This window comes from Lissotriton vulgaris, chromosome 11 (assembly GCF_964263255.1).
Source record: "Lissotriton vulgaris chromosome 11, aLisVul1.2, whole genome shotgun sequence".
Classification (NCBI taxonomy): domain Eukaryota; kingdom Metazoa; phylum Chordata; class Amphibia; order Caudata; family Salamandridae; genus Lissotriton; species Lissotriton vulgaris.
Window position 1 is genome coordinate 571,040,261 of NC_141699.1, and position 144,179 is coordinate 571,184,439.

Genomic DNA, 144,179 nt, shown 5'->3' on the forward strand with positions numbered 1-144,179 from the left:
CACCACTGAGGGGTCATGGGAGTCAGAAAAAGTCAACTGAGTCTCCATAAAATGAATGGAGGGATACCAGCTGTGCATATCCGAGTCTGGGCGAAGGGGAAGGTAGTGAACCTTGTCCTGGTCAGCAAGGCAGGGGGAGATATGACCTATGTCATAGGTCTGCGCCATCAGAGAAGCTGGAAGGATTCATGAGTTAAGCTGACTCCAATCTTTCTCAAATTCTTCAATGTATTATTCCCTGGAAACTTTTTTCCTGTTGATCTTTTTTCAGGTGATAAGGATGTAGTATTGTAAAGATACAGTTTATACATGATGTTTGAAAATGTATAATTGCTATGCCCGCAAGAGCATATTTTTCTAGTTTGTTTTTTTCAAAAGTCCCACATTTTGTTTTGTTTGAATAAAGTAGGAATGTTATGTCGTAAGCGGACGTCCCATCTCCCAGGAAAGAGACAGGGAGAAAAGTAAAGTAACCCGTCACACATTGCCCAAGTGGTATTGGCCATGACATAACATGATGGTAACAAAAGGACCCGATGGGAGGCCCGGACCTCGTGGTCATTTGTAGCATATACATATACGCTTGGCCATTTATCTTTTATGCAAGCAGAAGCACAGTCACCAATTCAACAGTGAGAACAAACAACTAAATATTCAACCAACAGACAAAATAATTCAATCTTAATCCCACTGTACAGGATATTACATCTGATCATGATCCTCCTGTAGGTGCTACAATTCACTCTTGCTTCTGTGCTCCCGCTGACTGCAGAAGGAGGCATGCTGCTCCTGTAGCAAGGGAGACTAGACGCAGCCCAAGGTTCACCATGCAGCAAGTCAACTGTAGAAAGCATGTTAATTGTAGACAAACACAGGCCAGAGCATGAATCACACTGCAAGGCATTAGTAGCCCAACATGGGCCGGTGCATTTCTCAGTGGGAACTGTAGTGTCTCTCCAACCTGGGTACCCGTCAATGAGTACACCACACACGGACCTTAATATTGCATATCTTTAATAGTCTGTGTGTAACTGAGAACTCAACATTATCAAACAGCCATCATTGCACTCCACTCATACACTTAAGTCACAGCTGTATGGAGTCCAACCGGAGCCAAAAGGGTTCCATCCTTTCTAACTCACAAGACACTACAGAAACCAAAGAGTGATACACAGACACTCAGAGCAGCAGCAATCATTTCTGGCTTTTACTATCTCAGGTTGTCTGTACTTTAGGTTCTCCTTAGGCCAGGGAACAATCAGCAGCCCCTTACTAATAAAACCTTCATGGAATTTCTAATGATAGACTGGTCTCCATTATTTCACTTCAGTGTCTGGATCTCGTTCCTCCAGCCACAGGAATGCAAACAATACACCTCCACTGAGGGGGGAGGTGTCCTCATGCTCCATCCTGCACTACACCAAAGGAAGGACATCCAAAATGGATCCTCTGCCTTACCGCACTTCTTAGACTGATACACATGCATAACTCTTACTACCATACAAGTAATACACACATACTAAACATAGAAATGCACTTGACATACACATAAGATTTCAATGGAGGGTTCTGGGTGTAATATATCAGTGGAACTTTGCACAAGTGGGGCAACTGTCCACACCCTAACAGACAAAGATAAAAGTTTCTGATCACTATAAGTTCCCAAATCACATTTCACTGTCACCAAAACTTTATTTACTGAACCCAGGACAGGGACAATAGTAGTCTGTCCACTATGAGGGTATGTTTGTTGTTCCCTTGAGGTCACCGACAAGGCTTGGACCTTGCATTGTCGTGGACAGTCCAATGCCTCTGCACTTCCAGGTTAGCAGGACAAAAGAGCCAAAAATTAAAATCAGGATACTAGATAAACCCACAAGCAGGCGCTCAGAGTAGGTGCGCATGCAAAATCTCCAATGAGTGGACATTTCTATCCCAACAAGGTTTGACGTGCCAGTGAAGCTTTGGGTCAGCCCTCCTGCACTGGGAATAGTGCATGCTTTTCTGAATTTGATGGGTTCTAGATGAATGAGGAATAGATGGACTGTCCAAGTCTGCCTTACTCAGCATGGGTTGGTGGACAGGAGGATCGGGCTGTCATCTTGAGTTGGTGTTCTGGTGCTTTGGTTCTCTGAGTTAGGAGTGTAACTGAAAAGATAGAGCTCAGTGAGCACTCTGTGGCTCTGTATGGGGAGAGATTGGGCCACCCTCTGCTCAGGCCTCCGGAATGGGACTGGACCAATTCTGTCTTTAATTTCCTTACAGATACAGCAGGCAAAGACTGGGGATTAATGAGCTAAAGAAGCCGGCTAAAGCAGCAGTCTGTTGAAGCAGAGTCTTCTGTCGAAGTGTGGGTTGAGCTAGCACTTTCCTTTACCGCCCTGCTGCAACTTTTGGATACAAATATTCTGCTAATGGCTGCTGTAAAGTCCAACTTGAAGTTGTACGATGTAATCTACTGACTAGCTGCTTTTACTTCCCCACATTGGTAACCTGAATATGGAAATCATGAGACAGGAACAAAATATTGTAATCATCATCCCCTCCCTCCAGAAACCCTGCCTCATTGGCTTGCTGTGTGTGTGGACAGCGACTGGAGGCAGAAACTCCCAGGCCTTCAATTTTCCTACTATAACAGGCTTCAGATTGTGGAAGGAGGTGTGGTCATAAGGATGCAAAGCAGGAAATGTGATTGTCTGTTTCTGCTGGGGAGGGGAAGGAGACCCACAAACATGCCCCAACAAAATCCCAATTTTACCTCCATAACTCCCTGACGCTACCTCACTGCAATGAGCTTAACCTGTTTCTTATGCCACTCTAACCACATACTCATGTTGGTATAGGTCAGAGGATGTGGTGATTTTGTACTTAAGCAAACACCCAGAAGCCCCTACTGCTATATTGCTGTGCTGTTGTGAGGCATAGGAATACAAAATGGAAAATTCCCAAGATCACACTCGATAACGCGGAAGTCAATTTAATTTAATAAGTTCAACCCATAACTTACAATGTGGGCTGTAGCTCTATGCTATGTTCTTCTTCAGGTGTATGAATCTTTGCCACCATTTTTACATAGAGTATACTTCGAAAATATCTTTAAAACATCATTAAGTTGATTAGTTAAGTCAATGATGAGAGTTTAGGATTCGTTCAAAATCTTTATTTCTCGTTAAGAGATTAGTACATTGTTTTCTCAAATATGTTCAATTACTAAGTCAGATAAATCCGTTTTCAGAAATATCGAATAATAGGTCATGGTTAAAGTCAAATAACGAGGTGAATGACAAAAGTGTTCCATAATGGAATTAAGTCCCTATTCTATGTAGATCAGCTCAGTATTTAGGCAAAAGCCATTAAGAGTTCTTGAAAAAAGCGAGATCAATGGACCATTTTAGAGGTCGAACTCCCCATGAAGAGTAGTTCAAGAAGACTCAGCCGAGTCTCCGTATGCAAATAACAGATGCTGCAGTAGCTACACCCGTAAAGGCACGAAAAGAGGAAATTAATCAGAAAAGATCACTGCCAAAGTGGCTTGTAACAGAAAGCCTTCAGCAGTTGCTTACTGCAAACCTCTCAGTAGAAAGATCAAGTGAAAAAAGGCTGCGCTCAAAAACTATTGTGTCCTGCCCAACTAAGAAATATGCACTGTTGTAAAACAAAAAAAACACATGTACACTTGAATCAATCCATGTCTGTGTTAGATCATCTCGAGCCAATGAAGATAAATCGTCTGATGGTCTGCATCTTCTTTCGTTTCCCATGAGAAACACACAATGTCGACAGTGTATTTCTTAAAAGTATCAGTTAGTTGCTATACGTTAATGTACTTGTAACATTTGCCTTGGGTTACCATTAGAAACTTTAGCAATGTCTAACAATAAGCTATTCAGTGCTGCACTGCTTAGCAATGAACTACTCTAAAGACAGAAACATTTTAATTGTAAAGCTCTCGTTAAATCATAGTATTCACGTCTTCATGCAAGCCTTATTGTTTTAATATACTGCTCACTATTCAGCATTGTATGAGTATGTGAAAGGTAAGCAATCTAAATACAATGAGAACATGTAGCTTATAGGAGGCAAGATGGCGCCTGAGTGAGAGGACACTGCAACATCACTCTCACGGGTCTCTGTGCTCCGCTTTAGAGATTAGTTGTGTGCCCTGCTACTCACCGTGGTTCTCACATCATCGGGAAGCATGGTGAGCCCTCCACGATGCGATGAGGTCTGGTGAGGCCCCGGTTGCTCGGGAGGAAAAGTGAAAGAGATAAAGTTTCGGGCAGCGGCTTTTTGGCCTTTCTGCACCTGGATTTGGTTTTGGCTAAGTGACTCCTGCATGCTGCTGCTGCATTGGTGACGGAGCCCTGCCGGGGAAAAAAAAATCTGTATCAGCATTCCTTTAACAGCCCTGCAGACCTGCAGACCCGGTGAGCGGCAGAGGGCGGAGCGTTTACCTGGTGTTTACCGGGTGTTTCAACTCGGAGGTGACGGAGGTAATGGAGGCAGGAGCCAAGCATTCTGCTTTGAGACGGGGACTGAGACTCGAGGTGAGGCGGCGTGGAGGGGGACTCATCGCGCTATAGCTTTCGCTGCCAATGCTGCCGAGGCTTGCTGGTACCCGACCCTGACCCTGCTGCTGATGTCAGTGTTTCTCTGTTTGTTGAAAACACGGGTACTAGAGGCATTAGAGGCATTACTGCGGATGATGTTGGCGCAGACACGAGTGACCTGTTGTCTATCCACAGCACTGTACAGTATGTTCTGAAATAGTTAAACCGGCCGCAGGTTTGTTTTGTTTTGTTCGAAGCGTCAGCAGGAGAGGTGGTATTCGCGCCTCACTCACTACTCCTTGTTTGTCTGGTGCAGAAGCCCTGAACTCTATCCTCTCTGCTAAGCGGGGGAAAACAGTCATCAATTGTCTTGCAGAAGCTGCTGAGATTATATAAAAAAGACCAAATCGTGTGTTTTAACAGCAGCTGCTCAGCCTCAGTCTTAGCCCTACAGCCTTTTTACTTGCAAGGCTACTATAGGCCAGGATAAATGGGGTGAAATAAGCCTGCACTCAACACCTTGAATTGAACTGAACTGAATTAATTGAAATGAACTGAAGAGAGTGGGTGGTCTGACAGTTTGACAGTCTGATAACTCAGGATACAAACAAGTATTGCAGCTGAGGGGGCTAGGGGAAATCTAATACTTTCCCAAGCTGCCTGCAATGAGAGCTGGGTTAGCAAAGAGTAAAAATTTGTTTGGACAGTTGAAGCAGCAGCCAAAGCAGAGATTGAAATTAAAAACCCAATTCACAAACAAACATATACAGTCTACCTTTGGCCCTACTAGGTATCAATTGGCGAAAGCAACAATTCATATCAAGTTTGGAGGCCATCGCATCACAAATGTGATAAACTGCATAGATAATTTACCTTGTGAGGTCAAAGCACAACTAAGATCACGGCTCCCTGTCCAAGCGAGGCTGCATAAAGCAGTGCGAGGTGCGCAGAAAGCGATAAAGAGCAAGGCTCAAGGAGAAGCGGTTACTACAGTCTCTTCGCTTAGTAGCCAATCGCTCTGTATTGAAATCTTTGGACCAAGCAAAACATTTAACAGAAGATTAGCTATGGAAGATCTGGTTCATGGAGCTGGAGCTAGAGCTGGAGATAGAGAATCAGTTTCATTTTCAGCGTCGAGTTTGCAGAAGGAGCCAATAAAGCACAGTGATATCAACCTGGAAAAATAACTAGAGAATAAGTTGGAACTATCAAGGGATTTAAGCAACTCAACAATACCCTCTAGGAGTATAGAGGGGGATGCCTACACACCTGAAATTGAAATCGAAAATGCTGTTGACTCCTTTAAATTGAAGGATAAAAACATAGATAAACGACCAGAGACAAAGGGACCAGAAACTCGGGGAGCCAAGGCAAAGGAAACTAAAAATAAATTACGAGAAGAAGGGAAAGGGAAAGAGAAAGAGAAATACAAAGATAAATCAAAATGGAAAGGTTTAGAAAAAGAAAAAGAAAAAGATCAAGATAAAGACAGAGACAAAGACAAAGGCAAAGATAAAGAAATGGAAACAGAATATGAAAAAATCATTGAAAAAAATAAAAAATGCCTTGGTGAAAAAGAGAAAGTTCAACGAAAAGATAAAGAGAAGGAGAAATGCACCGAAGCCATTGATGATGCAGAGTTAATGGCAAAAAAAGCCAAGCGACTTCAAACTATTAAGAATCTGAAAGCAAACGCTAAAGCTACCGAACAAGCCAATACACTACAGCCTAGTATATCCAGTATATTCAGCCCTATACCCAAGGAAGGGGCGAAAAAAGTTTCAAAACATCTAGCATCGGATGAACTATCTAAGAATGAGGAGAATAGGATGATACATTCGGAACCAGACCTAGACCTTGAAACATCAACTAAGTCTCTTTTAAAGCAATCTGGTTATAATGAGACTCCCAGTTCCTTACGCAATCCATCTATTGCGAAATTGAGACAATCTGAAGCGGAAAATCCACCTGAGGGATCGGATGCAGATATATACGAGACTGGTCTATCTACAACAAGTGAGATTAGCGATGATAATATCAATCCAGCTCAAGGTTCAACACCCGACGGTACAGACTCCTTAGACGCCAAGAAATCCAGCGCTTCAGATCAAGGTAATACCCCGCGGGGGAAAAAATTTGAGAAAAGGAGAACAACGAACCAACGGCTCAATAAGTCAAACTTTGAAGAAAGTTCAGACCAAGGAAGCTTCACTGGGCAAGTCAGCAAAAGTAGGAATAAATCCAATAATTCTGATAAAGCTGTACTGGCTCAGCACAAGGAAGAGGAATCAAATGGGAGCAACAACCAACTACAACATGGTAAGAAAAGGGAAACTGGTCGAGCCTTTCTTAAAAGATCTCCTGACGACTATCAGAGACTTCCACAAGGATATCAAGAAAGACAGTGAAAGAAATCATGCCTCTATTCAGAAGTTAGAAGGGGTGGTCAACAAAGTAGGTAGTACTTGCATCGAGATATCGGAAAGGAAGGCATCTCTAGAAACTCGTACTGAGTATTTAGAGAAAGATGTTGCCCGCCTCCAAAAGCAAGAAAAATCTCAAGAAGGGATCATTAGAGACTTAATGATCAAGGTTGAAGACCAGGAGAATCGCTCCAGAAGAAATAACCTTCGTTTTCTGGGCATTCCGGAAGCCGTGGAAAGGAATGATCCTAGGGGATATATAAGTAACCTTGTGAAAAAAACTTTCCCGGAATTAGAATCCTGGGATATGGATAAAGAAATTCAGCGGGCCCATCGCTTTCCCCTCACACAACGTAAACAAGCTGAGAACTCCACCAAGTACCCAAGGGATATGTTAGTGTACTTTGGTAACTTTCTGTTACGGGAAGCCATTTACGATCTAGCGCGGCCTACCAGCAAGCAGGAACATAATGGATTCTCCTTTTTTGTAAGACCAGACTATGCACATCCAACAGTTGAAAGAAGATGGAGGATATGGCAGCTTTTCACCCCTTTTGAAAAAGCTGGTGCTACTGTGTACCTATGTTATGTTATGTTATGTTATGTTATGCGTTTTTATTTGGCGCACAGATGCTCCAGCTAAGGAGCGTCCTGGCGCCCGACAAGGCAGCTGCACAACACAACTAAAACAAAAAACAGACATATGTATACCAACTAAGGAAATAAAAAGGTTTTAACCGCGCGGCGAAAGGAAAGCAGATCTCTCATAGCGCGAATCGCCGGAGGCAAGGAGTTCCAAAGGGCAGCCGCGCGCACTCGAAACGAGCGTCCTCCGGCTCTACTCCGCTTGAAGCGCGGCACAACGGCCAATTCAAGGTCTGCAGATCTTAAGGGACGCGCTGGGATGTAGTTGGCAAGGAGGGCCGTAAGGATCGTTGCTGGGGACCCCTTCAGAATTTTATAGGCAACGCAGAGGACCTTAAACTGGATCCGCTGGGCCACCGGAAGCCAATGCAGTGACCGCAGGGTACTGGAGGTAGGACAGAATCTTGGGAGGCCTACCACCGCTCTAGCTGCGGCGTTCTGAATCCTCTGTAAGCGCCCGATCTCTGCCTGATTCAGACCAGCCAACAGGGAACTCGCATAATCCAGCCTGGAGATGACAGTGGCTTGGATCATGAGTTGCCTGGTGGGGGCATCGAAGAACTTGAGCACAGGACGGAGCCCGCGCAGGATGCCAAAGCAGCATGCTGCCGTGCGTTTGGTATGGCACACAAACGTGAGGGAAGGGTCCAGCCAGACCCCGAGGTTCTTAAGCTCGGCGACTGGGATGGGAGCAGGACCCAAATCCCCCGGCCACCATCTCTCTCCCCACAGCTCCGGCTGTCTGCCAAAAACCATGACCTCGGTCTTACTAGCGTTCAGCTGGAGACAGTTGGACGTCATCCAGCTGGCGACCGCCCTCAGTCCTTGTTGAAACCTGGGGGCATCGACTTCGGCATCCCCGCTGATCGTGACCGCTAGCTGGGTGTCATCGGCGTATGACACCATGGTCATACCCCATTGCCTGACAACCTCAGCTAGCGGCCTTACGTACAGATTAAACAGCGTAGGGCTCAGCGAGGAGCCTCAGGGGACCCCCAGGTTTAACGGATGGAATTTGGACTGGTAAGGTGGGACGGTCACGTTAAAGGCCCGGTTGTTTAGAAACGACCGGAACCACTCAAGAGCGGTACCGGTGACACCAGCCTCCTCTAGGCGCAGCAGAAGGATAGGGTGCGAGACGGTGTCAAAGGCAGCGCTTAGATCTAATAACACAAGCGCTGCCGTTTGTCCCGCGTCAAGCACGGAGCGGAGATGCTCCACCATATAAAGCAGAGCCGTCTCCGTGCTATGACCAGCCCTAAACCCATTCTGCGTTGCGTCGAGGATATCTGCGCGGCGAAGATGTTCCGAGAGGACGGCATTTACATGCGCCTCCATAACCTTAGCCGGCCACGGCAAGAGTGAAATCGGCCGATAGCTCTCCGGCTTGCTACCGTCCAGGCTGGGTTTCTTAAGAATAGGCCGAACCATGGCTCGCTTCCACTTCAGTGGGACCTCGCCAGATGTTAACGACAAGTTGATCAAGGAACATAGCGATGAGATATCGTGTACCGCTAGGTCCTTGAACACATCAGGGCAAAGTGGATCCTCTGGGGACCCAGACTTCACTCTGCGGGCCAATGTGTCTAGGCTATCTGATGTTAACATAGGTAAGGAATGTAGTCCCTCAGATGGTAACGGCTTAGAAGATGGATTAGCCGAGGGAGTGACCAAAGGAAAGGCCCGATAGATGGCATTCACCTTTTCCAAGAAAAACTCTGCCAATTTTTCACAATGCTCAACAGAGCTCTGGTGTGTCGTTGTGACTTTTTTGGCAGTGAGGTCTTTCAATACCTTGAAAATAGCCTTAGACGGGTTCGAGCTGTTCTTGAATTGTGCAGCATAAAATGCGGCACGAGTTCTACATACCGCCCGATGATACTCTTTCACAGTCGACAGATATAGGACTTTATTCATGCTGTTATAGGCTTTACGCCAAGCCCGCTCTGCATGCCTGCAAGAGACCTTCAGGGCCCGCAGTGAGTCGTCGTACCAGGGGCTGGCTTTACCAGCTCCAGTTTTACAGGTTACCAAGGGAATAAGGGTGTCCAAAGCCCTGGATACCCAGTTGCAAAACCTGTCATAGACCTGATCAGGTGATCCCAAGATGTCAAACGGGTCAGCCGATAGGAGGTGGAAAAACTCATCCAGCTTAAGTTTGTTCCAGCGTCGTCTTGGAACCGAACACACCACTGGCTTAGATTGAATAGCCACAATAGGGCAGTGGATCTGTATCAAATAATGATCAGTCCATGCCAGAGGTGTGTAGCTGGTGACACAGGCTTCCGTAAGATTAGTGAAAAACGGATCAAGGGTATGGCCCCCTGAGTGGGTGGGCTGTGCCACCAGCTGATTCAGCTGGAGCGCCTCGAGGTCTGCCACAAAACTGGATACCGAGGGACTGATGGAATTGTCAAAATGCAGATTTAAGTCTCCAATGATGGAAAAATTGGAGCACCCCGTAGCCAGTTCACTAATGGCGTCAGGTAGCGCCGCTCTGAAGGCCACTTCGCTCCCCGGGGGCCGATAAATCAATAGGCCCGACAGGGTGAAGTTTGATGTAATGGGAACCTTAAACAAAGCGCTTTCGCAACCCGGGATTTTTTGCCCATGCCACGTACAGGAATAGCAGAATTTAACAGCGAGAGCTATTCCACCGCCTCTTGAAGTACGGTTCAAGGTGAATACCGAGTATTCCGGCGGGAAGGCCAGATTGACAATGGCCGTGTCGGCATCCTGCAGCCAGGTCTCTGTCACACAGAATAGGTCAGGCAACTCCCCACCTAGCAGGTCGTGGATGTCGAGATGATGCTTAACAAGCGACCTAGCATTAAGATTCCATACACTGATACTAGGCTGTGGGCTTATGGACGCACGAGGGGCCTCCCTGCAGCTCCTGCTTACGGGGGCGGACAAGGAGAAACATCCGCAACCACACGAAACGGGCCGCATAAGGGGTCCACACCAACAAAACCCTTCCTGTCTGAAAGTAATTTTCAAAGGTACTACGCGTTTTTTCAACAGTGAAATTCAAGCAGAAGGTTACTTGCAAGAAATATTGGACACTGCAAGGAAGGATAACTGATAAACATTATGAACATAAAATTTAATTGTATTGGGGGCAAATCAATTGCCTGAGACCTAAAAAAAAAGAAAAAAAAATTACTGTTACGGTATAGGCTTAAGCTTTTATTTCTCTGGTTTGTTTTTTCCTCTTTTCCTCTTTGGCTCTGGTGCTCTCTTTTCACTTTCTAATGGCGGGGCCAGAGGCTCAGAGAGTGATCGTTGGTGTAAGGACCACACAGACGCCCACACCTGGATCCGGCTGGACCAAGGATGCCTCAATGGGTGGTTGGGGGGGTGGGAGGGACTGGGTGGTGGAAGGGGGCGGGGAGGGAGGGTTGGGTTGGTGCTGGGGGGGTGCAAATCTAAAAAAGAGAATTCATGATACTATTGTAATTATAATCGGGCTGAGATTTAAAGCTGTAACTAGGTATGTAGTAAAACGTGTCTTTACTATACTAAGTGGAAGGTTGAATAGAAGGAAGGACCTAAGACAGAAGTATGTCAAAGCTTAGGATCTTCTCTATGAATACAGGGGGCCTAAATGATTGGAAAAAAAGGGGAGGACTAGAGGAATTTGTTAAATTTACATGTACGGATTTCATGTGTATACAGGAGACCCATCTGCCATGGGGGAAAAGGCATGGCTAAACCTAAAGGGATTCGAGACTCTTTCTTGTTCCTCCCAAACGTCTACTATTAGGGGGGTCGCTATCATTGGCAAGGTGGGTCTGGGGGGAGCTAAGCGATCCAAGGCTGACACCATGGGGCGGTGGGCATTATGCAAAATGAATCTTGGCATCACTGTTTGTAGCATTTATGGGGCTAACAGTGACGACCCTGATACCTTCAAGCGCATTGGGAAGGAGCTAGCTAGCTGGCCAGCACCCATAGTGGTTTGTGGGGATTTCAATATCTCTGCAGATTTCGAAGGGGGAACCGGATATACCGGGCGTAAACCCCAGGTGTATCGGGCAGTACGCTCAATGATAGATTCACACGGCTTGAGGGATGTCTGGGGTAGTATTGAATCAGGGAATTCAGTTTTTACATACTTTTCGCATCCATTTAAGAAATATTCCAAGCTAGATTATTTTATGATTTCCACCACTGAAATTAGCACAGTAGAAATTAGTAAATTACCTATGATAATTTCAGACCATAATCCATTGTTATTAACAATAGCTCTCAATAGACCAGCTAAACAAATGAGACCATGGACTTTCGATAAGAAGCTCTTAACAGATAGTACCTATATAGCGTATATGAAGAATTGGTCACAGGCCTTTTTTGATGCAAATAGATATAGCGCATCGCGTAACTCTGTTTGGGACAGTTACAAAGCTGCCTTAAGGGGAGAAACCAGTAGCTATACCTCTCGCAATTCGAAACGACTCAACTCAGAAAGAGAGCAATTAATGAATAGATTAACAGTAGCGGAGGAACAGCATAGGAAAGATATATCCGAGGGAAGGCAGGACACCAAAAGCTTAGAAAGAGTGAGTACTATCAAAGAGATACAAAAGCAACTAGCTAAAAAAGATGCTGCTGAATATCAAACACAAAGAAGGAATATGTATGAGACTGGGGAGCAAGCTGGGAAAGCGTTGGCACTACGTATTAGACAAGCGACCTCGAAAAATATTATTACACGTATAGCAGAGCAGGGTAGGACCTACGAGGAGCCAAAGGACATTATAAATGTCTTCAAAAGATACTATCAGACATTGTATCAGGAAGATGTGGTTACTGAGGACCCAATGATTGAGTGGACAGGATTGGGGATCAAAGTGGCTCAGGGTGATAGAGAAATTTTAGAACAATCCATTACTATGGATGAACTCTCGGAGGCCTTACGAGAATTGGCAGCAGGGAAGGCTGCGGGCCCCAATGGTTTACCAATCGAGTTCTATAAATGCTTATTTGAAGAAACCTCTATACTTCTGTTAGACCTTTTCAACAGGATTATAAATACAGGTTTAATTCCTGAGTCATGGATGAACACCAATATAGTGGTGTTCCATAAAAAGGGCAAGCCCACGGAGAATCCGGGTTCATATAGACCCATATCTTTATTAAACGCGGACAATAAATTATATGCTAAGATCTTGGCAACCCGCTTGGGACGGATCATTAAGGCCCTGGTGTCTCCCTGCCAGCATGGTTTCATCCCTGGTAGGGGAACCACCGATCATATCAGACGAGCTATCACGTTGTTTGATATCCATGCTGCCGAGGAGGGAGGGGTCGCAATGATCCTCCTAGACACGGAGAAAGCTTTTGATCGCGTCAGATGGGAATTTCTGTGAAGCGTGCTCGCTGAAAGGGGGTTTGGACCGAGGTTTATGAAGGTTATTCAGGCCATGTATGTCACCCCAGTCGCGAAAATTCAAATGATGGGTGAGAGCTTAGATAAGATCATCATTACGAGGGGGACAAGGCAGGGATGCCCATGCTCACCCATTTTATTCGCACTATATATTGATCCTCTAATACGTCAAATACTTAACAACACAGCAATTAAACCAGTAGTTACGAAGGGATTTCAAACAAAAATCTTGGCATATGCCGATGATCTAGCTGTCATTACTACTGATCCCGAAGCGGCTATGCGAGAAGTGGTGGGTATTACGAGCAAATATGGTGGACAATCAGGCTATCGTTTAAATGTGGGTAAGACACAGGTGCTCTGCTCCAAGAACATAAATAAGTCAGACTCCAGATTCGTTGACTCTGTGGTTTACTTGGGGATAACGATCAACGCACAGCCAGAGTTGATAATTAGAGACAACTTCATTCCTCTTATGAAATCCATGAGGGAGAATCTGAAAAGAATGGATACGCTACAACTTTCAATAATAGGTCGTGCCAATGTTATCAAAATGACTATGTTCCCCAAGGTGTTATATAAATTTCGGTCAATCCCCTTCAAAATAGAGGGGAAAATTATCAAAGAAATAGAATCCGTCTTTATGAATTTCTTGTGGCAATATGGAAAGGTTAGAAGATCCATGAAATATATGTCTCTGCCTCAGGAAAGGGGGGGCTTGGGAGTGCCAAACCTCAGATACTATCATTGGTCTTGTCTTCTTACCCAGATGGCTATATTATTCAATCCAGCGGGAAGCAACACAAACTCCCCGAGTAGACAAGATGTGATCCCATCTATCTTTGAATTGCTACTTGGCAGCGAGGCTACTGGGGTCTTATTAAGGAGAACAGAAAGAAAATATTACAGTAAGTCGAGACTTAAGACACTCGAAGGGATATGGGGGGTCTGGGCAGCAGCTCAGAAAGCACTGGCAATCTCCAAATACAATTACCACACCCCACTCTGGAACTCGGGCCTCTTCCCGAACCTAAGTAATGATGGGTCCTGGAGACACTGGGCGCGACAGGGTATCCTGACACTGGGGCAAGTTATGGTCAGGGATGAGTGTAGAACTCTGGAAGAATTAAGACAAAGGCACTCCCTCCAGGGTATACAAGACTATAAATACGCTCAGGTGGTCAGTACAAGCAGATCAATAAGGCCCGCATCATCTTATGGGAGAGGTGTAAGATATTGGATTATGTGAAGGGGGGCGAACCTAGAATTAAAGGTGTGTATAGGCTGTTTTTTGAGGAATCCCAGGACGATATAGGCAAAACTGAGGCAACCTGGGCTTCAAAACTGGAGGATCTGGACATTGACCTGGACAGAGCCCTTGCAATGGATAGAAGATTCCTACGTTCCTCCAATTTAAGAGCTCAGAACTTCAAAACATTATTTAATCTCTATTATACCCCCTCTAAACTTTTTGATTGGGGTAAGAGGGAGAACAGCAACTGCCCCAGATGCTGCAAAGGTCCAGCTGATATTATCCAAATGTTTTATCAGTGTGAGAAATTAGAATCAATCAAAACAGAGATTGAATCATTCTGGTCAGGGCTGCTGGATGCTCAGATAACCTTGTCTCCGACACTCATGATTATACGATGCCAAAGCAAATTGAAATTAAATATCGAGACTGAAGCATTAATTTTTATTTCCACAGCTGTACTTAGAATCTTAATTTCAGCAGCTTGGAAAGATACTGAGGCCCCAAATTTTCAAATGTGGTTGTCCAGACTATTGGGAATACATAATGTGGAGGTGGCTTTGTATGAACTCAAGGGTAAAAAATTAAGAGAATTGGGGATGAAGACCTGGGCACCAGTGGCTGCTTGGCGTGCTAGTAGATTGTAGCAAACTCACGGATTTTCAGGATTATGGCTATATTCTCTTTTCATCTTTTTTTTGTTTGCGGTAGCCGGCATTATGTCTACAATACCCATATCAATATTTATATTAATAACATTAACTACTTCATGATCTACAAGAATTACAAGAATTAATTCAATCAGATACTAGTTATGTAATTCTACAACGGACCTCTACATACCTTTTTGTAAAAAAAAATGTATTATTCTTTATTGTTAATTTTTGTGGTTTGTTTATTTTGCATCTTGTCTTTTTCATTGAAATCACGTATTTTGCTTTCTTAATATGCTACATGGATTCTCAATAAAAATGTTTTTAAAAAAAAAGAGATAACATGTAGCTTAGAAAAGAGAAATGCATTTTGTGAAGTCACACACATTCTACAGCAATGACAAGTCTAAACAGGCCACATTTGGGTCATTTATTACAACCGCTCCGTCACCAGCCGCGGTTGCGCTGTGCTCATGACGGATCGGTTCCGTCACGGCCCCGCCCGCTCAATAGAACGTTCAGCGCAGGCGCGGAATACGTGCCCCGTAGGCGTTCCGAGCGGGCCGTGACGGAACCGCTCCGTCATCAGCACAGCACGACTGCTGCTGATGACGGAGTGGTTCCGTCACCAGCAGGGGAGGGGTTAAAGCCATTTATTTATTAAAATGAAAATAGGAAAAGATAGAAAGAAGAGTGATGCCTAGTCTGGGCCTAGTAGTGGAAATATAATTGAAATAAAGCTTACTGCATTTTGCACTAATTTTCTGGGTGTCATTTTTTAAAACAAGCTAAATGTTACTTCTGCATTCAAGCTTTTATAGGTTTTAATAAAAGCACATTTTCCTGCATGTTACTTTATTGTGTGCTTTTACATTAATGTCTAAGGCAAATTATCAATTCTGTTAATAACGTTTCAAGCTAGATTTCCTGCTCTATCACACCTATCGTGAACTTTGATATCCAAACTGAAGGAGCAACACAGAAATATCAGAGCAATTAAAATGCTTTTGTTCTACAGCGCACTCTATCGTTCTTTGCATCACTCCGCCTCCGTCTGGCTTTACTAAAACAGGATAATTGTTTTGGTGAGTCGTTATATAAAAATGAAGTAATGTTTGGATAAACCCAACACCACAACGTTGCTGCAACAGACATCAGCTCTGAAGAATCTACATATAACAAGAGAGCATCTCATCATATGCTGCAACTACCAGATGTCAACATTTTCCAGTTTATGCTACTCATTCACAGGAGTATAAAGTATGTGTGCCTTTGTGCCCTGAATCAAACTGGTGTCCTTCTGGTCACCAGTTGATTCAATGGCAAACGTTCATCGCATTGAGGTATCTCTCAGTGTGCAACTGTTTATAAAACTCTGGAGCCTACAGTGAAATTGAAAGTCACCAAGCCAAGCTGCAGCAAAAGATTGATACTTGAGGACATGCCCTGTGGCCACCACACTTAGCTTCAGACAGCTAGGGCTAGATGTAGGTAAATCTAATTTACCGATTCATAAATACCGAATTTTACCGATTCGGTATTTATGAATCGGTAAATTAGGAGGAGGCAGATGTAGGTAATTTCTTAAACCCAATTACCGAATCTGTAAGATTCGGTATTTACCGATTCGGTAAATACCAAATCGGTATTGCCCATTGATTCCTATGGGCCTTGAAGCCCAATTGAAATCAATGGGAAATACTGATTCGGTATTTACCGAATCGGTAAATACCGAATCCTGCAAGGGTGTAGGGGGTGTCACTTTGACACCATCTAGCACCCCAAGTACAGGCTTGTGTGACATGTGGCACACATACATGCACTAAGGGCATGTCTGTGTGTCACATGGCACAGGTGTGCATGCACAGATGTGCATGCACACCTGAATTCGGTATTTTACCACACAATAGGATTGTGTGGTAAAATACCGACTCTTAAGGGCCTGTGGCACTCTTAGGAGTGCCAGCTACATATGGATTTACCAATTTGGTAAATAGGCCCCCTACATCTCAAAAGCCAAATACCGGTCGGTAACGGCTGAAATCGGCCGTTACCGACCGGTATTAGGGCTCCTACATCTGGCCCCTAATGCCTTCCAGGGTCTCTGAGGCCCGGGAGACCAGAAATGGAGCAGTTAGGAGGCCGATGATTCAGTGTATGACAGCAGCAGATAGGCTTTTCTGGTCGATCTATGAAAATTGGTAGAGTTTCATTCCCCAGAATCACATAGAATTACATTAAAATTACGTGAGATTCCGCAGAATTCCCCCGCACAGCAAAATGGGCATTTGGTGCAATTTTCATAGTGCTAAATGCACCCTTGCTTCTGAAAAAAAAGACGCAAAGGTGCATTTGGTACTATGAAAATAACACAGCCAAACATACTGAGTAGAATCCAGGGTTTTCTAAACCTTTGAAACCACTGCATATCACTGGGCACCCGCCCGTTGCATACTCTGAAGTTATTAAGACTTTTAAACACAGCATAGTACGTAGGGGGCCAGTGAGTGGGATTTACAGTGGTTTTTAAAGTTTAGAAGCCACTGCATATATCACTTAGCACCCTTACAATAGTCTGCATTGGCTGAAAGTTAATTACTGCAAAGTATTCAAGGGTGCCGAGAAGTTTGCAGTGGTTTCTACACTTTTGAAACCAATGCTTTCTTCAATGTTGCCAGCTCAGTGGCAGAATTTAATTAATCAAGTAATCCTGGGTTACAATGAGTAATGTTGAATTACTAAAATTCTGCGGACTCCTTGATGAATTAAGACTTCTGCCCAGGCCTAATTAAAAGTGGGGCCAGCAGAGGTTGAGTACTGGTGGGTGAAATGGTAATAATGCAGAAAATAGTGGTTCTTTCGTAGAGAGTGATGAGCCTAACCTCCCTTGGCACATGAGATATAAACAACAAAGTTAGAAAGTATACAGTTAAATGTATTTACTGTATAGTTATTTAAGTAGTAAAAGAAAAATATTTCATACTGTAGACGCTCCAACACCAACGGTGCAGTGAAAGGTCTATGGTGACATAAGTGAAAAAGTGTTCTGGTGCTATATTTGAAGCCAATGTATATACAGCATTAGGGGCTGATAAATGAAACCCCTTCATAACACAACTCAAAATAAGAGTGCAATGTTTACATCATTATAGTCAGTATCGGTCCACTGGTGAAGTTGTTGATGTTTTGAACACTGATGGAGCAAAGTTTCACATGTAAAGTGACTTTCTCGTACTCAACCCTCTCGATAATAATATCAATGTACTAACTAACAGGTTTTGTCTTATTAATATTGCATTACACCACATATTAGGCATCTAGGGGAAACTTGCCAATGTGCTTTTATTAACTATAATCCGCTTGCACTAAAATGACTGCTGCTACGGGGGATTTTCTACTGCTCGTGCGTCTGTCATGCCCACGTGACATGCTTGGTGGGAAAACTTCTGCTTCTGTGCAATAGAACTAAGATGGCCATTATTTGTCCTAACGCGCAAGAAGCTTGCATCGTTGCTTCGCTAAGCTGTTTGTTTCCGCTTAATATTTAATGCAATAGTATAAAATATAATAATGGGAATAGAGTAGAAAGAAGTGGTATACAGAGCATTCATTTAATCTGTGTCTCTAAAACTTTTTCTTTTCTATTTTTACATGTTATAAAAACGGGCCTAAATGCTTTGCTGAACTCCATCTTTGGAAAAACTGTGCCTGTGTGACAAGTCTTGAAGCCACAGAAGCTGTAGCCTTGAATCATGCCCAAGACGGACATGGAAGGTGGAGAAGAGTGAACTACTTGCTTTTCCAGAGGAAGCTGAATTGATTAAATGGTTTTAAAATGATCATTGATACATTTTACTACCAAGCTGAATAAAGAACATGGGTAGATAAAGTTATGGGAGGGAACGACTTGAATACATGTTTGACAAGTTGCTTCTAGAAAAATATGGTGTGATGGCTACTCCTCATTTTTTGTCTAATAAAGTTGTGGGATTCACACATTTGCAACATTTAGGGGTGGTACACTGACCTGAAAAATAGTATAACTAAGGTAGGCTTAGCTAGTTAGTTTGTCCGACTTGTCCAAATAGCTGACCTGTCCCTGACCCAACGCACTCAATAGGTGATCGGGAGCAGAGTTGCTGGTGGAGCACTCTGTCAGAAGATTCGATAACCCAATCGGGGTTCTGGGGAGGACATTGATGACCCAATCGGGGTTCGACTGTTAGCTGCAGAGAGGGTTTACAACGCTGGTGTTTTGAACTTAAACTGTGGTGCTCTTCTTAGCCTGTGCTGGTCCTATCCTGATCCAATTTTGTCCGTAACCTGTCCTGATTCTGGCTTGCACCTGTTCTTTCCTGCTGGCACCTATACTTTGGGATTTTTATTCTTTGACTCAGCCTATGACGAGGGTTGGTCATCACACCGTTCTAGGTAACTATAAAGTGTGGGTTTGTCATTGTACTGTTTTCCCCTTTCTCTTACCCACCCTCTGTTTTAAATGCTTAACAACATTTTCTCTCCAAATCATTTTGAAATGTTTATGTTTTAAAATTTGCATTAGTCTAAACAAAATAGGAAATACATTTGAGTTTCATGTTTTATAAGTTTTCAAAGATTTTACTTAGCTAAAGATTTTAAACCTTTCCCGAGTTTGTGGTCATTTATGAAATGCTAAATGTTATTATTGCTCCCTATATTCTATCTAACTCCCTTGATCCTTTAGGATTATAGGTATCGGGGACTTGGATTGGTAAGATAAATGGTATAAAAAACAAATGGTAAAAACCCAATTGATTGAGTGTAGGTTTACCTGTTTTAATGTACACATAAACATATGGGCCCAGGTGAGTATGTTGAGCAGGTGAGCCCGCGCTCTATCAGCTATTTTTATAGCAGAGGCAAGGTTAGGGATTAGTGTAGATAGGTAGTTAGTTAATATTGATTATTGATTGATTATTGATTTTATTGATATTTAATGTATTAACCAAAACTGTTCGTACCTGTTTTTATGTTTTGTCTGGAAACCCCGGGGGCAGAATAACAGGTGGTAAATGGAAACCATTCTGTAGTGAAGTTACTTGTCAGTGAAGTAAGTGCATAGTTAGGTAAAAACTGAAGCACTGTTTTGAGGATTTTTCTGTATAAACGTGTGAATAGTTGATAGCAAAGAGTTCGCTAGTAAAACTTTGGTGTGATATCACCTAGAAAGGGTCACACTGGAGGAGTAGCAGGTTCTTCTAAGCTTGATTGACAGCAAAGGGGTTAGTTGGTGAAACTTTTGCCTTGCATAAACTAGAAAAGAGTAAGCCCGAGGGAGTAACAGGTTCTCAGATGCTTGCGTGAAAGGTAAACGGAAGGGATCGACTTGTAGTGAATGAAGAGTAAACAGAAGTGATTTACTCGCAGTGAATAAAGTCATTTATTTCCTTTAAATTAGTTACGCAGACACAGTGGCAAAGGTTTTTACATTGTAGATAAATAAAATGAACATTTAAAAGTGAATCGAAGTAAACTCTCGCGTTACCTTGCAAAAGAGGGAATCAGTTGTAGAGCTTTTCTGACGTCACTCAGAGCTGCGCTGGTATTGGTTAATACAATGGGTGTGAAGCTGAGGTCATTTTGTAAAGGAGGGGTGAGTAGAGGAGAATGAGAACTCTTCTCACGGGAAAAGCCGCACAACCATTGGTTGAATATATTTTGGATTCTAATTGTTGATTGGTCATTGAAAATAAGAAACGTTTCGGTATTGGAGGTTTTTCGTAAACAAACTGAGTGTCATTACGAAGTAAAGCGGCATAAAATATATGTGGCATTTATATCCAGGATTCATAGGAAATCGACCAGATACAAAATATCTAGGGTTTGCTAAAGAACAGATAATAAGAGGGAGACCGTATATCATGTACGGAGACAAAAGAAAAATGTCATTTGTCAAGAAAGTTAAAAATTTCTTTAAAAAGGATAAACCGATGAAAACCAGAGAAGGGATTATTATTCCACCACTGAATACCCCCACATCATACATGATGTTGAAAGGGGCTACCATACTTGCATATGGTTAGAAAACTGGATAGAATACACAAAAGATGATGGAATTTTGGCATTTCCAGAAAATGGTACCTTTAATGGTAGAGTTTGTACAATTTAAGAGCATGCATCAATGAATTAGATCCAAGATCTAGGTTAACCCAATATGAGGCATTGCAGGAATGGGAAACAGAGGCTTTTGAGCTAGACAGAACCAGAAGTGATGAAAGTATTAGTAAATGTTATCCTAAATTTCCTAAAGAGACAAGAGATAAGCAGATGAAACAATGGAGACAGTCCTTGCTGGTGGAATGATTATTTCCTGTCCGAGCATTAGAAGAACAAACAGGAGTAAAAGTACTGAAAAAAAACAAACATTTAATGACAAGTGCTGATCCAGAAGATGATTACTTGGAGGATTTATTAAGGAAAAGTCCGCCACCTCATAATAAGGAGCAGAAACAGACAAATGTTAGTGCTCCGTTTTTAAAGCCACCTTTAGTTCCAGTGTTACATGAGGCATCATTAGAAAAAGTGCTGCAGGAAAAGGAACGAGAAGCAATATTTAAGCATAGGAATGAGTTATTTCAGAAAATTACACAGTTTAATATCAGTCCTGAAGCCTTGATAATTCCGGTGACTATGGGTCCAGTTGTTCCTTTATATGGAGAAAAACAGACTAGTCCCAGACCGCCTGTTCTAACTACACCTGTAGTACAGCCAAGGAAAGAACCATTAATAGTGGATGACCAAGCAAGTGAATGTGAGTCAGACATTTCTTTGATGGATTTACCTATAAGAGAACCAGTAAGTAGCTCGGCTAAGAAAATCACACCTGTAAATACTAGAGAGGTACAAATCGAAACCTCTTCAGGTATGAGAAGTGCAACTGTAGTTACTCCAGAAGCAATTGATAGATGGTCCAGAGAAATAGAAAAAACAAAATCACAGTCAAAGACATTGGATATTTTTAAATTAAGAGTTGAATTTGAAAAAATGATTGCTGGAAATGTGGGGTTAGATCGATTGAATATATTAAATGAAGATGAATTGTTGTTTATATGTCGAAGTATTACTCGAAATACAAAAACATTTCATGAAAAATTAACAAGTTCAGCAAGTGAAATGGGGGTTGACATTGGTAAATCAAAAGTGTAACAGAAACCATATTGAGCTGAATTTTCTGACAAAGATATAGAAAATATGAATGTGTCGGGTCGTAAATTACAAATAAAAGAACTGTTATCACTATTGCAAAAATGAGGTGGCATAGACAGATGGAAAGCTAGATGGGTAAAGAAAAAGGAAGAAGCTCAAGGGAAACGCACTGTATCAGAATATATGTTGAAAGAAACAGGAAAGGTTGTGACCAATGAGAGAAGTACCAGGTGGAGGTTATGTGCATGTTCCATGGTCCCGACAAGATATATTGTCATTTACAAATTGATTTCCAAAACTCAGCGAGAAACCTGAAGATTGGTACAGACAGGTCGAGAGATTTGTAAAGGTTCCAAAAGTGTTATGAAAATATCTGATTGGTTATTCAACATCATTGTTCCTGTCGATTTATGGACAGAATGTAAAATTGCAGTAAACTGGCCAAATGATGAGCATCCTAAAGACCCGAAAACAGGAGCACCATCAGACGAGGTAATGAAGAAGTATAATCAGCTGAATATGTGCATGCATATTATGAAAGTCTTTTACAAGTTTTTAAACAGTATAGTGGTTTAGAAAATATTGACACCAAAGATATGACACATTTTATCTATTGGTTTGTGTCTGGACTAAGACCAGAAATTTCACAATGGATTAAGGATAATAAAATCTGTTGGCAGGCAAAACCTGTAGATGAAATACTGAAATATGCAATATATTGTGAATACGAATTGGATAATCAACAAAAGAATTTGGAAGAAAAAGTAATGTGGGCACAGGTAAATTTAGCAGAGCAACAAGAACTTCAATTGAAAAACATTCAGACCCAAGGAGATGGAAATGTTAATAAACCTAGAGGAAAATTTATTCGGGAGGAGGTTAAAAAGAAATTTCCTTGTCATGCGTGCGGCAAATTGGGGCATTGGAAGAACAAATGTAAGGCTGTGCTAAATAATAATAATTTGAATCCACAGACACAGAATGAGGTATCGAAAAAGCAGCAAAAACAGGTAATACAAAATCAGTTACCATTGGCTCCTATGCCAAACCCTGGGAGTCAACCAGCATACAGTATAGATACCACAAGTTGGGAAGGAAGTGGTAAAAAGGACCCAGTGATACCCCAATTTCTTTTGAGCGACTCATACTTTGATGAAGATAGTTTCTAATGGTGCCTGAGGGGGGAAGACGAGAAGTGCGTACTTGGCGCATCCTTGCAGGTAGATCAGTCAGGTCCATACATTGAGGGAAAGGTTGAAGGAAATGATGTTACCTTTCTGTTGAATACTTGTGCTGACCGTTCTACTGTGAGAACAGCAGACGTTCCAAACCTACCCCTCTCGGGAGAAGCGATCCAAGTAGTGGGCGTTTCTAATAAACAAATTAGTACCCTAGTTACAGAACCAATGGAAGTCAAAATAGGCAATTTTAAGGAAATGCAGAAATTTGTTGTATGTGACTCCAGTCCTGTAAATCTATTAGGCAGGGATTTGTTGTGCAAAATGAATTGCACTATCTTTTGTACACCAAATGGAGATGAAATTCAAACTCCATATGAAGATGGAATTTATAAAATTATGCTAGCAAAACAAGAAACTGAAAAACAAAAGTTTACCATAGAAGAAGCCAAAAGAATTACAACATACAGTAGATCCTAAAGTGTGGGATTTCACAGGAAAATATGTAGGATTAATGGCAAATGTTGACCAAGTAAAAGTGACAGTAAAAGAAGGTGCAGTTTATCCAAATATTTGACAGTACAAAACGAGCCCAGAAATAAAAGCAGGAATCGCACTAGAAATAAAACGTCTAGTGGAAGCAGGAATTTTGCAGGAAATAATGAGCAGTACATGTAATTCACCCCTAATTAGCATCAAGAAACCGAGCGAAAAATACAGGGTCGTACAGGACCTCTGCAAAATTAATAAAATTGTCGTTCCATGTTGTCCAGTTGTGCCAACCCTGCTGTGATTTTGTATCAAATACCATGGGCAGCAGGCTGGTTCATCGTAATTGACCTTTGCCATGCATTTTTCCCAATACCACTGCACCCGGATAGTAAGTATCTTTTCTCGTTCAAATTTGATGACCATATCTATGTTTGGAATCACGTCCCTCAGGAGTACACAGAAATTCCATCAATCTTTAATCAGATCTTGAAAAAAGTTCTTGAATCTTTGTTATTGCCCGGATAATCAGTCCTGGTGCAGTATATAGATGACCTACTGGTGGCATCTAAGAATCAAAAAGACTGTGTTACTGATACAATTGCTTTGCTGAATCATTAAGGAAAAGGTGGACACAAAGTATCACCTGAAAAATTTAAGTATTGTACTACATCAGTGAAATATCTGGGACACCAGATAGAGAGAGGTGTCAGAAGGGTTACTCATGAAAGAATCAGAATAATTTAAAACATGAATCTACCTCAAACACAGAAAGAAATCAGAATGTTTCTTGGAGTTGTAGGTTACTGCAGGCAATGGATTGTGGGATTTGCAGTCCTAGCAAAACCATTATTACAAATGACGAGGAAAAGAGCAAAGGACCTAGTAGAATGGGATGATGAAAGCATGTCATCTTTTCTAATGTTACAAGACTGTCTGTGTTCAGCTCCAGCATTAGGGACGCCTCACTAATCAAAAGATTTTCATTGCTTTGTGACACTCAAGACAATTGTGCACTTTCAGTTTTGACTCCGACTCATGGTCTAATGGTCTAATGAGATGACCTGTTGCATATTTTTCCTCTACTCTGTATCCAGTGGCAGCAGCTTTGCCAGGATGTCTGAAAGCAGTAGCAGCAACTTGTGTGAGTCTTGAGCAAAGTGACTCCATTATCATGGGACATCCAGTAACAGTGTATGTTCCACATGCAGTTGTGACCAGGACTAAAACTCAGTACCTAACACCTAGTCGGCTGACTAAATATGAATGAATTCTTATAGGTACAGAGAATGTGACAATTGCTAGATGTAATATTCTGAGCAACATTGTTACCTGAATCGCAATTTGCTGAAGTCAAAAATGAAATCGAACATAATTGTATTGATCTTACAGAATACTGCACTAAACCACACCCAGACATAAGAGAAGAGCCACTAACAAATTCAGAACATGAGCTATTTGTAGATGGTTCATGTATGCGACATGAGGAAGGAGGTTTGAGTGCTGCTTATGCACTTTGCGCTCTATGGGGTCCAGTTGAGGCATCATATTTACCTGGAGTAAAATCTGCACAGGTAGCAGAATTAATTGCATTGACAAAAGCTTGTAAATTTGGGAAAAATCTGAAAGTGACTAGTTTTATTGATTGCCAATATGGCTATGGAGTTGTGCATGATTTTGGCCAACTCTGAATGCAAAGAGAGTTTCTGACTTCATCAGGTACTCGAATTAAAAATGGAAATTTTGTGAAAGATTTACTAAAAGCAACTCAATTACCAGAAACTAACCCTGGGCGAAGGACTTCGCTACGTCCACGGAGTGGGCGTAGTGTTGCCTACTTCACCCTTTTCAAAGTAGGCATAGCAGGCAACACTACGCCCACCCCGTGGGCGTAGCGAAGTTGCCTGCCACCCGCCTCCCTCCCATCCTCCCCTCCACACCTAATTTTTGAAAATATTGAAAGAAAAGTAAATAAAATGGCACTTACCTTGTGCTCTGCGTCCCGGGGATCTCTCTGCTCATTTGTGCCGCCTTCGCCGACGTCTTGGATACTAATGCGCATGCGCGGGCAGCCGCGCAAGCGCATTGGTATCCAAATGGCAGCGACGGCGGCGCGAACGAGCAGAGGGAGCCCCGGGACGCAGCGCACAAGGTAAGTGCCTTTTTGTTGACTTTTCTTTCAATATTTTCAATAATTAGTTATGGAGGGGGGCAGCGGCGCGTAGTGGGGCTACGCGAAGTGCGTAGGTGGGCGTAGTTTCTCACCCACTTTGCATAGCTTCGCGTAGCCCCACTACACATACTACGCCCAGGGTTACCAGAAACAGTAGCTGTGGTCAAGTGTGCTGCTCACCAATCTGGCAATGACAAAGTGACAGCAGGTAACCGATATGCTGACCAACTAGCTCAATATTGTGCCATAAATAAGATGGCAATAAATACAAAAATTGAACCAAACAGAAACAGCCGCCAACTTATGTTGCTTGAGAGAGTGAAAACGTGGGAAGAAGTGAAAGATGTGCAAAATGATGCAGAACAGGAAGAAAAGGAAGAGTGGGTGAAAATAGGATGTCAGAGAAGGGTTGGAGATGGCGTCATTGTTTACCTTGATGGGAGGCCTGTGTTGCCAAACTGTATGCTTGCTCCTATGGCTAGGATGTATCATGGTGAGTCTCATCTAGGGCGAGACGCTATGGTAAGACTATTCAGACAAACTTGGTTCAATGCAAGGTTCAGGAACATTGCAGAGAGTCTTTGCCATAGGTGTTTGGTATGCCAAAAAATGAATGCTGGGAAAAGAACTGTAGTGTTGTCAGGAAAGATTGGAAAGGCAGAAGGTCCATTTATTCGACTTCAGATTGATTTCATTCAGTTACCCCCTTGCAGAGGAATGAAGTACGTTCTTGTCATTGTCTGCCTATTTTCAAAATGGGTGGAAGCTTACCCTACGTGGGAATGATAGCACCACAGTAGCCAAACTATTACTTAGAGAGCTCATACCACGTTTCGGTTTTCCAGTAACAAATGAATAAGACCGAAGAAGACATTTCAATAATGATATAATTGGTCTAATCTGGAAAGCATTTAAAATTGAGCAAAAGCTGCACTGTGCATACCACACAGATGCTTCTGGAGTGGTAAAACAACTGAATGGCACAATCAAATCCAGATTGGGAAAGATTTATGAATCAACTCGATTAGAATGGCCAGATGCTTTACCTCTTGCTCTGATCGGATTCAGAAGCATTCCAGACAGAAAAACAGGCTTGATTCCTCATGAAATACTCATGGGAAAAGCAATGAGGCAAGCATGGGTGCCAGGACATAAGTTGATAAATATATCTGATGACTTAGTACTAGAGTACTGCAAAGAACTGGCTGACCAAATACGTTCTATCTCTCACCAGGTTGGAGAAGACGCTGTCACCAGGCAAACGCCAGCACACGATCCAATTCCAGGTGATTGGGTTGTAATGAAAGAACATACACGAGAATCTTGCCTAGCTCCGAGGTGGGGAAAACTAACAAAAGTGATATTGGTTACCACTACAGCAGTAAAATGTAAAGGAGTTCCGAATTGGATCCAAGCGAGCCATACAAAAAGAGTGGCTGAACCCGATGAAACTGAAGCTGAAGGTTGGGCAGCTGAGGGGTCTCAAGAAAGTGATTCCGAAGTAGTTGATGATGAACAACCGAGCACCAGTCAGGATGAATGGATACCAGTGATTGACATTCCTGAAGATGTTGTGAGAACCAGAAGCCAGACCTATTTAGATAGATAGAGTGATAGTGAGGAGGAGTCAGGAATAGAAGAATGTACTCAGATTACACAAACAAAAGTCAAAAGTAATTCTGAGGAGGAACAGATAAGGAAAGATCAATATACACAGACATTCCAAATACCTGTCCCAGTTCCAGAATCTGAGAAGAGACAGATAGGTAAAAGGGCGAAGGCTCAGGAAGAAGAAGAGCAAGAGATCGAGATACCTGAGCAGGATCAGATAGATGTAGATAAATGTATTCCGGAAGAAGAAAACAAACCAAATCAAAATCAATTACAGCATACACCTGAACAAGGTCAGATTAGAATCCAGGCAAAAGAAACAGAAGAAAGACCTGGACCAAGTCAGATAGAGAGAGATACAGATATCGAAGATATACAAATTGTGCCACAACTGAATGAAAACAAAAGAACAATTGAAGAAAAACAAAGTATAGTGCCAGCTAAAAGACTCAGAAAAGGAGATAATTGGCCTGGTTTTGTCAAGAAATTTAAATTCTGACTTAAATCAAACTGTTTTTTCTGCAGAACAACTAAAAAGAATAAGTCCATGATTGAAAAGACTGAATAATAAGTTCAGAGGCCCTGAATGGACTTATGTCATCCTTGAAGATCTTGAAAAATTAGAATTGAGCGATGAAGATGATGATGAATAATTGATGAACCAACAGACGAAGAAGTAAGACCAACTTGAAAATTTCACAGGTTTAAATTCTGTCAAAAAGTCTCAAAGAGGGGCTATGTCTCCCTAATTGAAAAATGTCTGATCATACTGTTAATGGTAAACCGAAAAGAAATTGCTTAAAAACATGCTGTAGAATATGCACATGTAGTGTAGTAATAATATTCATAGTATGGTTAGGATTGACAATAGCTATTTCTTATCTAATGAGTAAAAGTGAAAAGAATGATACTAACAATCATGAGAAATCAGATGCACCGGAAAAACTAGATACACATGGGTATATAGATAATGTCAGGCAGCAAAAAATTAAAGTAGAAGCATCAGATGAGGAAGGATTGCATTATGATAAAGATAGAAATAGAACACATTTGAATGTATTCGCAAATTTATTAGTACACTATGTAGAGGCAATTGAATTAAGCGATTTCTACGTATGTATGAAGCTACCATTGTCTGTAGCGGAAGGCGTCACCTATCATCATTTGCCCCTGACTTATGCTATTTCGTGTAGGATTTCAGCTAGTTTATTTCATAAGAAAGTACCCTTACAATATTAATATTCTAATTTAGATGTGATTTTCTCTGAACTTCCTATTCATAGTAACCTGAATCCGGTACACAGTAAAGATAATATAGCTTGTTATATGGGAGAAACTTTTCTAACAGTAGGTACAATAGATATAGCTGACGCACACAAGAATAATTTAACAGAAATTTTATATGAAGAAGAGAAGATATTTTTGAATTTAGTTGCGAAAAGGAGAGAGGATTTCCAAAGAAAAGCTACAGAACAGAAACAAAAGATTCCTAAATGGGCAGAAAATAAAGAATACACCTTGAATGGCAAAACTCATGCTGCTATGTTGCTGGACTTTGAAAAGAAAGGGAAACTCTGTCTCCACAGGGAGAGACCAAGTTATTACAACAATATATTCATTGGTTCCAGTGAATGTGAACACAATTATAAAATAATTGAGGGTTGGGGTTTCACTTAGGGAACTGAACCGGTGTTTTCTGGAATTTATTATATATGTGGGAACAAAGCGTATTACAAATTGCCTGATCATTGATATGGGAGTTGCTATTTTGGAATAGTATTCCCAAAAGTACACCATATAAATAGAATCACTGGTAGTAATGAAGATACTAATGGACTAATACGTAGTAAAAGAGCTAATATAGCAGAAATTGTAGGTGACATATTTAGTGCATTGATACCTTCAGTGGGAGTGGTTTTAAGTACTCAAAGAATTTGCAAATTATCGACAGTGGTAGATCGTTTATCGACAGACACTGCTGGAGATTTCTTAATGATTAATACAGAATTAGCTGCGGTAAGATCAATGGTTTTACAAAATCGACTTGCTCTTGATACATTGTTGGCAAAAGAGGGCGGAGTCTGCAGAATGCTGAAAGCGCAACATTGTTGCACTTACATACCTGATAAAAGTGTAGAACTGAAAGGGTATGTAAGGAATAATACATATTTAGAAAAAGAACTTTAACCGCTGGAGGTTGATAGTGCATGGAAGAGACTTACAGATGATCCTCTCCCTCACCAACAACCCCGCCACCGCCAGAGCCAACCTTCACGAAGGGATGAAAGAGGTAGCCGTATGGATGAAGAACAGTCGCCTGAAACTGAACTCGGATAAGACGGAAGTCCTCATCCTGGGATCCTCACCCTCCACCTGGGACGACTCCTGGTGGCCCCCCACCCTAGGCAGCGCACCCAAACCAACAGACCACGCACGCAACCTAGGCTTCATCCTGGACTCCTCCCTCTCCATGACCAGACAAGTCAACGCCGTCTCCTCGTCGTGCTTCAACATCCTGCGCATGCTACGTAAGATCTTCCGGTGGATCCCCACCGAGACCAGGAAGACGGTCACCCAGGCCCTCGTCACCAGCCGTCTGGACTACGGCAACTCCCTCTACGCAGGAACCACGGCCAAACTCCAGAAGAGACTTCATCGGATCCAGAACGCCTCAGCACGACTCATCCTGGACATCCCCCGTCGCAGCCATATCTCCGAACACCTGAGAGACCTGCACTGGCTCCCGGTCAACAAGAGAATCACCTTCCGTCTCCTCACCCACGCTCACAAAGCCCTACACAACCAAGGACCAGGATACCTCAACAGCCGCCTCAACTTCTACGCTCCCAAACGCCAGCTTCGATCAATCGGCCACGCCCTTGCCGCCGTCCCCCGCATCCGAAGAGCCACCACAGGGGGACGGGCCTTCTCCTACCTCGCCGCCAAGACATGGAACTCCCTCCCGACCCACCTCCGCCTGACCCAGGACCACCTCGCCTTCAGGAAGCAGCTCAAGACCTGGCTGTTCGAGCAGTAGCGGATCCCCCTCCCCGAGCGCCTTGAGACCCTCTGGGTGAGTAGTGCTCTATATAAATGCTTTGATTGATTGATTGATTGATTGAGATGGTCTTTTCTCTATAGGTAGTTGTTTTTCTAATGTAGGGAAAAGTTTTGTAGGTAAAATACTGATGTCAATGGTGGGAATAGCCTTAATGATTTTAGGGATAATAATTTGTTGCAGATGTCGTAAACATAAAAAGACATAAGCAATAAATAAAAAGGGCAAGAAAAGAAATATCAATGAAATAGAATTAGAATAATATATTAGACATTTATACAAAAAAAGGAGAAAGATCTCCATATGAAGAATGAAAATAATATTAACAGAAAGTTTGAAGAAATTGAGATGGGTCAAGAGTAAAAGTTGGCATCTGTTTCATTAGTTAGTGATGATGTAAAATATCATCAAATAGGGGATTGATGGAGCAAGGTTTCACACGTAAAGTGACTTGCTCGCACTCAACCCTCTCGATAATAATATTAATGTACTAACTAACATGTTTTGTCTTATTAATATTGCATTACACGACATATTAGGCATCTAGGGGAAGCTTGCCAATGTGCTTTTATTAACTATAATCCGCTTGCACTAAAATGGCTGCTGCTACGTGGGATTTTCTACTGCGCATGTGTCTGTCATGCCCACGTGAGATGCTTGGTGGGAAAACTTCTGCTTCTGCGCAATAGAACTAAGATGGCCGTTATGTGTCCTAACATGCAAGAAGCTTGCATTGCTGCTTCGCTAAGCTGTTTGTTATATTGTATTGTTAATATTTAATGAAATAGTATAAAATATAATAATGGGAATAGAGTAGAAAGAAGTGGTATACAGAGCATTCATTTATTCTGTGTATCTAAAACTTTTTCTTTTCTATTTTTACATGTTATGAAAACGGACCTAAATGCTTTGCTGAACTCCATCTTTGGAGAAACTGCGCCTGCACGACAAGTCTTGAAGCCACAGAAGCTGTAGCCTTGAATCATGGCCAAGACGGACATGGAGGGCGGAGAAGAGTGAACTCCTTGCCTTGCCAGAGGAAGCAGAATTGATTACATTGTTTTAAAATGATCATTGATACATTTTACTACCGGTCGGAATAAAGAACATGGGTAGATAAAGTTATGGGAGGGAACGACTTGAATACATGATTGACATGTTGCTTCTAGAAAAATATGGTGTGATGGCTAGTTGGCTACTTCAAGTTCCTTGTCCAATAAAATTGTGAAATTCACACATTTGTAACATTTGGGGGTGGTACACTGACCTTAAAAATAATATAACTAGGGTAGGCTTAGCGAGTTAGTTTGTTAGACTTGTCCGAATAGCTGACCTGTCACTGATCCACGCACTCAATAGGTAATCGGGAGCAGAGTTGCTGGTGGAGCACTCTGTCAGAAGATTCGATAACCCAATCGGGGTTCTGAGGAGGACATTGATGACCCAATCGGGGTTCGACTGTTAGCTGCAGAGAGGGTTTACAACGCTGGCCTTTTGAACTTTAACTGTGGTGCTCTTCTTAGCCTGTGGTGGTCCTATCCAGATCCAATTCGGTCTGTAACCTGTCCTGATTCTGGCTTGCACCTGTTCTTTCCTGCTGGCACCTATACTTTGGGATTTTTATTCTTTGACTCAGCCTATTTCCAGGGTTGGTCATCACACCGTTCTAGGTAACTATAAGGAGTGGGTTTGTCATTGTACTGTTTTCCCCTTTCTCTTACCCACCCTCTGTTTTAAATGCTTAACAACATTTTCTCTCCAAATAATTTTGAAATGTTTATGTTTTAAAATTTGCATTAGTCTAAACAAAATAAGAAATAAATTTGAGTTTTATGTTTTATAAGTTTTCAAAGATTTTACTTAGCTAAAGATTTTAAACCTTTCCCGAGTTTGTGGTCATTTATGAAATGCTAAATGTTATTATTGCTACCTATTTTATCTCTAACTCCCTTGATCCTTTTGGATTACAGGTATCAGTGACTTGGATTGGTAAGATTAATGGTATAAAAAAAAATGTTAAAAACTCCAATTGATTGAGTGTAGGTTTACCTGTTTTAATGTAGACATAAACATATGGGCCCAGGTGAGTATGTTGAGCAGGTGAGCCCGTGCTCTATCAGCTATTTTGGCAGCAGATGCAAGGTTAGGGATTAGTGTAGATAGGTAGTTAGTTAATATTGATTATTGATTGTATTGATTTTTTATGTATTAACCAAAACTGATCCTACCTGTTTTTATGTTTTGTCTGGAAACACCGGGGGCAGAATAACAGGTGGTAAATGGAAGCCATTCTGCAGTGAAGTCACTTGTCAGTGAAGTAAGTGCATGGTTAGATAAAACCGGAAGAACTGTTTTGGGGATTGTTCTGTATAAATGTGTGAATAATTGATAGCAAATAGTTCGGTAGTAAAACTTTGGTGTGATATCAACTAGAAAGTAAGCATGGGAGTAAAATCCGTTCCGCTCGCGGAATTTGCGGATTTTCGGTAAATTCGCAATCCGCAAACTCTCGCGAATTTGCCGAAAATCCGCAAATTCGCACGCATCGGATTTTTTTGCTTGGTGATACAGTATTGCGGTGCGCTGCGTTCTCTTACCGTCATTCAGCGTTTGCAGAGTTGTTTTTCTCGATATTTTGCGTGTGCTGCGCCATTTTGGATCTTGCTGCGGGATCCTGCGGGAGTTTGGCGACTGCGATTACGTCATCTTGCACAGCATGCATCGTGAGAGTTCGCAATTGCGAACACGTAGATGCTGCGGGCAGCAACAATCTCGCACTCGCGAAATTGCAAAATTTGCAATTCTGAACAAGAAATCCACCAGCAAGCGGCATAAACCTTCTGAAATTGATGATTTTTATCAGAATAACTCCTCAGGTTGACATTTGCCTGCACTTTTTTTTGCAAGGAGTCAATTTTTCTATAAAGGAAGTGCCCCACAGTCTCCAACTTCCTGTTCCTGTCCAGCAGGCTCCTCCCAGTGCTTTCTTCATGTGCTGGTCACTTTCATTTGGATCTTGACCTGGAAGGATTACATTTTGCGGATGCTGCTGGATATTTGGATTTGAGGCCTTTTTGACTTTCTTTGGATCACTTTTGGATTAGAAATTTCACAAGTAAGTTTGTTTGGGGCATTACAGTTGCTGCAACTACAATTTTGGAATTTTCGATCTTTGGGCTGTTGTTGGGGCCTTTTGCCCAGGGGTAGTCAGTCTTTCTGTGGGGTCTCTTTAATGTAAACATCATGGAGGGCATGGATGCCATGGGATTGTGCTGATTTTTGTGAGTTTTCGATTTTTTTGACTGCTGTTGGGGCCTTTTGCCCAGGGGTAGTGAGTGGTGCATGGACTGAGTCTTTCTGTGGGGTCTCTTTACTGTAAACATCATGTAGGGCATGGATGGCATGGATTGTGCTGATTTTTGTGTGTTTTTCTATTTTTTTGGCTGCTGTTGGGGACTGGCCATGTGGGTGGAGGCCATTTTGAGTGCTGGTACTGGCAGGCCCTGGCCATGTGCTGGGGGGCAAGGGGCCATTTTGAAGGCAGGCAGTGTTCTCAGGCCTGCACCCATTTTGCCTAGCTTTCATCCCTTATGCCCAGGGGTACTCAGTGGTGCATGGGCCTAGACTTTCTGTGGGGTGTCTTGAATTTAAACATCATTGAGGGCATGGATGGCATGGGATTGTGCTGATTTTTGTGTGTTTTTCGATTTTTTGGGTGTTGATGGGGACTGGTCATGTGGGTGGGGGCCATTTTGAGTGCTGGTACAGGCAGGCCCTGGCCATGTGCTGGGGAGCAAGGGGCCATTTTGAAGGCATGCAGTGTTCTCAGGCCTGCACCCATTTTGCCTAGCTTTCATCCCTTATGCCCAGGGGTACTCAGTGGTGCATGGGCCTAGACTTTCTGTGGGGTGTCTTGAATTTAAACATCATTGAGGGCATGGATGGCATGGGATTGTGCTGATTTTTGTGTGTTTTTCGATTTTTTGGGTGTTGATGGGGACTGGTCATGTGGGTGGGGGCCATTTTGAGTGCTGGTACAGGCAGGCCCTGGCCATGTGCTGGGGAGCAAGGGGCCATTTTGAAGGCATGCAGTGTTCTCAGGCCTGCACCCATTTTGCCTAGCTTTCATCCCTTATGCCCAGGGGTACTCAGTGGTGCATGGGCCTAGACTTTCTGTGGGGTGTCTTGAATTTAAACATCATTGAGGGCATGGATGGCATGGGATTGTGGTGATTTTTATGTGTTTTTCGACTTTTTGGAGTGTATAACTGATGTTCCTCTGTCTTCCATTGCTTTTAGGTGCACAAGAGAACCACCAGTGCCAGGAAGAAGTCCTACAGTGGTGTGTGCAGCATAACGTCACGCGACGTCACGTGTGGCCACAGACAAGACAACTCTGCAACTCGTGCAACTGCGGCCTGCTGTTCTGACATCTGAAGAAGATGGCCCCAAAAAAAGTTCCCCGTATCTCCTCTAGCAAGAAAGATGACAGTAAGGAGCAGAAGAAGCAAGTTACCAAAGAGACTGGTGTGCCGCCCGCCACATTTTTTGGGAATAAAAAAAAAAGTATGCCTTCAGCAGCAGCGGGATCTGCTGGGGACCAAGCTGGGAGCAGCACCCCCCGCTCCATTGGGCTCAGTGCCACCACCACCACGCCAACTTAAGTCCAAGCCCTTGAGTGCTGCAGAGGCAGTTAGTCTAGTTGTTCAATCACCATCGACCAGTGATGTTGGCTCATCGTAAGAAAGTAAAGGCAATGTCCCTCAATCAACACAGGTTGTTGTAACTCATCTGACGAGTGTTCAACAACCACAGCCGTAACAACAACCACATGTGCAAGTACAAGCCCAAGTACATGTGGAAGGAGATGCAGCGCAAGGAGATGGGCAAGCAGAGGTGCAAGGAGGGGCACAAGTGCCCACAATAGTTGTTCCTCCCAAAGTAGGGGCACATCAGGAAATCGACATTCAAGCCAAGGTATCATTTGAGGAAGCCACTCCTCCTGATCATTCATTGTCTTCCACATACCTAGCAAGGAAAAGATCAAGGATGGCGTCTACATCTTCTTCAAGCCCCCTTCCTTCTGATGATATGGATCCAACTTGGGAACCACCACTGCCGTCTGCGAGTGAGGCACACCATGATCTGAAAAAGGTAGCTAAGCGTGAAAGGAAGGTCCCCGAAAGTCTCATAGTTATGGGGTGTGATGATGACGCTGAAGAAGTGGCGTATACTACTCCTGCTGATGAAGACTCTCACGACGATGACGCAGTCATCATACACGCCACTCCAGCCTCAGCGGGCATGCAGCAAACAGACATTTTTACCCTAGCCCGAAAAGCCGCTGAGCGTGATGTTGTCGACGAGGAGGCAATGGGACCACCATCATTGGAGTTAACTAGTACACCACCACCTACCGCTTCCATAATTTTTTCTCGCCAGAAGGAACCTCCATCCACCTCGACCTCCATTTCCTCAATTAGTGGTGGTGCAAGTGCACAACGTAGTAAAGTTCGGCAACATACATCCTCCACTTCATCTGGCATTAGCAGCATGACCAGTATCGCCTCCTCCGCCCCCCACAGACATTTGAAGTCTGCAGTTTGGGACTTCTTTAGTGCACAACAAGGGAAAACATAGCCATTTGTAGCATTTGTAAGCTTGCAGTTAGTCGCGGTAAGCTTGGAACCAACTATGGTACTGGAGGCCAGAGAGGTCATCTTGAGAGACAGCACACTGTCCAATGGCATGCGCACCTAAAGGAGATCAAGGAAGCCCGAATTGGAAGTCAACAAACTCTATCCGTTGATGTTTCATCTGATGATGACGAGGAGGAAGAAGCGTCAAAGACTTCACTTACACCCAGTACCCCTGTCAGCAGCACACCCCCTGTGAGCCACACTAAGAGTGTGGGAGAGAGTGAGACACCAATACGAAAAAGTTCATCATCACCGAGCGTAACTGGGTCGAAGAAGTCATCATCATCCTCATCCCGTAAAATCATGGTCCAGCCCACCATTAGAAGCATGTTGTTTTCAGATGCGCCTTTTGAATGCAACCACCCAATGACATATCTGTATAACACTAAGCTGGCTAAAATGCTAGCTCTGGACCTGTTATGAGCTCAAAATCCGTTCCACTCGTGGATTTTGCAAATTTTCAATAAATTCGCGATCCGCGAACTCCCGCGAATTTACCGAGAATTCGCAAATCCGCGAGCGGCGGATCCGGGGGCAAAAGTTGAAGCCTGGCCTGTTGTAACTATTTTACGATGGGGCCGGCAAGCTGCCAGCGCCATCCTAAAATAGTTACTAAGTTAGCTTCAACAGGAAGCTCTAATAGATCAAATAAAGCAGGTGCTCAATTTTATCTATTAGAGCTTCCTGTTGAAGCTAATTTAGTAACTATTTTAGGATGGCGCTGGCAGCTTGCCGGCGCCATCGTTAAATAGTTACAACAGGCCAGGCTGGTGTAATTTCCTTTCCCAAATCTACCATGGAACATCAGCTGTGATGCTGGATAGAGGCCTTTGCATCCTTGAATTTCACGAGCACAATACCCGTGCTGTTCTTGTAACCAGGGGCTTCTTTCTCTTCATCTGCTGAACTGATCTTTCTCAGACCTTTTAAACATACAAGAGGCATGTGCACTCGCATTGAAGCCATGCCTGTTTGGCCCCGCCCACACACTCGCGGTTTGCACCGTCTTCCCGCCATTTACCCACTATGATGGACAGCTCACTCAGGGACCCCTGCTCCCTTCGGGGCGATTGCATAGTAACACACACATGGTCGCTCGAACTAGTTGAAGCTCAAATTCAGTGACTCATTCATTAGCCCAAAAACAATCGTGAGCGTCGTCGAGGCTGGACAGGTGTGCCTTCATCCCAAATCTACCGTGGAACATCAGCTGTGATGCTGGATCGAGGCCTTTGCATCCTTGACTTTCACGAGCACAATACCCGTGCTGTTCTTGTGACCAGGGGCTTCTTTCTCTTCATCTGCTGAACTGATCTTTCTCAGACCTTTTAAACACACAAGAGGCATGTGCACTCGCATTGAAGCCATGCCTGTTTGGCCCCGCCCACACACTCGCGGTTTGCACCGTCTTCCCGCCATTTACCCACTATGATGGACAGCTCACTCAGGGACCCCTGCGCCCTTCGGGGCGATCGCATAGTAACACACACATGGTCGCTCGAACTAGTTGAAGCTCAAATTCAGTGACTCATTCATTAGCCCAAAAACAATCGTGAGGGTCGTCGAGGCTGGACAGGTGTGCATTCATCCCAAATCTACAGTGGAACATCAGCTGTGATGCTGGATAGAGGCCTTTGCATCCTTGACTTTCACGAGCACAATACCCATGCTGTTCTTGTGACCAGGGTCTTCTTTCTCTTCATCTGCTGAACTGATCTTTCTCAGACCTTTTAAACACACAAGAGGCATGTGCACTCGCATTGAAGCCATGCCTGTTTGGCCCCGCCCACACACTCACGGTTTGCACCGTCTTCCCGCCATTTACCCACTATGATGGACAGCTCACTCAGGGACCCCTGCGCCCTTCGGGGCGATTGCATAGTAACACACACATGGTCGCTCGAACTAGTTGAAGCTCAAATTCAGTGACTCATTCATTAGCCCAAAAACAATTGTGAGCGTCGTCGAGGCTGGACAGGTGTGCCTTCATCCCAAATCTACCGTGGAACATCAGCTGTAATGCTGGATAGAGGCCTTTGCATCCTTGACTTTCACGAGCACAACACCCGTGCTGTTCTTGTGACCAGGGGCTTCTTTCTCTTCATCTGCTGAACTGATCTTTCTCAGACCTTTTAAACACACAAGAGGCATGTGCACTCGCATTGAAGCCATGCCTGTTTGGCCCCGCCCACACACTCGCGGTTTGCACCGTCTTCCCGCCATTTACCCACTATGATGAACAGCTCACTCAGGGACCCCTGCGCCCTTCGGGGCGATTGCATAGTAACACACACATGGTCACTCGAACTAGTTGAAGCTCAAATTCAGAGACTCATTCATTAGCCCAAAACAATCGTGAGCGTCGTCGAGGCTGGACAGGTGTGCCTTCATCCCAAGTCTACCGTGGAACATCAGCTGTGATGCTGGATAGAGGCCTTTGCATCCTTGACTTTCAAGAGCACAATACCCGTGCTGTTCTTGTGACCAGGGGCTTCTTTCTCTTCATCTGCTGAACTGATCTTTCTCAGACCTTTTAAACACACAAGAGGCATGTGCACTCGCATTGAAGCCATGCCTGTTTTGCCCCGCCCACACACTCGCGGTTTGCACCGTCTTCCCGCCATTTACCCACTATGATGGACAGCTCACTCAGGGACCCCTGCGCCCTTCGGGGCGATTGCATAGTAACACAAACAATGGTCGCTCGAACTAGTTGAAGCTCAAATTCAATGACTCATTCATTAGCCCAAAAACAATCGTGAGCGTCGTCGAGGCTGGACAGGTGTGCCTTCATCCCAAATCTACTGTGGAACATCAGCTGTGATGCTGGATAGAGGCCTTTGCATCATTGACTTTCACGAGCACAATACCCGTGCTGTTCTTGTGACCAGGGGCTTCTTTCTCTTCATCTGCTGAACTGATCTTTCTCAGACCTTTTAAACACACAAGAGGCATGTGCACTCGCATGGAAGCCCCGCCCCAAATCCGCGGATCCGCAAATCTGCAAAATCCGCCGATTTTGCGGATCCACGATCCGCAAATCCGCAAAATCCGCAGATCGTGGATCCGCAACTGATTACATGTGCATCACTGCACACTGGGTCTCTTTTTCAGGAGTTACAGCAAAGCTAAGGGCAGGTGTTGACCCGGACAACGTTTTTAAAGCTGCTCGGAAACATACAACACTAGCCATGTTTGGCATGGAGACAAGTCATACAGGAGAAAACATTTTGCAGGAGTTTAACACAAAGGTCTTTCAATGGCTGTCCCCAGAAAAACACAAGATTGGTTACGTTTCCACGGATAATGGCGCCAATGTAGTGAAGGCCATGGATATGGGTAACTATTTCAGAGTGCCGTGTTTGGCGCACTGTATAAACCTGGTTGTTAAAAAATTCTTGAGTGAAGAAAGTCCAGTGTGCAAGTTACTGACCACCTGCCGAAGAATGTGCACACATTTCAGCCATTCTTTTAAGGCGCGGAAGCATCTGAGGGGCCTGCTACATGAACGTCGACTGCCAGTGAAAGCACTCATCCAGGAGGTGGCAACACGTTGGAACTCAACCTTCTACATGCTTGAGGGTCTGTATGAGCAGTGTACGGTAGTCGATCAGTATTTCTTTACACAGGGTACAGCTATGAAGGACCTGAGGATACCTGCGGAGCAATGGAAGCTAGTTAAAAGCCTGACCGACATGCTTCATCCTTTTGTGGTCTTCACGCCTGCAGTCAGCAGGAGGACTGTAATTTGGGAAAAGCTATCCCATTGTTGCGCATGCTAGAGCACCAACTGAAGGCGGTGTCTTCTACATTTCAAAAAGATGAAGAAAAGCAAGAAGCTTTTTATTTGGCGGAGAAATTATTACAGTGCCTACTTTGCGATGAATGTCTTCAAAAGATCCACACAGAACAGCATTACATTTGTGCTACTATTCTGGATCCACGCTACAAAAAGGCACTGGCAGGCAGAGCATTCTTTCCTTTTGGTGACGCAGAAGTTTTAAAGTACAAACGTTGGCTAGCTCTGTCAGCCATGAGGTTTGAATGAGAACGGCAGGAAATTGAAGGAAAAGGCAGTACATCAGCATCAGCAGGCCATCCGGAGTCAAAAGAATCCACTTCTGCACCTGTGGCTGTGGCAGAAGTGAGTGATTTTCCCTCTCAGCCGTTAAAGACACCAGCAACCGGATCATCTGCACCAGACACAACAGTAACATTGTGTGATGAAGAGGATTGGCTAGCTCAGCTTGGGGTTGCTTCTCAAAAGTTCCCAGCAAAAAGTAAGCAAAGTGGAGGAACCGTGGAGAACCTTGAGTCGATGGTGCAGGACTATCTGAATGACTCAACAGAGGTCTATGTTCATGATGACCCATTGGCCTATTGGCATGGGAAAAAGGAATTGTGGCCAGAGATCTCCAACCTGGCTATAAACTACTTGTCTTGCCCACTCGCAAGCGTGTCTTCTGAACATGTTTTCAGTGCTGCTGGTGGCATTGTAACTTGCGAAAGGACCCCCCTCTCGCCCAAAAATGTGGAGAGGTTAACAATGATCAAGATGAATCAGCACCTCATACCACCAGATTACAAAGTACGAGAATACACGCCGGAAGAAGACGAGGAGGACACCAACTTAGATGAGGGAATTTCTTCTCTGTTAGGTGACCTACTCCTGCCTGAATTCGCAGAGTATGAGGACGAACTCTTCTTCCCTGACACCGAGCCCTGAAAATGAGCCAATGAATCAATAACTTTCTTTTTCGTTCTTATTCGCATTTATTCCTGTGTGTATGTCTTTCTTTGTTTTGAAAAGTCAGTATAAATAAAAACTTTAATCACCTAATCACAAAAACAAGCCCATCATCAGAACTGTCTTCACTTATTTGCTTATTGATTTGAAGGTGCCGCAGTCTGCATTCCTCAGGTTCACAAGTTCACCAGAACATGCTCCTCTATCCTTCTCCTCCAGACTCCTATTTCCCTCAAAGCAGATGGCTGGATTACGCCCAATGAAGAAAGACTCTGCACTTGTGGGGGTGTTCTACTTGGTAAACAACCTTTACAACAAAACTTTTACAACGCACTACCATTACGACACAACTTTTACAATGCAAACCATTACAACGCATTGCGCTGGGGGGCGCTCTAGAATAGGGAATATGTTTAATTTACTATCCAACACCTTCCCTACTATCCACGGGGAGTGGAGTTGGAATAGTAAATTAAACTATTCACTATCCAGCGCCCCAAAGCACTATGCGTTGTAAAAACCGCGTTGTAAAGGCATGCGTTGTAAAAGCATGCGTTGTAACATCATACATCCATTCTACTTCTTTGCGGGTGAGTTGACGGCTCTGGGGCCATTGCTGGGAAGGTCTAATACCGGATAAAAGTGGTTTGGAGAAAATCAGAGTTGAAAAAGTTTTTGCCTTTTTGGTCACTATCATGTTTTCGGGGGCCTTTTTGGGTGGGTTCTAGGTGTTTGGGGGTGGGTTTTGGGGTCTGGGAGCACTGCTGGCACAGTATAATGTTGATTGCTTTTGTTTTCTAGGACATCCATGGTGGAAAAGTGGAGTTATGACCTAGCTGCACAGCGCGTTTGGACAGAAGGCCGAAAAATATTGTAAGTATGAGATTTTCCATTTTTGCTTTTTGCCTGTTTGGGGGTGTTGTGCTTTTTTGCGGGTGGGTTGGCGGGTCTTGGGGCATTGTTGGGAAGGTCTAATACCGGATAAAAGTGGTTTGGCGAAAATCAGACTTGAAAAAGTTTTTGCCTTTTTGCACACTATCATGTTTTCGGGGGCCTGTTTGGGGGGCTTCCTGGTGTTTGTGGGTGGGTTTCAGGGTCTGGGAGCACTGCTGGGTATGGATACTTTTGATTGCAAGTGGTTTGAAGAAAATCCATGGTGGCAAAGGGGAGTTAGGGCCTAGCTGCAGAGCGCGTGCGGAGTGATTTTGGAAATTGGCCTGAAAATTATTAAGTCCCAATTTTTGTACTTTTGCTTTTTGGCTGTTTGGGGGTCTACTACTAGTTTCCGCCTGGGTTGATGGCTCTGGGGCCATTGCTGGGAAGGTCTAATACCGGATAAAAGTGGTTTGGCGAAAATCAGACTTGAAAAAGTTTTTGCCTTTTTGCTCACTATCATGTTTTCGGGGGCCTGTTTGGGGGGCTTCCTGGTGTTTGTGGGTGGGTTTCGGGGTCTGGGAGCCTGCTGGATACTATTGATTGCAAGTGGTTTGAAGAAAATCTATGGTGGCAAAGGGAAGTTAGGGCCTAGCTGCAGAGCGCGCGCCGAGTGATTTTGGAAATTGGCCTGAAAATTACTGTCCCCATTTTTGTACTTTTGCTTTTTGGCTGTTTGGGGGTCTTCTACTAGTTTCCGCCTGGGTTGACGGCTCTGGGGCCATTGCTGGGAAGGTCTAATACCGGATAAAAGTGGTTTGGACAAAATCCATGAGGAAAAAGTTTTTGCTTTTTCTGACATTTTGCTCAATTAAGCGTTTTCAGGGGCCTGTTTGGGGGGCTTCCTGGTGTTTGTGGGTGGGTTTTGGGGTCTGGGAGCGCTGCTGGGTATGGATACTTTTGATTGCAAGTGATTTGAAGAAAATCCATGGTGGCAAAGGGGAGTTAGGGCCTAGCTGCAGAGCGCGCGTGGAGTGATTTTGGAAATTGGCCTGAAAATTATTAACCTCATGCGCGCGGGCCGTTTTCCCGCTGTGCGCTGAGTTTAAAAAAAAAACACAATACATGACGAGCTCAGCTCGTCATAAGCGTACGACAGGCGTAACTCATGACGAGCTGAGCTCGTCATGAGCGTCAAAGAGGTTAAGTCCCCATTTTTTTACTTTTGCTTTTTGGCTGTTTGATGGTCTTCTACTAGTTTCCGCCTGAGTTGATGGCTCTGGGGCCATTGCTGGGAAGGTCTAATACCGGATAAAAGTGGTTTGGCGAAAATCAGACTTGAAAAAGTTTTTGCCTTTTTGCTCACTATCATGTTTTCGGGGGCCTGTTTGGGGGGCTTCCTGATGTTTGTGGGTGGGTATCAGGGTCTGGGAGCACTTCTGGGTATGAATACTTTTGATTGCAAGTGACTTGAAGAAAATCCATGGTGGCAAAGGGGAGTTAGGGCCTAGCTGCAGAGCGCGCGCGGAGTGATTCTAGAAATTAGCCTGAAAATTTCCAAGTGCCCAATTTTTGAAGTTTTGCTTTTTGGCTGTTTGGGGGTCTTCTACTAGTTTCCGCCTGGGTTGACGGCTCTGGGGCCATTGCAGGGAAGGTCTAATACCGGTTAAAAGTGGTTTAGACAAAATCGGAGGCAAATTTTTTTGGGGCGTTTTTGCTGACTTGCTTGTCTTTGAGTCACTGTTTGGGGGGATCCGGGTGTTTGTGGGTGGGTTTTGGGGTCTGGGAGCACAGCTGGCACAGTCTAATTTTGATTGCATTTTTTTTTCAGGAAATCCATGGTGGAAAAGGGGAGTTAGGGCCTAGCTGCACAGCGCCTTTGGACAGAATTGAAAGAAGGCCGAAAAATATTGTAAGTATGAGATTTTCCATTTTTGCTTTTTGCCTGTTTGGGGTGTTGTGCTTTTTTGCGGGTGGGTTGGCGGGTCTTGGGGCATTGCTGGGAAGGTCTAATACCGGATAAAAGTGGTTTGGAGAAAATCCATGCTGAAAAGCCTTTTGGCACTTTTTGTAACTTAGGGTTCGTTAGGGTTAGTACTAGCAGCAGTATTCCATGTGTTTGGGGGTGTTCTAGATTGTTGGGGTCTTAGAGCACTCGTAGGAATGTGTAATTTTGGTTGCAAGTGATTTGAAGAATATCCATGGTGGGAAAGGGGGGATTTGGCCTAGTTAAAGAAAGCGTTTGCCACTATTCTTAACTTAGGGCTCGTTAGGTTTAGCAGTATTGTATTACATGTGTTTGGGCGGGGGTTGTTTGTGCGGGGGTTTGCGAGTATTGGAGCGATGCTGGGTATGGATACTTTTGCTTGCTTGCAAGTGGTTTGAATACAATCCACGGCGGGTAAGGGGGGATTTGGGCCTACTTTACTTTCAAAGTACGTTTTGTCACCATTTTTCTACTAGGCCTTGTTTTTTGAGAACTGATTGGGGGTCTTCTACATTTTTGCGACTGGGTTTAGTAAGGGTTTCGAGCACTGCTGGGAAGGTCTAATTTTGTTCTAAAACACAGTTCACAGTGCACCTAGCTTGAGGGGAAAGATCCGCTAAATTAATTCGCCCATACTTATTTATCCTTCAAAAGGAGACTCAGACAGAGTACGCACTTTCAAAAATATTGTACTGTCTATTAGGAAACTCAAAGTGTGACTTTTTGCACTACACAGCGTACATACCTTATATTTATTTGTCAGTGGTGTTCTAATATCACTTCCTGTATTTCCATCAATATTCACAGGCCGGGTTTCAGACTGTGCAATTGGAAAAAAAGGATGAAGTCAGGCTTCACATTAGCTAGCCGCAATTCAGCATCCGCCAGGGTGTCTTCTAGTCAACTACATTGATGGATGGAGTGTCAGCTGGAATGGAGGAGTGGTTTGATGCATGCAACTAACCAAATTCAACAGGACAACTACAACAACATACAGATACAGTATCCGTTCTTTTCTAATTATCTTTTAAGTAATGTTATTGCTGTGAACTTCTATGAGTGTGACTCTGCATTTGCTTGATATCTGCTTCTAAATTCATCCCTACAGCTATTCTATAGGTTTTACTTGTGCTATTTTTTAAACCTAATTTAATGTAAGAAGTGTTTCTCTGAGTGCAGAGATAGGCAAGTGAAAACGCATAATTAGTACTGCAGCCCTGTACTGTCTCATTCTTTCATTCACGGTTGTCGAAAGTACTACTTACTTTTCAGTAACCATGCATGCAGTAGTGCATGCACTTCCTTTATGTCACTTAAAAGATTTATGGTTAGCTTTGTACCCAAAGATTTCTTTATCTTCAATTATTGTTTGTCCATGCTGTGCTTTTTTTTTCTTCTCTCAGCAAAACTTTCCCCAAATCCCCCATTCCCATCCATTTTCCAAACCCTAACCCTCTTCCCCCGGGCTGTTTGGTTTTGATTGATGTGTGACTAAATGACAGCAATAATTCCACACACTTGCTGGGGAGGATAAGGTCATAGCAACAGGCTGGTGAAGGAATCCGAGGATATATTCTATTCTTACTCAGCTTGACACTCAGTCACTATTGGCAAATGAAAGCAGATTTTCATGTGCGCCAACAACTTGATTGGTCATCAAGAACATCCTCCTCCTAGACGTGGCAAATTATTATGCTGCTGTGTCCTTCACGTTCGTTACTATTTCTTGTACTAGTAGCCAATGTCAAAGAAATACTAGTTATACTTTCAATACTTTACCATTTGTTAGGCTACATTGTTGCACTGTTCTAGTGTACTGTCACCTGCTATGTTCTCTATTGTACCGTTCTAATGCTACGGTAAGGACAAACAAGGTTTCATTTTCTTTTTTTTTCAGATGCTGCAACTGCCACTGTTTAACACCACTAGTACCACCGCAATGATGACATTTCATCCGCCCAGGATTGCCTACCTTAATCGCCATTTGCCGTGCAGCCAGCCCTGTGCCTAGCCCTATTTCCAAACACAAATTACAGGTAATATAAGCGTTTGGGGGAGGAAGTATAATGGAGAATTAGGAGAGACGAGAGACTGACGCTAGTACTAGTAAAGTCCTAGGACTATTGAATTCACTTACTCTGTGAGAGGCACTTAGTTTTGAAAACATTTGGGCAATTAATTATACAACTTGAATCAAGATGCCACTTAAGTTTCAGGAAAACAAACTTACTGTTAAACTCCCACCCACCAGCCTCAAAAGCAGTAGAAAAAACACGTATGCTAAGATAAAGTTTAAAGTATATTTATATCCATAACAAAAATAATCTCCCGCAAGACCCAACCCACCCCCACTCCCTAACCCCAACGAATGTCCGTGAAAAGTCCAAAAAACCCAACTCCCAATTCCCACCCCCCCAGAAGTCTTTAAAAAAGGGGCAAGGGACAGTCTCCTCCTATTGCTTGCTGCTGCTGTTGACTTTCCGGGCCAGGTCGACATGCTCCTTGCGGAGGGTCTCGATCAGGTTTTTGGTGTTGAGGAGCTCCTGCTCGAGGTAGGAGACCCTCAGGGAAAGGCGGTACATCCTTTTTTTGTAACTGCTGTGGGGGGCAGCTGATTTCTTTGCTGCTCGGCGGTGGCGGGTGGCTGCGGTACCCCGGCTCTGTACCGCTGGAGACCTGCTGCGCTGACAGGCTAACCCAGGGAGCATGGAGGAGGATGCAGGGGTCGCCGTAGATGTTGTAGATGTACTCTGCGTGTCCTCCTCCTCCTGGGCCACCAGCCGCCGATATTCGGCGACAGTGGCCTCCAGCCTCCGTTGCCGGGCCCGTCTAGCCAGCTCTTTCCGTGTTGGTTTGGAAGGACCATCTACATGAAGAAAGAAAAAGACATAGTCTGTAACCAATGCTCTTTAAGATTAACACAAAATGATTCAGCAGAAAGTTGTGTCACAGTAGAACTAGCAACTTGCAAGCGCAGTACATAACTATTGTGGCCAGTATCTATCTAACCTCCCACTTCTTCATCCTTGCTCTAACATTAGTGGGAGTTTAAGGAATCAATTCTACGAGCACTATGGACTCACTCCAATAGAGTCGACTATGACAGTACACCAGTCTTATTCTTCTTCTCCTCTCTTGTTTAGCAAAATTGGTACGTTAACTTCTGCAAGCCGGCATAATGCCAGCGCAGTCAACTTGCAGCCGAGAAAAATAGTCTGCAATCTCAATAAGTAAGGAATATAAGAGCTTACCACTGCCCGCCACTACCGTGGCAACCCGCACAGCAGTTTGGTCCGGCACTTGCACCGCCTCCTCCCCAGAGCTTTCCTCCTCCACCTCTGCGCTGAGCCCAGCACCAGATGTTCCACCTACAAAGCACATTTTAGAATGTTAGATGTCATAGACATACACCACTCACTAGTCTTTTGTCTAGGAATGAAGAAATGTGAATACAGAAACCAATCTAATAATTTGTGACTGTCTATTCTAAAGTAAAAATGTCCCTTTTTCCAGGGAAGGGTGTTGTCTTGCTGCACTTTTTGGCACAACTGATGAATGCTTGCTTTTTAACACGCACCATTTTTCTCATAATAACTAGGACGAAGGGACCAATGATTCAGCACCAAAAAGAAAAATGAAAGTTCAAACGAGGTGAGGGCTCGGCTCGCCCACAATAAATGTGTGAAATAAATCACTATAAGCACTTTTCCATTTTTAATCAACCGTTTATGTTTTATGACAAGCTTGAGTTTAATAAATATTTTTACTTTTAATAAAGCTTTAAAACTTAAATAGACTCTGTGGTTTTTGGTCATGAGTGAATGAGAAAAGGTTTTGCAATTTGCAAGCATGAGTCCGTGCCTCCGACACTTCTGGACTCTGACTCCGTACTCTTGTCCTGCGTTGGATAATCATCATTGGGGATCAATCATCGATGAATTCAGGAGCTAAATGACTCTACCACACTATCTAGTCAGTAAGGAGATTGGGGGTTCTTCAAAGTCTGATATCACTGAGGTATGTGGAAAGTCTACCTGCGCCTATTATAATTGACTAGCAGCCCGTCCCAACGTTGCCTGGAGCAATTAGGTTTCAGGGCCCCCGCCCCAACGTTGTCCGTGGGTCCCCCGGAGCCTTCCTCCATATATTGCAGTATTATACCTCTATGTTTACTTTGTACGCTTTTGTAACCTGCACACGTCACTTTTTCCTCCTGTAATGCACCGTTTGGCTCACTTTTGTAATGCTCCGTTTGCTTCCTCTTGCTACCTGCACACGTCACTTTTTCCTCCTATACCTCTATGTTTACTTTCTACGCTTTTGTAACCTGCACACGTAACTTTTTCCTCCTGTAATGCACCGTTTGGCTCACTTTTGTATTGCTTTATTTGCTTCCTCTTGCTCACGATGTACGCTTTTGTAACCTGCACACATAACTTTTTCCTCCTGTAATGCACCGTTTGGCTCACTTTTGTAATGCTCCGTTTGCTTCCTCTTGCTCACGATTGTCATTTTTGCTTCATTTTTCCGCCACTCACCGCTCCTAACTAAATAAATAAATAGCCTACCTCATCTGCCGCTCAACGCTCCTCGCCGCCTGTCCGCCGCCTGTACGCCGCTCCTCCCCGCGCCATGTCCGCCGGTCCTCCATGCGCTCCTGTACGGCGCACCTCCCCGTGCTCCTCACGTCAGCACGCACGTCGTGCCGGCGCTTCTTCCAAGGGACTACTTTTTTTTCTGTAAATTTTTTAAATAACGTATATTTATTATGTTTATATAGCCTATGTCCATCTGCACACCCTGACGATTACAACAATGTATCGGGTGTGTGGATTGGCGCTGTGGTTCCCGAGTTTACCCGCCTCAAAGGTTCAAAGTTCTTCCTTTATAATAGTAGTATAGATAAACAATGCACTATTTAGTGTCCATAGTTCTTTTTGTGCAGATTTGTCCCTGCAACAGTAGTAGTATGGATTGTCCTCCTATCCAAACCAAAAGTAAAGTAGTATCTAATTCTTTCTTGGTGGTCATTCACCTTTTTATTATTGGTAATTGTCAAAGCATAAACATTTAGAAGACTTGAAAAGACATTATGGACAATCCCAGAGGACTGCACTTAGTGCATAGAACTATTGCTGACTAGAATGGGAGTTTCGTTTTACACCTTTTGCCAAATGTGCAATCTTAGTTAGCTACATAGACAGACTAATAAGAATAATCTAGTAATACCACAGGGAGTCATAGTCGAGGCAGGATAAGAATTTAGATACAGTCTACAAGAAGATCAAAGACGATTTAGAAAAAATAGAACGAGGAACGCTAGGAAAAAATAGGTACTCTATATTAAAATTAAAACGTACCGGGGCCAGCAAAGGAGCCCCCGCCTGACCGATCCTGGCCTTGTTCAGCAGCAACAGCAGCCTCCTCCAATGCCCTCTTGCCCCTGGGGGGAGCTGATGTACAACATGAAAGAAAGAAAGACCAGAAAACATGGATGATATTTGTCAACCAAATCAAACATTTCAAAAGAACAATAACAAAATATTTTGGCGAAATAGCAAATAGACAACTATTCCACGGGATATATTGACCTATCTCATGTTGTCTACTACGATATTAGTATTGCTTGATTTGCGGACCGTCGACTTGGAAAGTTATGTAACTCACTAAACAAACTACTAAAAAGGTTCGCCTAGGACTGGCAGGCAGCAGTCTGCAGCATGCGATGTGACAGACAAAGTCCATTGTGATTGCAGATCAGCAACAACACTAAAAAGTTTCCTACTACATTAACCAGTCATTAAAATACTCAAACTATCAATCCACCACCACTATTTCTTCTTATTGCCAGGTGTACAAAGGAAGGACTGGACTTGAGTCTGTAGGGCCAGATTTAGAAGCCCCCTCGGCTCTTTTGCTCCATTGTTGCATGACTTTTGTGACGCAGCGGCAGAACAAAAGAGGCGCCATGGTGCGGCGTATATTAACAACGTGACACATATGGGAGATGCATCACGTTGTAAAGCCCTGAGCCATCAGGGGGCGTTCCGGCGCAAGGGAGGGCGTTCCTGCGCAGGAACGCATCCTAAAAGTGGCTGAGGGAAATCTACAAGATTTCAATCAGTCACTTTTAGGACAACGATGCGTGACTCAAACCCTGCGCTTGCTTGAAGCAGACGTACGGCTTGATGCAGCATTGGGGAGATAGGGCACCCCAGAGAATTGCAGGAGCTGCGCCATCGTTGTGACGCAACTCCAGCAATGCGCCGCCTTTACGGCACAGATTACGTTTTGGGCCCATGGTGCGCTGCATTGTAAATACGGCGCACCATGGGTGGTGGTGGCGTGGCACACAATTACTGGTGCATCCCTGCTACTTTGCAGGGATGCACCAGTAATTAAAAATCTGACCCTTAGTCTCCAGCATTACGCAGTTCTTTAAACTACACTCATACATAATTTCTCAGGCCAATGAAATGAACACAAATTCTAAAACAAATAAGCATAGTCGCAACGCTACTGAGAAGGAGAGCAGTGCACCTGAAATGCACAGAAGATTTTGAAATATAATTTACCTACAATGTAATCAGCAGCATTATTGCTCTTGGTAAAAAACAAAAATTTGCAATATAATAACACACAGAGCAGGAGAAAACAGAGTAGTGAAGAAATAGCTACTACTACTCACCAAGCCCGGGGATCTCAAGGCCAAGCAGGTCGATCAAGTCGTGTTCCCGGTCCAGGAGATCCTTCCAACGGTGGGTGCCCTGGTTGTAGGTGCGGCGGACCCGAGAGTGTTGGTTCATGGCCCGGCACACCTTCTCCCACCGCTTCCGGTGCTCCCGAATCCCGTACCCGCTAGCGATCTTGCCGCCTGCCATGATGGTCCTGCGGAGGCGGCGCTAAACATAAAAAACTAGTGCGGCCACCTCCTCCGCGCTGAAGATCTCACGGGCTGTGACCTGCTCCACCCTCAAACGCCCGCACGGGAGCCGGGCACGGGGTGCGAGACCTTCCCCTTCTCAGGATGCTTCCCGGCTCCCTTTACCAGGGTCTGGGCAGAAAGGAAGGTAAATAATAAAGAAGAAATAGAATAGGGAAGAGGAAAAGAAAAGAGTTTTAAAAAGTTGTTTAAAATTAACCAAAAGTAGCAGAAAACACAAAAATATAGAGCTAGAGAAATAGAGGGATAGATAATAAGTAAAATAGATTAAAAAAAACTTCATAGCAATGAATGAGAAACAAGATGGCTGCGCCCGTTCACGACCGCGTGGGTAAGTTCGCGCAAGATTTCCCTCGCGATCACACGCGAACTTGTACTAGCGAGCCGCACACTTTGCGAGAGTACACATCGTGCCCGGAAACGGAAATACGTCATGCAAACAAGATGGCCGTGCCCGTGAATGACCGTGAGGGTAACTTTGCGCCGTAGAGCTACAAGCGGCTCGCTAAAACACACAAAACCTTGCAAACTAACATGCCGCAAAAAACCAAATCACATATTTGCACGAATTCGCGGCTTCCGAATTCGATCGCGCGCAAATTCGTGCCCCACGAATCCCGCGAAATTGCAGAAAAACGAGTTTTGCAAAACTGAAAGCACTCAGCAGGTGCAAAAGTTCAAACTCATAATTAGGAACCATTCCCTGTAGTGCCTACTTGCAACTTTTCTATGACCCTGCTCTGACCCTCACACCAGGCTCATAGAATAGCTACAAGTAGGCCACAAAGGTCCTGTGAAAAAAAATTGCACTGCAACAGAAAGCAAATTACAGATAAGGAAGCAGGTGCCAGACTGGAAGTTTACATTCAGTGACACATTAATCAACCCCAAATTAATTCATGTCAGTTGAAGCAGGGCAGGTGTGCTTGCTTTCCCCCCCCATAATCTACAGTGATGAACCAGTGGGTGGCAGTGATGTACCAGAGGGTGGCATGGGTGAACCAGAGGGTGGCAGTGGTGAAACAGAGGGTGCTGTGAACCTGTGATGATGAACCAGACATAGAAACAACATAGTCGCGACCGTTGCGAGCCGACAAGTAAGTTCGCAATTGCGAACTGGTACAAAACCCTTGAGAACTGGCAGAAACCCTTGCGAACACAAAAAAAAAGAAAAAATCCGCAAATTCGTGAGTTCGTGGATTTTGCAGATTGCAAATTCGTGAATACACAAATTTGCGAACCGCGAATTCGCAAAATTCGCCCATGCTTACTAGAAAGGGTCACACTGGAGGAGTAGCAGGTTCTTCTAAGCTTGATTGACAGCAAAGGTGTTAGTTGGTGAAACTTTTGCCTTCTTAACATAGAAAAGGGTAAGCCCAAGGGAGTAACAGGTTCTCAGATGCTTGCGTGAAAGGTAGACGGAAGGGATCGACTTGTAGTGAATGAAGAGTAAACGGAAGGGAGTTACTCGCAGTGAATAAAGTCATTTCTTTCCATTAAATTAGTTACGCAGACACAGTGGCAAATGTTTTTAAGTTGTAGATTAATAAAATGAACATTTAAAAGTGAATCGAAGTAAACTCTCACATTACCTTGCAAAAGAGGGAGTCAGTTGTGGAGCTGCGCTGACGTCACTCAGAGCCGCGCTGGTATTGGTTAATACAATGGGTGTGTAGCTGAGGTAATTTTGTAAAGGAGGGGTGAGTAGAGGAGCATGAGAACTCTTCTCGCGGGAAAAGCTGCGCAACCATTGGTTGAATATATTTTGGATTCTAATTGTTGATTGGTCATTGAAAATAAGAAACGTTTTGGTATTGGAGCTTTTTCGTAAACAAACTGAGTGTCATTAAGAAGTAAAGCGCCATAAAATATATGTGGCATTTATATGCAGGATTCATAGGAAATCGACCAGATACAAAATATCTAGGGGTGGCTAAAGAACAGGTAATAAAAGGGAGACCTTATATCATGTACGGTGACAAAAGAAAAATTTCATTTGTCAAGAAAGTTAAACATTTCTTTATAAAGGATAAACCGATGAAAACCAGAGAAGGGATTATTATTCCACCACTGAATACGCCCGCATCATACATGATGGTTGAATGGGGCTACCATACTTGCATACGGTTAGAAAACTGGATAGAATACACAAAAGATGATGGAATTTTGGCATTTCCAGAAAATGGTACCTTTAATGGTAGAGTTTTTTTACAATTTAAGAGTATACATCAATGAATTAGATTCAAGACCTAGGTTAACCCAATATGAGGCATTGGAGGACTAGGAAACAGAAGCTTTTGAGCGAGACAGATCCAGAAGTGATAAAAGTATTAGTACATTTTATCCTACATTTCCTAAAGAGACAAGAGATAAGCAGATGAAACAATGGAGACAGTCCTTGCTGGTGGAATGATTATATCCTGTCCAAGCATTAGAAGAACAAACAGGAGTAAAAGTACTGAGAAAAACAAAAAATTTATGACAAGTGCTGATCCAGAAGATGAATACTTGGAGGATTTATTAATGAAAAATCTGCCACCTTATAATAAGGAGCAGAATCAGACAAATGTTAGCGCTCCATTTTTTAAGCCACCTTTAGTTCCAGTGTTACATGAGGCATCATTAGAAAAAGTGCTGCAGGAAAAGGAACGAGAAGCAAAAATTAAGCAAAGGAATGAGTTATTTCAGAAAATTACACAGTTAAATATCAGTCCTGAAGACTTGACAATTCCGGGGACTATGGGTCCAGTTGCTCCTTTATATGAAGAAAAACAGACTATCCCAGACCGCCTGTTCTAGCTACACCTGTAGTAAGGCCAAGGAAAGGTGGGTTTAGATCGATTGACTATATTAAATGAAGATGAATTGCTGTTTATATGTCGAAGTATTGCTCGAAATACAAAAACATTTCATGAAAAATTAACAAGTTCAGCAAGTGCAATGGGGGTTGACATTGGTAAATCAAAAGTGTAACAGAAACCATATCGAGCTGAATTTTCTGACAAAGATTTAGAAAATATGAATGTGTCGGGTCGTAAATTACAAATAAAAGAACTTTTATCACTATTGCATAAAATGGGGTGGCATAGACAGATGGAAAGCTAGATAGTTAAAGAAAAAGGAAGAAGCTCAAGGGAAAAGCACTGTATCAGAATATATGTTGAAAGAAACAGAAAAAGTGGAAAGGTTGTGACCAATGAGAGAAGTACCAGGTGGAGGTTAGGTGCATGTTCTATGGTCCCGACAAGATATATTGTCATTTACAAATTAATTTCCAAAACTCAGAGAGAAACCTGTAGATTGGTACAGACAGGTCGAGAGATTTGTAAAGGTTCCAAAAGTGTTATGAAAAGATCTAGATTGGTTATTCAACATCGTAGTTCCTGTCGATTTAAGGACCAAATGTAAAATTGCAGTAAACTGGCCAAATGATGAGCATCCTAAAGACCCGAAAACAGGAGCACCATCAGACGAGGTAATGAAGAAGTATAATCAGGTTTTACTGTACTTGTAAGGGAAAGTACCTCCAAAAGAAGCATACTGGACTAGAATAGACTGAACTACTCAGAATAAAGCTGAATCTGTGCATGCATATTATGAACGTCTTTTACAAGTTTTTAAACAGTATAGTGGTTTAGAAAATATTGACACCAAAGATATGACACATTTTATCTATTGGTTTGTGTCTGGACTAAGACCAGAAATTTCACAATGGATTAAGGGTAATAAAATCTGTTGGCAGGAAAAACCTGTAGATGAAATACTGAAATATGCAAAATATTGTGAATACGAATTTGATAATAAACAAAAGAATTTTGAAGAAAAAGTAATGTGGGCACAGGAAAATTTAGCAGAGCAACAAGAACTTCAATTAAAAAACATTCAGACCCAAGGAGATGGAAATGGTAATAAACCTAGAGGAAAATGTAATCGAGAGGAGGCTAAAAAGAAATTTCCTTGTCATGGGTGCGGCAAATTGGGGCATTGGAAGAACGAGTGTAAGGCCATGCCAAATAATAATAATAATTTGAATCCAGAGACGCAGAATGAGGTATCGAAAAAGCAGCAAAAACAGGTAATACAAAATCATTTATCATTGGCGTCTATGCCAAACCCTGGGAGTCAACCAGCATACAGTATAGATACCACAAGTTGGGAAGGAAGTGGTAAAAAGGACCCAGTGACACCCCAATTTCTTTTGACCAACTCATACTTTGATGAAGATAGTTTCTGACGGTGCCTGAGGGGGGAGGACGAGGAGTGCATACTTGGCGCATCCTTGCAGGTAGATCAGTCAGGTCCATACATTGAGGGAAAGGTTGAAGGAAATGATGTTACCTCCTTGTTGGATACTGGCGCTACCCATTCTACTGTGAGAACAGCAGACGTTCCAAACCTACCCCTCTCGGGAGAAGCGATCCAAGTAGTGGGCGTTTCTAATAAACAAATTAGTACCCCAGTTACAGAACCAATGGAAGTCAAAATAGGTCATTTTAAAGAAATGCACAAATTTGTTGTATGTGACTCCAGTCCTGTAAATCTATTAGGCAGGGATTTGTTGTGCAAAATGAATTGCACTATCTTTTGTACACCAAATGGAGTTGAAATTCAAACTCCATATGAAGATGGAATTTATAAAATTATGCTAGCAAAACAAGAAATTGAAAAACAAAAGTTTACCATAGAAGACTTGCCAAAAGAATTACAACATACAGTAGATCAAAGTGTGGGATTTCACAGGAAAAGATGTAGGATTAAAGGCAAATGTTGACCAAGTAAAAGTGACAGTAAAAGAAGGTGCAGTTTATCCAAATATTCCACAGTACAAAACGAGCCCAGAATTAAAAGCAGGAATCGCACTAGAAATAAAACGTCTAGTGGAAGCAGGAATTTTGCAGGAAATAATGAGCAGTCCAGGTAATTCACCCCTAATTGGCATCAAGAAACCGAGCAGAAAATACAGGGTTGTACAGGACCTCCACAAAATTAATAAAATTGTCGTCCCATGTTGTCCAGTTGTGCCAAACCCTGCTTTGATTTTGTATGAAATACCTTTGCCAAGCATTTTTCTCAATACCACTGCACCCGGATAGTAAGCATCTTTTCTTGTTCAAATTCAATGACCATATCTATGTTTGGAATCGGGTCCCTCAGGGGTACCCAAAAATTCCATCAATCTTTAATCAGATCTTGAAAGAAATTCTTGAATCTTTGTTATTGCCCGGACAATCAGTCCTGGTGTAGTATATTGATGACCTACTGGTGGCATCTAAGAATCGAAAATACTGTGTTACTGATACAATTGCTTTGCTGAATCATTAAGGAAAAGGTGGACACAAAGTATCACCTGAAAAATTGAAGTATTGTACTACATCAGTGAAATATCTGGGACACCAGATAGAGAGAGGTGTCGAAGGGTTACCTATGAAAGATTCAGAATAATTTAAAACATGAATCTACCTCAAACACAGAAAGAAATCAGAATGTTTCTTGGAGTTGTAGGTTACTGCAGGCAATGGAGTGTGGGATTTGCAGCCCTAGCAAAACCATTAATACAAATGACAAGGAAAAGAGCAAAGGACCTAGTAGAATGGGATGATGAAAGCATGTCATCTTTTCTAAAGTTACGAGACTGTCTGTGTTCAGCTCCAGCATTAGGGATGCCTGACTACTCAAAAGATTTTGCATTTCTTTGTGACACACAAGACAATTGTGCACTTTCAGTTTTAACTCAGACTCATGGTCTAATGGTCTAATGAGACGACCTGTTGCATATTTTTCCTCTACTCTGTATCCAGCGGCAGCAGCTTTGCCATAATGTCTGAAAGCAGTAGCAGCAACGTGTGCGAGTCTTGAGCAAAGTGAGCCCATTATCATGAGACATCCAGTATCAGTGTATGTTCCACATGCAGTTGTGACCAGGACTAAAACTCAGTACCTAACACCTAGTCGGCTGACTAAGTATGAATGAATTCTTATAGGTACAGAGAATGTGACAACTGCTAGATGTAAAATTCTGAGCAACATTGTTACCTGAATCGCAATTTGCAGAATTAAAAAATTAAATCGAACATAACTGTATTGATCTTACAGAATACTGCACTAAACCACACCCAGACATCAGAGAAGAGCCACTAACAAATTCAGAACATGAGCTATTTGTAGATGGTTCATGTATGCAACATGAGGAAGGAGGTTTGAGTGCTGCTTATGCAGTTTGCGCTCTATGGGGTCCAGTTGAGGCATCATATTTACCTGGAGTAAAATCTGCACAGGTAGCAGAATTAATTGCACTGACAAAAGCTTGTAAATTTGGGAAAAATCTGAAAGTGACTAGTTTTACTCATAGCCAATATGGCTATGGAGTTGTGCATGATTCTGGCCAACTCTGGATTCAAAGAGAGTTTCTGACTTCATCAGGTACTCCAATTAAAAATGGAAATTTTTTGAAAGATTTACTAAAAGCAATTCAATTACCAGAAACAGTAGCTGTGGTCAAGTGTGCTGCTCACCAATCTGGCAATGACAAATTCACAGCAGGTAACCAATATGCTGACCAACTAGCTCAATATTGTGCCTAAAATAAGATGGCAATAGATACAAAAATTGAACCAAACAGAAACAGCCGCCAACTTATGTTGCTTGAGAGAGTGAAAACGTGGGAAGAAGTGAAAGATTTGCAAAATGATGTAGAACAGGAAGAAAAGGAAGAGTGGGCAAAAATAGGATGTCAGAGAAGGGTTGGAGATGGTGTCATTGTTTACCTTGATGGGAGGCCTGTGTTGCCAAACTGTATGCTTGCTCCTATGGCTAGGATGTATCATGGTGATTCTCATCTAGGGCGAGACGCTATAGTAAGACTATTCAGACAAACTTGGTTCAATGCAAGGTTCAGGAACATTGCAGAGAGTCTTTGCCATAGGTGTTTGGTATGCCAACAATTGAATCCTGGGAAAAGAACTGTAGTGTTGTCAGGAAAGATTGGAAAGGCAGAAGGTCCATTTATTCGACTTCGGATTGATTTCATTCAGTTACCCCCTTGCAGAGGAATGAAGTACGTTCTTGTCATTGTCTGCCTATTTTCAAAATGGTTGGAAGCTTACCCTACGTGGGAATGATAGTATCACAGTAGCCAAACTATTACTTAGAGAGCTCATACCACGTTTCGGGTTTCCAGTAACGATTGAATAAGACCGAAGAAGACATTTCAATAATGATATAATTGGTCTAATCTGTAAAACATTTAAAATTGAGCAAAAGCTGCACTGTGCATACCACCCAGATGCTTCTGGAGTGGTAAAACAACTGAATGGCACAATCAAATCAAGATTGGGAAAGATTTATGAATCAACTCGATTAGAATGGCCAGATGCTTTACCTCTTGCTCTGTTCGGACCCAGAAGCATTCCAGACAGAAAAACAGGCTTGAGTCCTCATGAAATACTCATGGGAAGAACAATGAGGTAAACATGGGTGCCAGGACATAAGTTGATAAATATATCTGATGACTTAGTACTAGAGTACTGCAAAGAACTGGCTGACAAAGTGCATTCTATCTCTCACCGGGTTGGAGAAGACGCTGTCACCAGGCAAACAACTCCAGCACATGATCTAATTCCAGGTGACTGGGTTGTAATAAAAGAACATACACGAGAATCTTGCCTAGCTCGGAGGTGGGGAAAACTAACACAAGTGATATTGGTTACCACTACAGCAGTAAAATGTAAAGGAGTTCCAAATTGGATCCAAGCGAGCCATACAAAAAGAGTGGCTGAACCCGATAAATCTGAAGCTGAAGGTTGGGCAGCTGAGGGGTCACAAGAAAGTGATTCCGAAGTAGTTGATGATGAACAACCGAGCACCAGTCAGGATGAATGGATACCAGTGATTGACATTCCTGAAGATGTTGTGAGAACCAGAAGCCAGACCTATTTAGATAGATAGAGTGATAGTGAGGTGAGTCAGGAATAGAAGAATGTACTCAGATTACAGAAATCAAAGTCAAAAGTAATTCTGAGGAGGAACAGATAATGAAAGATCAATATACTCAGACATTCCAAATACCTGTCACAGTTCCAGAGTCTGAGAAGGGACAGATTGGTGAAAGGGCGAAGGCTCAGGAAGAAGAAGAGCAAGAGATCGAGATACCTGAGCAGGATTAGATAGAAGTAGATAAATGTATTCCGGAAGAAGAAAACAAACCAAATCAAAATCAATTACAGCATACACCTGAACAAGGTCAGATTAGAATCCAGGCAGAAGAAACAGAAGAAAGACGAAGATATACAAATTGTGCCACAACTGAATGAAAACAAAAGAACAATTGAAGAAAAACAAAGTATAGTGCCAGCTAAAAGACTCAGAAAAAGACATAATTGGCCTGGTTTTGTCAAGAAATTAAAATTCTGTCTTAAATAAAACTGGTTTTTCTGTAGAACAACTAAAAAGAAAAAGTCCACAATTGAAAAGACTGAATAATAAGTTCAGAGGCCCTGAATGGACTTATGTCATCCTTGAAGATCTTGAAAAATTAGAATTGAGCGATGAAGATGATGATGAATAATTGATGAACCAACAGACGAAGAAGTAAGACCAACTTGAAAATTTCACAGGTTTAAATTCTGTGAAAAAGTCTCAAAGAGGGGCTAAGTCTCCCTAATCGAAAAATGGCTGATCATACTGTTAATGGTAAATCGAAAAGAAATTGCTTAAAAACATGCTGTAGAATATGCACATGTAATGTAGTAATAATATTCATAGCATGGTTATGATTGACAGTAGCTATTCCTTATCTAATGCCTAAAAGTGAATAGAATGATACTAACAATCATGAGAAATCAGATGCACCTGAAAAACTAGATACACATGGGTATATAGATAATGTTAGGCAGCAAAAAATAGAAGTAGAAGCATCAGATGAGGAAGGATTTCATTACGATAAAGTTAGAAATAGAACATATTTGAATGTATTCGCAAATTTATTAGTACACTATGTAGAGGCAATTGAAATAAGTGATTTCTACGTATGTATGAAGCTACCATTGTCTGTAGTGGAAGGCGTCACCTATCATCATTTGCCCCTGACTTATGGAATTTGTGTAGTATTTTAGCTAGTTTATTTTATAAGAAAGGACCCTTACAATATTATTATTATAATTTAGATGTGATTTTCTCTGAACTTCCTATTCATAGTAACCTGAATCCTGTACATAGTAAAGGTAACATATCTCGTTATATGGGAGAATATTTTCTAACAATAGGTACAATAGATATAGCTGAAGCACACAAAAATAATTTAACAGGAATTTTACATGAAGAAGAGAAGATATTTTTGAATTTAGTTGAGAAAAGGAGAGAGGATTTCCAAAGAAAAGCTACAGAACAGAAACGAAAGATTCCTAAATGGGCAGAAAATAAAGAATACACCTTGAATGGCAAAACTCATGCTGCTATGTTGCTGGACTTTGAAAAGAAAGGGAAACTCTGTATCCACAGGGAGAGAACAAGTTATTATAACAATATATTCATTGGTTCCAGTGAATGTGAACACAATTATAAAATAATTGACGGTTGGGGTTTCAAAGATGAAACTGAACAGGCGTTTCCTGGAATTTATTATATATGTGGGATCAAAGCGTATTAGAAATTGCCTGATCATTGGTATGGGAGTTGCTATTTTGGAATAGTATTCCCAAAAGTATACCATATAAAGAGAATCACTGGAAGTAATGAAGATACTAATGGACAAATACGTAGTAAAAGAGCTAGTATAGCAGAAATTGTAGGTGACATATTTAGTGCATTGATACCTTCAGTGGGAGTGGTTTTAAGTACTCAAAGAATTTTCAAATTATCGACAGTGGTAGATCGTTTATCGACAGACACTGCTGGAGTTTTCTTAATGATTAATACAGAATTAGTTGCGGTAAGATCAATGGTTTTACAAAATCGACTTGCTCTTGATACATTGTTGGCAAAAGAGGGCGGAGTCTGCAGAATGCTGAAAGCACAACATTGTTGCACTTACATACCTGACAAAAGTGTAGAACTGAAAGGGTATGTGAGGAATATTACATATTTAGAAAAAGAACATAAACCGCTGGAGGTTGATAGTGCATGGAAGAGACTAACAGATGGTCTTTTCTCTATAGGTAGTTGATTTTCTAATGTAGGGAAAAGTTTTGTAGGTAAAATAATGATGCTAATGGTGGGAATAGCCTTAATGATTTTAGGGATAATAATTTGTTGCAGATGTCGTAAACATAAAAAGACATAAGCAATAAATAAAAAGGGAAAGAAAAGAAATATCAATGAAATAGAATTAGAAGAATATAATAAACATTTATACAAAAAGGAAAAAGATCTCCATATGAAGAATGAAAAGAATATTAACAGAAAGTTTGAAGAAATTGAGATGGGTCAAGTGTAAAAGTTGGCATCTGTTTCATTAATTAGTGATGATATAAAATATCATCAAATAGTGGATTGATAGAGCAAGGTTTCACACGTAAAGTGACTTGCTCGCACTCAACCCTCTCGATAATAATATTAATGTACTAACTAACATGTTTTGTCTTATTAATATTGCATTACACGACGTATTAGGCATCTAGGGGAAGCTTGCCAATGTGCTTTTATTAACTATAATCCGCTTGCACTAAAATGGCTGCTGCTACGCGGGATTTTCTACTGCGCATGCGTCTGTCATGCCCACGTGAGATAGTTGGTGGGAAAACTTCTGCTTCTGCGCAATAGAACTAAGATGGGCGTTATGTGTCCTAACGTGCAAGAAGCTTGCATTGCTGCTACGCTAAGCTGTTTGTTTTAGCTTAATATTTAACGCAATAGTATAAAATATAATAATGGGAATAGAGTAGAAAGAAGTGGTATACAGAGCATTCATTTATTCTGTGTCTCTAAAACTTTTTCTTTTCTATTTTTACATGTTATAAAAACGGGCCTAAATTCTTTGCTGAACTTCATCTTTGGAGAAAGTGCACCTGCACGACAAGTCTTGAAGCCACAGAAGCTGTAGCCTTAAATCATGGCCAAGACGGACATGAAAGGTGGAGAAGAGTGAACTCCTTGCCTTGCCAGAGGAAGCTGAATTGATTACATTGTTTTAAAATGATCATTGATAAATTTTACTACCGGTCGGAATAAAGAACATGGGTAGATAAAGTTATGGGAGGGAACAACTTGAATACATGATTGACATGTTGCTTCTAGAAAAATATGGTGTGATGGCTACTTCTCGTTCTTTGTCCAATAAAATTGTGGGATTCACACATTTGCAACATTTGGGGATGGTACACTGACCTGAAAAATAGTATAACTAGGGTAGGCTTAGCTAGTCAGTTTGTCCGAATAGCTGACCTGTCACTGACCCAACACACTTCATAGGTGATCGGGAGCAGAGTTGCTGGTGGAGCACTCTGTCAGAACATTCGATAACCTATTCGGGGTTCTGGGGAGGAGATCGATGACCCAATCGGGGTTCGACTGTTAGCTGCAGAGAGGGTTTACAACGCTGGCATTTTGAACTTTAACTGTGGTGCTGGTCTTAGCCTGTGGTGGTCCTATCCTGATCCAATTTTGTCCGTAACCTGTCCTGATTCTGGCTTGCACCTGTACTTTCCTTCTGGCACCTATACTTTGGGATTTTTATTCTTTGACTCAGCCTAGGACCAGGGTTGGTCATCACACCCTTCTAGGTAACTATAAAGTGTGGGTTTGTCATTTGACTGTTTTTCCCCTTTCTCTTACCCACCCTGTGTTTTAAATGCTTAACTACATTTTCTCACTAAATCATTTTGAAATGTTTATGTTTTAAAATCTACATTAGTCTAAACAGAATAAGAAATAAATTTGAGTTTCATGTTTTATACATTTTGAAAGATTTTACTTAGATCAAGATTCTAAACCTTTCCCGAGTTTGTGGTCATTTATGGAATGCTAAATGTTAAATATTGCTACTTATTTTCTCTCTAACTCCCATGATCCTTTAGAATTATAGGTATCGTGACTTGGATTGGTAAGATAAATGGTATAAAAAAACAAACGGTAAAACCCCCAATTGATTGAGTGTAGGTTTACCTGTTTTAATGTATACATAAACATATGGGCCCAGGTGAGTATGTTGAGCAGGTGAGCCCGTGCTCTATCACCAACAAAAAAGATTTGTATACGGTCATTATCAGAATAAACATGGTTGCAGCTAGTCATGAGTGATGACTTAGTTCATAATGTTATTATTGTAGTTGGCCACGAATGTCAGGTCATTTAAAAAATAGATCCCTGAGGGAAAAATTAGGCATGTTGAAATTTGTGAGCTGATACTGAAGAAATCACAGTCTGTTGATTGGTGTTGAATGGCCCAGTACAATTCAGGGCTGTGTAAACGCTGTCTGTCGCATGAGCAGTCAGACCGTTAGAGAGACAGCCTATACACCAGAATATATGTTATTTTGAAGCAAGACCAGTATTTAACTATGTTAGAAATGGCACAAACTAGCGAAGATGGACTACCTAAAACAATTACACATGTTCTCTTGAGGATTACTGTCTATGCTGATATCAACGCAAAGGTGAACTAGATTTTTGCATAAAGCACGAATTGTGTATCCTTGCACTGGAAAGTAAGTAAAGGAATTTCACTTGGCTTCACAGGTGCAGCCATGGTTTCTGCAATCTGGCAGTCATTTTCCAGGAAGAGTGTTATCAAACAGATCTTTAAAGTGGGGTGAAATAAATACAGGATGCTGAAAGTTTAAATTCTTCACGAAGTAGCCTACATGTATTGAGTTGTAATGTAATTCCATTTCAATAGAGCTTGTAACTCATCACATCACATTAATCCAGACGGTAAATCCTCCTGCCTCCAAGATGGCTTCACCCTCTTACAATCTTTTTCTGTTCAAAATGTTTTATTGAGTTTTAAAATGAGAGATCGACAACACAAAAAATAGCACAAAATTGGGCACTTATACAGGAGCAATAACAACATTTATAACAGAGTAACAGTACCTTTATAAAAAAAAGGAAAATGAGAAATACAGAATATAATCAATGTATAAATTGAGAAAAAAGCAACTATTAATAACCATAAAAACCATGTAAAAATAGGAATAAACAGAGCAGTAACAGTCAATGAAGTAAAGATGGGCTGCACTATAATCATCAATCGGCTTCCAAAATATATGATACACAGAACTATTATGAATGACACCAGCTAAATATAGATTTGCACCTCTTCTAGTAAAAACTATCCATGGCCTTCATATATGGAATGATAATGATGAAGAATCTTTCCAACTGGCAGTGATAGATTTTAAGGCTGCTGATATTAAAAATTCAAAGAGTTTATGTTCTAGAATGGACATATTCATCGGAAGAACAACAGATTTACAAATCAAAATAATAGACAAAATTGGTTCACAAAAGTTAAAAATACTTTGGATAGCATCCCACACCTTTTTCCAAAATTGAAAAAAAATATTGCATTCATAAAGCATATGTTTTAATGAACCTGTATGTAGTTTACAATGCCAATAACAAGGAGTAGGTAGAAGCTTAGCTTGAAATATCTTTAAAGGAGTCCATAAAAATGTAAAAAGAATGAAAGGGTTAGATTGGTATAAGGACAAAGAAAGCCATCCGGAAACACTATTTAATCAGATTTTCTGCCAAATATCTTGCTATAATAATAAAGATAATACTTTTTTCCAGAAGTTAGAAATCATGTTGATATTATTGCCATGAAAATGTTGCATCTTTTTGTAAATTAAGGATACAGCCCGAGCTGAGGTATTTACTGTTTGAAGATATATTTCGAAATCAGAAGCATTATTTGAGGGAATATTATTAGAAAAATAATCTAAAATAGAATTACATAAAAGTTTATATTTAGGAATTAGATGAAGGCAAAATTAAATTTTTGTTCCAATTCTGCAAATGAGAAAAAGGCATTATTATGATAAATGTCTTTAAGAAAATAATGCCTTCCGCTGTCCAAGTCTTCCAAAATCGTACATTCCTGGAAAATTTCAACAGTGGATTATACCATTATGATATTTTTAAGGAGTGGGAGGATGAAGATTAAAATAACAAATCTAGATCGTGTAATATCAGTTTAGCGGATTTTAAAATACCAGACTTATTAAATGAGGTTAATGCTAAACTGGCCCTGAAGATGCTTCACTGGCTAGCTGTATCCGAAAGAATAATTTTTAATGCCCTGTTTGTAGCCCATATGGCCGTGTTTTAGGGTATCGGCCCGGCTATCAACAGACCTCTCATTACCTCCTACCACCCCGGAAAATGCCTCAGCTCAACTTATCTCCATCTTGCAATCATTCCGAAAATTAGAAGGGTAAGAAGTGGAGGCAGAACCTTTTCCTACAATGTCGCCAGACTCTGGAACACAATGCCTCCACTCTTCCATGCTGAATCCCGCTATCTCCCCTTCCTGAAACTTCTCAAGACCTGGCTATTCCAGCAATCAGCTCCATAAACTAAACGTGCAATCTCCGTCTATCCGCCAGCACTGGGATGCCCTTGGGTAGCTATGTGCTCTACAAAAATGCTTAATAATTAATTAATTAATTAATTATTAGACATTTTTAATAAAGCAGGTACAGGAAATCACACTATTAACCCTTTTTCTATAGGGAGCAAGGTAGGAGGATTAGTAAGTTGAAATGGAGTAAACCAAAGAGAACTTTGCTTTGATATAAATGCGTTGTGATAATTAGAAAAATCAGGTAACCCCAAACCTCCATTGCATTTTGTACATTTTAATTTATTATAACTAATACGAAGAGTTTTATTGTTCCAAATAAATTTAGAAAAACGTTTATCAATATTTTTATAAAACAGCCTAGGGAATTGAGTTGGAAACATAGCAACTAGATAAAATATTTTAGGAGCAATTACCCTTTTAATTGAATCTATTTTTCCCCACCATGAGAGATGTAAAAAAGACCATTGGGATAATTTTCATTGATATACTTTATAATGTTGTTACAGTTTAATGAGATTGATGTTTTAATACTATGGGAAAAGAAAACACCAAGATATTTAAATTTCAACTTTTACCAAATCATATCTTGAATGGGTAACATATCAGGAGTACAATAAACATTTAAAGGAAAAAATTGAGTTTTGTTGGTATTTAACTTATATTCAGAAATCTGACAATATAACATGAATAAATCAACGAAAGGAGGAAGGGATGATTCAGGATTACTAACAAAACAAATGAATACCATCTGCATAAGCCAATGATTTTATAATAACATCATTAATAGTAATACACACAATTCCTGTACAATTTCTAATAGCTAAGATTCAATAACCAGAAAGAAAGATAAAGGTGATAAAGGACAACCTTGTCGTGTACCCCTGAAAAAAAAAAACTATCTGAAATATGAACATTTATGAAAAGTTGAGTAGAAGGCCTAGAATTAAGAGCAGATATCATGCGAACAACCGGGTCTAAAAAATTAAACACAGCTAACTTTTGAAATAAAAATTGCCGGTGTACTTTATCAAAAGCTTTTTCACCATCTAATGCTAACAAACCAGGCACGGCCGGTAGTAGGTGTAACTGCAGGGCGGTTATCGTCCGTAATCTGTACATTGCAACCCCCCACCCTGCCCCTCCCCCTCCCTACGTCACCGCCCTGTAGTTACACCTACTACCGGCCGTGCCTGTAACAAACTAGAAGGTATTGACAAAGTATGACCTTGTTCAATAGCAGGAAGTAGCACCCTGGTATTATTGGCAGAATATCGAAGTTTCACATAACCAGATTGATCAGGATGTAAAAGAGAATCAAGCACAGAGGTTAACCTATTTGCAAGTATTTTAGCATAAAGTTTACAATTTTGATTTATTATGGAAATCGGTCAATATTTTGAAACAATAGTAGGGTGTTTGATTGGTTTTGAAGAACAACAAGTAATACTTCAGTAAACGATCCATAAGTTGTTCCTGAAGTGCTAGAAGAGGTAAAACGCTGATGTAAGTGAAGTATGAGGTGGGAAGCAAACTCTTTATAAAACCCAACAGGTATTCCATCAGGTCCAGGGTATTTATTAAGTTTAAGGGATTTGTTAACCAAATCAATCTCTGCTAAAGTAATTGGCAAATCTAAATCTTCTTTCCCTGATTGTGATATTTTTTGTAAACCACATTTGTGCAAACATTATTAATCTATGAAGAGTCCACAGAAGGAGGCTTATTATATAAGGCTTTACAATAATTAAAACATTCATTAACTATATCTTTATGGGATAAGGCAATATTACCATTGACACCATAAATTGCTGTAATATGAGTTTTATCTTTTTTAATCCGCAAGTAATTTGCCAAAAATCTACCTGATCTATTAGCATTAAAAGAGAATTCGGCCCTATTATTGGAAAGTTGTGCGCCAGCTTGTTTACTTAATATGGAATTGATTTTGTAACAAAGTTTTTGTAATTGTGTTTTATATTTGAGACCATTAGACAACAGAATTGGCCTCTAGTTTTGCAATTTGTTTGTCCAAATCTTTAATTTGAGCATTAAAAGATTTGTTTTCATGAGCCACAAGATTTACAGCTCTAATATGTGTCTTAAAAGCATCTGATCAGGTTATCAACATTACTGAACCCTCTGGGTTAAAAGTAAAATAATGAACTTAATAAACCCAAAAATGTATATGCAATTCAAGATTGAGAACAGTATGAATATACATACGCCATCTGAATGAAGTACAAAGCATAGGGGTGAATTGTAAAACAGCTGAAATAAGTGCCTGATCAGAAATATCTATATTATGTATTAACATAGTAAAAATGCAATGAATTAATTGTCGGGATACCAATAAATATTCATGATGTGAATAAGAAATAAGAGAATCTCAGGAAAAGGTAAAATATTTTTCAGTTGGGTAATATAATTGCCAAATATCAACCATTTTTGTTGTTTTAAAAAAGGACTTCAGAGTAGAAAAAAAGCCTTAGGCGGACGATATTCAGATTGTGATAAGCTATCTAACAAAGGTTCACAGATTAAATTGAAATCTCTCCCAATAATGAGTGGAACATTATCTAATTTGAGTACCTCCGTTGTAAAGTGGGACCAACATTAGGGATCATCATCTGTTGGCCCATAAACATTAATTAAATAAATAGGCGTATTATCCAATTGGACGCTCAAGGGCAGCCATGCGCTTTACAAATCCCTATTTCATTTCAACCTTCTGTATCTGAAACTTTATTCAATATTTTAAAATGTAATCTCTTTGCAAAAAAAATTCCCACTCCATTTTTCCTGTTAACTCTATGTGACGAAATCATTGTACCAACCCATTTTTCTGCATATCAGCTTCGACAATATCATCAATATGTGCCTACTGTAAAAAACAAATATCAGCTTTATGACTTGCTACATAGTCTAAAATGTTAACATGTTTAATGGGATGCCTTAAACCATTAACTTTCAAATAAACAATTTTCAATATTGTTTATATTGGCCATATTGTGATAAAAAAGTCAATATGAAGGGCAGAAAAAAGAAAGCTAATATACAACAAGTAGCATTAGATATTAAAAACAAGGATAGAAGGCAAGACAAGGACAAACATAAATAAGAGAATATAAAGTCATAAATAAAATTACAGAATCATGTGCACGCCTAACCAAAAGCAACCTACCCAGAAAACGCCCCCATAGCAAATCTTAGAGAAAGGGCAGATTAAATAGAATACCAAAAATTGAAAACAACAAGTTTTAGTAGCATTTGTGTCCTCAGACATTGGAGTAGTTGGTTAAAGAATGTACGTAGCTCTTCCAATCTTTGAAAGGACTTTGAAACACAATCTTTCAAGATTTCATTTTAAGACCGGAGGCTACCATTATGCATTTACCTTTTAAATCGAAGTCGTGGGTGAAGCTCGGCAATGGCAAAGATGAACAGTCTCTTTAGCAAAGTCTTGCTGAATGTAGATTTTATTTTCATTTGCCATTTTTTGATCATCGCCAAATGGTTATAGCGCAGAACTTTAAACATAATTTTTCATGGTTTACCTTGACAAGAGTTTCCGTCAGAGGGAATTCTCTGTGCCTTGTCCAATTCAAATATTTCAGGAACTTAGTTTTAACTGTAACAGGCTAGGCAACAGTTTTTCTAAATATTGCCAACTATATTTGCCAACTATATTTGCCAACTATAATTTCCCTCCAAATTAAAAATAGTTAAATAGTTAAGTTGTATTGGCGATTACTGTGTTCTACTCGTTGGTAAGATTTTTGCTGCCATAGGTGCAATGCTATCAATTTTGGCTTTAATCTATTCAATCTTAATTGCATTATCAAAAACTTTCATAGAAACACTAGCTGTTTCTTTGCGAATATTTCTCATTTCTGATGCAACAGAATCTGTTTTTAAATGCACAGCCTGTAGCTCCTCCAACAGAGTGGAGAAAGAAGGTTCATTACAATCAACAGATTTGACAGGTGGAGGAGAAATAGTTTGTTTACGTTTGTTATGTCCAGTAGAAATATTTTTTCCTTTCATTTTGTTGAAATAATTATATTCAAATATATGAAAGTTGATTCTCACCAGAAATAGTGCTGAAGAACTGGAAATAAATTATATTCACCATTGAAGCTGAATGAGCAGCAACTAAAATCAACAGAAGAGTGGCTTTAGACCTCAGCCTCACCCTTTCCTGAGCTTAACTCCACCCTTCTGACAGGAAACCGCAGCAGAGCAGAGACAGAGCAACCGGCATGAGCCGTAGAAAGGAACCAGGTACAAAACCTGCCCAAAAAAGCTTCCACAATCTTCAAAATGAAAGTGTTGAGGCCTACAAACCAAGATATGGGCAAAAAGTAAGTAAAATTAATGCCCTAGTCGTCCATTTGAATTGTTGTTTTTTAGGCCAAGTCCGAGCGTCAGCGGAAGGTGGCCATCTTGTTGCATGCTCATGCGGTTCTCCTACCCTCTTATGTTCTGATGCTATCAACTTAATCAATGTAAATACCACTGATCCGAAAAGAAGTACCACTTTCTGTTGCACTCACAGCCTTGCAAAAACTGTAATATCTAAATGCTGCTTCCATTGTACTGAACGCAGAAGGCCAACGGTGGACTTGGCTGATCTATTCTTACTCTCTCCCAGTAACCGGTATTATTCTGTTACGATCGTCCTTTCGGTAAGATTGGGAAACCTTTATCTCAACCTGCTTGTATTATTTTTAGTTCCATAACCACTATTCGGCAATTCACTCCGACTTAAAGTGTGGTATGTTTACCTTTCCGCAGTAGCAGCCGCTTTTGTTACATGCTCAATTTTTGCTTAAGAAATTATGTTTCTACTACTCTTTCTGCCCCATGTGGAGGTATCCACATATGGGTATCCCGTGGTCTAAGCATATATTTTTTGTTCTTCCCTTTCTACTAGCACCCGTTTGTTTTTGCTTGTTTCTGTTTTTATGTTTATCATTTACGTTTTAAAACTGGTTTGGCTCATAGCTGAGGTATCTATCTAAGGGTATCCCGTCACTGCAAGTGCTACTTGTAGGTTTTGGAATTTAGTTTGCGCCGATATTTAGCCTGCTTCGTGGATACTTAATTTGTTATTTGGGGCTGAAATTTGGGAGGTGTGTCGATGTTTTGGCTTTAACAGTTTTCCCACATCATTGCCCAATTGCACGTTCTCGTGTAAGGTATTTGTAACTTACGGTCCTTGCATATTCCCGTTTTCTTTGCTAATACCTTCGAGACTCCACAATTCCAGCAAATTAGCAATGAATCCAGTGCTGTACGAGGGACTGCGGTCTAGAAAATATTATTTTTGTTTTTAATGTTGTCCAAGATTCCCGTACCTTTTAGAGAACAAACAATATGATCATCGGTTGCGCATAGGACGGTCACACTTCTGTGTGCCACCTGGTCCCTTGTTTTTGTTCTCTCTCTTTCTTGACGAAACGTTCTAGAGTCTTTGGTTGATCCTAATTACCCATTAAGCTTAAAAGGTGGTCCTACATACTACTTTTTTCCGTTCCTGCAACAATTTCAGTTGTACAATATGAATTGCTGTTAGCTTCAGTTCTCATGGTTCTTATCGTTTTTTTCACAGTGCCTTGACTTCGGCCCTTATCATGGTGGCCCATGTCTCAATATCCCAAAGATAGGAATATTTACTCCTTCAAATATTGAATCCAACTACATAGTGAGACTATCATTCAACACAAATGTTGGTATGTACAAAATGATACTGTGTTTTTTCACTGTTTAAATGATTACGTGTGATAGCCTACTTCATGTTATGGCTAATTAAGTAAAGTTGCCACTGGGCCACAAATAACTGTATGTATTGAATGTATGAATTTAGAGAGCTGTCACGGTTTGCATTGTATTTGGATTTATAGACAACCCTGTAATGTCCTTTCTATATTTATGATTTTGCCAGTCCATTTGGTTTTGTGTTTTTTTTATAAAATAATTTGTCTTACTGCCATTTATACTCTGATGTATCAGATCTAGAGGGTTACCATAACTTGTATAGAAATTCTGGACAATCCAGAAATGCTCATTCCCCTGTATGATTTTTTGCCTACCTATTTCACGGGGCACTCAGTTTAGAACATTTGGGGGCAGATTTATGATAACTGGCGCATCCCCAGGGATGCGCCAGTTATTTTGCGCCGCTGCTCCGACACCCATGGTGCGCCGCATTTACAATGCAGCGCACCATGGGGCAAAAACGGCACAGATGCGTGACGCATCTGTGCCGTAAAGGTTGCGCATTGCTGTAGTTGCGTCGCAAGCGCAACGCAGCTCCAGCAAGGCTCGGGGGTGCCCCATCTTTACAATTCTGCGTCAAGACCTACGCCTGCTTCAAGCAGGCGCAGGGTTTTGACTCAGCATTGACCTGAAAGTGACTACGTGAAATCTCATAGATTTCACTCAGCCACTTTTGCGAGGCGCACCTGCCCCGGAACGCCCACCCTGCACCGGAACGCCCACAAGTGGCGCAGGTCTTTACAACATGACTCATCTGCCTAGATGCATCACGTTGTAAATGGGTCGTAGGGATGCGCCACGTTTACGCCGCTGTTGCGTGACGAAACGTGGCGCATTCCCAACATAAATCTGCCCCAAAGTATGTAATCATAACGGCCACATACCCACCGTAAACAAAGAGGGGGTCGAATTATTTTATTATTATCAATTCATTCTTCTGCCATTCTGTGTTTTTGTAATACGTTCAGTGTAGATTCCTAGGGTCGTAACTCTCCCATAGTTTTCTAGGTTTTTATGTATCTGTGTCTTTTTTAACATCACGTATTTTATATGTATTGTGGTCCATGTTGTATGAGTTTGGACCCTTATGTTTGTTGTTTATATCTTTTCCTCCAGTCCTGACGAAGTTCTTTCAATAACGAAACGCGTTGGCTGTTGTTTTATATTCCTGCACTTTGATTTATATGATTAAAGATTTTTTTTCTATGAAGGAACTGATTGAGCTTCATTATTAATCCTTGGATACTCTGGTAGTGCACCTCTCCATCGTCTCTGCAAATGTTGCTGCCATGTTCACCTCCATTTCTCTGTGGGCCTTTTCCTGCATTTAATTACCGTAGTGTGACAGAAACACTGTTTATTTCAGATGTGCTGTCTTGTCAACTCTTAACAGTCATTGAATGGCTCATCTCCCGCTGCCCAAAACATGACAATGCCTAGAGGGACCCAACTTCGACTTCAGCTTATGGAGCAGGGAGACTCACCACACTCTTGCCTGCATGTATCTGAAGCACTTATCCATCAGTTTACACACAGTCTGTCCAAAGCCAGTCCTATGAGATAATAGATCGACCCCTCAGTAGACAGGGAGGTATAGCCTGCCCTATACAATGAGGTGGTTCAGCAAGTCTCCACCAAAGCCATTCACACGTCCCACACATCATTTCACCAACAGCAGCTGAATGAGAATTCAGGTAAATGTAACTCTAAACTTCTCAAAGCAGTTCCCAACCTGCAGAGAAAAATGACCCCATGGCTGGAAATCAGGTACTGTCTAGCCCCACTACTTCGTGCTGATGGGCCAATATTACCAATCCAATCCTGACAGCCGTGGCGAGTCTCCACGATGAAACCTGCATGCATTTCACAGCCGACTCAAAATGTCTGGATCTGAGTGCATTACTTTGTCTCCAAAGGTCAATCAATCTGGGTGGCTTCGTAGTGCAATTGGTGATGCAGCTGAAATAGCCATGAGTGGAGAAACAAGACTTTCTGAGTGATGGAATTCCATTAGAATATTTAGGAGGCAGACAAAATAAGATGTGTTCTAGACATATGTGTACAGATAAGCAGGTGCATGATGATGACATCCACAGAGATATTGTGGAGGGTTGGTATGGATAATCGTAGAGATATTTTAAGAATATATACAGACAGTGTGGATGGTTATGTGGACACAAGAAGGTGCATGAACACTTTCACATAGAGAGATAGGCCCCCATTAGGATGGCGGGCGGACTTTGCCCGCCCGCCATCCTCTTGGAAAACGGGACCGCCCGCGATCTGAGTGGCAGTCCCGCCATGCCCATTATGATGCGCCTGCCACACTGTCGGGCGCATCATGCATTTATAGCATTGCGGCGGGCGGTGTTCACACCAGCACCGGCCGCAATGTTATAAATGCATGGTATGCATTTACATACACAAAGCGGCAGGCACCGCGCGGTGCCTGCTGCATTGTGTATGCAAATGCAGCCCCATGTGCACCCCCCACCTCGCCTTCACCTCGGGGGCCCACAGGGGGCCCCCAAAGTAAAGACCGCATGCTTTTCCGTGGCGGCATTGCCACCACGGAAAGGCATCTGACGAAGCCCATCATAATATGGCTGGCGGTGTCTGATAGACACCGCCACCATATGAGCCCTTTTCCGCGGCGACTGGGGCGGAAAAGCGGCGGATGGTGTTTCCGTCCGCCGCTGTCCCCCCCGCCATAGTAATATGGCGGGGGAAATGGGTGGTGGGCGGGCAAGGATGTCTGGCGGATCGCCACCGCCCGCATAGCGGTGGCGATCCGCCCAACATCCTAATGGGCCCCATAGTGTTTATTGATATGTATACACAGAAAGGTGCATGAATATCAAACATGCAGAGAAATCTTGTGTATGAATATGTATAACTATCAAAAATACAGAGGGATGCTATCCATCAATATGTGTACTGAGGGAGGAGTAGGCTCGCTGATATATAGAGAAATACTGCAGATGGATATGTGTACACACAGTGGGGGGCAGGCACATTGACATGTAAAGAGATAGTTTGATGGATATGCATGCATAGGGAGGTATGGATAGTAAACTTGGAAAGAGATACTGTGGATGGGTATGTCTACAGCACAGTGAGGTGCAAGCACACTGACGCAAAAGAGATAGATTGATGGATATGGGTACATAGAGACATATATGGATATTAAACTAACAGAGAGATACTGTGGATGGATATGTGTACATGTGATGTGGGAACTTTGACATGAAGAGCCATTGTGGATAAGTATGTGTGCATAAAAATTATATACATATAATTGCTGTGGATGGATAGGTATAATCAGGGAGGTGTATTCAACCTACCATATATATACTGTGTGTGAATGTGTACACAGGGATAAGTACGTCTTGCGGTGTATCTCATAATAATATTATTAATATAGAGTCATCCTACTAGCACTCTTTTTATTTTTATTTTTATACAAGATATATCTGTTGGCAAGGTACATATATATATATATATATATATATATATATATATATATATATATATATATATATATTCACTGAAAAAACCATAGGTTTCACACCAGTTATAGTTAGCTTGAAATTTTACTGACATAAAACCATCGAAATTCCACGTTATAGTTAGTTGGACTCACTGTAACTTGTGCGTGTAATGCATTGCTGATGACGTCTCATATTACATCACTCATGACATGGTCAGTGACATCACTCATGACATCACTGATGACACCATCCGGTGAATGTGTGCCTTTCTGGAAAATAAATATGTTTTATATATGTATATGTAAAGGTCGATGGAAGAATAAATGTTTAAATAAGTGTCTTAATGGATGTTATTTTAAAAAAAATTGATTGGTTAACTGGCTTATTAAGTGTATTTTAGTGAATACATATATTAGCGAATATTGTTTAAATATTTAAAGGATTGTATCAGTGTTTCACTTTGTGTATAAGTGGCTGCATGGGTTGGTGAGTAGCTACATGTGTGTGTATATGGGTTATTAGATGTTTTTTTTAGTATCAGTATGAGTGTCTGTATGGTTTGGTTTGCGGTGTTACTTAGCACATAGATGCCTCAATGACTGACTCACTGTTTGTAAGTGTTTGGAAGACGGCATATGTGCAGGACTGTATGGATGGATGAGTCTGTATATGTGTGTGTAAGTGAGTGAATGACTGTCTCACTAGTGTCTTTATCAGTAACTACATATGTTTTAATCTAGTATATGTGAGTATTGATGTATATAAGTGAGTATATGTGAGAGTGAGAGATTGTAAGAGTTCCTGTTTAAATAAGTATGTGTTTCGATAAGTGATTGTTTAAGAGAGTAAGTATGTGTAAGTTTCCTTAGAAGTAAGGTGGTAGTGTGTGTATAGCTGTATATACAAAGAAATGGATGTTCAATAGTTTATTTGTATGTGTGAGTAAAATTTTAGTTTCTATTTTTGAATATGTGTTTCAAGGGTTATAGTGATAGGAGGTCTGTCACTCTGTCACAAGGATGGTGTCATCAGTGATGTCATGAGTGATGTCACTGACCATGTCATGAGTGATCTAATATGTGACATCATCAGCAGTGCATTACACGCGCAAGTTATAGTGAGTCCAACTAACTATAACGTGGAATTTCAATGGTTTTATGTCAGTAAAATTTCAAGCTAACTATAACTGGTGTGAAACCTATGGTTTTTTCAGTGAATTTAATAGGTTTTTTAAATGCTAATTCCTAACTATAACTGGTGTGAAACCTATGGTTTTTTCAGTGAATTTCATAGGTTTTTTAAATGCTAATTCCTAACTATGACGGATGTGAAACCTATGGTTTTTTCAGTGAATTTCATAGGTTTTTTAAATGCTAATTCCTAACTATATATAAGGCCCCAAACCTATATTTTTTTCTTTGAATTTCAAAATTTTGTTAATAGCAAATGTCTATAGCTATAAAATGTACTATTTTTAAAAAAGAATGAATCCTATATTTTATTTGTATTTTTAAAAAAAATGTTAATGTATTTTTTTTTTTTTACCCTGTAGCGCTCCCGGGGCGCGCCCCGGTGAGCGCCCCGGAAAGCGTAGTCTTTTGAAGCGCCCCAGGGCGTGCTCCGGAGAGTGTCCCATTAGCGCTATTGCCGCGAACGAAAACATCATCATGACGTATCGCGTAGCCGCGTCCACGTGATACGCACGGCGTAAGCGCACCCGGTAGCACTCGAGCGAATACGATCGCGCAACGTAAACATGTGACGTGCTTACGCGACGAGACCGGGGGCGCGCCGCGTAAGAGCGTCGGTCATGTGACCTGAAAATAACACTTTTTATTGGTGCAGAACAGTTTTGGTTTCATAATGATGAAATCCCTGGTCTTGTGACCTGAAAATAACACTTCTCATTGGTTCAGGCCTTTTTTTTTCCAAATGATGAAAGACCCCACCTTTTTTCCTTATTCTGACTTTGTCCTTTGACTTAGGAAGACATGTATTGCAATCTTTCCAGTATATTTTGTACTTTGAAATGGCTTCAATAGCAGCAGCAGATGAAGCATCTGCACCACCACCACCACCACAACCACCAAGAGGACCACCACAAGATTACATTGGTGGTCAACAAGAGGAGGAGGAGGAGGAGGAGGAGGAGGAGGAGGGGAGGAGAAGATGGCTGCAAGAACACAATACCCCATACCAGCCAAAACCACACATTGTATGGGAGTTTTTTTCGATCCCAGAGGGCAAGAAAAAAGTAAATGTGGCCAAGGTGACTTGCCTAATCTGTGGCGTGGAACTTTCCAGGGGAAACCCTAATAAGAAATACTCTTTCGGAAACAACACCATGATTCGCCACATGCAGCGCAGGCATCCAATCAACTATTCTGCTGCAGAGATGAGGTAACTGGCCAGTAACCTTCCCCAATTTTCAAGCTCCACCTCTCAAAGAAATCAACCCACTCCAACGGGACCAGAGGCAAGGGAAACAATCCCTTGCATTCAGCCACGGTTTGGGGATTTCCGTATAACATGTATACATTGTGGTAAGACCATCTCCTATGGTGAACTGAGCATAAAGCTCATCGTCCTTGCTGGGGACAACCACGAATGCCCCAAAAAACCCTAATTTTTCCTTATTTTTTTTCTGCTCCAGTTGAGCAATTTTCAATTCCCTGTTTTTTCGTTTATCCCCTTAAAAATACCCCAAAAAATATAAAATAGTTCATAAAAGCCAAAAAAAGTACAAAATGTTCCAAAAACACAAAAAAATATAAAACAACAAAAAGAAGAAAAAAAACTGTTTTTTTTAGAACTACCTCCAATTTATAAAAAAAAGGCTACATTTTTTAATAACTCTGTCATTCTTCTTTCCCTCTCCTCTCCCCCCGCGCAAATCAAAAAAATAAATATATATATATTTTGCACCGCGGGGCCCTTTTATAGCCCCCACATCAAACCTAGAGGGTCGGGGGGGTCTACCCTGCCCCCTTATGGTCATTTCCCCCTTTTTTTTCCACCTCTTGTGTCTCTGTCCTACCGAGACACAAGATGGCGGCCGGTCCGGACTGTTTCAAATGTTTACAGACACCCGAGAGCCAATCAGCTTTCCGTGCGCACCTCGCGTGTCGCGCCCGCTGTGCTCCCCGGTTCGCGTACCATGGATATATATATTTTTTGAACCTAAATTACTCAAAATCCACCGGAGCACATATCTTGAGACATAGCAAAGGCACATCAGGCTACCAGTCCCTACAATTTTGCCAAGTTTGGTGGAATTCCATTCAGCCGTTCGGGCTAAAAGTGAGTTCGACCACCCTTTCAAGGATGGACCGGAGCTCCGCGAGGCAAATTTGAGGAAATTTTCAGGCAGATTCGTCAACTGGCGCCAAAGTTATTCCAAATAGAATTTTGAGATTTTGCATTGAAAAAAATCCTAACTATAACTACCTACTGGCGACCGCCAGTAGGTAATATATATATATATATATCTATATATATCTATATATATATATATATATATATATATATATATATATATATATATATATATATATATATATATATATATATATATATATATATATATATATTACCTACTGGTGTGTCGCCAGTAGGTATATATAGTTAGGATTTTTTCCCTATGGGATTTTTGAAAATTCTATGTCTAATAACTTTGGCGTTTGTGGACGGAATCGGCTGAAATTTTCAGGAAAATGGCACATTTTGTTTCTGAGCAGCCCCTGAAAATTTGGGGGGGTTTCGTCAAGGGGGGGCCGAGAAAAAAGGGGGGTCCCAAAACGCGTTTTTCCCATGTTAATTTCCATAGGGCCTTTGGCCTCACTTTTAGCTCGAACGGCTGAATGGATTTGCACGAAACTTGGCAAAATTGTAGGGACTGTTAGCCCGATGTGCCTTTGCTAGGTCTCAATATATGTGCTCCAGTGGATTTTGAGAAATTAACGTTCAAAACAAGATATATATCTGTAACAGCGCTCCGGGCTGCGCTCCGGTCCGCTTACTTTTCGCGAAACGGAACTTTGCGATGCGAAGCTGATTGGCTCCCCGGTGTCTGTCAACATTCTAAACAGTCTGGAGCGGCCGCCATCTTATCTCTCGGTAGGATCGAGAGAGAAGAAGAGGTGAAAAACGAAGGGGGAATTTAATGAAAGGGGGCAAGGTATACCCCTCTTGACCCCCTAGGAATGTTGGTGGGGTTATTAAAGGGTCCCGTGGGGAAAATAAAAAAATATATATTTTTCACGGTAGAAGCGCTTCCCGGGCCGCGAACTGGGCCGCAAACTGGTAGCGAAACGGGAATTCGCCATTTTGTGCTTCGTTTTAATTAAATTACTAGGTATAAGGGGGTGCGGGAGACGTATCCTAATCCCTTATGTTTTCTGAGGGTGGCTGAGGAGGCTCTTATATGTTGATACATGTCTTCCAGCGGCTGTGCGTGAGCTTTTTTTTGTTTTTGCTGCGTGACGTCTTTTAACGTTCGATTCGATGGAAATCAGGAAGTGTTGACCGCCAATTTGTCAGTGCGATAAAATATTTTGTTATAAATGAATCCTTATTGATAAACATTGTCTGCGCCATCTTGCCTTTTTTCAATGCCACAATTTTGTCGTGCACGGCTGCCATTTTAGATGCCAGGCCGGTCCCAGGCTATCACCTAGCCCTGCGGATGTAGTTTATGGCCCCAGCTGTAGAGAATCCAGACATGCCAACCCTCCCGATTCAGGCGTGAGACTACTGATTTCAGTGCTAGTCTCCCGCCTCCCGAGTTCTGCAAGCAAAAACCCGGGGGCATATTACCAACAACTAGCGATAATTTTTGTCTCTAACTTGTTTAGAGACAAAAATTATCGCCGCACATCGGCGATTTTTATCGCAGATAAACCTTGCTATTAGCAAGGTTTATCGCAAATGCGATAAAAAACGGCCGCAATGCATGAATATCGCTGAAAAGTCAGCGATATTCATGCATTATCGAGCAAATGCTCTTAGCCATGTTATCCACCTCCCATTGGATAACATGGCTAAGAACTGCTCAGGGCAGGTGTTAGCTTTTGGAGATATTCGCGCTTAGCGCGAATATCTCCAAAAGTTGGTAATAGGAGATAGCGATGTTAGGGACTGTTTCCAGTCGCTAACATCTTGGCACGCCCACTTTGCATGTCATTAGTGATAAATATCACTGACATGCAAAGCGGGGCCCAAGATGGTCGCTATCTCCTTTTAGCTGTCACTAACTGGTGTTAGCGACAGCTTGGTAATAGGGAGATAATTTTATCTCCGCTTTCTTGGCTTTTAAAGCCAAAAAAGCGGAGATAAACCCCCTTGATAATATGCCCCACGATTCCTCGGGGGTTTCAGCTGACAAGGCTTGGTATTGTGTTACGTGGTAATTCTTCCAGGAAACGTCAGAGGGTCGATGCAGGGGTTCTAGAAGGGGTGATAAACCATTTAAGCCTCATGAACAAGCGCATGGTCTTTTAAAGATCTGTGAAGTACTCGGGCGGCGGTGTGTGTGTGTCCTCTTTCAGGAGCGGGGGGGGGGCACTGCCAGCAACTTGCCAGGCCAGGCAGTGTTCAACACTTGCATCACCCTTTCTCTGCCTGCTATTGCGCTCCATGCTTCGGAAAGGTAAGAAAAAGAACGTGCATTTGAGTTTGAAATGTCCGATCCTGTAGCAGTACACTTGCAAAGCCCACACATGACAATAACCCAATTCAAGGCCCCATTCACCCGATTTTTTAAAAATATATAGCACTCCAACAAAGTAGGATTATAAAACTTTATTAACTTTTAAATATAACGAACGGAACAAAAACTGTAAAAACATTTAAACATTTTTGACAAAAAAAAGCAACAATGGTCAGAAGCTGTCTTTTGTGCGAATAGTCCCAAGGCAGCACAACGTGCTGAGTTCTGGACGGCACCCAGGTGATGTCACCTGGGTGCCGCACTGGTTTTTGGGATCCTACAATGCAGCTCAGAAAAACAGCATGGGGCGTCCCGGGTGGTGCGGGGGGAGGCCTCGTCAGTAGCGGTCTGTTGTGCGAATAGTCCCAAGGCAGCAGAACGCGCTGAGATGTGGATGGCACCCAGGTGATGTCCAGGAAACTGCCGCACTGGTTTTGGTATCCTACAATGCTGCTCCGAAAATTGGCGTGGGGCGGCCCGGGGGGGGGGCGTGGGGGAGGCGGCGTGAACGGGCCTCCCCAGGTGGCGGCCATCCAGCTGAGTTGCGCCTGCTCTTGCGGCTACAGCGTCTCGCTCACCATGTAGTTGAGTTGCTCCCACTCTTGCAGTGCAGCGATAGGCGGCTGCCACAGGACTCTTAAAATGGCGGACGGCTCTTCGGTTTTGGGCCTGGTCCACTAAAATGGCCCTGGGACACCTTGGAACTCGGACGCTTGCCTGCTAGGGCTTGGGCTCCATCCTCGAAAGCGTCCCCTCAGCCGTGAAGATTCTACAAAAGTCTTGGGGGCCCTCGACTCCTGCAGGCTTCCGGTGGGGAGCGGCTGCCATGATTGCTCGCGGAATGACCACGACGGAGCCACGAGATGGTGGTGCTCTCATGCTGACGCCAGCTTCAGTCTGAATCATCCAGAAACAAGGTGGGGCTTTCATCGTTTGGGAAAAAAAATGTTCTAAACCAATGAAAAGTGTTATTTTTAGGTCATATGACCAAGCCTTCCATCTTTAGGAAACCAAAAGTAAAATGAACCAATGAAAAGTTTTATAAACAAGTCACATGACCTGTTATGCGGCATAGGGCTACAAAAAGCGTAGAAAATCCGTTGGCACGTGAGGCGGTGTCAGTAGCGGACCGATGTGCGAATAGGCCGAAGGCAGCACAACGCGCCGAGATCCGGATGGCACCGAGTTAGTGTCCAGCAAGTTGCTGCACTGGTGTGGCTATCCTACAATGCTGCGCCGAAAGTCGGCGTGGGGCGCCCCATTGGCCTGTGAGGTCGCGTCAGTCAGTGGGGGCTGTGCGTCTCCCCCAAGATGGAGGCTCCTCGGCTGCAGTGGAGCGCCCCTTAGCATTTCACTCGCCCTCCAACTGAGTTGCGTCCGCACTTGCGGCTACAGTAGGCCGAAGGCAGCACAACGCGCCGAGATCCGGATGGCACCGAGGTGGTGTCCAGCAAATTGCCGCACTGGTGTGGCCATCCTACAATGCTGCGCCAAAAGACGGCGTGTCCAGCCGAGTTTCTCCCGCTCCTGCAGTACAGTGACTCGAACGCGCCGAGATCCGGATGGCACTGAGGTGGTGTCCAGCAAGTTGCCGCACTGGTGTGGCCATCCTACAATGCTGCGCCGAAAGTCGGCGTGGGGTGCCCCGTTGGCTTATGAGGTGATGTCAGTAGTGGACCGATGTGTGAATAGGTCGGAACCAGCACAAGGCGCCAAGATCTGAATGGCAAGTCCTGGATGTTGAGTGCCATAGTTGAGAGTTCTGAGCAGTGCTTGTAAGACTGTCTGAAGCTTATTTGCACCTGCTGCAGCTTCACTATTGCCCTGGTGTGGCCAAAGGTCGCACATGACATAGGCGGCCGGCTCCCGAGGTCCGGCGGAACTTTTTTCCTTTTCCTTTTTGCTTCTTGTCCCACAATCCGTTTCATCTGAAGACACGACCAGGTCCCTGAATGTGTGCAGGGGGACGTTATTGATTGAATCAAAATGGCGGCTTGACACAAAGCTGACTCAAGCGTTGCTGTTGATGCTATACAGACAAAAATTGGTTTTCAGTTTGTACATTCTTCAGGATTTTTTTTTCCATCCAAGGCTGATTGAGAGTTTGTAGAAAAATGGCTTCAGATTTTCCACATACTACTCTTCAACATTCTTCCTAAATGTAACAATGTGAGACTCACTAGGAGAACGGCTGTTTATCTTTCCTTTCAAAATGCTGCCAACAATATTTTCTGAATGGAAGACACCATCTTGTAGCATAAAGGGCCGAAATGGGTTCTGGTCTGGCCGATGGTTGGTGGAGATATTTTGACTATATCTTGGACCTGCCCGGCCTCGCCCAAAATGGCGTCGGTATAAATGGGACTCGTAACTCCTTGTTGTGTACTGGTTGAACAACCTTGATATCACGAGATATGAATGCAGTTTTGATGCTCATGGCAGGCGGGGACGAGAATTGATTGAATATTTTGACATCCCTATTGATATTAAGTTCTGATGTGTTATTGATTACTGTAGTATTGAAAGTTCGAATTAACGTCACGCATGGTACTTGCCCGCAAATGTATATCTAGATAATTTTTTTGTAAGTGGCCCTGTCGTAATTTAATTACAAAATGTACGTCCACCGATTCCGCAACTGTTAGATACCTTAGTTCTTGCAACCTAATGGCTCGCTCGTTACGTTCCTCTATAATGTAAATGTCTCCTCATCATATACGATTTCAGTTTGCTCCGTGGCCGGCCCACGTGGTTATAGGCCCGTATTTGTATACTGACATTTTCACAATAAAGGTTTTTAAAACAAAACATGGTAGTAGTATTTACATTGGTAAAGTTTTTACTTTTAGTCACTGTTTTCGAATCAGTAAAAGGCAAGTGAAATAAAGCAGTCCAATTACATAACGGATAAAAGTTATAATATGTAGGAACGCAGTAAAGATAAATGGTCAAGGGCAGTTGTGTTTTCCACTCCTGCAACATAAAGTGATCGATAAGAATCTGATAATCAGGCGTATCGGCGACTAAGACAGCAGGCCGAGTCTCTTTTACTAAACGGCTCCGTCATGGAACGAAGAAACGCCCTTTTTCTCGAAAAAGGAATATATTTTACTTGCAGGACAATTGTAAATTTTCCGGGAAAGTACATTAGCCTGGAATATTATAACATATATGTTTAAAAAAAAAAAGTTTGAAATCAATAAAAAGCGTATTTTTTAGGTCATATGACCAAGCTTTTCATTATTAAAATAACAAAAGTAAAATGAACCAATAAAAAGTTTTATTAACAAGTCACATGACCTGTTATGCTTACGTTACGCGCTGCGCACTGCGCCCCGGATCACTTCCGGGTGCGCTAACGCGGCGTGTCATATAACGCATTACGCGACAACGTAGGTCAAGAATATAGTCAAAATGTCTCCACCAACCAGCGTTCGCAACACAATCCCTTTCAGCAGTCCAAAAAGTTCTGTAAAATGACAACAGAGGGGACAGGCAACAAGAACCATCAGTCCAAGAGGGGAGGGCAAGTTCCTCTCTACCGGGTCATGTTGGGGCGCTACCGGAACTGATCGAATTGGTAGTCTACAGTGTTTCTGGATGTTTCAGACTAAAGCTGGCGTCAGCATGAGAGCACTACCATCTCGTAGGTCCGTCGTGGCCATTCCACGAGCAAACATGGCAGCAGCTCCCCACCAGAAGCCTGCGGGAGTCGGGGGCCCCCAAGACTTTTGTAGAATCTTCACGGCTGAGGGGACGCTTTCGAGAATGGGACCCAAGCCCTATCAGGGAAGCGTCCGAGTTCCAAGGTGTCCCAGGGCCATTTTAGTGGACCACGCCCAAATCTGAAGAGCCGGCCGCCATTTTGAGAGTCCTGTGGCAGTCGCTTATCGTTGCATCGCAAGAGCGGGAGCAACTCAACTACATGGTGAGCGAGACGCTGTAGTCGCAAGAGCGGGCGGTAAACAGCTGAATGGCGGAAGAGGCACAGTGTAGCAAAAGCGGGCGGAATGGCAACTAAAACGGTAAAGGGGCGCCCCACTACAGCGTGTCTTCAGGTCAAACGGATTGTGGGACAAGGTCCAGAATAGAAGAGTCATCAAAAGGCAAAAAGTTCCACCGGACCCCGGAAGCCGGCCGCCTATGTCGGGGCGATCTCAGGCTAAACCGGTGCTATAAGACTTGGGGAGGGGGTCGGAGCCAAGCGTCTTCTCCGAGTCCGTGCCATCACACCGCCCCTCGGGGGCCTCCGTCAAGCGGTTTAGGGAGGTACCATATCACATTGTTTGCAAATGCAGTCAGGTCCACAAACGACACTCACTTACTTTGAGAATAGTGAAGCTGCAGTAGGTGGAAATAAGCTTCAGACAGTGTTACAAGCGCTGCTCAGAACTCTGAACTATGGCACCCAACATCCAGAACTTATGCCATTTGAGAATGGCAGTGACATTGAAGCAACTCAGGGACCAAAACCATTAACGTACTTTCACGTATGAAAATTTTACTTGGGGAGGGGGCAGGAGCGAAGCGCCCCCTCCCAGTCCGGGCCACCACACCGTATGTTGAAAATCTGAAGCCATCGTTCTACAAACTCAACCAACCTTGGATGGAAAAATCTAGAAAAATGTACAAACTGAAAACCAGTTTTGGTCTGCATAGCATCAGTAGCAACGCTTGCTATCAGAGTGCATGAGTTTCATGCTCGATCGATTGAGCTAGCCGGATCGGGCAATAAAAAGTATAAAATAGTTATGTAAATAGTTATTTTATAAAATGTTTTACCCTGTTTCTTTGCTGGTGTGTTGTATATATTTTTAATATTTGCATAGGGTTTGTCGTTATTTTGGGCGGGGTGGGTGACGGAGCCAAGCTGTTTTGCAGCCCTCATGGTGTGGAGCTCAGTTCATCTCACTATTTTCGTATTTCTCATGAAGGGTTGTTCCTAATATTTCTATTTTAGCGAGGTCAAAAAGAGATCCAATTAGTGGCCTACTGATTTTGCTCGATTACTTTTATTTTTTTACACGATTTTTCACGATTTTTCACTATCTGCAAAGACTAAACAGAGTATTGCGACTTTGTGCTTGTTTGTAAATAGAGAATGAACCAAAGAGAATCAATTGTAAAACAGTAAATGCTTGGATAACAATCAATCAAATGGAGAGACAAGCAGGCACGACGGATTACAACGGGGGTAAAGGCCTGCGTTAACTACTCTTCACTATCTGCAAAGAGAGAGTACTACTAAGAAAAAAGAGGGGGGGGGGGCAGCGTTCAAAGCACATCAGCGTGCATAAACACGAAAAAGTTTTTACCTATCACGTACTTGACATTTGACAGCTTTTGATATTTGCTATTAAAAAACCATTGAAATTCACAGAAAAAAACATAGGTTTTAGGCCATATATAGTTAGGAATTTGCATTTACAAAACCTTGAAAATTCACTGAAAAAACCATTGGTTATAGACCATATATAGTTAGGGATTAGCCTTTTCAAAACCTTATTTTACTCACACAAAACCATTGAAATTTCATATATAGTTAGTTGCACTAACTATATATCGCGCACCCGCAATCCACTGCTGATGATGTCACATATTACATCATTCATGACATGCTCAGTGACATCACTGATGACATCTCAAATGACATCACTGATGACATCACTGATGACATCTCATTTGACATTACTGATCACATCACTGATGACATCATTCATGTGATAATACAATGAACCTCTTCAGACTCTAATATAACCTTAGATACACTCAGTGTAAACAGACACTCACAGACTGTCACTCATCCATGGAGTTACTCACACACCTAGTCAATCATGCAAAGAATCAATCACACCTCCATTTCCTTAACTATACAGTTATACACACCTTACTTATTAAAACATATACTAACACATATTTGCTCTCTTATACAATCCCTGATACAAGCTCACAATGATATATACATTATGCACAGTTATTTATATATGTCAACTCTCACATGTACTGTGTTTTACATATGTACTTACTTTGACATGTAGCACTGAGATATCCATTCACTCACCAATACACTCATGCACACAGTCAACCGCCCATACAGCTGTTTCCACATGCACTTTTGAACCCATACATCTAGTGAATCAACTGCTCACACATCTATGCACAGAGTCATACACCTCCCAGCCACCCACACACACATCCAGTCTCCCATACAAATACTTGGGCAACCAATCAATAACCCATATAGTTACTCAAATAGCTCCTGATCAACACATGCAGCAGTTTACAGAACAACAGACATAATGATGTACAAATTAAGACAGTTTAGTCACTAACTCATGCCCTCAGTGAGACACATTTAATCACTCACTCATACAGTCAGTCATGCACCTACTAAATCCTTCATCCAGACACTTATACATCCACTCATTCTTCAATATGTAAGAAATATTTTAACTTTACAGAAACACACAGTCACTGGATGCTGTCATCAGTGATGTCATCAGTGATGTCATTTGAGATGTCATCAGTAATGTCACTGAGCATGTCATGAATGATGTAATATGTGACATCATCAGCAGTGGATTGCGGGTGCGCGATATATAGTTAGTGCAACTAACTATATATGAAATTTCAATGGTTTTGTGTGAGTAAAATAAGGTTTTGAAAAGGCTAATCCCTAACTATATATGGTCTATAACCAATGGTTTTTTCAGTGAATATATATATATATATATATATATATATATATATATATATATATATATATATATATATATACATATATTTATATATGTAGGATATATATATATATATATATAGGATATATATATATATATATATATAGGATATATATATATATACATATATATATATATATATATATATATATATATATATATATATATATATATATATATATATATATATATATATGTATATTACCTACTGGCGGGCGCCAGTAGGTATATGTAGTTAGGATTTTTTTGAATAGGGATTTCTGAAAATTCTATGTTGAATAACTTTAGCGTTGATGGACGGAATTGGCTGGAATTTTCAGGAAAATGGCACATTTTGTTTCTGAGCGACCCCTGAAAGTTTGGGGGGGTTTCGTCAAGCAGGGGCCAAGAAAAAAGGGGGTCCCAAAACATGTTTTTAACATTGAGTTTTCCATAGGGCGGTTAGACTCACTTTTAGCTCGAACGGCTGAATGGATTTCTATGAAACTTGGCAAAATTGTAGAGACTATTTGCCCGATGTGCCTTTGCTAGGTCTCAAGATATGTGCTCCAGTGGATTTTGAGAAATGAACTTTCAAAAAAATATATATATCTGTGACAGCGTCCCGGTTAGTGCCCCGGTTCGCGTACCAGACGCGCAACGGAACTTCGCGAGGAGAAGCGGATTGGCTCTCCGGTGACTCTCAACATTCTAAACAGTCCGGAGCGGCCGCCATCTTGTCTCTCGGTAGGATCGAGAGACAAGAGGTGGAAATAAACGTAGGGGGAAATGAATGAAAGCGGCAAGGTAGACCCCTCCTGACCCCCTAGGATTGATGTGGGGGCTATTAAAGGGCCCCACGGGGCAAAAAAATATAATACATTTTTTTTCGATTTTTCGCGGTGGAAGCGCTACCCGGTATGCGAACCGGGAAGCTCACCGGTAGCGTAACGGGAGTCCGCCATCTTGTGTTTTGGACGAATTTAGTCACAAGATGGAGGATAAACAATGTTGGGAATGGGTATAAGGGGGCACGGGAGACATATCCTGACCCCCTAGGTTTTGTGAGGGTGGCTGAGGAGGCCCATATATGTAAAAAAACAAAACCTTTTTTTTTCAAATTTTCGCACGGTTAGCGCCCGGTCCGCGCACCGGGTAGCGTTCCGGAAAGCGTAAAAAGGGGAAAACCTAGGGAAATTGTAAAATAATATTTTAGAGTGCTTTGAGGTAGGGTAGCTCTGAATAGAGCTGTTGTGTTGTGTGGGTGATGTAAGTACCAACATGTAGGTATGTTTGAATAAGTAAGGTGTGTATTACTGTATAGTTGAGGAAATGGAGGTGTGATTGATTCTTTGCATGACTGACTAGGTGTGTGAGTAACTCCATGGATGAGTGACAGTCTGTGAGTGTCTGTTTACACTGAGTGTATCTAAGGTTATATTAGAGTCTGAAGAGGTTCATCGTATTATCACATGAATGAAGTCATCAGTGATGTGATCAGTAATGTCAAATGAGATGTCATCAGTGATGTCATCAGTGATGTCATTTGAGATGTCATCAGTGATGTCATCAGTGATGTCATTTGAGATGTCATCAGTGATGTCATCAGTGATGTCACTGACCATGTCATGAATGATGTAATATGTGACATCATCAGCAGTGGATTGCGGGTGCTCGATATATAGTTAGTGCAACTAACTATATATGCGAATTACAGTGGTTTTGTGTGAGTAAAATAAGGTTTTGTAAATGCTAATTCCTAACTATATATGGTCTATAACCTATGGTTTTTTCAGTGAAAATATATATATATATATATATATGGCATTAATATTAGCAAACCAGTACATATACAGAATGTATTTTATTAATTAACATTTTTGCTACCGTGTTTTTGCAGGACGATATTACATCCTTGATTGCTATTAGGATACATCCCAAGACTCAACTGGGAAATCCTGGCTTTAACCTTGAACATTATGTGTGATGTTAATCAATTGACTCTATTTCATGTCCCTTGACTGACCAATTTAGGAGCACCTAGAAGTAATTCAGTTTTGAGAGTGAGTTGTAGTGGGCAGCATCAAATAATGTGAGCAGCAATATTGTGCATAACTGTCTCGCCTATTTTTATCAGTGAGCCACCACAGCCAGAAAGCCAGAAAGATCAGGCTCCTCCAAAGCGAGATCAGTATGACTGAGACTCTCCTGACTAACGGTGTTAGAAATATGCAAAATTAGCTTTTTGTGATTTTGTACAATTTTAGGATAATTATGCCAAACTTTGTGTAATTAAGCAAAATGTGAATGTTAGAAATGGGGTTTCAGGTTGGTTAGGGCATGCCCCTAAGTTGGGCAGAACCCACCACTCTAGTCAGGGTAAAGAAGTTACACACACAAGATAACCCCTTCTCATCCCCTTGATAGCACGGCAAAGCAGTCATGCTTATCCCAGAGGCAAAGTGCAAAGCGTTTGCGCAACAGACACACAGGCCAGCGACACACAAAATATGCCACAAAAGAGACTCCACACAATGTTATATAAAAATATCTCATATATTGTATATAAAACACTAAGGGCCAAATTCACAAAGGCAATCTGCGACAAAAGTTTAACTCTAAGACTTTTGGTATTTACAGAGGTCGTTTGCGAGTCGTATCATTACTTCCGCAGTCGGGTTGGAATCTCCAGCTTGGGCCATACTCTTCGCACCGGGCCGTACCCTACGACTCAAGCCATTCTCTCTGGCCGGATGAAATGTAATCAATGGGCCAGAATGTAATTTTGACAAAAACTAACATTAGGAATGGGTGATAAATGGTAGAGGAGGTCATAAAAATCAGTTTGGGCCGGACACTACATCGCATCCCAGAACTGTTTGCTGCTTTGCATCATGGTACATGCAGTCCACAATTTCCGCTCCCCTCAGTGTTGACTGTAGTGTCAACAGTACAGTCTACACTGAGGGGAGAGCACATTGTGGACTGCATGTACCATGATGCAATGGAGCAGATTTTTCCGTCAGCACCCATTTTTTTGCCCTTCACAAACTGATTTTCTTGACCACCTCCACCATTTATCACTTGATCCTAATGCTCCTTGTGGTAAAAATTGCATTGCGGCCCATTAATTACACTTCATCCAGCCCGAGCCGGAGAGTACGGCCCGAGCCAGAGAGTACAGCCCGAGTGCTTAGAGTACGGCCCAAGCTGGAAATTCTGGCACGACTGTAGACGTAAAGTTTTGACCCATAAATGACCTCTGTGAATACCAAAAGTCATAAAGTTAGACTTTTGTCTCAGATTGCCCTTGTGAAATGGGCCCACAGACCGCAATCACATAAATCACTTTGCCATCTAGGCAATTGTCATAACATCACATAGATCATAAATCACTTTTGCCAACTAGGCGATTGTCATAACATTACAGGTAGTGCACTAAAGTAAATACTTATAAGTTACACATGTCATGAAACTATCATGAAAAACATAATCACTGCGCACATCACCCCTTCCAAAAATACCTCATTGCATCAGGACATAACATGCAGCAGTAATGACCAAAATCACAGGGAGAAACACCTACATCTACATAAAAGGGCAGGTAAAGCAACAATAACGAATAAGGCACTGGAAGTAGCCACTTCCACCCTAAACACAAAAGTCACTTAAGTACTTGCGCTTATTCAAAGTTTAAATGGTAGTTTCCCTTGTTCTCCTCATTGCAGGACCCAGGGCCTCCTTTGGGGTCTTTTCCAGTAATGCAAACAAGGAAAATGCCCCCATGGCATGTGTAGGCATGCGGTAGGGCACACTCACCTCCCACATAGGTGGGGAAACCTCGCTAGGTCCCCTGCATGTGGAGTGATCCAAATGCAGCTGCCCATGAGTGCAGTGAAGCTGCTACACACACAAGGCAGTGGGGAACAGCCCTGAACTAAAGCAGCATCAGTTTGGTCTACCTGCGCAACCCACTGCTGTCTTCTCAAGCACCCTCCCGTTGCTCTCCGAGGCAGCAGGCGGGTGCGGCTGGTTTTACCCTGCAAGGCTCTGGTTCCTTCTGGTATGGAGCTACCTTGAAGTGCGTTGGCCATTGCCACGGCGGGAGGTCACTTCCCTTCCGGGTGCAGCCGGGGCCTCAGCGGCTTGGGACTAGTTTCCAGGCAAAGCCTGGAGCTTCTTGAAGTGCTTGCGTAGCTGGTGAGCAACTGGGCTGAGATTCCAAAGGCCTTCTTTCTACTGGGACCTCACAACACGGCACAACACAGCAGCTTCTCGAGCCCTGCATACCACTGTGAACGGGGGATTGGCCCAGCGATCTGGACCATGCAGTATCCAAAAGTGCTCAGGGAAGTTTCACCACACATTAGGCTTTCAGATAAAAAGCGCTCACCACACGCTTATTTGGAGTGGACCTTCTTCAAAGGGGGAGTGCTCTCCACATGCTTATGCCCCAAATGGAGCACTCAACAATTGCTTACTTCTTTGCAAAAGAAAGGTAGAAGGACAATCCAGTCCTTCTCCTGCTCCAGACAGGATCAGCAACTGCAGGGCAGTCCACCCACGTACATCAGGGGCAGGGATCCTCACACAGATCTTCAGCTCTCCTTCCAAGCAGGTTCCTTTTCAGTTGTAGCAAAGATATTTTTTTGAAGTCTTTTATTTCCCTGAGACTGCCAACAGGAGGTAAGAACATGCTAGCACACACGAGCCTTTGGAGATTATTCATAAGCAGGATACCACAGCATGATAAAAAGAGTCAGTCTTTTTCCTCCAGCACAGCCAGAAGCAGCAACTGCAGGCCAGCCCACCCCTAACACAGAAAATGCAGCACTCCTCACACAGCTCTTCAGCTCTTCTTCTTGACAGGGTTCTCTTGTTTCCAGAACTAATCATTAGTCCTGGGTTTGATGTCTAATACATATACCCCCATTTTCTCATTCTTCTCATTGTGGCAAGGGACTCTGAGACCAGTCCAAACCAGTCCTGTCCTCCCTCGTCCAGCATGACCACAGGGGGTGGAGACAGCATTGTGCAAAGGAGACAGAGCTTATTCAGATAATAGGGAAACTCCTCGCACCACTCTAAATACAGACTAGGTCTATTTAGCCTAGCGATTAGTCACCCAGGGAAGGCAGGACACACCTCAACCCTTTTTTGTGACTGTCTAGAGTGAATGCACATCCCCAGCTCCTGTCACTCCAAAACCAGATGGTGACTACACAAACAGGAAGAGGCCCACACAATGGTAAATCAAGGAAATGCCCACTTTCTAAAAGTGGCCTTTTAAAAACACACAATTTACAAACCACCTTTACTAAAGGGTGCGTTATTAAATTCTGAGTTCAGAGAGCCTAAACTCAATTTCTCTATCTTGTACCAATTGAAAGTTACACATGTAAATTTTTACAGTGCAGCTCCAATGTTACCCTATGTGGAAGATAGTCTTGCAACTGTAAAAAACGAAATACACAGTATTTCACTATCAGGACATGTAAAACACACGGGTACATGTCCTACCTTTCACATACACTGCACCCTGCTCATGGGGGTACCTTGGGCCTAACTGAGGGGTGCCTTACATGTAAGAAAACTGGGTAGGTTTGGTACTGGCTACTGAGTGCACTTGCCAGGTCAACATGGCTGTTTAAAACTGTGCGTGCAGACACTGCAGTAGCAAGTCTGAGAAACCTCTACTGGTCTACTCATGTGGGTTGCACAACCAGTGCTGCAAGCCTACTAGCAGCATTTGATTAATAGACCCTGGCACACTCAGTGCACTTTACTAGGGACTTAATAGTAAATAGAATCATAATCACAATTTGCACAGAGAGCATATGCACTTTAGCACTGATTAGCAGTAGTAAAGTGCCCAGAGACCTATGGCCAACAAAAACAGGGCCAGGAAATTAAGAGGTAAAAGACAAAATGTTTATAAACCTGAATAAACCTGCAAGAAGGGTCAGGTTTGACAGTGAATCCATTATATATTGCTACATTTTAGCGTGAAATACATCTCACATCAATTTTTGACGCAGGGACGCATTTTGCAGATAAAAGTAGCTCAAAAACAGAAGTGGTGTGAGCAACAGTCACTTGTGTTCTAGCCATTGCTATTATTCCAGAGCACTCACCGTAAAGTTTTGCAGCAAACGGATAATTGAGTACCATGGCATAATGGTATAATTTAGGATATTATGCATCACAAGCAAAACATAAAAATCTAGACATTAAAATTTTCCCCTTGCCAACACCTGACACCTGACAGCCTCTAGCTCCATCGATGCATCAAATTAAAGCTTATAGAAAATATTCCTATTTTCTATAAAAAGTGTCCTGACTGGACATTTCTTCTATAATAATGCTTGCAACTTATATGTCTGTTTTGTAATGTGTGCCGTCTATTGTCTTATCCTTTTAGCTTCTACTCAAGCATGTATCTCTTCCATCCCTTGTGTTTTATTTGTAAAAGAATGAAATTTGCATGATTTGTTTTTATGTAACCTCAGAAAATTTAAGGAAAATCAAATGAAATGAAGTGCAATTAAGTGAAATAAATGCAAATATGGCATATAGTGATATATTTCGAGGAAGTTGAGTCCTCATGTTCATATTGGATGTGTTTTGGCAAACTTCCTACTCTGGCCGAGGAACCACCTTGGAAGCATATTGAGTCAAAAGTATGCCGTCTTTATGGCTACGAAAAAGAAGTCTTAATTCATCTAATATGCCATTGCAAGAAGCTGCAATTAGAGCGTGTCACTTTTTAAAGAAAGTCTTCCTGGATAGGGGAATACGTTCGTGTAGAACCACCATCATTAGAGGTCTGGATCCATCGGATCCCCAAATGAATTGTAGAATGATGAAGTTTTTGTGAGCTCATGATAAATTACTGAAAGCAGTAGCTCCTTAATGAGATAATCTCAATTTGGGTTCGGAAGTGACAAAACGAGGAGGAGACGAAACAGGTGTGAGCGCAGACTAGTTGAGATACATAGATCATCTATTGAACAATTGCCATTCATTTTCAGACTCACGGCTAGAAGCTAGATGGATGCCTCTTATAAAGATTGTGAAATATGTAAATACGGATTTATTAATTGTTTTTATACGTCTTATGCTGAGTTCACGAAATGAAGGGAAATTGTATGTAAATTTGTAATTATTTTAAATTATTGTTTGCAGAACGCTGTTCTATGTAAATTGTTACGGTTTTTATTAACTATACAATAAACAAATTATTGTCTATGTGTCCATATTGAATGGGAGGATGCATTTTGCACTTAAAAAGTAGCGCGAAAAAGACAAGTACTACTAACAACAGCTGCTTACGTTCTGGTCTTCCTCTTTGCTTCCGGGCTCTCAGGCAGCAATTTTGCTATTTATGCATAATAATTACGCAGCATGTGCTATGATGTAATTTCAGGAATTTTGCATAGGGAGCATTATGCGAAATTTCCAATATTACCCAAATTATGCCAGTGTACTTGAATTTTCACCCTGGCCTAGTCATCTTCCAATAGTGAGATTGTAGCACAAAAGTAATGCCAGTCTTTATGACTGTTATGGTCTGCTGAGGTTTATAGAAAGCAAATTTGTAAATACTCTTCATGAAGGGGCATCAATAGGATGGATTTTCACAGGATGGGCTCTCCTGGTATTGATTTTTTGACAACATATTATGAATATTTGAAAATCGGTGGCTTGCTGTATACCTGGCATCAATATTTCTGCCTGATATTCACCTCCCTCCCTGTGTTGCTTTGGAATCGATTTTGTCTGTACACTGGTCTGACGCCCTGTGGGACATGACTCACATTCTAAAGCAGTAAAAAATATTAAATAAATAAAGACATCCATCCATCCACCCATACATAAATGAATCATTAAATAAATGTGCAGAGGGTGCCTGTAGAAGATTTGGAAAACGTCCCAATGTACAACCGGAAGGAGTGGCAGGAATGAAGGGCCTTTCCTGCCTAAGAATGCATCTTCTATTACTTACTGCAGCACAGGTTATCCAGACTTGATACACTTCATAGAAACACTGGTGAAAGCAGATTTTGCAAACATAGAGGAACAGATGTGTCCTTTAAATATTTTTCACAAAATGTCTCACTTTTTAAATCACTACAGTCCAGAAAATTATTACACACAGTTTTAAGTTGTAATGCCAAGCTGAGCAGTAGACAACTGGAGACTGTGTTTTCTTCCCTTTCACTGCAACAGGATGCCACCCTCTTGTACGTTTACTGGAAAAAATGAAGATTGTGAATATTAATTAAAATGCTTTAACAAAGATAACTCTGTATTAAAATGTAAAAAAACATTGTAAACCTAAGCTCCTGTGACAAATAGAATATTCTACAAAGCAACATTATTTTTCAGTATTGCTTGCGTAATAAAATCTAAGTTATAAATAGTAATAAAGTACCTCCCAAAAATTGAATGAAACATCAGTATAATTGTGGAAAAACAGCCCTCATAATTGCAAGTACGATCGCAGGAGCAAGTTTAATTGGCTCCATTAATAACATGACTTGTTCTTGCATTAGGTGTAAATTGCTCACGCTATTAAAATACTGAGGGCCAGATGTATGACCATTCCAAATTGCGACTCGCAATTTGCACTCATTTGCTAGTCGCAAATTGCGAGTCTCAATTTGGAATGTACAACAATGTCAGAGACACTCATTGCGATTCCCAATTGGGTCGCAAAATGCGAGGTTCATGAATATTAATGAGCCACTCGCAATTTGCGACCCCATTGGGAATGGCTGACCCTCCCAGGCATGGTGGTTTGCTGGGCTCAGCAGACCTCCATGTCTGGGATTGCTTGTCAACAAAGCAGTTAAAAAAAAATGTAGCCCTTTTTCCTTAAAGGAAAACGGGATGCATTAAAAAAAAAAGATTGAAACGTTTTGGTTTCATTTTTTAAGGGCAGGGAGTGTTCCCTCGGACCACTGCCTGCCTTTAAAAAATATTTTTGGACCCACTTACGAATGTGAAGGGGTCCCCTGGGGACCTCTTCCCATTTGTGACTCTATTATCACCCTCTTGAAGAGGGCGGACATTTGCATGTGTTTTGCGACCGCAATTGCGGTCGAAAAACATTATTACATACTGTAGAGACTCGCTATTAGGAAGGGACACCCTTGGCAGGCCCCTTCGTAATAGCGACTTGCAATTCCTAATCAGCGAGTCGCAAATAAATTGTGACTCGCTATTTAGGAATTGTAAATCGCCCTGTGACATTTTGCATGCGCAAACGGGTCGCAAACCCGTTTGTCCATAGGATCATACACCTAGCCCTTAATAAACTTGATCACAAGATCATGTCTAAATTCACGGTGAAGGTAACCCCATGAAAATTCAACACAAAAGTGCAATCATTCATTCATCCATTTACTATGAAATATCCACAGAGTATACGGTAAATAATATTCTCATGGAAAAGATCAGCTGACTGCACCTCTATATCCCATGGGCGTAACGAAGACCCCTGCAGCCCCCGCGGTGTGGGGGGCCCCCAAGGTTCCATGTTTTGGTAGGGCCCTCAGCCCTTTAGGCATGAATGGGCATTCCTGACAGAATGCGTGCGGTGTGCCATGTAAATAAGAAAAATTTAAACACTCGGGACAGACCGAAAAAAATACTCAGAAAAGAAACACTGTTCAGGTGACATCACTGGCAGGCAGAGGCCGAGCAAAAGGTACTCCATGGCAGAGGCGTAATACAGACCCCTGGGGCGTAGGGTTGGGGCAACCCATCAACGGGGTGGGGAGGGGCATTGAGACCAAGACTAATAAATATATGGGCGATCTGTGAGAGCCTGGGCCCCATGTTTCAGATGATTAATATGTTTTAACTCTGGGGGCATATCATACTTGCTGGAGAACCTCGCTGGAAACCTTGCCACCACTGCCCTGAGTCCCGCGGTCTACCGACGCTGCTGCCGCCATAGCCGGGACCCGGGACCACAACTCTCGGCAGCACCTGCGGCATGCATGCCGCAATCACGCTCAGCTAGCGCCAGGAGGCGCTTAAAAGCCTTACAGGGCTCCCGCGTCGCGGGACGCACGCAGGCGGTCGCCGGGCGAAGACCGGGCCAAGGGCGGGCCCGTTTGAACCTGTTAGAGACTGGAAGAGGCTGGGCTGAGCCCCTTCACTGACATCTGCATTCCCAGGTTGGTGTATTTAAGTTCCCTTGAATACCTGTAAGACTATTGTGGGCGTAACTGTATTGAGACTGGTACCCAACTAGCGATGGCTTACATGGGGAGTATTAGTAGGACATCTAAGATAGGCGGTTCAGTGGTGGGGACCCTGGACCATTCTCTGATTCGAGCAACATCGGTCCTGGAACATGAGATTAAGTTAACTGAATGCTGCCTCTCCCTAGATCCCCTGTCAGCTAAATGCTCATCCTTGGGAACGATAGCAAACGCGAGGTCACCTGAACTACCATTAGATTTGGCTATTATTACACCTGTCCCCACGGGTGACACTGGCCAGCCACCTTGCGATGCAACACATCGAGAGACTGCCCCGAATATTTTTGTTGCCAATTCTCCACCTCTGGAGCTTGCAATGGCAACCAAAAGGAATGTATTCAAAAAGCCTGCTAGTACATCACGCACATTGACTAGGTCTGCCAGTAATTCACTGAAAACAGGGGTACAAGCCCGGGAAACCGCTGTCCAAAGAAAGTGGGGTTTTGGCCCACAGAGGAACAAAAATGCTAAAATTCGTAAATCAATGAGTAAAGGAACACCAGCTTCACCAGATGCAGAAATAGTCGAACAGCACACACCGCCCAATTTAGAGCCTATGAATGGTCCCAACCTGGGCAATGTCCAATACTGTTCAGGCGATGTGGACTTTTGGAAGAAAATGGAGGAGGTTCTGGTAAGATTATTCTCCCCCCTTTTGGAAAGACTCTCATCTTTGGAGGAAAGGCTTGTATGTCATGAGTCATTACCCGTTGCTGATTACATCAACCCAAGGGGGAGTATCACAGGGTCTTCTGAGATCCCACCATATGCATTGTGTATGCCTTCTTTTTCCTCTATTCGACACTCTACTGCCCAGGCTACCTCACCTCCAGCAGCTTGCAGTAGGAGTCCCAGGCTTACGACGAGTATTGAACCAGCCTGTATGCCACAGGTGGTGGTAAATGACACTGTGACCATGGTTGGTAGGACCGCTACTGGTCGTGCGGCCGGGACAACAATTGCATCCAACGATAGAGCTGTAACTCAAATTCATAAGAGCCCAATGAAACAGGGAAGTAACAAAGTGCAACTTCAAAACTTAAACTTAACACCCGCATCGTCTCCGTATGTTGTTGTGCTTGCTGGGGCCCCTCCCTTGAACCAAGATAAGGAGGAGACCTTTTCTGAACTTAAAAACAAATGTATACATTGGTTGGAAACAAATAGGCCATTGCCCACGCAGGTTCAAAGTGAAATTTTATATGCCCGTAGAGTCAACTGGGTGGGAGGAAGACCAAAGAATATCGAGGGTGATTGTATTCTGATTAACTTCAGGAATAGGTGGTCGAGCATATTTGTCATTTTACTCCAATGGGGTCAGGGTCTAGAATCCACTCACTCCAGTTGCTCTACTTCTATCCCCACCCCCTTTAGAGCACCCAGGTGAGGAAATGAGAGGGCAATGGGAAAATTGGGCAGGTCGAGATCCGATAGCACAGGTAGGAAGTTCCCTAATCAGGCCTGGATTCTATGACTCTGTATCACCAGCTATTTTTCCAACCAGTAACAGGTACAGGGTCCTAGACCAGTTCGATTGACAATCCATTGGGAACTTTCAACCATCCTACAAGGCGTGTAGGCCATCACTCACTACCTCTGAAGTGTGGGAGGGGGCTTGCAAGCAGTCATCTACAACAATTAGGGAGGCTGTAACCAAGGAAATTTCTAAGGGCCAATCTGACCATGGCGGCGTACCGCTGGGTCGGAAAATGCCTACTGCTAATGTTATCCATAGAGGGAATCCTAAAGTACCCAATGAGATACCATTGGTCGAAGGCCAGCAGACAACCAATGTTTCTGCACATGTGGTACAGATGGTAATTGATGGGATTATTTCAGGGGTGGCATCAGAGGCCCTTCTACCACCTACATTGCAGTTAGTCACCCCAGCAACTTCTGGTAATAACCGATTGTGTGATGCCACAGACTCCCTAACTCCCAGGTTGACTCCGGTAATTGGTTCTAGCCACTCTGACGATGCACCTAGGCATTGTAAGAACCTTAAGATTCTATCCTGGAACCTGGCAGGCATAAAGACTAAATTATCTTCCCCCGAATGGGGTGTGTTTGTTGATCAATATGATGTCTGCCTGTTCCAGGAGACATGGGTGAGAGAGGATTTTGAGCGGGTGGGCTTTGCCATCTTTATTGTTCCCGCCAGTACAGGGGGGAGAGTAAGGCCGGCGGGTGGTTTATCACTGTGGGTGGCATCTCATGTGGGCTGTAACGCCACACCCATAAATACCTGCTCTCCAGATATCCAAGCTGTAGTCCTTACCTTTCCTTCTAATTTGAAGCTTCTTATTAACAACATCTACTCCCGCCCTGTATCATTCGCCCAGGAATCTAAAACTTTGGAGAAACTTAACCTCCTCATCCCAAGGGTGCCACCGAGCTCGGTCCTGATAGTTGGTGGAGACCTTAATTGCCACTTTGAGTCACTGACTAGTACAGTAGAACATACAACTAACGAGGAGGACTTACAGTGGGCCATACCCGACCCTCAAACGTACCCCCCCAAAGCTTGGTCGCCACTGGTCCTACAAATCAACGCCATTACACTAACCCACTCTTTGAGGGCTTGTAATGGGCTCACTCCTTCAGATAGACCGAGCAGGCCGACATTTAATGGAACTGGCCAGGCCTCCCTTATAGATTATATTCTGGTCGAGTGCAGGTCCTGGCACCAGGTAAAGGACTTTCAGGTCATTGTACGAACGGACAGTGATCATAACGCCCAGTCCTTGACCTTTGGGATTCCAGACTCAGCCATAGCATACCCTAATTGTACCTCAGGAGACGAAAGACCTATTCTGTCTAACAACAGAAGGAGGATAAAATGGGGGCAGTGAAACAGTCCCCGGAGAAATTATCAGAACTTTATCGAATGATTATCCCTACCCTTCCGGAATTATCCTCGCTTGATGTTGAGGGGAACAATGCTCCCCACCAACACTCGGCTGTATCACTTCATAATCAGCTTGTCGTTGCCCTAGCTAATATATTAAACCTGATCAGCTGAACCAAGAGAACTAATGAACGACTTTACTCTTGGTATGATGACAAATGTCGTAAAGCAAAAACGGCATTGCTGGAGGCTATTAAAGGGGATGAAAAATCATTGGTAAAAAGTAGATGGGCTGACTATAAGGAAGCTGTTCTAAGCGCAAAATTAACCTGGGAGGAAAATAAATGGCTAAATATTACATCTGCCCTATTGACTAGAGATATGAAAACATTCTGGTCATTAATTAGGACAGGGACCAAGGAGGGCACCACCGCTTGTGAACCTAATCTTCCCGCTGAAGTATGGACTGCGCATTTTTTGACCCTGTATGCAAAAGATTCTGAAAGGGACCCTAGGGGGACGCACCCCCTGGATAACGCAAGTGCAGGAGTCCAATGGTTTGCGTTGAGAACAGAGACAAATGCTAGTCTCAATAGGATCACCATTCGAGAGGTCATCTCTGCGATAGAAAGACTCCCTGCTGGAAAAGCACCGGGGCTGGACAAACTTCCCGGCGACATGTTCCGGGACGAACCCTTAATCTGGGGCCCATCCTGGACACCTGGGCTGGGGCTGAAATTGATCCAAACTTCAAAAAGGGGTCTCTACTTCACCCAGCAAACTACAGACCGGTCAGTTTGATCAATGTCTCCCAAAAACTGTTTGCTCTGGTGTTACTGAATCGTATCCATTGTTGGTTGGAAGTAAATGACATCATCAGCCCCTATCAAGCAGGATTCAGGAAGAACACCTCCACTCTGGACCAAGTGTTCAGATTTCAGTTAATCACTTGGAAGACGGTATCAATGGAGGGTGGCAGCCTCTATTTGATATTCGTGGACCTGAAAACTGCCTTTGACCTTGTTCCCAGATCCAAACTGTGTGAGGTTTTGAGGGATTTGGGGATACCTCCATACCTACTCAATATATTGATCAAATTGCATGAGAACAACTATGCCAAAGTTAGATGTGGAAGGGGAGGTGAGTTGACTAACAGGTTCCTCATTGACAAAGGCGTGAGACAGGGCTGTGTGCTTGCACCGACCCTGTTCTGCCTCTTTGTCAACGCACTGATTCCACTTCTGGCAGAGCTACCAAACAACGATGCCCCAAAGTTAGCGAACTCAAAGGTGGCAGCATTGATGTTTGCTGACGATACACTTCTCTTATCAAAAACATTGATGGGCATCCAGAGGTTGTTTGATAGCCTTGTCTTATTTTGTAACACCAGGGGCCTGACGATTAACACCACAAAAGCTCAATCTATGATTGTCAACCCCCCAAAGACAACACGCCCTAACCCACGATTGAATGGCTCATGCGTGGAAATGGTGTCTGTTTTTTAATATCTGGGTGTAACCCTGTGCGAAGATATGCAGTGAGAGCCCCAAATAGCTAAGGCTGAGCTCAAGCTAAGTGAAATATGAGAAAATCCCAAAGGGTGAACTTCAAAAGCACACTAGGTGCATGCACCTACCTCCACTTTCACTCCTCTCAATCAACTCACTTGTCATACATCATAATAGAAAGTGCCATATAACTCTAAAGAATTTTCATAGAATAAAAATAGAACAAATGTATTTGTTGTACATAAAAACGAAGGTATTACATATGTAAATACATGTATCTAACATAATCAAGCTAATATTACAGATTAAAAAGGGACAATAATACAATACAAATGAATCAATAAAAACAGTGAATCAATAGAAAATACCACTCCTAGCGAGTTACACAAACAGACTAATATGATCAGTCTTCTACAGTTAATACATCTACAAAAATACAATAGTGCTCGCACTGGGGGATAGGCTAATTTATATTCAATATTTCACTGTGTCAGTGCCCTAGTCCCACTGGTTTAGTAAGGGGTCCCTCTTATCTTCTAAATATAAACTCAAGCTAACACAGATTGCCGGGAGTATAGCCGAATTAGTCAGGGAATCCCCCTTCAAACCAATTGGCCCCGCGCTAGAAATGTATAGGGCTCAAGCGCGCGGTGCCTCTCTCTACGGGGGGAACTATGGGGGCAAGGGAAACAACCTTTACAATGCAACTTTTACAACGCACTACCATTACAACGAAACTTTTATAATGCAACATCCATTACAACGCATGCCATTACAACGCATGACACTACAACGCATACCACTACAAGGCATGACATTACAACGCAGTCATTACAACGCATACCATTACAATGCATAGCATTTCAACACTTAGGGGGTCATTAGGATCGCGGACGGACTTGAGTCCGTCCGCGACCCCAGAGCATGAGGGAACGTCCGCATGGCCTGCGGCGTTCCCTCTGTGCAGATTAGGATGTGACCGCCAGGGTGGCGGTCACATCCTTTATTTTTAACATTGCTGCGGGTGGAGCTTCAAGCTGCACCCGCAGCAATGTTAAAAATGCATGCACAGCATTTGCGTGCACAAAGCGGCAGGCACCGCGCGGTACCTGCTGCATTGTGCACGCAAATGCAGGGGGGTACCATAGGTACCCCCCATGTGCACCCCCACCCCCCACTACACCTAGGGGGCCCGCAATGGGCCCCTGCAGTGCAGTTACACATGCTTTTCCACGGCGGAAAAGTCGCCGCGGAAAAGCATGTTCCCAAGCACATCCTAATCTGGCTGACGGTGTCTAAGAGACACCTTCACCATTTTAGTGCTTTTCCGCCGCGGTTGTAAGCCAGCCGCGGCGGAAAAGCTGCGGACCTAAACCATGACCCACCAGCCATCCTAATGTGGCGGTGGGTCCTGGTGGGTCCGCAGAGGATTTTCCGCATCCTCCGGGCCGGCGGTGGCTTCCGCCGGCCCGGAGGATGCGGAAAATCCTCCATCCTAATGACCCCCATAGTACCCTTACACTATACAAAACTTACTCTACTGTTGCACCCCCTGGAGTTAAAATAGTAATTTTTACCCCTACACTATCCAACACTTACCCTACAATTGCACCCCCTGGAGTTAAAATTGTAATTTTTACCCCTACACTATCCAACACTTACCCTACTATTGCACCTCCTGGAGTTAGAATAGTAATTTTTACCCCTACACTATCCAACACTTACCCTTCTGTTGCACCCCCTGGAGTTAGAATAGTAATTTTTACCCCTACACTTTCCAATACTTCCCTTACATGCAATGGAATGTTATGGGTTGTAATGGTATGAGTTGTAAAGGTAGCATGCGCTGTAATGGAATGCGCTGTAATGGATGTTGCGTTGTAAAAAATGTGTTGTAAAGGTGTGCGTTGTAAAAGTATGCGCTGTAACGTCATACATCCGGGGGCACTGTTCGTCCTCCACCATCGCCGTAGCCAAGAACAGATTCCTAAGACAATTAACAGGCTTACCAATGGGCACCCCGCTAATTCCCTTAAGATTAGATTTGGGGATCTCGCTAATAAAAGACGAGATTGCCCTAAAACCATTAACTTTCTGGCGAAGACTATGGGCAACCCCCGAACTAGTAGCATATCAGGTAGAGACCAAAGAGCTTTTATCACACCCAGGTTTGCTGAAAAGGGTACCCTGGTTTGCTCACGTAAAACACGAGCGCAAAAAGCTCGGCCTACCTTCTTTGTGGAGTACCCCAGACATTACCAGCACTTTAGTCACCCGAGTCTTTCTACCTAAGACCTATCACACCCTAAAGGTTGAAGGCATACAGACTAATTCAAAATGTGGTCCTTTAACAACAATGTTTCTCACAGATAAGGACAACTAGAAGCTGGAAACCTTTCGGGATGATATCCTCCCTGTGGTAGCAAAAAAACTATATTTACAGTTTAGATATAGTACTCTGCCGGTACGTGTGGTGACCAACAAATGGGTTGGGCAGAAAGTGCTAGGCTGTCCAGTTTGCAACACTCAAGATGAAACTGAGCTGCACATCTTATTCTTTTGCCCGGGCTACCAACAAGCGAGGCGGTACTGGCTCGTACCGCTTTGCCGTAATTTGGGTTGTGGTAACTGTAGGGAGGCAATTCGGGTTTTAAAATACGATACATCAAACCCTATTGTGTTTGCCGTTTCTAGATACCTAAACACGATATGGCGAAGGAGATGGGCCTTTATCCAAAAGGAAAAATAAGCACAAAATGTTTTGCAGAAGAAAATTGTATTTGAATTCTAGAGAATTGCCATACAATTGTTTTTTTATTTTTATAATGCCTTGCACACATTTTCATCTTGATGAATTGGATTTTATTGTAAATATTGTAAATAGTGTACATTTCTTTTTACCTCTTGTACACACAGATTTGGGTTTTATTTCTCTAGATAGCTGCAGGATATTTATGCCTTTTATACATTTTTGTGTTGTGCTCAAACCACCGCCTCCTTGTCATCCCCCCAAATGCCTTTGTCCTAATTTTGGATTGCTCCTTTCTGCATTTATTGTTCTAAAATGTATGTTGTTTTTATTATCTTGTCACTTTTTATGGTCCTTAGTTGCGACCGAAATAAAAGTTTTTGAAACGAAAATATGTTTCCAACAGTCATAATGAAATGTATGCACCACCTTCTTGAAAGTGTTCCAATATTAGCTTTCCATAAACGTTTGTACAAAAGATTCCATTCAGAATCACAGCAATCCAATAGTTATCATGACCTTACTTTTTAAAGGTCACTATATTGCTTTGAAGCGCAACATGACATATCACACACAATTCACTTATTTTTCTACCACAATCATCATAACATTTCCACGTGTTCGGTTTTAGAGTCCCTGCAAATTAGCAAGAAACCTTTTAGAGCTGATGTGTTAATCTCCTATAATAACCATCAAGTTACATCTCACTGAGTATAGCATTGCTTCTAAAAGGGAAAAACTATATCACTATAACCATGGTATTTCCACATCAGTTATTATGACATATTCTCCACAAAGGAGATTAGATTTTCCCCACATGTGAAAGAAATATCCCCTAACACTGATATGAGGTCATCTTCCGGACAAGCAAGAAAATGCCCCCATAATGGTTCATGCGTTTTCTACTATTCAAACGTATCAAAAATATTGCCTTTTCTTGATTTCACTGGTAAAGTCATGATCATTTATGTGGTTATGTTATTGCCCTTGGGTTAAGGGAATACCTTATATCTAACCTCCACTTATATCTAAAAATAGAATGTAAGCTGTCCAAAATATTTCCGCCCATCTTCTGCTTGAACTACATAAGCCAGAGCATAAACATCATCAGTAAATTAAGCTGCTCTGGCTGTCACTGACACACTGACAGAGAAGTCTGTAAAGATGCTTTATATGGTACATGGCTTAGTATATAAGAAAGTCCCTGTGCATTTTTAATGTATGCTTAGACAATACTTTCTGTAGCAATATTCACATCATTTTGGTTAGCGTAATTACGCAAAATACCAGCAAAATGATGTGAAGTTACATGTAATTACTAACCCTGGGCAAAGCACTACGCTACGCTTGCGTAGTTTGCGAAGTTTGCGCTACTTCGCACTACGTGAACTGCACGTAGCACAGTGCAGACATGCGTAGCGTAGTGCAGCAGTGATTTTTTGCTTGCTGGCGGTCCTCAACGTCAAGTTGGCGACCGCGAGCAAGCAAAATGACATCCCGGCGAGACTTTTTCCTCGTTCACGATCAGCAACATCAAGTTGCTGATCGCAAGCGTGGAAAATAAACCTCCCTGCGAGATTCTCAAAGCGAGGAGGTCAGGTTTCTCATTGCGAGTGGCCGCGTATGCTCACGACCGCTCACGATGAGAAACTACCAGTCCGCGTTGAGAAAGCACGCCGCTTGAGTAAAAATCTACTCGAGTACAAAAAACTACAGCTCGCACTGTGCAAGATGCTGTTTTCAATGATTGCACAGTGCCGGATGCTGTTCCGCACTGTGCAATAATTGAAAACGGCATCTTGCACAGTGTGAACAGGGCACTCTGCAGCTTGTGTAGTGCTACGTGTTGCTTGCGTAGTGAGAAGTGCACTTTGCGTAGCTTCACGTAGCGCTACTTCACAAACTACGCCCAGCCCTAGTAATTACAAGAAATGAGAATCTATCATTTTGTGCTATATTTTTTAATAAAATGTATCCTTGTGTCAATTTTTGGTCCGAGGATGCATTGAAACAAAAGCACAATAAAAAACATCTACTCGCGTTCTGTGTTCACGGAAATTTGTACCATGATTCACGTACCTACGCAAAGTGACGTAATGGCCGAATTTCAGGAATCTTGAACAACAAGCATCATTGGGAATTCGAATGATATCCAAAATATGAATTATACTTGCTTTAGCGGACTAACTCATTGCCCATCTTTCTGTGCATTAGTATTAGGTCAAAAGAATTGAGAGTCCCTTACTTAGGCCCAGATTATGATCTTGGCCAGTACATATGGTGGAAGCGTGCAAACCAGCAGTAACATTGCTGGCAACCCTTTTTGCAGTTGTGCCAAGCCTGAGTACAAAAAAGGGGCATGACAGGCATTAACACGTGTTTCCTGGCAGCAAAAACTTGCCAGACACAGGCCTAACATTTCAAAGAGATGCTTGTTATTATGGGAACATATCCTAGGGTTACCGTTCCTGATAATACCAGAGATGTTATCATAGTAGTGTAAAGCAGCAAAAATGTCTGATAACCTGATTACCTGCCATTTTTCCACTCTGCACATTTAAATACAAGAACATGCCCCTATAGGGGCATGTTGGGCACAGCAGTCAATGATGACGCATACCATCCTAGGTTGGGGGAAGGATTGTGCTCCACTAAGCTAATGCTTCCAATGACCTCGTGGGATCTGGATACCTAATATACTATCTAGGACCCCTAATGGAACATTATACTTCATTATTATTGGTACACTTATTTACAATAACATGGTAGATGGTGAACATTATCCAGAAAGACGTATTTCTTTGCAAATGGAATACAAATGCTTTTCTAAGAATTCAAAATGGAAGTCAACGTATGGTACAATGCTGAACTTATGAGATACTTGGGTGAACTTTTTATTGCACAAAATTACTTGGCATAATTTTGGCAATTTCACATATCAAATTTTACACAAAATGACCAAGATAACGCCACATTGTGTAATTCCAGCGAGAAATTTTAATACAAGAAGTAAAATTCTGGTAATTTTTGAACGTGTGTTGCACATCAGGTGGATTTTTTTTTACCTGAGTGGGATGTTCGGGTAATTTTTGAGTGCAAAACTAATAACCTGAGAATGAACTGCTGTGTTTTGAATGCGAGTGGCAGTTCCTTTAACGTGGATGGACAATAAACCTTTCAGGTAGAGTTTTTTGCCATAGCAGACCATTCCGGTATAACTTTAGGGCAAAACTACAAAACCAAACACAAGTGGTAGTGTTTTGAGCATGTGCAACCAGAAATCAATTAAAACTAAATTTTCTAGTTGAATTTTTTACGAAATGGACGATATGCGTACATTTTTAGGTGTGAGATACATTTCGCGTAATAACACAGAATTGTGTGATAGTTTTGCCTAATTATGCTTAATGACTTAACGTGAGTTAAGCCCACCCCTATTTATGTGATCCTCTCATTGGGCGCCGAAGTTCAGACTGCCATTTATTTTTCAATTTTATGTTGTGTGAATAATTGTGGGTGAGAGTGCATTTGTGTGTGAGAGAGCATGTTCAGTTGTATTTCTATTTGTGAGCATGTGTTTATGTGGGAGTGTATGGGTGACTGAAAGTGAGTAATTGAGTGCCAGGGACAGGTTGTCAGTAAGAATGAGGGAAAGTAAGAGTGATTGCAAGTGGGTGAAAGTGGGTGAATGATTAATAAGCCCGAGCCTGAGTGAGTGAGTTTAACAGTGAGTGAGCATGAGTCAATCAGAGTCAATAAGATTAAGTGAGTATCAGTGAGAATAAGAGTGGGTGCACTAGATGTGTAAGTATGAGTGAGTGAGAAAGTAAATGTGGCAATGAGAGATTGAGGATAAAAGTGAGTACAAGTGAGCGTGAGAAACTATGAGCTAGTAAGAGAAAAAATGAGTCAGGGTGAGCGAGTATGAAGCAGGAAGAATGCGTTCAAGTGAGTGAGCATGAATGAGTGAGTGCAAGTTAGTGAGAATGAATGAGTAAGTGGGAGTGAAAGTAAGTAGGAATGTGGTGTTATGCGTGTGAATCTTTCATTGGCCCTGGCATACTGAAGGTAAGTCTTAGCTTACTGAGGCCTCCAAGCGATAATACTGCCAGTAGCATACAGGAGGCAATTGTTAGCATGGAAGGCACCTGTGACAACATTCATGCACTGACATACAGGAGGTAATTCTTGGAATATTAGGCCTCCATGGTAAAATACTGGTACTAGCATACCGGAGGAAATTCATGGTATACGGGGTACCCTTGTAAAAATATTGACATTGTTAAACTTTCAAAATTCTTGGCATAGGGTACGGGTGGACGGAATTCCGGCAACGGACAGAAAATATGCGGCCTTTTTTTATTTTTTTTATTGAGTTTTGATACCAGCAAACAGACAAGAAAATAAATGCCAAAATAAATACACAATTAATCCATGAATTATAAAATACAAACAGCATGTGACAAAATAATAAGTATACATATATGACCAACATCAGAATCCTTACTGCCCCATCCATTTCTCAATTGGTAACCATAATTTATACCCAAACATTTTCGGTCTAATACCCTTAAGTTTATACAGAGATGATTCAAGATGATATATTGATAACAATTTCGCTTGCCATTTTACAAAGTTTGGTGGTTCCGAATCTATCCATTGCGTGGTAATACAGGATCTATATACAGACATGCATAAAAAAACAAGAGCTTCTTCTGCTGTCGACCTTTTATACAGTATACTTTCTTCCACACTAAAAATGACCAATTGTGCCGTTAATTTTACCCCAATGCCGAGGCAATTCTTAATATATCTCTCAATATCTCCTATAAATTTAGAAAGCTTCGGACAAAGGAAAAAAACATGAATCGTATCTGCAGCATTTAAATTACAACGGCTACAGTAGGTCCCCTGACCAGACTTCCATTTTGTTAGTTTAGCTGGAGTGTAGTACAAATCAAACACCGACATATAATGTTGGGCTTGAAGAGAGCTGTTTAATAATACACTGGTAGCTACCTCCAAACTTCTTTCCAACATACTGCTCTCTACACTCAGCTTATCTTGCCATTTCTTTTCTATAGCCAGGAGATCATCTTCCTCAGTTGCCAAGAGAAGTTGGTACAGAGGACCTATTCTAGATCTTCTTTTAATTGCTTCAAGAATCTCTATTTTATCGAGAAAAATCATATTTCTTAACAGCTTCTCTTCACAAAAACTCTGTAGCTGAAGATATTTAAAAAAATCAGCTCGCTGCAATTTATACTTGCCCGATAGAAAATCAAAAGAAGCAAAGCTCTTCCACTGAAACAGATCTCCCAAGTCCCGCACACCCCACTCTTCCCATTTTATCATCACCCGATCTTTAAATATTTCAGGGAAAAGAGGACACTTATGAAATGGTGTATACAATGTTAACTTACTAAAGATTCCAAATTTTTTCCCCAGGTATTAAAGTAGGTCAAACGAGGTTTACATTGTGTAATGTGTATGGACCAAATTTAGATGATGATGAATTATTTAATTGTTTAAATTTAGAATTAGCCCAATGGACTGTCCCCATGGTATTATGTGGAGATATGAATATCAATTTGGCAGCAGCTGTGGATATTAAATCTAACTATGTATATAAGGGTAGGAAGAGGTTAGTGGTTAAATCACTTCAAGCTCTGATTATGGACCATGGTTTATATGATGTGAATGAATGAATGAATCTTTATTGTGTGGTTACTTAAAACCATTACAATAAGACCAAGGTATAAAATTACGAAAGTTAAAAAATCACAAAATTTCTGTAAGCAGGCGTTTGTTTAAAAAGTTCCCAAAGTTCATAAGGACGAAAAACCACAGAATTTTTGATGACAAGCATTTATGAGAAGTTCCCAAAGTTCATACGGGCACACGCGGTCAAATGCCTTTGAGGGCCACCGGGGGTCCTACGGCAAGGTCTCTATGCCTGCGTGGCCTTTGCGGCTATCAACTCCAGCCGAGTCTGATGTATAAATTTTCCAAATGAGGCCATCTGTTTTACTACGCTCAGGGTATATAGATGATGAATTGCTTCCTTGGCTGTGCGTGTCCCAGCGTCCCTAAAAATGGGCCTAAGGTAGAGGGTGCGGGGAGCGCGTAGAGCGGGGCAGCAAAACAGTAAGTGGGCCAGTGACTCTCGTTTGTAATTGCAGAGTCTGCAATACCGAGCTCCTGTGCCTGCATTTTCCAGATGATATAGTTCATTGAGCGGCAAGGGATGCAATCTGTAGGCGAGAATTTTGTGGAGGGCTGGGAGGCCCACGGCCTGCGTGAGGTGATTTCAGGGGTTGTGCTCAGTGTGTGGCAAGCGTAAAGACTCATGGAAGGCTCTTTTCCTGAGGGACTCCAAGTCCAGTTCCCGGGAACATGCGCGCACTTGCCTCTTAATCACGTGTTTGATGGTCGTGTAGTTGACAAGATCTGGGTTCCACGACTCGATCGCCAGGTTCAATTGCGTCGTGGCAGCTTCGATGGTAGTTGACCAGGGGTTCCCTGGTTCAGTAAAAATGTGTTTCAGGACGGCCTTTAGTGTGTTATCGCGTGCCGCTGTTGTGAGGTAATAATATTTACTTAGGGCTGCCATCTCTTCCAGGATTTGTTGGTTAAGGGCGAATTCCAGGTGGATTAGAGTGTTTCTTGTGCATTTCGGCAGGTGATACAGTCTCTTGTATGCCCCACATTGGATTTTTTCCAGCTCCTTATTTAATTTGCCTGGGTACGCCTGTTGTGCGTAGTTGAGGGCAGGCATTAACTTGGCCTTGAGGACTCTTTGAATGGCCGTTGCTGAAGGGCTGTGTATAAGGGCTTGTAGTTTACATAGGGCAAAGGTGATGGATTTACCTTTACCCTGAATTTTCTTTAAGTGGGTGCCGCACAACCCTGATTCGTGGAAGGAGACCCCTAAGTATAGGTATTTCTGGGTGCAGTCCAAGGTTAAATGGCCGAGACTCCATTTTGCTCTTTGTTTTTTCGGGTAGTGCCCAAAAATGACTATTTTTGATTTAGTCGGGTTTGCTACCAGCCTGTTTTTGTTGTTATATATAGCCAGAGAGGTGAGTGCTTTTTGGAGTCCTGTTTTTGTGTGGTCCAGAATTACGAGATCATCCGCATACTGCATGAGATGTATTTTGGTTGCCCCGATCTTTCGTGTTACTAAGGTGGCCCCCAAAAGGGCTGTCTCCATGTCTGCTGTATATAAGTTGAACAGTAGGGGCGCCAACACGCACCCTTGTTTTAAACCGCGGTTCGTGGCTATCTTGTCAGTTGCAGAGTCGTTTGAAAGTTTGATTCTTACCCAGGTGTTTTCATACAGGGATTGTATCGCTCTTAACAGGGAAGGGTCAATGTTCCAGTGGACCAGCTTTCTCCATAAGATGGTACGGTCTACCCCGTCGAACACGGCAGAGTAGTCGATGAAGCAGGCAAATAAAGGGAGACTTTTGCGCAGCTGAGCTCGATTGATTAGGTAAGAGAGTGCTGTGATATTATCCACGGTGGAGGACCCAGGTCTGAAACCGGTTTGGCAGAATGGCAGGAGATTTTCTTTGCTTGCCCAGTCTGTAAGGTCTTTCAGGATGGCACTTGCGTAAGCTTTACCCTCGATATCCAACAGGGCGATCATGCGGTAGTTTGTTGGGTCTGATTTGGTCCCTTTTTTATGAATTGGGTGCAGAAGCGACCCTCGCCATGAGTCAGGCACAGCCCCCGACAGCCAACAGTCAGAAAATAGGTGGGTCAGGTTTTTAGACCAGAATTCGATGTTTGATTTGAATAAGTGGCCTGGTAGGCCATTGGGGCCCGGTGCGCCGTTTGCTCTAATTGTTTTCGGTTTATATGATGTCTGGAATTCTAAATCTCCAGCGGATGATGGGTTTACTTTTTATTCTGCTCCCCACGCAAAATTTGTACGATTGGACTACTTTTTTATTTCTATTCAATTCCTGATAAGTGCGAATATCAAGATTCAACCCAAGCTGGTCTCTGACCATAATCCGATGTTACTTGTATTTGATCTTGATCAAGGAGAGAGGGAAGAACCCCAACAATGGTCGTTTGATAGGAAACTATTGTTGGATAGTGAATACCGCCAGATTATGACTAACAAGATACAGGAGTTTTTTGAGATAAATAAAGGTACTGCCCCTTTACCGATTGTTTGGGATGCATTTAAATTGGTAGTTTGTGGTGAAACTTTAAGTTTTTCTAGATTTAAACGGAAACAGGCCCTGTTAAAACATCGACAGATTTTGATAAAGTGTTTCTAGCTGAGAAAAAGTTGGCTGAGGCATTAAGGGTGGGGGCGGAAGTACCTGCACTCAACCTAATCCAGAAAGAGCTTTCTATTCTTAGGTCTAGGGCGTATGCAACTATAGCTGATTTTATAGCTGCTCAATTTGTTTTGCATAAAGAGGAAGCATATGAATTTGGAGATAAAACAGGAAGTGTATTGGCCAAAAGAGCAAGAGAAAAAGCATCCAATATAGATATTTCTAAAGTAAAAGACCTGCAGGGGGTGCTTCAAGAAACTAAGGAGGGCGTGTTCACGGCCTTTCAAGGTTATTATCAGGACCTCTATACGGAGGATGTTGGAGAGGTATCATCTGAGGAATATTTAAATGAAGTAATCCCAACTACAATAACTGAAATACAAATGAACAGTCTACAAGAGTTACCTAGTTGGGGGGAAATAGAGAGTGCTATTTTAGGACTTGCTCAGGGGAAAGCAATGGGCCCAGACAACATCCCACTAGAATTTTATCGGTTCTTTAGGAACAGTATGAAAACAGAGTTGGTTGAAATTTGTCAAGAAGCTTTTAGAGGGAATCCTCCTCAGTCTTGGTCTAATGCTATAATAGTAGTTTTTAAAAAGAAGGGTAAGAAAGAAACAGAGATGGGGTCATACAGACCAATATCTCTATTGAATTCGGATAACAAAATCTATTCAAAAATGATCGCTAACAGGTTGAACAATATAATGCCGGGCTTGGTTTCATTGAGACAACATGGTTTTATACAACATAGGGAACCACAGACCACATAAGAAGAATTATCTTCATGTTGGATTGGGCGCAGGGAGAGAATTCGCCGGTGGGAGTGGCCCTGTTGGACGCTGAAAAAGCGTTCAACAGGGTCTCGTGGAATTTTTTGTGGCAAGTTTTGGTAAAGAAGGGGTTTCCAGATGTTTTAATTAAAGCAATTAAGGCCTTATATAAAGAACCAGCTGCATACATAAGGATAGGTGGGAAATTATCTGGGAAGGTATTGATAGAAAGAGGGACGAGGCAGGGCTGTCCCTGCTCCCCCCTTCTTTTTGCTTTATACATAGACCCTTTTATTTTGTCATTAGAGAGTAATTATGCAATTAAACCTGTTTTGATTCAAAATTCCGAATTCAAAATCTGCACTTATGCAGATGACATTGCAATTGTGTCAAACGATATCGCAAGTTCTCTTCCTAATATTATTGAAGCGGCAGCAACGTTCGGCCGAATTTCTGGCTACAAGTTAAATGTAGGTAAGACCCAAATTATACATTCGGTAGCAGGTCAACCGGAAAATATTAATTGTGATCAAGAGGCCACATACCTCGGTGTTAAATTGACGGCTAACGTTGATAATATTATTGCAGCCAATTTGAATCCAATAATTGTTTCTTCAAATAAAACATTAGAGAGATTAAATAATCTAAAATTCTCGTTGGTAGGACGTACTAATATATTAAGAATGCAAATTTTTCCAAGATTTTAATATATATTTCGGGCTATTCCTTTTCTAATACCCTCACATTATTTTGCCCGCATAGATAGAATGTGCTCAAGATTCCTATGGGGATATCATCGAGCAAGGCGATCTTTTAAAAAATGTACGTTATCTAGGCAGAGAGGAGGCTGGGGCATTCCCAACTTTCAATTTTATCATTGGATAACATTATTTCAACATATGGGGGTGTTGATTTTACCAGATGATCCTATTGAAGATTTCTCTGCCCCTTCTATTTATGAGATGCTGTTGGGTGAAGAGGCCAAACAATGTCTGAACAGAATTGTGGAGCCAAGTTATTATAAAAAGACTAAATTTAAAATATTTTACACTGCATATCTGGTTTGGAGGACTATGAAGAAAAAATATGCGGTCCTTGCTGCAATATGACATTAGTAGCATGAAGGAAGCACATAAAATCAGCTCAAACGCATAATGCATTGGGCGAGAGCATGCAGCCATTCAAGTTGATTTTGCTGCTGCTGGAGCAAAAAGAATTACTTAGGGTGCAGTAAATCAATTCGAATGGCAGACCTCGGACCACGAACATTTTTGAATGCCAGTGACCACCCACATTAGAAAATTGCGCTATGGGATGACAAATCTCACTCACTCTTGCCAGTTCGCATATTCTGAAACCTCTCGGGAGAAAAATTTCACCAAGCGGTGATTCGTGGAATGTGTTCAGATCTCCGCATTAAAGAGCAATGCAGAGTGCTCACAATTCCCCAATTCCACTGGGAACATTTTGTCCAACTCTACATACAGGGGGCCTAGTTTATGAAAAGTGATGCATCGCTGCGTGAAAACAGCGATGCGTCAATTTTCACTGCGCCCACCTTGCGGCACCAATGATGCGTCATATTTACAGTATGACGAATCATGGCGCAAGGAGTTACAGATACGTCAGTATTTCTGCCGTATCTGTATGCTGCAAAAGTGGCGCATTGCTGGAGGGTGTCACAAAAGTGATGCAACTCCAGCAATGTGTCCTTTCACATTGGGCGAGCCCCATGTCAATGGGCCTGCGTCAGTCTTATGCCTGATGTGAGGCAGGCGTAAGAAATTGACGCATTTGTGTCCTAGAAGTGTCACAGTGGAATCTAATGGATTTCACTGCATCACTTCTATGACCCTTTCGTGCGTCAGAACGCCCCCCCCCCCTGCATACATTATACCTGGCATAGGTATAATGTAGCGCAGGGGTTTACAAAGTGATGCATCTACCTAGATGCGTCACTTTGTAAATATGGTGCAACAAGGCACATTTTTTACACTGCAGGTGCGTCACAAAAAGTGACGCAGTGGCGGCGTAAAAGTGACGCACGGCCTCATAAATGAGGCCGAGGGTTTCCACTGCAAAGTGCTGCCACTACCTCATTGAAGGCATGAATGCGCATTTCGATGCACGTCGAGAGAACGGTATTGTACTACAAGTCCAGCACTGATTCGACATTGACACTAGAATAAAGGAACTGCATTAATAATATGGGTGCATGGGGAAACCAGGTGACCATATATTTAATAATGGATTGACAGGGTTAATTTTGAATAAATAGTCATTATTAAGTGCAAAATTAGTGGCAGTTATATCAACCCATTTTTTGATTTACAGATTAGGGCCCCCGTCGATTTCACAAATGAACTAAGTGACCCCTGGAAACTAAATAGAGCATGTTTCCTTTTGATGGTAAGGTATTGCATAAATGGGCAGCAAATAATAGATCTTAAATGAAATTAGATCTAAAGTGATTGTTACAGAATCTATTTCTTTATTTATTATATCCCACAAAAGGAAAGTCCGTGGTCTATAGAAGACAGAAACCAATTGAGGAGGATAAAGCCCCTTTGCTTTATAAACTGGGGCATATATTGAAATAAAAATAAAAAAATAAACAGAAGTGGGCACGGCAAGATCCTTGTCGGTTACTATTTAATCAGAAAGGTAAGACATGGAAAAATATCAATACTCCCTGGGGGGAGGAATATTTGTGGGATTACCCTAAGAAATATATGTATTTAAAAAAATAAATATTATTAATATATTCCCCTTCCAGACTAATTATATATGATTGAAATTTGTGAACTACTCTTGCACTTTGTTTGAAAAGAAATAGCCAGACACAGCAGTACTCTATATCACCCTGGTGAGCGGGAAAGGGTCCTCTGTGAGATGAAAGGAATGTTCGGCAATGAAAGCAGCAAGCCTCTGATGAGAATAGAATGGTGTCCCTTAGATGAAGTGTCTGATTAATTGTAATGGTGAATTTTGCACCCCTGTGGGTAACTTGAGGTCTAATAGAATATGCACCTGTAGGTACAGCAGTATGGTTGTGATCGAAAGGTGTAAAATATTGCCCCTGAAGTAATCAGAATGATGTGATATGGCAGCAGGGAGGCAGTTCCTGGGTAATGATGTATGCATGAGTGATGCTTTGGCAGTATGATGTGTGAAAAACTGAGATATTGTTTGCACTGAGACTTTTACACAATTGGAAATGTACAGTGGAGTAATTGTTATTACTCTTTTGTGCAGGTTTTTAATCTTCTTGCTGTGAATCTTTGTGTGTGCTTGTGTATTTTGCATTTTTGTCCTAAAGAAGATGGTATATGTAGTGGTGCACTAGTTGTTGCACGTCACGTACGACATGACGTGCAGGCGGCCATTTTGGGTAGGATGCACGCGCAGCTCATTAGGAGGCGCGAACGCTAGCAGGCATCAGCGCCGGCTCGGTGCTCTTTAGGAAGCTTTGAATTAAACAATTAAATAAGCGTTTACCAACTACCCTGGTGCAGCGTTTTATTGACAGACAGCAACATTACAGTGGCCACGAGGTCGGGAAGCCACCACCAGGCACCCCAAGGAAAAAAAAAAAACGGACCCACCACGAGGGTACACTGAGGGATACAGCTACACACCAGTGAGCCCAGACCCTGATAGAGGTCTAGTCAGCACGGACAAGCGGCCAGGACGAGCACAAAGCAGACAGAGCTCGCACAGGAGCCTCTAACTAAGGTACAGACCCTAAAGAGCGCGGCAGAGCCCATCTACAACCTGTGAGGGAAAGCAGCAGGCCAGTAGCACAACAGGCCAGTAGCATAAAGACCCAAAAGAGTCTGGAAACGGAAGCGCGCCAAAACAAATCGACCACCACGAGTTGAGCATTAGGGCTGGCTACCACAAAGGAGGGGGAGGGGGCTGACTCTGATAGTCCCCAATTGCAACCAAAGACAGAAGAAACGGACAGCACCCCAGGTAGCCCCAGTAACAAAGGGAGCACTACACCCAAAGTTAAGGAGGAGAAAATGAGCCCACCAGCTGGATATGCAATTGCGCCAGTCCAATTCCTGCCCAAGCCAGGAGAACCACTAATGAAGTGGGAAGGCTGGAAAGAGTATATAGACAATTTCATAGGAGTTCTGGAAGACGAGAGTGAGGAAGAATTTAACCCTAAAAGGAAAAAGCGCATACTACTACTCAATCTGGGACCAGAAGGACTCAGAATATACAAAAGCCTGGTACCCAAACAAAGAGGAAGCACAGATGATGATGTTTATGCCCATGCCATAGATGACCTGAACGAACACTACCGCCCCACGGTATGTGAGTCAGTCGACAGATTCAACTTCCAGCAGAGGAGACAACGGCCGGGAGAGTCGGTAGAAGAGTATGTGGCTGCCCTGAAGAAGCTGGCGACCACATGCAGGTACGGAGCATGGGAGGAGGAGTTCATTAAGGACCAGATAGTGATGCACACTACCAGCACGAACGTTCAGGACAAGCTCTGGGCAAGTGGGGATACCACACTCAAGGAAGTAATGGTCATCGTCAAAAGGGCGGAACTGGCGCGCAGGTGCGCAGATGCAACCAAGAAAGAAACAACGCCCAACACCATGGTAAACAGGGTATACAACGAAGAACCGCACAGAGACCAAAATTACAAGGGTTCCACCCCAAAGGGACCCAACAAATGGCAAGGCAACGCCGGTACCCCAGGGAAACAAGCAAGTAGCGACAACAAGAAAACATGCAACAGATGCGGAAGTTGGTCCCATGAGGCACATGACAGGAAATGCCCCGCGTTCCGTGCCAAATGCATGTACTGTGGCATCATCGGCCACTATGAGAAAGTGTGCCGGAAGAAATCATCCAGGAGTGTGGTGAAATACGCCGACCAGGGCGAAGATGACCAGGAAGAAAACACGGAAGAAGAGGTAGTCACAGTACTGTGCATATACGACCAGGTGCTGTGTGTGGATGGAAAAAGGACAACCAAACCGGTTTTGGAAATGACGATTGGCAGAATACCCATAAGCGTAGTAGCAGATACTGGCTCTCCCTACACCATTGTTCAGAGAGCAGTATGGGACGAAACCTTCAGACCACATTTGGGGCCAGAACTAGAGAAACTGGACACCCGACCAGTCACATATAACGGCAACCGCATTCCAATGGCGGGATTCCGACCCTTGAAGTTCGAGTTTAGAGGCGGATCAGCGTTCTGCAAGCTATATATCTCAGAGAAGGGACCGTCAGTCTTGGGATGGCTGGACCAGGGTGACCTGGGAATCAAATTGGACCCAGGAGGTAAAGAACAGATACTGCTCACGGAACCAGAAGAATGGCCAAATCTAGCCAAGTGGAAAGAGGACTACCCGAAGGTATTTGGAGGCACAGTGGGTAAACTGGAGAGATTCCTACACAAGATAATACTTAAAGAGGGAGCAATTCCAATTGCCCACAAAGTAAAAAACGTGCCCATAGCGGTGAAGGACGGGGTCCAAATGGAACTACAAGACTTGGAGAAAAAAGGGATAATTGAACCCATCACGTGTGCAGAGTGGCTCGCGCCATTGGTGGTAGTCATGAAGCCAAACGGGAAGGTCAGGCTCTGTGTTGACCTGAGAGAACTAAATAAGAACATAGTGGTGGAGAAATTCCCTCTCCCAAGGATTGACGAAATGTTGGAGAAAACCCGGGGAGTCAAGTGGTACTCCACCATTGACTTAACATCCGCTTACCACCAAATAGTCTTGCACCCGGACAGCAGAAAACTCACGTCATTCATCACCCCATTCGGATGCTATCAGTTCTGCCGTATGCCATTTGGATTGGCTTCGGCAGCCACAGTGTTCCAGAAGCTAATGCACCAGCTGTTTAGGAACATGGAAGGTGTCCAATACTTCCAGGACGACATCCTGGTAATGGGGCATGACAAGATGGACCACGACTTGAATCTTGGCAACGTGCTGGAAACCCTGGAGGTCAAGAGCCTCACGGCAGAATGGACAAAGTGCCGACTAGGCCTAGAGTCAGTGACTTACCTAGGCCAAGAGATAGGGGTGCAAGGAATCACACCTAAGGCAGAAAATGTGAAGGCAATATCCAAAGCTCCGCCCCCCACCAACAAGGAAGAGGTCAGGTCATTTTTGGGCATGGCGGAGTACTACAGCAAATTTGGGGTACACTTTGCCTCAAAAACACACCATATGAGGATGCTGACCAGGTAGAGCACCACCTTCCAGTGGACACCAGAGACTCAAAGTGAGTTTGAGACCATCAAGAAAGATGCCGCAGGAGCGGTACCGCTCCAAGGATATGACCCACAAGGCACCACGGTGCTCACGACCGATGCCAGCGACAAGGGGCTAGGTGCGGTGCTCATGCAAGATCAAGGACAAGGGAAGATGAAGACGATCAGTTTTGCCTCCCGTGCATTGAACGACACCGAAAAGAAATACAGTGTAATCGAAAAGGAAATGTTGGCGGTAGTGTGGGCGATGACCAGATTTCGACAATTCCTATGGGGAACCCGATTCCAACTAAGGACAGATCACAAGCCCTTGGTGAAGGTGCCAACGTCCAGCGGACATGTCAACGCCACCCCCAGAATATCCAAAATGACTCTGAAGTTGCTCGAGTTTTGGTACGACATAGAGTACATTCCAGGAAATTGGAACCGAGTAGCAGACTACCTGAGCAGAGCGGCAGCCATGGAACCCGGTGAGGAAGACCCAACGGGTAAGGAGGAGATGGTAGCTCTCATGGAAGACCAAGAAAGAGCCATAAGCTACCAAGAGTGGACAGAGGCATACAAAGAGGACAGTGTCATGCAAGAAGTGAAGACGCACATCGTAAAGGGTTGGCCAGACAAAAGACAACTGGGCGAAAGCCTCAAGCCCTACTATGAAGTTACAGAAGAATTATCGTTAGGTGACAAAGGAGTGTTCACATACAGAGGAGACAAAGTTGTCCCGCCTAGAAGCATCATACCCAAGCTGCTAGACATCCTACATGAGGGCCACCTGGGTATAGGAAAAATGAAGCTAAGAACGAAACAAAACTACTGGTGGCCAGGCATGGACATTCGGGCGGAGAGACATGCCAGAGACTGTCCACAGTGCCAAGGAGCTGACAAGACACTCAAACCCTTACGTCCGGCGCTGGGAAAGTTCGACCCTCCGCAGAACTCGTGGGAAGAATTGTCAATAGACATTTTGGGACCAATCCTTGATGGCCAAGGCATCCAGAAGTATGTATGTGTCCTTATAGATAGATACTCCAAATGGCCGGAAGTAAAGGTTGATGAGGCCATGGACGCGGAAAACATACTGAAATTTCTGTTGGACACATTTGTAAGAGAAGGCATCCCCAAGTCCATCCTGAGTGATAACGGACCCCAATTTATATCTGAAAGATGGAACAAATTCATGCAGAGGAACGGTATCACAGTCAAACGCACGTCGGTCTACCATCCCGCTGTCAACGGCTTAGTGGAGGGATTTAACAGGGTTGTGATGGGAGCTGTACAAGTGGCGATCTCTAGCAACAAGGACTGGGAAAAGGCAATATGGAACATGGTATGGGCGTGCAGAATTACCCCCACCGGAACCGGATACAGCCCATTCCAGATATTGAGAGGCTGTGAACCGTTCACGCACGATAACCGTGTGTGGAAAGAAAAAATCATCACCAGTGAATGGTCTCCCGCAGTAGTACAAGCCAACTTGGAGAGGGCACAGTCCATCTATACCACCTACTACAACAAACCCAGGAACGTGAAAGGGACAGAGCTGGAAAAAGGCGAGTGGGTTCGAGTAAAATTGGCTACACTACAGATAAAAGGAGACAGCAAATATAGTAAACCCATGCAAGTTAAGGAAGTGTACGACCGAGCGGCCTTGCTGAGCGATGGGAATGTGTGGTCCCAAGATCGCATGGCCAGATGCAACAAAATCATGCGATGGCAGCAAGAAGGAACCAAATGGGAGGACATGGAGGAACCCAATGTGGACTTGGAACATCAGGCAGGAGAGCTGCAAGCAGAGAGAAGCGAAGGAAGAGATCAATCGGAGGAGAGAAGTGCTGACAATGACCAAGGACCAGAGATAGACATGCGAAGGAGGAGCACTGATGAGAGTGCGGCTGCGCTGAGAGAGAGAAGGAGCACAGAGATAAGGAGCAGGGAGGCCCATTTACCCCGACCAGGGTAAGCCGGAGCGGAAGGACTGTGGTGAGACCCTCCAGGTTTCAAGATTACGATATGGACAGCGAACTGTAAGTGACTCAGTTTTTTTGTTGGAAAAAGGGAAGATATGTAGTGGCGCACTAGTTGTTGCACGTCACATACGACGTGACGTGCAGGCGGCCATTTTGGGTAGGATGCGCGCGCAGCTCATTAGGAGGCGCGAACACATACAGGCATCAGCGCCGGCTCGGCGCGCTTTAGGAAGCTTTGAATTAAACAAATAAATAAGCGTTTACCAACTACCCTGGTGCAGCGTTTTATTGACAGACAGCAACATTACAGTAACATAAACAAGATTCATCAAAACGCGTCAACGTACTTTTTTCATGCAGGATCCACTACAAATTGTAATATGGTAGATGACTATTCCAGCAAAACACAACATACTTCTCTCTATGTTTATAGCAGGTCAGCAACGCTGGAATAGTCATATGTACTGTCTAGTGTTATCTCCCTTTTTATTTATTTGTTTTCGAAACAGATTTTTATTGTTGGAATAATTTTTGAGCTAAATTGTGAGGAGGGGGTTGATTCATGTATAATTGATATTCTGGATTGTGAAGCCTCCTTTTTAATATTGTATGTTTTCAACGTATGGAAATATCACTGTACAGTGATGGAAATGAGCATTTTACAATAACAGATTGCTGTATGCTACCCTTTATTCAATTAAAGCTCTGTGCAAAATGATGATGTGTTACTGATTCATGATTCCAAATTGTTGGGGTGTTTGAGAAGAGTGTTGTCTGTTAGTCTAAAGACCAATATATGTTTGCTTAGTTTTCCCAAGGGGAAAATTGTTTTTACTGTTAACCTGTGTTAATCACAATCTTCTATCACTGACATACTGTATGCATTTTTGGGCATAAGTGGACATTTATGGCATATGAAGGGCACCCATGACAGAATGTGGGTCCTGGCACCCTGGAGGTAATTTTGAAATGAGGGCACGCCTCCCCCATAGCACATTCTGAAAACAACAGGGTCAACTCATGGGGGAATCAGATTTCATTGGCTTAGCACCCAATGAAAACACTAGAATATAGATGAATGTCCTTGCAGTAACGATGGCTGTTTATTGCCATTTCGTTAAAAAGTTTCTCTGTAGTAGAACCCGCCCAAACCCTTTTAGAAGCAGTCTGGCTCATTTGTTTCATACACTTGCTATAATTCAGGACAGTATCATGTCCACCACTTTCGAGATCATGTCAACACTCTAATATAGGTGGTCTCTAAAATGGATATTTGCCTATGTTGTATTATATTAAACATGTACTTATATGGAACTTCAGCAATGTCAATTATTCTGATTTCTTCATGGTAAACTTTATGTGACACAACTTTCTGGGGACATTCAGGATCAAAGGGCATGTCATGTCACTTCCTGTGATGTAATTATGTCAAAGGGCATGTGATGTCACTTTAGCTACCCCTACCATTTTGGTGAATTGACATCTATGATAATGAAAGTTTCCAATGACAAAAGGTCTCAAAGCAAACAAAATGGGCCAGACGTTCTCAGGTTTTATGGACAAGAGCGCATTAAGGTGTCTCAAAAGACCCTCACAGGATACAAAGGGATATCCGCCCTTATTCAAAGACCTGCAAAGCAACTGATGGTTGTAACAAAGCATGGGAGACTTCTCCGGGTAAGTGCATTTTTGTCTGGCTCCACTTTCAACAGCTCCACAGTTGCCCCATAGGGAGGCCACCAGGAAGGCTGCCTTTAACGTTTTTCAAAAATATGACAATGGAACGTAAAGCAGCATTGACCACGGTCTGGCTATGTTTTGACACAAGTCCTTCTACTTTTCACCTCTAATTAGGATCCATAGTTTAGATTTTCCTAAATCTAGAAATCTTCAAGAGAGGCTATTGAAAATACACCAGAGTTTCTACACTCTACAAATATGATGCCAAAAGCTATTAAAAACCGACACACACACATATATGTGGATGAGAAGTGCTGGCTTTAGAACAGTTTCACTGGTTCTTGTATACTGGGCGCATAGCTCATGGGGGCATTGTTAGAAATGAGGTTTTTGGTTGAGGGGGCTATCAACCAATCAATCACGATTTATAAAGCGTGACTAATCAGCCGATAGAGTACTTGGAGGTCCCAAAGGCTTATTCGAACAGCCAGGTCGTGAGGGCCATTCGGAATTGTGGAAGTGAGGTGATGGTCCGGAGGTGCATGGGGAGATTGTTCCAGGTCTTTGCTGAGATATGGGAGATGGAGCAGACTCCACTTCTGCTTCAGTAGATGTGGGGAGTATGGGCAAGTGAAATTGGGGCAGAGCGTAGGCTCCTCAACAGTTTGTGGACGTTCAGGTGGTGAATAATGTACGTGGGTCCTTGGTTGTGTAGAGCTATGAGTGAATGGGTGAGTAGCTTGAATTGGAATCTCTTCTGTATGGGGAGCCACTGGAGTTGCCAGAGGTGGGCTGGCACGGCCGGTAGTAGGTGTAACTGCAGGGCGGTGACGTAGGGAGGGGGAGGGGCAGGATGGGGGGTTGTAATGTATGGATTACAGACTATAACAGGTGAGTAAACTTATAAATAAATAAAACGAATTGCACACAACGAAATTCGTTTTATTGATTTATATGTTTACTTACCTGTTATAGTCCGTCATCCATACATTACAACCCCCCACCCTGCCCCTCCCCCTCCCTACATCACCGCCCTGCAGTTACACCTACTACCGGCCGTGCCTGGATCTGGGTTCATCAGGGAAAGCTGAGAATGAGTCGGGCTATGGCATTCTGTATGTTTTGAAGCTCTGTCAGAGGTGTGTGGCAATTCCTACGTAGAGGGCAATGCCTTAGCCCAGTCACCTGGTGATGAAGGCCTGTGTCGTGACATGTCTCGTGTGTAGGAGTAGTCATTTGAAGATCTTACGTAGCATGAGCAGAGTGAATAAGCAGACGGAGGAGACAGAGTTGATCTTGATTTCATGGTGAACTTATTGTCAATGATGATTCTGAGGTTTATGGTGTGGTCGGAGGGAGTGGATGCGAGTTCTAGGTCTGAGGGCCACCAGGAGTCATTCTATGTGTTGCTGCTGTTGCCATAGAATGGTACTTCCATCTTGCCTGTGTTCAGCAGCAAGCAGTTGTTCTTCATCCAGTCATTGAATTTGTCATACATCCGAGGAAGTTAGTTCTGGTGGTGATGGAGTTGTCAGTGAGGGAGAGGATGTGTTGGGTGTCGTCTGCGTAGGAAATTATGTTGCAACTGTGGAATCTGTCGATGTTGGCAATCGGGGTCATATATGCATTGAAGTGCATGGGGCTGAGGGATGAGCCCTGGGAGACACCGCAGGTGATGTCCTTGTGTTCAGAGGTGAAAGGTGGGAGGTGGATCCTCTGGGTTCTTACGGTGAGGTAGGAGGGGATCCATCTATTAACATCCTCTTGGATGCTGATGTGGTGGAATTTTTCAATTAGGTGTGTGGTGGGCTACAGTGTTGAAGGCTGCTGAGAGATTAAGGGGGATCAAAGCTGCTGTTTCTCATTCATCAAGGAGGGTTCAGATGTCATTGTGGTTGCGATCAGGGCAGTTTTGGTGCTGTGATTGCTGTGGCAGCCAGAATAGGAGGCGTCAAGTAGCTGGTTCTGCTCCAGGTGTGTAGTGAGTTGCTTGTTGATGACTTTTCCAGTACCTTCAGTGGGAATGGGAGCAGGGTGATCAGCCATTCATTTTTGAGTTCACTGTGGTCGACGGAGGTTTTTTTGAATTTTGGTCTGACTTAGGTGTGCTTCTAGGCATTGGGAAAATGTTGTGGTGGTGGTAGAGGTGTTGAGTAGGGTAGCAAGTTCCTGTCTGATCCTCTAGTTTCTGAGGTCGAAGATGTGATGTGGGCTTGGGTCTGTGGGAGCTCTCAAGTGGATGGATTTCATGGTGGAGATGGTGTCCTGGGTGGAGAAGATGTTCCAGGTGGTCAGTGTGTGGATCATGTCTGTTACGGTGGTGGTTTATCTGTTGAGGAAGTCTGTGGGTATGAGTTGGGGTTTGAAGTTTCTGTATATGGTTTTGATCTTGTTGCGGAAGAAGTGGGTGAGCTTGTAGCACAGATCCTGTGAGGGTGTGATGTTGTTTTTACTGGCAACCGGGTTGGAGAATTCCTTAACGATGTTGAAAAGTTCCTTGGTATTGTAGGTTTTGATGAGTGCGGCAAGGGATGTCTTCTTTGTTGCCGTCAGTAGGTGGTAGTAGTCGTTGAGGGAGGTCTTGAAGACTTCCCTGACAGAGGTGTCCTTGTTGGCGTGCCATCTACTCTCTAACTGTTTTCTGTCTTGTTTTGCTGTTCTGAGTTCTTGTGTGTACCAACTGGCCTTTTTGGAGGATTTTCTCTGGATGCTCCTCTTGATGGGGATGATGCTGTTTGCACAATTTGTGATCCAGACATTGAAGTTTTTCGCTCCCTGTTCGAGGTTGATGGTGGCAGCAGAGTTGGAGGTGTTGGGGGTATTCGCCCAGCTGGTCTCTGGGATTTAGTTCTACCTCTGGTGGGGGGCATTGGTCACCTTGGGTGTGGCTGTGCAGTGGCTGGAGATGCTGAAGTGGATGATGGAGTGATCAGTCCATGTGAGTTCTGTAACATAGCTATATTTGACGCAGATGTTGGAGGTGAAAATCGGGTGCAGCATGTGTCCTGTGGTGTGTGTAGGGTTGTGGACGATCTCAGTCAATCTCAGGCTGCTCTTATTGTTGAGGAGGTGTGCAGTGTTGTTTTTGTCATTGGGGTCATCGATGTTGAAATGTGAGTCACCAAGGAAGATGTAGTCCTTGTAGTCTAAGGCTAGGGGGGCAATTAAGTCTGCTATGGCGTTGCAGAAGCTGACGCGCGGGCATGGGTGTCGGCATGCAAGTGTGCCTCTAATGGTTGTCTGTGGTCCATGTGGAGCATGAAGTTGAGATGTTCCATGTAGGTGGTTGTGTTGTCTGTGGAGGTGGTACACTCTATGGTCTCTTTGTGGATGATGGATGTTCGTCATCCTGGCTTGTTGGTGTGGTCCTTGTGAGTGATTTTATATCTGTTCGGGATCGCTGTGCCAATGCCTGTTGTGGATGTGGGTTTGAGCTATGGGGATGGGCTATGAAACCTTCTCAAGCAACAACCACAGTCCCTGTCAGGGAGAACCACAAAAACTCACTAAAAGTAGCTTGTCACAAAAACAATCAGGCTTAACTTAGAGGAAATGATTAAAGTATTTATGGAGCACTTACACAGTAAGAAGGTGAAAACAAAACACAAGAAAAATCCCACATCAAATTTGAAAAAGAAAGTACAATTTAATAAATTATTTACCACCACAATGGCAACAATGCAATCAGTAGAACCATAGTTATGGATTCCAAAAGCTTTTAGTAAATACTAGCGTCTAAAAGATCAAAGCCCCAACCGAGGAAACCTAGTCGCGCAAGACCGGGGCAAAGTTGAACTTTATGGCCAATCACGATGGAGCACAGTTCAGTTTGGGCCCGGTCTCTGCTTACCATTGGAATGAGAAGAATTTTCGAAGAAAATGTCTGAGATTGTCAAGTTAAGCACAGCAAGGCAGTTGATTGTGCCCGAGGAGGATGTGTCATCATCGGGAAGCCACTGAACTAAATCGCTATGACAATTTCTAATTTTGGACTTAGGCTTTTTTTGGGAAGTTGAAAATCAACGGCGGGATGAAGCTGCAGCTGTAGCTGATGGAGGCTCCACAATGCTGGAAACCCCTTCTGGGAGGGGCCACTGAGTAGGATTTACTTCTGCAGAAAAGAACATAGCAGGCCAACGGACAAAACCCCTAGGGCTGGTCAGTGGGCAGGTAGGTCCTAGTTTCCTCTCGGTTCTAAAGGTACTTTTTGACTGAAAATATTTTAAATCTCAGGTTTCGGGTTTTAGGCTGTTTGGACACCTTTAGCACCACTTCCAATGTACCAGGACTAAGTGGGCACCACTTGAAGGGAAGGTCTCACTTAAGGCAGAGTCAAGTTGAAGGGTTTAAGTTGTTGGAGCTTTTTTTTCGTCCCTGTAGCTCAGAACAGGAGACCAGCCAAATATCCCCTGGAGTCACTCTGGTAGTCCTAGGTTCAAGCAGCAAGGCAGTCTGCCTGCAGCAGACCAGTAGTATGAGGATCTAAGGCAGGTGTCCAGCAGCAGGGTAGTCTTCTGAAATACAAAGTAGGCCTCAAGCAACAGGGAAGGCTTCTGACGTGTAGGGCAGGCCTTCTGAGTGACCTCCACAGGTCTAGGAGTGAACTTGAGAGTGGGCCTGAGGTCTATTTTTATACCTCGTGCCAGCTTTGAAGCTGAAGAAATGCCTGGAGTTTCCCCTCACAGATAGTTCTGGAATTTCCTTCCTCCCTGCCCAGGCTCCAATGGCATCTGGGGTCACAAAAGGCTAGCATGAAGTTCTTAGTGAGTATTCTCAGGAAGTTCCTTTGAAAAATTAGTGAAGCAGGGATCAGCTCCTCCCCACTGCCAATATATAGTCACCCTTTGTCTCACTGTCTAGAAGGAATGCACAATAGACAACTGTCATATGTTTGTAGTCATGTGAGCCAGGGAATAGGTTGCAGGCACCAAATGGTTCGGACAAGAAAATGGCCACTTTCTAAATTAGCATTTTCAGAATTGCGACTTAAAATCCAACTTTACCATTAAAGAGAACTTTCAATTAAAATTCTTCAGAGATCACACATGACACTTCTACCTGTTCACCACACAAAAGTTATCACTTATTAAATGTAATAAGTTAATTCAATGCTATCCTATGGGAGAGGTTGGTCTTAAAGTTGTGAAAAACAAACATAGGAGTTTTTCGCTACCAGGACATGTAAAACTTAAAAGTATATGCTGAACTCTTTAAATAGAATGCACCCTGCCTTCTGGCTGTTGATGACCCACCTCAAGGGTGACATATGTACTAAAGGGGAGGTTTAGGCCTAGCAAATGATTTTGGCAGGTTCAATTGGCACTATAAAACTGCATCCAGGCTGCAATGGCAGGCCTGAGACATGTTTTAAAAGGTTACTTAACTGGGTGGCACAATAAGGGCTGGAGGCCCACTAGTAGCATTTAATTTTCAGGCCCTGGGTACATGTTGGATCACTTTACTAGGGACTCATAACTAAATTAAATGTGCCAATCAGGTTTCGGCCAATTTTACTAAGCTTTTAGGGCAAAGACAAGCACTTTAGCACTGTTTAGCAGTGGTAAAGCATACACAGTCCTAATGACAACAACATGGAAATTCAGAAAACAGGATGGGTGAAGGCAAAGGGTTCGGGGGTGACCCTGCAGAAAGGGCCAAGTCCAACAGATGCCCTTTGCTTGACAGTCTGAGGAGAGATAAGAGGAGACTGCAGAGATCTTTGTGTACCCAGCATGTTTCAGTGAATATTAAAAATGGCATGATAACTATGGCGGTTAATGCACTTGATGGAGAGATCTGTGATTTGTCTAATCACAGTTTTGGCTCATGATAAAGGAGCATAGAGTGTTAATGTTCCAGGAGCAAAGTAGGACTAAATGCAGATCAAAGTTTTGTATTATATATAGATAGCTCTGTGGGTTTCTGCTTTTTTTGCAGAAATCCTCTTGTTACTTGGGGTGCATGAGTTGCATTCCTTCTAATATAGCACATAGTGCTATGAACTGACATCAAAGCACTGCATGAAAATTGCAAGCCGTAGGTTTAGAACCTTATAGATTTTTCCTCAATCTTTCTTTATTCTAAGGTTGCTAAAAAGGACTCTGTTTGTTTTGATAAAATGTTACTTCTATGACACCCCTAATTCTAAAGCCAGCCCTGATTATGAAAATACCAGTCTGCTATCGCCATCAGCCGGAAGAAGGAAAGAGGGAGAGACAGCTGCAAAAAGGCAGTACAGAACAGTAATGCAGGTAATGAAGTCAGAGCGGGAACATGGAGCCTTATCCGAAGCAGTGTGTAGATCATGCTGAGCAGTGCACTCTGTGAATTTACTCTGACAAAACGGACACCGGCGAGAAGCCTATCGTACAGATGCAGAGACTTTGGAGCGAACAACAGGGTAGGGTGTCGGATCTGTCGATAGATCCTGTTGCTTCACCTGGCTTTCCTTTGTTTATCTGCTTCCATGCAGAAGGATATTGACTGTCTCAGAGCGCTGGACTTCAAAAATAGAACAAAGGTAAGGACTCGGATTAACTTGTAATGTGGCGTAGAGCTGCAACAGCGACCATTGCTTCCCTGTGGTGATGCGCATCTGTGAAAATGTAGCAGTGATTATTTTGTGAAAAGGAGAAATAAAAGAGCCCAAAGCTTTTCTTAGTAGACTGCACTTCCGAACTACTAATACTGCCTCGCTTTGATTCCACCTCATGCCATTTTTTTTCCACCACCCTCCAATTCCTGTCTTTTTAACACATTCTTGCAGATTCTTTTTATCCTTGCTTTTGCCAGTTATCATTCCTTTCCCATCATTGACCTTCTTTCTCTCATTTCAGCCTTTCCATCTCTTGCTCTCAGCTAAAGTCTGATAATGAAAAATAAGTCCTGGTCTCCAAAAATGAGTGCCGGTGCCCTAGTTTGTTAACCACCAACACAAATTAATCTCTGAGGATGGGTGAATCTTAGTTGTGTGCTGGATAACTGATTTTACTTATTCACTGTAGGTGACTAGGTTGCCATATTTGTTTTTCGCGATTCTTAGAGCTAGAGTCACAGTTCCTCTGAGGCATGGTGCCAGAGATATCAGGAGATTCACAATGACCCGGCCACGCAAACATTTAATGTCGGAGTGTATTGGAGATGATAATAATAATGTACATACACACCTAAGATCCTGTTTTTATACGCTTTGGTTGTTTTGCTTAACTTTTTGTTTCACCAAAAACTAACGTCTGCTAAAATGCTGACTTACCTATACCTAACAATGGGGGTGGATTATGCTGATACGACCACAGGGTGGTATCAGAAAGGTTATTGCCGTTTTCCATGGAACATCGCTGGAAAACCAGCGATGTTCCATGGAAAACACCACTATCGCTGGAAAATTATCGCCACTGCGCTATGTGTTGTTAATACAGAGATAGCATGGCAATAATTGCCAGCGATAAATAGGATCTTTCTGAAAGCGGCCAGCGATAATTATCACTGCCACTTGATAATATGCCCCAGAATCTGTAATTTAATAAGGCATTGATCATAGAAAGGCACTTCTTTCGTGATGCTAAAACTCTCGAGGTAGATGGAATTTACAGCTTGTCTGCCATTTAAAAGTGAGCCAGGCCATCATATAATTTGATCACAAGAACCAGACATTTAGGAGTTGGTGAAATTGTGCACCTTGATAATAAGTGTAGTTCTCATAATATTTAAAAAAGACATATGTGGACCGACGTGTTCATGAATATTGGACATCGTGTTTGTCCTCCCTCAAACGGTGGGAGAGATAGTCACTCAGGGCCTCATTTATGGCCTTTTAGTGTAGGGCAGCGCAGCATGGCACCTTGCTGCATGGCCCTTCCTCAAAGTGAAAGGGCAGGAGTTCACAGTATTTAAGCAATACCGTGCATTCCTGTCCTTTCTGACTGTGCTGGCACCGTTTGGACAGTCTTGCTCTAAGTCAGGCACAAGGTGCCTCCTTTGCAGGCAGGATTGTTTTTGTGCAGGACCTACACAAAAGCAATCCAAAGAGGAAAAAACAAGTTGAAATAAACATATTTCTCCTCAGTATGCCTCACCTTAGGAGGCATATGGATCTGGTACGTCCCAAGGTTTACATCACTTTGTAAATCTGGGCAGTGTCAAATTCTATGGGTGTTGCCTGGGAAATCACACCACAATGCCCATGGACCTCTTCTTGGAGCAGAAGGAAGGCAACGCAAAGATTAACGCTGCGTCGTCCCACTCATGATATATGAGCCAATCAAAGCTACACAGGGTGGCTTTGTGTGGCTTCATAAATGTTTATGAGAGCCCTGCATCACACATTCACCACTTTCCGTGGGACAAAAATGAAGCACAGCTCTCATAAAGAAGCCCCTCAGTGTATTTCCATATAGTTTCTAGCGTCTCAAGGTGAATGGTTGCCTCCTTCAGAAAGTTTATTGGCATGCACTGCTTTTTACTGGAAATTTAGCAGCATTTGTTGACATGTCTCTAGTAAACAAACAGAACATAACACAATAATATATCGAGCGAAACATAACATAAGCACAACATTGCAGAGCACACCACAACAAAACATGCAAAACATATCAAAACTACACTACATCATATTGCAATAATTCAGCCCAAAAACAGCAGCACAAAAATCACTGAATACCTCACCAGCACAAAACAATGCCACACAACAAATATGCACCTACAATTCTGTGTAACATTACCATCTCCAAAAACCAGCTTACCCAAAATAATTGTAGAAGTCGTTTTCCTCAAGCATTGCCCTAAATTAACACCAAGAACACAAAATACCTCAAATCAAAACATTTTGTGATCTGGCCCTAGGTCTCCTACAAGCAAAATAGTACGCAATCAGTATATCTGTTAGGAAAAAAGAAATAATGTTTCCTATGCATAGCTCCATCATGCTTGCTTGAGCTTACGACTGGTAAAGATATGCACACCGCTAAATTAAACCTGATATGATCTACAAACCTAAGCTTGCAGCTACGCATACATGTTCTCTACTTTGTAATCCTGCCATAAATCTAATCCCTGCATTCTGAGCGGTATGACGTTTACGCACTAGGGATTTCAAGAAGGCATTTACATTACATTAACATCACATTACTTTACAGTCATGTCACATGGATCTTTCCGAACATTGTATCTTTCCATTAGGGAAAAGACAGCAAATTGTTATAATACAGGCTGCAGACCATTGAACTGACATTTTAAAAGGGTGACATCAGGGCTGGTTCTAGGGTTTTGGGGCCCTGATCAGCAATGAGGCATGCAGGGCTTCTCAGATTGCATATTATGTTACACCACAGGAAATGACATCACTGGAAGGAACATCAAATAACCATTAATCTCCTGTCAATATTGAAGCAGCATTGCAATGAACAACTTTCTTGGTGTGGGTATCAGTAAAATATGAATAATACTAATTAATGAAGTAGTTACATTTTAAATCTCTATTAGGTGGACATGATTTTCTAGTCACACTTGGTAGAAAAGCTTGCATTAGGTTGTTTCAAAAAACATATATTTTCTCATATGTTAACTATTTCCAGATTAATGCACTATATATATATATATATATATATATATATATATATATATATATATATATATATATATATATATATATATATATATATATATATATATATATATATATATATACATATACATATATATATATATATATATATATATACATACATATACATATATATACATATATATATATATATATATATATATATATATATATCTCACCACGTTCTCCTCTTTCAAAGTACGTAGACGACACACCAGGAGTTTCCTGTGATGTGGAAGTTTATTGGCAGCAAAAGAAAGCAAACAACGCTTTCACCTCACGGCTTGTTCACGTTTGCCGAGGTTTCAAAAACAAAGTCCTTTTACATTGTTTAACCCTCATCATAGAGGTAGGACTACTCCAAGCTCACCATTCGTGTACAGTGTGGGGGACATATTGGAACGAGAATTAGCAACCTTTAGATCCAATGTTATTCACAATATTAACCCAAAAAATTCTTTTAGTATAACAACACAAAGTATGAAGAAAATAAAAGTAATTTAAATTCTCTAAATTACTTCTTTACGACATGTGATTTAGTTGGAATTGCATGTTTACGGATGACTGAAATACCGCCCAAGTGGGCATAGTCTGTTAATTGTACTTTAGATACATGGTCTGACTGCGCTGTTTGAATTAATTCACAGTAAATTCATCGGCATGACAGTTTGCTGAAAAATTGCAAAGAATGTGTGTTCTTAACCCATGTAATCAACAGCTCGCCTGATAGAAAGCAGATTATACCTGTCGTACAATAGATGTTATGGGGATATTTACAATAAAGCCCCAGTGGGCATAGATTTTGAATAGTAATCTCTAGAGTGCTATTCCTGTAAGGAATTAAACAGATCCCAAAAACAAATTTACTTCTAGGGTAGCAACTTGCAAAGTTATTATGATTGTACATATCGATTTGATAAAGTTATTTCAAGGTTTTTCAATATGTAATTTGAAAGTCCCGCCCAAGTGGGCAAAGATCCTAGTCATATATTGTCTCAATATGCACTTGCAGCAAGTCCCACAAATGGTTGTCTTCAGACTTTTCCGTTTCAGTTCTATATTGATTGTCCAAAATTGATTACCAACATCTCTTGATGGTTTTGATTGTGATTGATAGTCATGTGCGTTCAGGTTCCAAAGTCCAGCATATATACAAACAGATTCTGTGAATTAAAACATGGAAAAAACTGTTTTTAAAAAAGACGACTTACAGTAAGCAGCTGAGTATTTTTCAGACTCTTTTCATATTTACATTTATACAGATTACATAGTTCCTTTATTGTTCAAGGTGTACAGATAATTCCTCATGGTTGTTCAGGCCCTGAGGGAACGTGGTTTCGAAATCAATAATGTACCTTGATTCCATCTTCCTCAGACATTTTGTTCTGTCATTTTGGAAATGGTGTTCAAAGAAATGCCTGGCCACAGGGTATTGGACGTTATGATTACGAATAGCCCTTAGGTGCTGCAACACCCTCTCTTTCGCCCTGAGTGTGGTGCTTCCTATATACCACTTATCACATGGGCAGATGAGTAGATATACACAATATGTGGTGTTACAATTTAAATTCTTACGTATAGAAAACACCTTCCCTGTACTCGGCACAATTATCTCTTTGCAGTTGGTGCTATTGCGACAAGCTTTGCACGATCTGCAGCATTTAAACCCAAATGTGTCAATTGGTTTGGTCTTACTAGTTACAGAATTTGGGCTGAGCTCATCCCTCAAAGATTTGCTCCGCCTAAATGTAACTTGTGGGTTGGCATCCAGATGTGATGTCAAATGGTGATCAGTTAAAAGTACATGCCAGTGTTTCATGAGGATCTTTTTCACATCCCTAGCTTGGCCTGAGAAAATAGTGATAAATCTGATATTAGAATCAGTGTCCTTAATTTGGTTTGTGTCTAAGAGATCCTTTCTCTCCTTTGTTTCCACCCTTTTGATAGCACCCTGTATAGTTTTTTCCTTGTACCCACGTTCTCTGAAGCGTTGAACCATAGTTTCCTGTTCTTTCTCAAACGCTACTTTCGTGCTACAGTTACGTTTAGCACGTAGTAGTTCCCCATAGGGGATGCTGTCTATGAGGTTTCTGGGATGCGCACTCCTTGCATTTAATAGACTGTTGCCTGCTGTAATTTTTCTGTAGAGACTGGTAGTTATAGCAGTCCCCTGAATTTCAACATTTATGTCCAGAAACTCTATTCTGGATTTGTGTATGTGTTCAGTGAATCTGAGATTGATAGTGCTGTTATTCAGCTCGCACACAAAGCTTTTTACTGCTTCTTCAGTGCCATCCCAGATCACAAAGATGTCGTCGATATACCGGAGCCACAGGACAACATTGGTGTTAAAGTTGGCGATTTCACTGGACACCTGCTCCTCCCACCACCCCATGAAGAGGTTGGCATAGCTAGGGGCGAAGCAGGTGCCCATCGCCGTGCCCTGTGACTGTCGGTATACCAGCTCATCAAAAATGAAAAAATTGTGATGTAGACAAAAGTTGATAAATGTCACCAGCATTTTTTAATGTTCCAAGTATGCAATGGATCTTGATTTTAAGAAGTGTTCTACTGCTTTTATGCCTGTGGTGTGTTTTATGCATGTATATAAACTATTTACATCTAAGGTGACTAAGATGTACGTGGGCTCCCAAACAATACCCTCAATGCTTTTTAGGAAATGAGTCGTATCCCTTAGGTATGTGGGTAAGGCTAATACGAATGGTCTTAAATAGTAATCGATGTACTCAGATGATAGATCTAGGAGTACGTGGTGGTGACAGAACAACATGTCTGAGGAAGATGGAATCAAGGTACATTATTGATTTCGAAACCACGTTCCCTCAGGGCCTGAACAACCATGAGGAATTATCTGTACACCTTGAACAATAAAGGAACTATGTAATCTGTATAAATGTAAATATGAAAAGAGTCTGAAAAATACTCAGCTGCTTACTGTAAGTCGTCTTTTTTAAAAACAGTTTTTTCCATGTTTTAATTCACAGAATCTGTTTGTATATATGCTGGACTTTGGAACCTGAACGCACATGACTATCAATCACAATCAAAACCATCAAGAGATGTTGGTAATCAGTTTTGGACAATCAATATAGAACTGAAACGGAAAAGTCTGAAGACAACCATTTGTGGGACTTGCTGCAAGTGCATATTGAGACAATATATGACTAGGATCTTTGCCCACTTGGGCGGGACTTTCAAATTACATATTGAAAAACCTTGAAATAACTTTATCAAATCGATATGTACAATCACAATAACTTTGCAAGTTGCTACCCTAGAAGTAAATTTGTTTTTGGGATCTGTTTAATTCCTTACAGGAATATCACTCTAGAGATCACTATTCAAAATCTATGCCCACTGGGGCTTTATTGTAAATATCCCCATAACATCTATTGTACGACAGGTATAATCTGCTTTCTATCAGGCGAGCTGTTGATTACATGGGTTAAGAACACACATTCTTTGCAATTTTTCAGCAAACTGTCATGCCGATGAATTTACTGTGAATTAATTCAAACAGCGCAGTCAGACCATGTATCTAAAGTACAATTAACAGACTATGCCCACTTGGGCGGTATTTCAGTCATCCGTAAACATGCAATTCCAACTAAATAACATGTCGTAAAGAAGTAATTTAGAGAATTTAAATTACTTTTATTTTCTCCATACTTTGTGTTGTTATACTAAAAGAATTTTTTGGGCTAATATTGTGAATAACATTGGATCTAAAGGTTGCTAATTCTCGTTCCAATATGTCCCCCACACTGTGCACGAATGGTGAGCTTGGAGTAGTCCTACCTCTATGATGAGGGTTAAACAATGTAAAAGGACTTTGTTTTTGAAACCTCTGCAAACGTGAACAAGCCGTGAGGTGAAACGCGTTGTTTGCTTTCTTTTGCTGCCAATAAACTTCCACATCACAGCAAACTCCTGGTGTGTCGTCTACGTACTTTGAAAGAGGAGAACGTGGTGAGAGATATTTGGGTTTCCGGGACCCCAGAGACGACCCACTCGTGAGCGGGTACTAGTGTGTACCGGGTTTCTCTGTCTGTATATATATATATATATATATATATATATATATATATATATATATATATATATATATATATATATATATATAATAGTATTTTATCAAGAAAGAATTCCAATCCAGTCGGAAAGATGAATTGCGGACCCAAAGTTCTTTGTGCCAAATAAAATTTATTTCGAAACACCCTGCATCGCCACCATGACGCGTTTCAGCCCCACCTGGGCCTTGAACACATGATATATTCGAACAGGTTTTTGGCTCTCCCCACTTCCCAGCCGGCGAAGAGAAAGTCATGGACTCTGATATAATGTGGTAGATTCAGGTCTTTATTTACATAAAAAATACAAAAGTGTCAAAGGGTCTAAAAAGCCTATGTGCGGTCCATTAAACTAACAAAGATCTGTGTCAACTCATCTAACAGTTTTAGAGAAACATTGGTGGATATCAGCGATCACTAGCAGGATACCCATCAGTCACCACTCGGAACCGCCCTTCATCATTTGGCATTCCTGTTAACCACAAAATTGGTACACCACTGGTTCAGAAGGAAGGTCAGATGGTATAGCCTCTTAAGAACCTCGTAGTGGCCAAAGGTGGTAGAGTGTCACAAACTACCCATCAATGGAAAAGATGAGGGTAACTGATTTGCAGTGCTGTGAGGAAATGTGATAAGTGAGTGAAAAAACATAAAATTGGGTGAGGGAGCAGAAATAAGACTAACTTTATTCTGTTCTATGCTCGCTCCACCAATATTAAAAAGAGCAGCATATATATATATATATATATGTATATATATATATATTATAGTATTTTATCAAGAAAAAATTCCAATCCAGTCGGAAAGATGAATTGCGGACCCAAAGTTCTTTGTGCCAAATAAAATTTATTTCGAAACACCCTGCATCGCCACCATGACGCGTTTCAGCCGCACCTGGGCCTTGAACACATGATATATTCGAACAGGTTTTTGGCTCTCCCCACTTCCCAGCCGGCGAAGAGAAAGTCATGGACTCTGATATAATGTGGTAGATTCAGGTCTTTATTTACATAAAAAATACAAAAGTGTCAAAGGGTCTAAAAAGTCTATGTGCGATCCATTAAACTAACAAAGATCTGTGTCAACTCATCTAACAGTTTTAGAGAAACATTGGTGGATATCAGCGATCACTAGCAGGATACCCATCAGTCACCACTCGGAACCGCCCTTCATCATTTGGCATTCCTGTTAACCACAAAATTGGTACACCACTGGTTCAGATGGAAGGTCAGATGGTATAACCTCTTAAGAACCTCGTAGTGGCCAAAGGTGGTAGAATGTCACAAACTACCCATCAATGGAAAAGATGAGGGTAACTGATTTGCAGTGCTGTGAGGAAATGTGATAAGTGAGTGAGAAAACATAAAATTGGGTGAGGGAGCAGAAATAAGACTAACTTTATTCTGTTCTATGCTCGCTCCACCAATATTAAAAAGAGCAGCATAAGTAGATTTACAAAATATCTACCTGGATGTAAAAATGGTCGACATGTTTCAGCAATATGTAAAGGACTGTAGAGTCCATTGCTTTAATCAGGACAAAAATGCTATGGCAAAAAGTGAAGTGAAGGGTATAAAAAGTGACACAGTATTAACATTGCTGCAACATGAAAAAAGATCACCTGATTTCTTAGGTGTGTCCTTTATTCACAGAAGTTTTTAATGTCACTATGAAAGAGAAAAGACACAGACTAGTACAAGTAAAATGACCACATACATATAGACAAAACAGCATGTGGTTAATCCACATTAGGCTATAAACCAATATTTTTAGATATGTGCAGACATTGGTTCTGTATTATGTTAACACAAAGGTACATAAATATAATATTCTCATGTAGCATTTTATGCTTCATCTTGCCCTTGTAGTTGAAGCAAAAAGCTCCACCCCGCCTGGAAACGGCTCAGGACACGAGGGAAGCACCGCTCTAATAAAAAGAAGCAAAAAACAGGGGTATGTCATTGCTTCCTGGTCGCAACGAAAATAAAGCACAGTAAAAAAGTACCCAGAGAAAATGACTCCCATGGAGTTCATGGTATTTAGAAAAGCACAGTGTTGATTAGACAGTGACTGATTCAGACCAGTGATCTACACTGACATGTCAGTTGATATGCCAGGTGTCTAAAACACGTTATACAGTTGATGTTTTGTCACTATTATTATGCAGGACTCCTTTACAATCTTTTCTTCTCGCGGTTAGTCTAGTTAGATTAAGAACAACAACGGAGAAAAAAACGACAAAATTAGCTGTCAGCTAAGTCCGTTGTCATGTCCCACAGACAGCGACTGTTCGATATACTGGATTAGATGCAGGCAGAGATTTCACCAAAATTCTCAGTACTCACGCAGTTTGTAAAGTGAGCCCGAGAGATGGTTTTGCGCTCTAATCAAAAAGAAAGTGTACTCGAGAGAAGCACACTCGGCGTCTGACTCACCTATCCGTCGGTACTTCTTGGCCACCATCTGAGCCGGTTGGGGAGGTACCGGCTCTGAATCGAAGCCTCGGATATATGCCGCACATTGATTGGTTGAACCATGGTCATGTGACCCGGTCCTCCAATCAAAATTGCAGTTGTGGCGCATCGTAGCGTAGAACAGTCAGTCATGTTCATTGGCCCAACCGAGGTCATGTGAGCTGACCTGATCTTTGTGAGGAAGTAATTAATTGGTCAGAAAGGGTGAAAGTGTCTGAAGTTGCCTAGAGACCAGACCCAGTAACGGAGAAACAAAGTTTTCGATCATTACATAAGAACAATGTTTAACTTAATAGATCAAAGGTATATTACTCGATCGTCTTACCAGTGGTTAGAAGCATATATTCAGTACAATCTTTTCTTATAAAAAGGACAGATGTACTAGATCTCGATCTTCTTCATACAAATGTTTAATATACAATGTATAATCTGCTCTTTTCAGTGGGAGAGGATAGATGTTGTAGCCTAACTCTTTCATTTATATTTCCACTATGAAAAATGTTTAATTTACAATGTATACTCTGCTCTTTTCAGGAGGAGAGGACAGGTGTTGTAGCCTGACTCTTTCATTTATATTTCCACTATAAGAATGAGGAGTCCACTAGTCATATCTAGATCTCTTGTCCTTGCACAGATGTTTCAAAAGAACCTTTTAGTGAGTAGGACTATAGGACAGACCACGGTATGTCGTCATTGAGCCCACCTTTATTAGTTCCCAATTTAAACACCCATTTCTGTTCTGCTCTATATCAACATCTATATACCACAATTTCCTATAATAGGACAGGTTTACACTGTATAATCAACTTATAACCCTTGTGGGATCTTGGCATTAAGAAGCATCACCATAATATTTCTATGGACTCTGTAGTTCAGTATCTCTTTGTATTTAACATTTGTTCTCATAATTGCATACCCATATTTCAAATTGGTAGATAGGAAATGGAACAGTATATTTTTTAATTCACGCGAACCATTTTTATGGTTTGTCATCACTTCACTTCACTTTGCCTTAAGGACAAATCAAGAGTATAGTTGTATGTCCATATTCGCACTCAGCACTTATGAGCACAGCCACTTTAGTTATATACATATACATGCTAGCCTAGAATCATGCCATATATTATCAACATATCCGCACAGATTTTAATGTTATGAGATCAGTACGATACATACTTTTGAGTGGTCACATACTTCACACATATATTGAAGTAGTCGAATAATGTGTGCAAACTTTTCAATTCTATATAACATTGTATTTGTACAGTTTATGAAATTTGTTATTGACGGACTTACTAATTGAACACCACCCAAAAAGCAACCAATGATTGATCTCATATTCGTTTTTAATACGTATTTTTATATGTATTTTAAATGTGGAATTTTTTCAATATGTGTGCAATATCGTGCATTTGAGCACTTTATAAGTATTTTGGGTCAATGAGGTAAAGGTATTTTTTCTGTGTTGACCTCCTATTAGAAAATAATTGCACGTATTCAAGCAACAAACATGTTATAAAATGGCGCCCACGCTCAACAACATTATGCATTTACCTTTATAAATGTATAGTCCTATGTTTATGTTGTTGTTCATACCTGAGTTTTGGCGCGATCTGTATGTTTTGTATATAATGGCGTCGGCTCATACTCTCCCCATCAGTGAGCAAGGACGTAATGTCCGAAACGCGTCTGATGACTTGCACCACCATGAGAAAATAAAAGCACTTTAATTGAAGACTGGCGTCGGCGTTATTTGTTGTCTGCAAACCCGTCAGCGCAAGCAGGCACTGTTACGACGAGTCGGAGATGTATATATATATATATATATGGTATTTATATAGCTCCAACCTAGCCAAAGGAAATTGAGCACTGTACAGGGCAAAAAGCCAACACACAGTCACCATGAGATTCCATGAGATAGGGGTGGCTCATATGTGGTTGTAACTGCATCATGATGCAGGGCTCTCTAAAGTGGTCATCATTACCATGTTTGTGAATTGGAACAGGGTGGGGGCAATCCTGATAGATACGGGAACCCAGGTGCTTAGATGGAGAAGGTTGCCTTATTTTTTCTGTTTAGTACTTCTTCGTCTCTAGGCAAAACGTGTTCTAGCTGCAGGTGCGCTGAAATCCACCAGAGGTGGTGATCTTGCCATCAAATAGGCAGGGGTGCTGGTAGATGCAGCTTAATAAATAAATCATCCACTTTTTAAATGAAGCAGACTGGAAAGAGGAGTTTTGGCATTGCATCAGAATGTGAGGAAATTTGGTTTCGACTCCATTTCGTGTTGCACCGCCATTTTGTGTTGCCCTCACTCCGGCAGCGCAGCGAACAGAGAACTCTTGCCCTTCGTACTGCCACGTATCCACTAACAACTCTATCCTTGAGGTGAAGTGAATTCCAAGAATCAGTGCGACTCACTAATCCTTATCCAAACTGTCTGTTGGCCTTCAGTATTCTTGTCCCGACTCACTAATCCTTGTTTCAAACCTTCTGTTGGTTTTCATTGTCCTTCTTCCCGCCTTACCCTACCTTGCAAATTGGCCTTTTCTGCAATACACAAACATGTCTACCACTGTTGATTAACTAAGGGACATCATTATTGAATCACCTGTGGGGTTAGTCAAAACATGACCTAGGGAGTGGAAAATGTAATCATGTGACGTCTTGTTTTTCCCAGAAAAACATATCTTTACATTGGTTTATATTTTGCGCATTGGGAGTGTTCTTACACAGGTGTAAAAGAATATAAAAGACTGTGAGCCCCGGAGTAAAGGGGCAGTCTCCTGAGAACATACCATTGGTGTACTTCTAGGATCACTGTGCATAGCTGCAGCTAATAAATCCTGTTGTCTACGCTTAACAGTGTCCCGTGTCTCTGTACAACAAAGCAGGTGAACTCGGAGATATAGGCGTGCCCTGCGCCGCTAGGCCCTTAAAGGCATGGTTCTTCAAATGGGGGTGATGTGGTCATAGTTATTCAGGATCTTAATGAAGAGTCCTGTTGTATGTTGGATACCTTAATGGGGCCAGGGGGGCACAGAATTCCAAAGATGGTTGCCCAATGAGTGATAAGGCTTTCAACAGGGAAGAGTTTTGGGTAGAAAGATATGAAAGAAAACAAACAAGATGAAAATAACTTGTGTTCTGCTAAAGTCATCATTCATGTCAAAGTAAGATTCAGCAATGGGACCTAGTGAGATAAATCTGTATTCTGAAAAATGTATCATTTCATTAGAAACTATTAATATAAATAATAAGCCACACTCATGAAAAGGGCTGCAGAGATTTAACAAACAAAGTATTATCATTTTACGTTTTCACTGACAGCGAATAGCATTTGGGGTCTTTCAGTGCAACCATTAAATGTGACACTACCCAGGAGAAAGAGAACAACCCTCTGGGGTTGCCACATTGGCTACATTTACTATCATGAACGGTATTTCTATTTTAAACCTAGGACAAATATTGGAAAAAGGAGCTAAATCAAGCATTTCCTGAGTGGCTTATATAAATGCAAGCAATAATAGAGTAAAAATCTCAACAGAACATCTTGGGATATAACTAGAATGCATTTTTTTTGTAAACATATACATTTAAAAAAGAAATGGATGCAATTAAAGTGCAAAAGAAACAATTAAGACCATGTCAACCACGTACGAAAAAGAGGGTACAAAAAAGGTTAAAAAAAAATTTATTGCGTGATTAGTTAAAATCTTTGCAATCGGAAACTCATTCAAGTTAGTCTATATTAAAATTAATCATGAATACAATTAGACAGGGTATAAAATTGTTAAAAATACATATGACATTCCATTTCTGACCAAAGTTAAAATACAGTAAACAAACCAGACATTCCAGATTAGCTGCTGTCGAAATCCGCTGCCCTAACTTAAAGCATAAAGATGGTTTGCTCTATCAATACAATAGTCTGCATACAAGTCTTAAGTCATAGTTTCAGGATTCTCAATTATTCAGCTTATTCGAACTTCAAATGATAGCCTAACCAATCGGATCGTCAATTTGTAGTTAAATTTAACCTAGTTTATGCAGTATTCATAAATCGAACTAGCCTGCATGCTAGCTGAGTGTCATTTCCATCAAAGCTGGCTATTAGTGCTTGCCTGCGTGTTTGTATTCCTCTATGGTTCCACAGTGGTTTTAGTAGAAGTCTTTACTCTTTCTTTAAAGGTGAGCAGCTGGACAGTATATGCAGAATGTTCTCTTTAAAATCTCCACAGGTTCGGCATTTTATGTTTGCTTCTGAACATTCCCAAGGTGACAGGTGCTGATTTATGGGCGGAATGCCCATCCTCAATTTCAGATAGCACTCCTTCGTTTTTCTTGAGAACGCTGTTTCCAAATAAGCTTGTGGCATAGACTTTGTATAACTTTGAATAACACACCACCAGTGGGCCCTCTTAGTCAATGTGGCCTTATCTTCCTCCAGAGATAGTAACTTAACTGTTTTATTTATTAGCTTCTTAAAGATTTTGTGAGGCCCATTGAGTTCCCAGAGATCTTGTAAAGCAAGAGATCTTACTGCCGTTTGGAGGTAGTTCTTTGCAGGACTGTCTTTTTTTATTTCTAGC